This window comes from Rhipicephalus microplus, chromosome X, assembly GCF_043290135.1.
Source record: "Rhipicephalus microplus isolate Deutch F79 chromosome X, USDA_Rmic, whole genome shotgun sequence".
NCBI lineage: Eukaryota > Metazoa > Arthropoda > Arachnida > Ixodida > Ixodidae > Rhipicephalus > Rhipicephalus microplus.
The window spans coordinates 133330379-133452274 of NC_134710.1; the positions used below are offsets into that span (position 1 = coordinate 133330379).

At 43.2% G+C, this 121896-nt stretch overlaps 1 protein-coding gene and 1 long non-coding RNA gene across 6 annotated transcripts; one reads left to right on the forward strand and one right to left on the reverse strand.

The window, feature by feature from the left end:
- The first annotated feature begins 17095 nt into the window (after nt 1-17095).
- LOC119176491 (G patch domain-containing protein 1) lies at nt 17096-115888 on the forward strand. Of its 5 annotated transcripts, none has more exons than XM_037427797.2 (17): nt 17096-17346; nt 17498-17626; nt 31842-31930; nt 37729-37886; nt 49348-49711; nt 50544-50673; nt 60611-60817; nt 61983-62249; nt 75103-75278; nt 76774-76901; nt 85592-85704; nt 90435-90514; nt 95481-95913; nt 100151-100248; nt 100347-100504; nt 110747-110877; nt 115689-115888. In XM_037427797.2, exons 1-16 carry the CDS (start codon nt 17295-17297, stop codon nt 110760-110762), a joined length of 2598 nt encoding a protein of 865 aa, XP_037283694.2. In that variant the 5' UTR covers nt 17096-17294; the 3' UTR covers nt 110763-110877; nt 115689-115888. The 5 variants fall into 5 exon arrangements, with proteins under 5 accessions (XP_037283694.2, XP_037283689.2, XP_037283695.2 ...); XM_037427796.2 differs by lacking the exon at nt 110747-110877 and adding an exon at nt 102787-102962 and having other exon boundaries at nt 17097-17346; XM_037427795.2 differs by lacking the exon at nt 115689-115888 and adding an exon at nt 102787-102962 and having other exon boundaries at nt 17097-17346; nt 110747-110913.
- On the reverse strand, nt 113195-117255 carry LOC142775765 (uncharacterized). Its single transcript, XR_012886995.1, has 2 exons — nt 117118-117255; nt 113195-114585 (listed from the first exon to the last, which is right to left on the reverse strand). It is a non-coding gene; the product is annotated as an uncharacterized LOC142775765 (long non-coding RNA).
- Nucleotides 117256-121896: the final 4641 nt, after the last annotated feature.

Genomic DNA, 121896 nt, shown 5'->3' on the forward strand with positions numbered 1-121896 from the left:
TAATAATGAATAATCTTGATTAACAATAAAAATACGATCAATACACAACATAATGGTAATACTCACTATTGAAAAATAACAAGGAAATAGTCAAAAGCAAGTGAAGACAAAAAACAATATTAATGAACTCTACGTGACAAATGCAACACGTTTCATTATCAGTGTTATCAATTGTACAAAGGCAAATTGAAGTAGTAAAATAGCACAGAACTGTGGAGAGCTATTAACAGTTAATTACACAAATCGGATGAGTTGATTAATTCCTGAACGTAATATTTCTTACTGCGCGAAGTGAAAATATGGATGTTATGCGATAATTTCAATTCGAAAGGCAATGAATTCCAAATGGCTATGCTAGTAAATAAGGTTGAGAACTTGCCGTTGTTTGTCTTTACGGCCGGCAAACGAAGATTATTGCACTGGGAAAACCGGTTGATGTTACCATTAGTTAAGTGATGATGATCAATGCATGCAATAAAAATGTCATGCGTGATAAGTCTAAAGGTGACAATGGACATTCTATGACAAAAGAATTGTCTCAATGGGAGTATGTTAAGCAGAGGAAACAACGAGCTGTAGGAGAAGTAAAATGGGCTGAAAGTCATTAATCTAACTACTTGATTCTGAAGTCGCTGCAAACGTTCGATGTGCGTGAAATATGTGTTGGCCCAAGATGATACGCAATACGAAATATGGCTATGAATATAAGCAAAATACAAAGTACGTATGATGTGAGGCGGAAAATAAGTTCATGTCTTGATGATTAGTTGTGTTAAAGGTGATGCAATACACGCAAAAATTCTCAATGAAGCGTCGATAATAGGCACACAGGCCCAAAAATCGCCGCACTGCCTTCTTGTCTGATGGTGTAGGAAAACTTGCAACAGCGGCTATTTTGTCTGGGTCAGGTCGTACACCTTCACTGCTGACAAGGTGTCCCAAGAAAAGGAGCTCTTCGAAGCCAAAATGACATTTTTTCTGGCTTGAGTGATAGTCCGGCCGATCGTATCGCTTGAAATACAGCGTGTAGTCGCTTCAAGTGCTCATCAAATGTCGCTGAAAATACAATTACATCGTCCAAATATACCAGGCACGTTTGCCACTTTAGACCTGACAGGACTGTGTCCATGAGCCGCTGAAACGTTGCGGGTGCTGAGCACAAGCCGAACGGGAGAACTTTAAACTCATAAAGACCATCGGGTGTCCCGAATGCTGTTTTTTCTCGATCTCTTTCATCAACTTCTATTTGCCAATATCCGCTCCGTAAATCCATCGAAGAGAAATACCGGGCATGGCGTAGTCGATCGAGAGAATCGTCTATACGAGGCAGCGGGTAAACGTCCTTTTTCGTAACCTGATTGACCTTGCGGTAATCAACGCAGAAACGTAAAGTGCCATCTTTTTTCTTCACCAATACTACCGGTGATGCCCGAGGACTTTTTGACGGCTGAATAACGTCATCCTGAAGCATCTTTCGCACCTGGCTTTCTATGGCCTCACGTTCCCGCGGAGCTAGTCGGTATGGGTTCTGCCATATGGGTCTTGCCGTTTCATCCGTAATTATGCGATGTTTCGTCGACGCCGTTTGGCGAACTCTGGACGTCGAAGAAAAACAGTCCTGAAACTCATTAATAAGCTTCAGAAGGCTTTGCTTCTGCGGGGGCAGTAAACTTGGGCCAACGTCGACGGATATAGGGGCAGACGTGGTGACATCAGCTTTCTCTACAGTCAAGCAGCCTGCAACCTCAATGAGCTCCTCGACGTACGCGACTGCCATACCTCTTGCAAGATGTCGTCGCTCAGTACTGAAGTTCGAAACCAGAACGTGCGTGTGTCCGCAATTGAGGCTTACGACGGCTCTTGCAACAGATAGGCCATGGCTGAATAGCAATGCTGGAATTTGCTCAGCGATGTGGTCGAAGTTGTCTGGGTGGTCGCATGTTACAGCTACGACAGCACTTGAACGGGGTGGAAGGGTCACGTGATCTTCGAAGACGCGCAGATGTTTACGCCGCTGGTCGCTACATCTCATATCTGAAACTTAATCCGGAGCCATCAAAAATGTAACTGACCTGTCTGGAATGTCTATGACAGCGCCGTATTCACAAAGGAAGTCCATCCCCAATATCAGGTCTTTGCAGCACTCGGACAAAATCACGAACGTGGCAACGAAAGCTGAATCACCGATACTAATTCTGGCAGTGCACTTTCCAGTCGGCGTCATCAGTTGGCCCCCCGCGGTTCTTATGTTAGGCCCCATCCATGACGTTTTAACTCTTTTAAGCCAATCGGCAAGCTTTCTGCTCATGATAGAGAAATCTGCGCCAGTGTCGACTAGCGCTGCCACAGGGCGCCCGTCTATGTAAACAGCTAGGTAGGCGCTTACAATTTCCTGCGGGGTCGGCGGCGTTGCATCGTTCGTCGTATCGTCGTATCGTACTGGTACTGGAGGTATTGCAGCATCTCGACGAGTGGCAACCTTTCCTCCAAAGGTCGCAGCTGTTAGTTTCCCCGATAAGGGCTTGGGGACCTGCCCCGGACAGCGTCGGCGTAACTACGACGGTTCGGCAAAGAGCTCGGCGAGGGTGACGGAGAACGGGATCGACGATACAGAGCGGATGGCTGTCCTTGCGGGTGCATGCTGTCACGTCGGGTATCGAAATGAGGCCGTGAAAAACTCGGCGCATAAGTCGGGTATCATTGTTCACGATAAGGACAGACGTGGTAAACATGTCCAGCTTCTCCGCAATTGAAACACAGTGGACGGCGGTCGACGGTGCGCCACACATTCGTCTTGCGAACAAATGGTCGACTGGTAGGCACCCTCGGCGACCAAGTTGCAGGTGTCGGCGGAGGGTAGAAAGGCGGGTAAAACGGAGTTTCGATAGGTGCGTTATATTGCGGGGTCGTCGTCCTTAGTGGTGGTGGCGGTGGCGGCGGCGGCGGGTTGTAGACTGGTGCCGTCGGCGCGTTGTAAGAATGAGCCAGTGCAGACGAGTTGTGCGGCACTGGCGATGGACGACGGGTGGCTGCCGCATAGTTAATAAATCGCTGGGCTGGTAGTCATTCGGGCTGTGAAAATGCTTGCCTGATTTCCTGCCGCACAACTTCTCCAACTGAAGCCATCACCCGTTCTTGTGGAGTCACAAGGAAGCTGCGGATTTCCTCACTAACAACTTCGCGAATAAGCTCACGCAGAGAACCGTCACAGCCGGCCGTCAGAGCAGAGACGCTGATTGAGGCACCGTTTGGTCGGTCGTAATAGCGACACCGTTGCTGCAGTGCGCGCTCGCTAGCTGTAGCCTCTTTGACGAATTCCGCAACGCTCGTCGGTGGATTGCGGAGAAAGCCGACAAAAGCTGTTCTTTGACGCCTCGCATCAAATGACGGAGTTTTTTTTTTTTTTTTGGCTTCAGGCATATCAGGGTCAGCCCGTCCATATAGGCGCGTCATGTCCTCCACAAACATGGCGACACTTTCATTCGGTTTCTGGACCCGAGACTCGATGAGTTGCTGAGCAAAGTCACGGTGGTCGTTGTTTGCGAAGGTGCTGATAATTTGCTGCCGAAATTCATCCCATGAAGACAGCGTTGCCTCGTAGTTCTCATACCACGTACGAGCGCTGTCCGCTAAAGCAAAGTAGGCGCGTGAAAGCTTTAGCTCGGTGGTTCAGCGGTTTACCTTAGCGGCTCGCTCATACTGGGCTAACCAGTCCTCGACGTCTTCATACGCCTCACCATGGAATGTCTCCGGAATCTGAGACTGCTCAAACGTCAGCTGGGAAGCACCTGCAGCTGCCATTTCTCCAGGCGGAGTGCTTTGCTGGGAAAGTTTCAGGGGAATCACCTCAGGACTAAGGCCTCGCTGTCGGCGACTGTAGCGGTGGACAGGGGTATCCACTGAAGGAACGGGTTCTGGTGTCGGACTTGAAGTGCCGGATCGCGAAGGAGTACTGAGCATCAGTCGTAGAAGCCCAGCACCTCCACCAGTGTCGCAACGTGCAAAGAACAGGACACAAGGCTTCCTTTCGACGTTAAAAGCAAGGCTCTATTCACATACAAAAACAAAGCGCAAGAGCAGACGCGCAACGTCGTCTTCCTTGAAAAATGCCAGAGACTGCCGCTCGTGATGCTGGCTTCTCCTTCCTTTTGTGTTTTAACCGTGACAATATATATATATATATATATATATATATATATATATATATATATATATATATATATATATATATATATATATATATATATATATATATATATATATATATATATATATATATATATACTGTGTGTGTGTATGTGTGCGTGTGTATATGAAAACGCGTGAAAGAAAAAATCCAGAAAAAGACTTAGGTGCGCGGAAATGAACTTGGAACCTCTGCATCGTGAAGGCTAGGCGTTAACCCGTAGCCACCGAGGAGCAAGTCCGTCAACGCACAAACGGCAAGCTATTTGTGTCTACTAGTTACCGCTGGTGATGAGCATCTCGGGGGGGGGGGACTTTCGTGTTTTCAGCATTACCAGCAAGATGGTGCAATGAGCGCGTGGTGGCGCGCGCCCTCAGCTCCCACGCGTACTTTGCCTCGCGGAGAGGAGTGAGTGGTTGTAAAGCCCCTGAACGCACACTCGCGCTTGGGAGCATCTCATGTCTTGGCTGTCATTAAGCTTTCACCGGGACGATTGTGTTGTAGTTATCGGGCGCACAAATGTCACTGCAATCGTTGCACAGTCTCCGTTTGTGAAAAGAGTGCGCTTTTCAGACACAGTGGAGTAATAACTGAGAAACTTATTCGCATTCATCTGTTCTTATCGTTCATCTGTTCATGCCTGCCATGGATCCATACCTATGACGACTTACCGATCTCGAGCAAGTCGAGGCTGCGCGGGCGCGCGCAGCCACGGAGCGGAAGGCGGAGCGCGCGCAATCACGTGGCATGTGACGTCACTGTGCCGTTGCTACAGACGCTCCTCTTCGCTCCTCACGCCGATGCTAGGGGAGAGGAGGAGGCGCACCGCGGACGGCGGATTCAGGGCCGCTTACAAAGTGCATTTGCACCTAAAAAGTAGCTTCCGAAATTAATCAACAGGCGTAAGGTAGCCGACATCAGGTGGAATAACATGGAAAGAATTGAGCAGGCTGTAAAAAGCGTCAGAAGCCTTAAGCTGCGAAGGCAGACTTATTCATAGGCATAAACAGGATGCATTCGTTGAGGAACAAGGTAGGCAATATCATAACCAACATGAATAGGATAGTCGAGATGGCGGAGGAGTTCTACAGAGAGCTCTACAGAAGTGAAAAGAACCAGGATGATATTGTCAGAAACATTAATGAACCAGAGGAATTCGACATCTTGCCAGTAGCAACAGGGGAAATAAGAAAAGCCCTGGAAGGAATGCAAAAAGGCAAAGCGGCTGGTGAGGATACGGTAACAACGGACCTCCTGAAAGACGGCGGAGAAATTGTGCTAGAAAAATCAGCCACCTTATATACAAAGCGTCCCTTGACGGGAAGGGTACCAGAATCTTGGAAGAACGCGAATATGATCTTAATCCTTAAGAAAGGAGACATGAAAAACTTGAAAATTGACAGTCTGATCAGCCTATATATATATATATATATATATATATATATATATATATATATATATATATATATATATATATATATATATAGGCTCGATTTTTAGTGTTTTTACACAATATTATTGAGATCTAACAGACAATAATGCCAAGGAAAGAATAGGGGAATATATTAGACCAAATTGTAATGTAAACATGAAGAAAAGTGGGTGAAAAGATAACTTGCCGTGTGCATAATCCGAACCTGCGACCTTCGAATGACGCGTTCGATGCTCTACAACTGCGCTACCATGACAGCTATCCCCCTGCCACTTTATAAGGTTTATATGTGAGTTAAACGTTGGAGTGTCAGCATCAGCGCCACCGGTAGCCATGGCGGCAAGTGTGGCACACTCTTTTGAGCCTGTTTGGCGTCACGTAGCACGTGAACTTGTTACGAGTGCGCAGCTGACCAATAGTCCAATAGTAGTGACCAATAGTAGTGGTAGAGCATCGAACGCGTCATTCGAAGATCGCAGGTTCGGATCCTGCACACGGCAACTTGCCGTGTGCAGTGGGTGAAAAGATAACGGTTATCTTTTCACCAACTTTTCTTTATATTTACATTACAATTTGGTCTAATATATTCCTCTATTCTTTCCTTAGCATTATTGTCTGTTAAATATATATATATATATATATATATATATATATATATATATATATATATATATATATATATATATATATATATATATATATATATATATATATATATATATATATATATATATATATATATATATATTGTTACGCACAAAGAGGACTAGGACGTATACGGCTGAAGGGGGCCGTTTATTTTGGTTGCGAAGAGAAGCGCCGGAGCGGCCAACAGGTTGATGATCGCAGTGTCGTCGTCTTCTTCCTTCCTCCAGCTTGGGGCAGCCAGCATGTTCACCCATCTTCGTTTTCTTCCCAGGCATGCGTAACGTTCCTCCCCTCGCAGACGAAGCCTGCCGGGCGAGGTAACTGATTCACCTTGGTGTGTACAACTTCAGCCGAGTGACATGGACTGCTTGGGTTTTAGCGGCTCTTCTAACACTTCTCGTGAGGCGAGCTATTGTGTATGTGACTTCCGTGATTTTGCCGAAAACGACAGACGGTCCGTCGTATGTGGCCAAGAACTTTTGGCAAAGCCCACGTCTTCGTGCCGGAGTCTACAGCCACACTAAGTCGCCTGGATGGTAAGTTACAGGCCGGTGGCGGACTTCATAGCGTACCTTCGATTTTTCCTGTGATGCCAAAGTGCGTAGACGAGCAATACGACGCGCCTCTTCTGCAAGGCAGAGGATTTCGGTGACTGAGAGGTTCTCGTGCGCCGAGAATGGCAAACCTGTGTCGAGTGTGTGCCGTGGCGGTCGTGCGTACATCAAGAAAAAGGGGCTATAGCCTGTTGTTTCGTGCTTAGCGGTGTTGAACGCGTAAGTTATAAATGGTAGCACGTCATCCCAGTTCTTGTGGTCGGATGCCACATACATAGAGAGCATGTTTACAATTGTTCGGTTGGTGCGCTCCGTTAGCCCAGTTGTTTGCGGATGGTATGGCGACGAGTGACGAAGGCGGGACTCACTCAATCGAAGCAGCTCTTCTACTATATCTGCCGTAAATTGTCGCCCACGATCACTGATGATCACGTGAGGTGGGCCATGTCGGAGGGTAACGTGCTGCAGCAGGGACACAGAGACGTTGCTGGCAGTTGCGGTTGGTATGGCCGCCCTCTCGCAGTAGCGCGTGAGGTAATCGACACATACAATTATCCAGCGATCGCCCTTAGCCGACTTTGGAAAAGGGCCCACGAGGTCAATGCCCACTTGTTGGAAAGGTGTGCTTGGAGGTGGCAAGGGCTGTAGAAGATCAGCCGGAGCAGTAGATGGGCGTTTGTGGCATTGACACTGTGTGCAGCTGGCCACATACACCTCGACTGACTGTCGCATTCCTTGCCAATAAAAGCGTTCCTTAGCACGGTAAAGCGTCCACGCAGAACCTAAACGTCCGGACGTAGGACCGTCGTGCATGGCACCTAAAATCGCTGTCCGAAGGCTTTCTGGCACTACCAGGAGGAAACGTGCGGCAGGGCTGGAAAAGTTCTTCTTATATAGGAGCCCGTTGCGTACACAGAAATGGCATGCCGTAGGAGCTGTGCAAAGCGATGATAGCCTGGTGTCCTTTCACTGTTCATCTTTGAAAGTACTGAGGTCGGGAAACTTTGGTGACACAGAAGCTACGAGGTGATCGAGGTCATCGGCGTCACACTCTGTAGTGCTCAGTGGCATGCGCGAAAGGCAATCTGCGTCGGCGTGTCGTCGACCACTTTTCTACGAGACTATGAAGTTATACTCTTGGAGCCGAAGTGCCCAGCGCGCTAGACGGCCGCAAGGATCCCGAAGGTTGACGAGCCAACACAATGAGTGGTGGTCGGTGACGACTGTAAAAGGACGTCCATATAGGTAAGACCAAAACCGCTGAATCGCAAATGCTACCGCGAGGCATTCTTGTTCTGTGACAGTGTAATTCTGCTCGGGCCTACTCAAAGAGCGACTTGCGTATGCAATCACGTGCTCGCGGTGACCATAGCGTTGAACTAGGACGGCACCAATTCCTATGCCGCTGGCATCTGGTGCAGTTCGATTGGAGCTGATGGGTTGAAGTGTTGAAGAACAGGCCGCGACGTCAGGGGGAACTTCAGTTGACGAAAAGAGGAGTCGCACTCCGGAGTCCACTCGAAGGGAGTATTCTTCCGTAGCAAACATGTCAGCGGAAGCACGACATCGGCAAATTTAAGTATAAAGCGGCGAAATAAGAGCAAAGCCCCAAAAAACTGCGGAGCTCCTTCACAGAGCGCGGCACATTGAACGTTTCAATGGCTGCTGTCTTCTGGGGATCTGGACGGATGCCCTCCTGATCGACTAGGTGTCCGAGAACAAGGGTTTGTCGGTCTCCGAAGTGGCATTTATTTGAGTTAAGAACAAGGCCAGCGTTTCTTATGGAAGTCATTTCAGTAGGCAGACGTGAATTGTGTTCGCTGAAGGTGCGGCAGAAGATGATGACGTCGTCGAGGTAGCACATGCAAATGCTCCACTTCAAGCCACGAAGAACAGTGTCAATAAATCGCTCGAACGTCGCCGGTGCGTTGCACAGTCCAAATGGCATCACGTTGAATTCGAAAAGGCCGTCAGGGGTCACAAAGGCTGTCTTTTCTTTATCTTCAGGATGCATGGGAATTTGCCAGGAGCCCGATCTCAAGTCTACAGAGGAAAAGTAAGAGGCTGAATGTAGACAATCTATGACATCATCAATACGTGGAAGTAGGTACACGTTTTTTTTTTGTTACAACATTCAATTGGCGATAATCGACGCAAAGTCTCCAGGATCCGTTTTTCTTTTAACGAGAATTACTGGAGCTGCCCATGGACTTGCCGACTCTTGAATGACTCCGTTTTCAATCATTTCGTTCACCTGCTCATTAATAATCCGCCGCTCAGATGGCGAAACACGGTATGGCTTTTGTCTAATCGGATTGGCCAAACCCGTGTTGATAGTGTGACATGTCCGAGAAGCAGGGATTAGGGGCGCTTTGTCTTTCTGCGCAAAGTCGAATGCAGAGACGTGCTTTGAAAGTACATTGACCAATGTTCGGCGTTCACTTGTGCTCAGCGACTTATTCACCATTGACAGAAGAGCCGTTTCAAAACTGTGACTACGATGCTCTTCCGGCGCATATCTAAGCTCGGTCACCAGTAAGGCCTCGTGTTGTCCACTGACGACGGCTAACTTTAGACCATCTGGTAACATCACGGGTTCTGTAGAGCAATTGACAGTCCATAAACCAGCGCGTCCACGTCTGATCGACGCCACACAATGTGGGATCAACACATTCTTTTTCATGCAGTTGGTGTACACTGGTTCTACGTTGGCATCAAAGTTGGCGGAATAGCTGTCGCTGCAACCAACAGGTACACGAACGGTTGATAACGGTGGTATGATAGTGTCACCACAGACACACAATGCCGTCTCACCATCCACAAGGTTTTCCGAGAGTGCTGTTGGAACGTGATCACTCAAGACTATTGTCCCTGTGCGGCAGTCGACAGTCGCACCACACTCCCTTAAAAAGTCCATACCCAAAATAACATCATGTGTCACCTGCGGAATAATCACGAACTCCGTTGGGATAACGCCGCCTCCGAGAAACACGTCAGCTTGACACACACGAACAGGATGCAGTGCCTCGCCACTCACTCCGCAAAACTTCGAAGCTTGATTCCACTTAAATAAAACCTTCTGCCCCAAGGTATCTTTAAAACACGCACTCATGACCGAAATGGTTGCCCCCGTATCCACCAAAGCCATCACAGGCACATCGTCAACAAAAACACGTACTTTGTTCTTGAGCATCAACACAGGAGGTATTTCTGATATTGGCACGTCTCGGGCGACCTCACCTCCATCGGCCGCGCTTGCTAGTTTTCCTGTGGCAAAGGAGACGTGTTGCGACGCCGTGGTGAAGGAGAACGGGGAACACGAGGCGGTGGAGGCGTCAAGCTCCTGTCAGATGTAGGGGAGTGGTTCCGGAAGCTGCGTGTCCAGTAGTCGTCACGAGGCAGCAGATGTGTTGCCTTAGGGACGTCGTACGGTCGATCAGACGATCGTGTGAAGTGTTGTGGTGGGCCATAGTACGTTGCTCGCGGGTCATCGCGAAGTCGTTCGGAAGGCCGTGCAAAGTGTGGTGGGTAGCCATACCGTGGGGCTACACGTCGACGGTTGCAAAATCGTGAAACATGTCCTGGTACACCACAGGAGTAGCAAACTGTGAGAGGTCGAAACTCTCTTTGTTCGTCGAAGAATCGAACATCATCTTCTCTGGCGGAGTGGGTCGGTTCGTTCCGTATATCATAGGGACAGACCGGGCGTCGCGAAGAAGGCGGACGCTGGGGGCGTCGGTCATGGCGAGGAGCTGGCAAGCGTGGTGCTCTCCTTGGCTGTGGGAGTGCGCTGTACTCAACAGCTGCAGCACTGACCATCGATTGCCAAGGGGTCGTAGAAGGCAGCGGCGCAGTCATGGCCTCACGTGGCACATATACCGAACGTTGGTCGTTTACAGAATGGTGATCAACTGCTGAATGCGTCTGTTCTCTATAGCGAAAAAGTTCTTCGCGAACAATCTCTCCAATCGTCGAGAACAGGTCTGGGCAGGTGCTCGTGTCGATGCTGGCAACAATTGTAACATTTATGAGCCGGCCGAACTTTGGAGCAAACCTGCGCATTTTCAGCTGTTCGAAAGTTCAGCAATGCCGAATCACGTCGGACACCGAGCTCAGGTGCTCTTTTCCGATGAGAAAATTATAGACATCTTCGGCTATGCCTTTCAGCAAATTCCTTACTTTGTCGTCTTCTGACATCTGATCATTGACCACCTTGCAGAGCTTCAGCACATCCTCTATATACGTGGTACATGTCTCACCTGGAAGCTACGCGCGTTGAGACAATGTCTGCTCTGCCCGCTTCCTTTTGACGCTCGAGTCGCCGAAACACGTTTTCAGCTCTGCAACAAAAACGTCCCACGTCGTCAGTGTGTCCTCGTGGTTTTCGTACCACATGAGCGCAGTATCCGTAAGGCAAAAGACCGCATTGCTGAGCTGAGTGGCGGCATCCCAGCCGTTGGACTTGCTGACTCGCTTGGCCGCTCCGGCGCTTCTCATCGCGACCAAAATAAACGGCCCCCTTCAGCCGTATACGTCCTGGTCCTCCTTGTGCGTAACTATATATATATATATATATATATATATATATATATATATATATATATATATATATATATATATATATATATATATATATATATATATATATATATATATATATATATATATATATATATATATATATATATATATATATATATATATATATATATATATATATATATATATATATATATATATATATATATATATATATATATATTGTCTGTTCATTTAAAAAGTATTTACAAAAATAATAGCTTATAGAATTAAGGCGATATTAGATTTCATCAACCACAAAAGACTAAGCAGGATTTTGTACCGGCTACTCCACAACAGACCATATTGATACTATCAATCGAGAATAGAGAAATGCGCTGAATACAACCAACCCCTATACATAGCTTTCATAGATTACGAGAATGCGTTCGACAAAGTCGAGACATCAGCAGTAATGCAGGCACTGCGGAATCAGGGCATCGAAAAACCCTATACACAAACATATACTGGAAGAAATCTACAGAGGATCTACAGCCACCATAGTTCTCATTAAAAAGGGGACAGAATCCCAATGAAGAAGGGTGTAAGGCAGGGAGACACGATCTCTCCAATGCTATTCACCGTGTGCTTACAGGAGGTTTTCAAGACCCTAGACTGGGAAGAGTTAGGGATAAGAGTTAATGGAGAGTACATTAGTAACCTGTGATTCACTGAAGACATTGCCTTGATGAGTAACTCAGAGGACGAATTACAGTTCATGATAACTGTGCGTTTGGGGCGCTTCCTTGTGTATATATGCGCGGCATTGTATATAATAAAACAGCTCCTGCTTGGCTACCCGCTGCTGCGTACCTCTTGTCGGCGGCCGTACACTGTGTTCTCCGTGTGGCCCGTCCGCCGCACGATACTACAATAACTGAACTGGACACGGAAAGCAGAAAAGTAGGTCTGAAAATTAATATGCAGAAAACTAAGGTAATGTTCAACAGTCTCGGCAGAAAACAGCACTTTGTGATACGCTGGAAGTTGTAAAGGAATATGTCAACTTAGGACAGGTAGTAATCACGGAGCTGAACCATGGAGGGAAATAACTAGGAGAATAAGGAGGCGGTGGACCACATTCGGCAAGCATTCTCAAATCATGAATGGCAATCTGCCACTAACTCTCAAGAGGAAAGCATATAACAGCTGCATCTTGCCAGTAGCTATCCTACAGCGCAGAAACCTGGAGTCTTGCAAAGACGATTCAGCTTAAATTAAAAACGACGCAGCGAGCTATGGAAAGGAAAATTATATGTGTAACCTTAAGAGACAAGAAGAGAGCAGAGTGGGTCAGGGAACAAACTGGGGTTAAGGATATCATAGGTGAAATCAAGAGAAACGGACATGGGCCGGGCATGTAGCGCGTAGACAGGATAACCGCTGGTCATTAAGGGTAACTGACTAGATTCCCAGAGAAGGCAAGCGGGTTAGGGGGAGACAGAAGGTTAGGTGGGCCGATGAGACTGAAAAATTTGCGGGTATAACGTGGCAACGAAACGGACAAGAACGGGTTGATTGGTGGATCATGGCAGAAGCCTTTGCCCTGCAGGGGGCGTAGTCAGACTGGTGGTGATGATGTTGACCAAAGTATGTCACCACAAAATGGCGTCCAGTTTCGGGACTCAAAGCAAGCGTCTCACCCAAGCAAGGTGCCCATTCCTGCTGTAGGTTTCTGTAGCCGAACACATCTTGAAAGATTCACACAAAGAAAAGGCAACAAGTGTTGGAGTGTTCGGGCAGCAGAGTAGGTATCATCCCGTATATGCACACTATCTTTCATAACTTGAAGGAAGTAGCCGAGTGGGCTAACGTACGCGTAGTGTTTTTGGCCCCTAAAAAACTAGGGGAGCTTTGCACGTCAACTTTCACAAATAATTTCATTCACTTAGTATGTGATAAGATTCATACGTGGGGTTCAACGTCCCAAAACCACCTTATGATTATGAGAGACGCCGTAGTGAAGGGCTCCAGAAATTTCGACCACCTGGGGTTCTTTAACGTGCACCCAAATCTGAGCACACGGGGCTACAGCATTTTCGCATCTATCAAAAATGGAGCCGCCGCAGCAGGAATTCGATCCCGCGACCTGCGGGTCAGCAGCCGAGTACCTTAGCCACTAGGCCACCGCGGTGGGGCTATAGTCTGTGATAAGAGGCACCAGGCTAGATATGTGGATGGTGAGTGCTGCGTTGTCTACAAGGTTTGGTTATCGCACAGAAAGTACTATATAGGGCAGTGCATTAAGCCGTGTCTTAATGATAGACCACGGGAACACGGCTACAACGCAAGAAATAACCTTTCAGCGGGGTTGTGGGTGCTTCCCTGATTTGTACAGCTGCATCGTTATTGGCCGGTCTCGGAATCAGCTGACTCGTGAAAAAAATAATATAGCCTAGGCTATATTGGATAAGGGAACTTTTGTGCTTGCCCACGTTGTTTTTGTGAGAGAAGGTTTATGCCAATGTTCACAGGCGCCAAACAAACAAACAAACTATGGGAAACTTGTGTATGAGTTCGCCATCAATTGCACTTACGGATAAAGAAATTATGTATCGTGAAACGAGACCACGTGCAAGATGAGCTGTGTTTTTATGCATTTATAAGACGGATGTGAAGGGCATGAAATAAACAGTTGGAAGTTTAGCAGCTACCTTTCTTGACGTATGTGCCGTCTTTTCCTTTTTCTTCCCCTTTTTATATGTACCGCTCTAATACAAGCTAAGTTCTAGGATAACCAACTCACATGTGCTTCAACACTTTTGAGATCATGTAAGCTCTGACAAATATAATGAAAAGAAAAAAAATCCTTAGATACCGGTTTGTGAGCTGAAAGGTTAGTGTCGTGTATGCTGTCTTAAAAAATAAAAAAAGAAAAAGAAAACGACGGGTCGTTTCTCGACCCGTCGTTTTTCTGCGCCCGCCGACTTGACTTCTAATTAATCCTTTTTAAAAAATAGGCTTGACCTTATCGGAGGAACATGTTTCGGTGCCTCAGGTTTGGGATACTGCCACAAGGATGCCTTTGATGCCGTGTGTGATTTCATTATAACTACTCAACGAGTACCATTTTAATCTGGTATTTAAAACTATTTGTTATTTTGTTAAGTTAAAACTCACGTTTTCAAAATTATTCCCGTCGGGTTATTACGGCAGTCTGGAATACCGGCTCAAAAGGATATTACTTGTAGGTAAATATAATATTTTACGTATTATTGCCATTTCATTTCTTTATTTTTCTTTTAAAATATTATAGCTTGCCCAAACTAGCATTTAACAGTCTCTACGTTGCATTCTTGGCCAATCCCCAAAGTGGGTACGTATACCATGCATCTAGGGAAGCAAAGCAAAGCAAAGTGTGAGCGCACAAGCTCGTTAAAAGGGACGAAGGCAGAACTACTTTGACTGTTCATCGGAACTATAGGACTTGCCCACCTTCTTTTTGCGAGGATGTGGGCCAAAAAAGGTGAGTACGTGAAATTCAGAAAGCCATGACATGCTTTAGTATAGGAGTTCCTATACCTCAACGACTAGCATTCGATCAATTATTTACATACTGCTACGCCACAGTGAGCGTATAGACCTGCCTTTTTACGGGGAACTGCATGAATTAAAAAAAAACAGTCTAACCAAAATTGTTTAAAATCATGACGTTTAGGAGCCCAACCAGCTCTTTCCTAAAAGCTGAGATTGTGTGAAGCGTCCCACTGCTGTTGAGTGCGAAGCAGTTTGGGGGCACGGCTTGTATTCCTCCGTCTCATGTAGGATGGCTCACGCTGGACTCAATGCAGACCTAAAACAAGAATAGTTCAAATGACCAAAACGGCGCAAAATGAACTACGAAGGTCTAAAGGAATATTAAATGCTGAAATAACCACATATTTACGCTGCGCGCTACACTACAATTCACTTAAAATTATGAAAAACACTTCTGAAACATGCGGCTTACACACGCGCAGCTCAAGAGAAAGCGCCATCGCCGAGGCGGTGAACCATAGCGGTGGGAAACGCCAAGGGAATCGCTGGGTTGTGCACTTGATTGATTGATATGTGGGGTTTAACGTCCCAAAACCATCATACGATTATGAGAGACGCCGTAGTGGAGGGCTCCGGAAATTTCTACCACCTGGGGTTCTTTAACATGCACCCAAATCTGAGCACACGGGCCTACAACATTTCCGCCTCCATCGGAAATGCAGCCGCCGCAGCCGGGATTTGATCCCGCGATTTGCGGTTCAGCAGCCGGGTACCTTAGCCACTAGACCACCGCTGCGGGGCTAAGGGGGTTGTGCACTTCCACGGGTTTCTTGGTAATGGAGCTGTATCAAGCGTATGATTTAGAGCTATACAAATATCTATAGACATGAAAGAATTTTGGCTAGCATTGTTAATGATAACTAACAGGCAATGATGCCAAGGAAAGTGTAGGGGATGATATTACAAGTATATAATTGTAATGTAAACGTGAAAAGACAAAATTGAATGAAGATATAACTTGACGTCGGCAGGATCCGAACCTACGTCCTATTAATAAAGCGTCTGATGCTCTACCACTGAGCTACGTTAGCAATCATCGACCCTCCCTCCCCCCCCCCCCCTCCACTGTAGAGTATATATATGTGCATTTAAACGTGGGAGAAAAGGGTGCCTTGATGCGCGCGCGAGCGTCCAGGCACTCTATAGGAGAACGTCATGCAGTCAGCGCCACTGGCTGTCATTACGACTAGTGTGAAACACTCCTGGTAGCACGAGCACTTAAATTTACACTTCTTTCTTTCATTCATAACAATGGTCTCGTTCTTGCAGACTTGATGCCTTCAAGTAGTGTGCTAGTTCTTATTAATATTGTGCCTAACAAAGAAAACAAGTCCTTATATTTACACTTTTTCTTCTTTCGTTCTTAGCAATTTAAGGTATCGTTTTGGCAGACTTGTTGCCTTCAAGTAGCATGCTAGTTCTCATTATTATTCTAACAAAAAAAAAAAAGAAGCCCTTAAACTTACACTTCTCTTTGTCATTCGGAGCAAGGGTCTCGTTTTGGCAAGCGAGGGATTGTTGGTAAGGTGCCAGCTCGTATGAAGATCACGTGCTAAGTGACGTCATCAAGCAGAAAAGAGTGTTCTACTGTCTACACTCACCGTAATGACAAAAGGTGGCACCGACTTACGCTCCCAAGTAGAGTTTCTGTATATGCTACCTGTAACTCTACTCCCACGTTTGAAGGCAGGTGGTTACATGACCGCCCCCATAGGTCAGAGTTAGAGCATCGGATGCGTGATTTGAAGATCGCAGGTTCGGGTCCTGCCGAACCTGCCAGTTTTCTTCCTTTTTATTTACATTGCAATTACTTCTAACAACATCCTTTGGCATCACTGTCTGTTCTTATTGTTATTGTGTCAACAAAGACGAGTCCTTAAATTTACACTTATTTCTTGGTCACATGCGCTTTCATGGGTCATTCTACTTGTACTAATGACGAGACCACATATGCAAAATAAATAAATAAGAATAATAAAGCAAAAGGTAGCCACGAAGACCAGGAAGTTTCACTGTGGCAAATGCAGTGATGCGTGATTGTAACAAACAGGCACGTTGAGTCCCGGTTCAGGGATTCTAGGCACTGTAGTTCAGTAACAGCATCATCGTCAACGTTCATAATTTATTTTTTTTTGTACTTTCGGCGGGTAGCTGCTTTTAGCTTGGCCACAATGACCGTACCTCTACAATATGGCGGCGCACTTAAGCGAATTTTTGTGCGCATTATGACCGTTTTCTACTGTTCAGCAAATGTGAGATAACGAAGATGCAGTGAGTTTTGTTCTTCTAGTGCAATGAAAGAGCAAGATCAAAGTCGGAACCGTAGTATTGTTGCTGATCCCACTGCTGGCATTTCGATATGGCGGAAGAGTACCTGTTCCTTGGTACCCCTTTGGAGGAACTTGAGGATGGTACGATCGTTGCGAAAACTGCTGATTAACGAGTGAATTGTTCATCCAAAATTACTGTTGCCACCTGGTGTTTACTACGTCAGATATGAAGCAACGCATAGTTCCTTTGTATTCGTGCTAGTGTCACTAATTGCTGTTTGTTTTTGTGCAGACGAAATCCCCCGGAAGAAGTTCCAGCCCGATCTTACTGTCAGAGATGCGCAGGGAAGACGCCGTTTTCACGGAGCTTTTACTGGAGGTTTTTCCGCTGGTTACTTCAACACTGTTGGAACTAAAGAAGGTAGGCCACTTAAGCCGAAGCCGTCCCATGCGCAGTGTTAACGTCGACGATATTCTAGCGCTTTCGGGTGCACATATTTTCGCGACTGCGGTCGTTTTGAATAAGCATTACACATGTCATGTTTTAAATGTTGTAGGCCCGTGTACTCAGATTTGGGTGCACGTTAAAGAACCCCAGGTGGTCAAAATTTCCGGAGCCCTCCACTACGGCGTCTCTCATAATCAAATAGTGGTTTTGGGACGTTAAACCCCACAAATCAATCAATCACATGTCATGTTTACAGTATGGTCTCATACAAGGCGGTGTAGCTAAATTGAAGTCGCTCTGACTATCTGCGCACGCGTATTTAGTAAAAAGAAATTGTTGTTTGCTACAACCTTTTATTCGGTGTTGATAATTGTGTTTGTGGTCACAATGTAACCGTCTTGCGGCTGTGGCTCAATAGACAGAGCGTTCTGCTGTTGAGCGAAAGGTTGTGTGTGCGATTATCAGCCAGGTTGACCATATCGTGATGTTACAGAATGCTGAGAGACTCGTGGAACACTTTGTATTGAACACTTTCTTAAAGTAGCTGGCCCGCCAAGTGTACGCATGAAACTCATCATGTGCTCTGTACAAAAGCAGATCAATTATACCGTAAGGAACAGCGAATTGTAAAGTTTAGCAGTCGAACTGCGAGGCACTTCCTGGTGTAGATTTATGATTGCTCCCTGGTCATCATGTACGAATTGCAGACACATATATTCATATATTGGAGTGTGTAAGATTAAAAAAAAAAACTGCTATAACCGCTCATTAGGTCTTTGATTGTATACCTTCTAAATAAACCAATGTGGGAGGAATACTTTAAAAGGTTTTTATCTCTTTGACCAGCAGCGTAGGCTGATTTTTTTTTAAAGAGGGGGGGGGGGGGCGCATTACACCACTGACAATGACAGTGTGTAGGAGTTGTTTTGGAGTGGCTGAAAAACTATTTTTGCATTTGTTCTGTGTGTTTGTGTGCGTGTGTGCGTGCGTGTGTGTGTGTGTGTTTCTCTCTTTGTGTCCTTGTCGTGGTGCACTATACCCATATAAATGATGAACCCCAACCAACTAGCCCGTCAACCTGCCTTAACGAATTCCTGTGAAAGTTAGGAAGACTCCATTGCCGTGAAAGGCAAGCAGTTAGCATCACACAAGAAGCCTGGTTGGTCAAAATGAAAGACATCACAACATTATTAAGAACACCAACAAACTGAGGAAAGCACTTCAAGGAAGCACACAAAGTTAATCAAATTACATGTGCTTCTCAATATGAAGATATTGCAGTTATCAACATGTAAAAAAAGAATCTCAGGATGGTGGAATGCCTTTTGAAACGGGGCATAAATAAGTGACAAATGCTAAAAAAAAAAATTAAGTGTAACAATATTGTTGTGCATGTATTAAATACAAATTAGCTAGAACTCACATTTCAGGAGTGCATGGTTAGATGGGCATAATAGCTGCTAAATGTTAGAAAGCAATAATTAGAGACAACACCTCTGTTGAAATCGTTGCATAAATTGAACCAAAAAAAAACTTGTGACCTTAAGTCAATAATTTTAGCAGATGGGCAAATGGACTAGAATATATATATATATATATATATATATATATATATATATATATATATATATATTGTAGAAAGCCTCCGAACACTGAAATCGGTCGAACTCTCAAGTGCTTTCTAGCGGGTCTACCCAAAATGGATGCCACTCGCGCTGAGAGGCTGTGCTTGGCTGTTACTGTTGCCATTGTGTATGCTCGCTGTGTGCCAGCTAATAAACGCCTTAACAAATTGGTTGAGAGTGCTACGATCCCCTTCAATGCCCTTGGAACTACGATCTTGTACCCTGCAATCTACCATGTCCCACGACACCTCTCAGCAAACGCAAACGCCTCCTCCCATGCCACCCCCTTGTCCTGGTGTCCCCAGGATCCGCGATCCACCCATCTTTACGGGCGCTGATGGTACTGACGTCAAAGACAGCAAGTTGACAAACTTGAGAGTTCTACCCATTTCAGTGTTCGAAGGCTTCTCTACTATATATATATATATATATATATATATATATATATATATATATATATATATATATATATATATATATATATATATATATATATATATACTGAGAGTAATAATTCAATGGGCCAGTTAGTCTTCGTGAAGGTATGGGATATGGCACAACGGGAGCATTGTCAATAAGGATAAATATATTTATTTCCCAACAGTTTCGGGAGGGGTCCTTCCTCTGTCAGGGGATTAGTTATACTAACATAGACATTCAAACTTCGTTGCCTTGAAAGGTGTTTGCGAGAATAAGAGAGAACAAAAAAAAAACAAAAAAAAAAAACACTGTGAACACTGAGCACGAAATCAGACTGTGCACATCCAAATGTCGGTGTAAGTCCACATCCGGTTCTCATCCTGTGCTCGCCAGTTCTCGACGTGTGTCGGGCCACCCAAGATTGTCGCCGCGGTGGCGGGAAGGGCCCGCGATGGCGTGCATAAGAAAAGAGTTCCTCCTTAATGGGTCGGTCGGTTCTTTACCTTTCATCTTCGCCCGTTTCCCCTCAAGGGCAGTCAAGTGGTAGGCGAGCGTATACACTTTGTATGTACATGTGAAAGAAAAAATATATATATATATATAAAGAAGAAAATAAAGTAAGAAACGACAGTGTACACGTACGAGTCAGTCAGAAAAAAAAAAAAAAAAAAAACAAGCATGGTCTCCAGCTATGAATCTTTGTCACCAATTTCCTCCTGGCTTACTTCTCGGAGGCAGGAGAGTCTTCTGGGGTCCTCGTTGTTGCCGGCTACTAATGTTCTAAATTTGAAAATGAAATATGCCTCACGCTGTTCGCGCTCGCGCCTGTTTAAGAAATCGGACTGTAAAAGAGTTACGCTGATATTTTCAAAACTGCGCTTTGGCAGGCGCAGATGTCTAGATAAAGGTGGCTTCGGCAGGGAAGTGGAGTGGCACTGGCGATTATTGAACCGCAGGCAAAATGGCGTGTCTGTTTGGCTGATATATTCTTGTTGGCAGATGTTGCAATGTAGCATGTATATTACGTTACTGGTGTCACAATTAAGGCTTTCAGTGATGCAGAATTTGAAATCCGAGAAGTTCATTTTTGATTCACGTGTTGTGACCATCTGTGGGCATACCTTGCATCGAGTTTTCCGCATGGATGGCACCCTGATTTAGTTCTGTAGTGGTTTGTTTTTGCTCTGACAAGAATGTCCTCAGGTTTTTACCCCTGCGGTACGCCACGTGAGGTGGCTTCACGAAAATTGAAGTTAGTCGTTTGCTTTTCCTGATTATGTTGAAATATCGGGAAAGTATGTTGCTGATTCGTGGCACTGATCAGAAGTAAGTTAGTAAAAGGTTCATTTGGGAAGTCGTTTTACTGTTTGGTCCCTTAATTATATCATTCCGGTTCACGTTGCGAGCACGTAGTATGGCATCGTTAATGATGTCTTCGTGATAATTTTGTTTCAATAAGGAATGCTTTCGGTGTTCTGCGTGTCTGTCAAATTCCTGCATATCCCTGCATATTCTTCGGTTCCGGTAGGCCTGAGAATATGGAATACCCGTTTTGCAATGCTTTGGATGGCTGCTGTTGAAATGTAGGTACATTTGATGGTCTGTAGGCTTTTCGTAAAGGTTTGTTGACAAGCGGTCATTTTTGACAGTGACAGTGACGTCCAAGAAGTAATGCCTGTTTTGGAAATTTTGAGCGTGAATTTAATTGACGGGTGGCACTTGTTAAAATCCTCTATGAAGCGGAAAAGACTTCCCTCATCGTGGTTTCATATCAGAAAAATATCGTCTAAGTATCTTCTGTAGTAGAAAGGTTTCAAGGTGCGTCCCTCAATGAATGGGATTTCGAGTGAAGCCATAAAGGTGCTCGAAAAGTTTGTGCCCATTGCAGTGCCACTGACCTGAAGAAAGTGCTTGCCATTGAACTCAAAATGGTTATAATTTAGTACAAGTTCAAGAAGTGTAAACAGTACCTCGCCACTTACACCAGTTTATGAGTCAGATTTTTCATATTCAGAAACCATAGCCGTTATTCCATCATGGTGGGGTATGTTGGTGTACAGTGAGCAGTCGTCCATGGTCACCAGAAAACTATCGCCTAGGATGTTGAGACTTGAAGTTTCGCAGCTGAAGTGGTTTGTGTCCCTTAGGTAATAGGGAAAATTTGGGGGGATGTCTTTTATTAAGGAATTGATTAATTCTGATATGTTTTCTGTTGATGTGCTGTTACTGGATACTATAGGACGTCCCAGATTGCCTGCCTTGTGTATTTTGGGGAGCAAATAGAATCGACCGGGAACAGAATGGGCTGGTAACATTGCTTTTAACATTTTGCCGGTAATTCTCTCGTCCCGAAGGAGATTATTTAGGGTTCCTTTTATCTCGCTTTCAAATTCGGGAGTCGGGTTTGTTGGAAGTTCTTTGTAGAATTTTGTGTCTGATAGTTGTCGTTCCCCTTCGTTTAAGTAGTCCAGCATGTTTAGAATTACTATGCAGCCCCCTTTATCAGCCGGTTTGATAATAATTTTAGTGTTTTTTCGTTGTTCATCGAGTGCCCATCGTTCTGACTTTGATAGGTTGTTTCAAGATGGCCGATTTTTTTCATATGCTCTGATGATATCTTTTTGAACTGCTGATATATACATATCGAGGTGTTTGTCCCTCTGCTCACCTGGACACCATAATTTGTCACCACTAATCAATCTATTCTCGTCCGTACGGTCCTTCCGATCATGAAAGTATTCACGGAGGCGGAGATTACGCGTAAAGTTATCGAGGTCTTGGTACAGTTCAAATTCATTGAATCTACCGGATCATGGGCAAAAGGTTAAGCCTCTCGACAAACGTTGTAGCTGAGCGGGTGTAAGCGTTGTGTTGGACAGATTGAGGACATTTTGCTCATAAGTTTTTGGCTGCTCTTGGCTTTCACGTGGCACGAGAGTGTCAGCGTCATATTCGAGAGTAAGGCTGTCTTGATTAGAATTACACTGTAGTTTCGAGTTCCCATTTTTCTCCTCAAAGTTAGGTTGAGGTACGGGTGGTCCCTGGTGTTCCTGTAGGGTCTCATTCCTATTTTTCTGTTGCAGAGCAGTAGAGCTTCTGCAGTCCCGATAGAATTTTCCATCTTTTACTATTGAAATTTTGCCTCTCTTTTTTAGTTCATATCTTTCCACTTCTCTTGCCTCATGCTGTCCGAGATTAGACACTAATTTCTGCGTGGCCTCCGCGACATTGTATTCGGCGGCCTTACGCTCACTAGGGTCTGCAATGACCCGAGTCAGTTGCAAGGACGCTTCTAGTAATATTTTTTCCCACTTCCCCCTTTCTGCTTCACTTAGTGTAGACATTGAGGGGTTGCAGGCTAGGCCTGCAACCCCTCAATGTCTAGGCCCTTAGGTGCAATTTGGTGAGATATATATTTGGTTAGTTGTTCCGCATGTTTTTCGTATTGAACCCATTTTTCAATGATTTTCCTAATCGATAGAAATGACTAGGACTGTGTGTGTTTGAGACAGCCTGTACCTTTTGTTTCCTGTGTCAATTGGAAGCCACCGCATTCGTCCGCCTGGTGTTGTAGGGCCTCACTGGTGGGAGTGGCGACGTCGTCACTGCTGGGGCCCTGGATGCCTCTGTGTGTCACGCGAATCAAAAGCGAACTTCTCGGATTTCAAATTTGGCATAACTGAAAGCCTTAATTGTAACTCCAGTAATGTAATATACATGCTACATTGCAACATCTGCGGACAAGAATATATCGGCCAAACAGACATGCCATTTCGGCTGCGGTTGAATAATCAACAGTACCACGCCACTTCTTTGCCGAAGCTACCTTTATCTAGACATCTGCGCCTGCCAAACCACAGTTTTGAAAATATCAGCATAACTCTTTTACAGTCTGGTTTCTCAAAAAGATGCGAGCGCGATTAGCGTGAGGCATATTTTATTTTCAAATTTAGAACATTAGTAGCCGGCATCAACGAGGACCCTGGAAGACTTGCCTGCCTCCGAAAAATAAGCCAGGAGGAAAATTGGTGACAAAGATTCATAGCTGGAGACCATGCCTGTTTTTGTTTTTGACTGACTCGTACGTGTACACTGTCCTTTCTTGTTTTATTTTCTTCTTTTTATATATATAAATTTTTTCTTTTCACGTGTACATAAAAAGTGTTTACGCTCGCCTACCATGTGACTACCATTAAGGGGAAACGGGCGAAGATGAAAGGTAAAGAGCCGACCGACCCATTAAGGGGAAACTCTTTTCTTATGCACGCCATCGCAGGCCCCTCCCGCCACCGCGGCGACAATCTTGGGTGGCCCGACACACGTCGAGAACTGGTCAGCACAGGATGAGAACCGGATGTGCACAGTCTGGTTTCGTGCTCACTGTTCACAGTGTTTTTTTTTATTTAGTTCTCTCTTACTCTCGCAAAACATCTTTCAAGGCGAGAGGGACACAGCAGCATCGAAGTTTGAACGTTGATGTTAGTATAACTCACCCCTGATGATGGGAGGACCCCTCTCGAAACTGTTGGGAAATAAATATATTTATCCTTCTTGACAGTGCTCCCGTTGCGCCATACCCCATACCTATATACATATATATATATATATATATATATATATATATATATATATATATATATATATATATATATATATACCCAGCATCTCGACCAAATGTGACGAGGTTTATTAGTCGATAACGACAACGGCAAGACGGCGTGAAGAATCGTCCAGCAGAGATCAGCACAGCAGCGAGCCGAAGCACGAGCCGAGAGAGGCGGGCGTTGGCGATGCTGCTCGCCGCAGGCACATCTTCTTCTTCACAATATATATATATATATATATATATATATATATATATATATATATATATATATATATATATATATATATATATATATATATATATATATATATATTAGAGCATCGAACGCGTTATTTGAAGGTCGTAGGTTCGTTTCCTGCTCACGGCTGGGTATTCTCTCACCCACTTTTCTTTCTTCTTATTGACATTTTATTTGTTCTAATAACTTCCCCTATACATTCCTTGGCATTACTGTCTGTTAGATCTCATTAATATTGTGTCAAAACACGAAAAAGCGAGCCCTTAGGTATACACTCCTTTCCCTTATTCATTAACGAGGGTCTCGTACTGGCAGACTTGGTGTCATTAGGTTGTATACGAAGGACTATTAGTCAGCTGGCCGCTCGTAATAAGTTCACGTACTACGTGACGCCACACATGCACATAATAGTGTGTTTCACACTCGCTGCTTGGCTTATAAATGGGGCTGACCGACACTCCTACTTCTAAATTTACATATAAACCCCAAAAAGTGGAGTGAGGGAAGGCCGCTGTGATAGCTCAGTGGTTAGAGCATCGAACGCATTATTCGAAGGTCGTAGGTTCGTTTCCTGCTCACGGCTGGGTATTCTCTCACCCACATTTTTTTCTTCTTATTGACATTTCATTTGTTCTAATAACTTCCCCTATACATTCCTTGGCATTACTGTCTGTTAGATCTCATTAATATTGTGTCAAAACACGAAAAAGCGAGCCCTTAGGTATACACTTCTTTCCCTTATATATATATATATATATATATATATATATATAAAAAGGCAGGCATGGTGGTTGAGTGGCCGTAGCGTTGCACATAGTCCAGTAGATCCTCCGTGAGCGGTCACAACGTGGTTTATTTCAACGTTTCAGCTTAGAGTCTTGCCTTCATCAGGATTAAAGGTACAGTTTGTTGGTGCTCAGCTTTATACAATCTCAAATCGGAGGGCAAGGAAAAAGGAAAAAAGACAGAAAAGAAAAAAAAAAGAAAAAAGAAAAAGAAGAAAAAAGAGAAAAAAAGAACAGAAAAATAATATACGGTGGACTCCCCTCGGGCGCCCCCCTTCCACTCTTCCTTCCACTTCCCCCTTCATCTCTCTCCCCCTTCTCCCCTTCACCTTTCTGATGTCAGCGGTCTGTGTATGCTTCCTTTCACTAACGCATTCCTCCCGACCAGACGGCGCCTCCTGGCACTGGCGGTTCAGTGTGGGGCAAAAATGAGCTTTTTTAGGACGTTCTAAGCCTTTATCTACTCGGAGTCCCGTCAACATTTCGTCGTAGAAAGTGGGGTGCCGCGTATTGTAGCAGAGGCTGGTAAGCGGGCATTTTAGGAAGTTCTAAGCTTTTAACTACTCGGCGCCCCGTCAACATTTCGTCGTAAAAAAAGGGGTGCCCCGTATTGCGGCAGAGGCTGGTAAGCGGGCGCAATGCGAATTCCTTGCCCGCTTCTGGATTACGCGTGTAGTGTGGGCCTCCCGGCTGTGTACAGGGTTGCTGTTGGGCATGTAATGCATGGCACAATTGATTGGGTAGTAAAATAAAACAGAAAACAGACGACAGCTGCACTTAGAAAGAGTAGTTACACTTGGAATTGTTTTGGGTTGTCCAGTGCCCTTCGCAGCTCCAGTGCCGTGAACTCAGTTACTATTTTCATTATTGCCGTTATTGTTTTCTAATGCTTTAATTGCTGCAAGTGTACCAGGATTCTCATTTATTCCACTATCGAGGGTGTTATATCGGTGGATAAGGTATGACTCTCGTTGTTCACATTCTCGATTTGATTTAAATCACGTCTCTAAGAGCGTTACTGATAGTTTGTCGAATGCATGGTCGGGAAGATTGAGATGTTTTGATAGAGGTAGACTTGGGGCTGATTTCGCATGGGCTGTGTGATTATTGAAGCGAATCCTAAATAGTGTTTCTGTTTGTCCGATGTACTGCATACCACACACGTTGCATTCGAGTAGGTATACCACATTAGAGGAATTGCATGTTGGTTTCCTCGTATGTTAATCGAAAACTTGGTTTGTGTGCTGGTTGCTTTGTCTGTTTCTCGCTTCGCCTTACATACAAGACATCGTGGCTTTAAACAAGGTCGGCATGAATTATTGGGGGGTGATGTGTCAATTTGAGAGTGGACAAGGGTGTCTTTGAGGTTACGTGGTCGTCGGTAAACAACGCCTGGAGCGGATGGGAATGCGCGTTTCAGACGTTCACTTTGTTCCAGAATGTTGTAATGTCGTTTAAGGATTTTGTTTACATTGGGAAAGTTTGTGCTGTAAGTCAAGCAGAGGTTTGTTCGTTGTGGGTCTTCTTGTGGTGGTCGCTTCATAAGTAAGTCTTCACGCTTTAGTTTTCTCGCTTTTTGAACAGCGTCATTAATTACATGTAGGGGGTATTTTTGTTTCTCGAGCATAAGTTTTAGCCTCTGTGAGCTCGTGTCAAAGTCAGCGTCTCTAGAGCAGATTCGCTTAAACCGGTGAGCCTGGCTGTATGGAATACTGTTTTTACAGTGGCGGGGGTGGTCGCTTTGGTAATGGAGGTATTGTTGTCGATCCGTTGGTTTGCGATATAGGGTTGTAGAGAGCTTCTCTTCTTCTATCGTTATGGAAGAACCATCCTCGTCAAAGGACCATCCTTGTCAAAGTTACAATGGCAGAAAAATCTGGGGTGTTAGATTGTCTATGGTTTGTGTACATGTTTTGTAATGCAGCTATGCCGTAATCGTGAGGAATATTTGTATATAATGAAGAGACATCAAGAGTAACCAAGTACGAGTTTTTCGGCACACACAAACCTGCAATGTCTCGAAGAAAATGTGTGGTGTCTTTTATGTACGACGCGAGGGTGCATGGAATGTGGCTTATTAGTTTGTCCACGTACCCTGATATGGGTTCAGTTATTGTACCGATGCCTGATATGATTGGTCGACCTGGGTTACCGGGTTTATGAATGTTTGAGAGGATGTAGAAGCGACCTGGACGAGGGTACGCTGCTCGCATCAGTTTGTGGTCAGTGTTGGTTATCTCTTCTGCATCCAACAGTTTCTTTAGTTCTGTTGATATGATACATTTGTATTCGTCTGTCGGATCACCTGGGAGGTGTTCGTAAAATCTTGAGTGGTCTAGTTGGCGGTATGCTTCTTGTAAGTAGTTGGTTGTATTAAGGACTACAATTGCTCCTCCTTTGTCAGCGGGTTTTATTGTTATGTCTGTCCTAGATGCCAAATTTTCATACTTATTTTTTCAGATTTTGTCAAGTTTTCTTGGTTTCCTTTCTGTCTGTGGTATTCTTGTAGTATATCTTTTTGTACTGCGGTGATATAATGGTCCAAGCACTTGTCTCGATTACTGTTCGGTGTCCAATCATTTGATTTACGATGGTGAATTGTTTCGTGGTTAGAAGGCCTGTCCAAGAAATATTCGCGCAACCTTAAGCTTCGAGCGAAGTTGTCGAGGTCTCGGAGCAAGTGGAATTCATCGAAAAATTTTGTGGTTGTGCAGAAGCTTAGTTCCTTAGATAGCAGTTTTTCTTCGTCAGGTGACAAGCTTGTGTCCGATTGTGCTTGTGCTCGTTTGTACCATTAGTGGTTTCCTGGGTGGTGGTGTTGTAGTGATAAGGAACTATAGCAGGGAACGCGGGTTTGGGCACATGGTCTCTTTTGAGTTTATGAATTTTTTTGGTCATGATGGCTTGGTATTTATTATGTTCAAATTCTGTTAATTGGGTGATTTCTACGTTCGATAAGGTGTTGTGGCGGAGAATGGTGTTGGTCATAGTGACCAGTTTCTTTACCTGCTTATTACTGTGATTAAGAGTGATTTCTGTTAATTTAAGTGATGCCTCAAGGAGGACGTTTTTCCATGTTATTTGGTCATGTTCATCTAGATTTGTAGCGGCTGGTGTGAGGGAGAGTGTCATACCCTTGGGGGCTATTCTAGCACGAAGGTACACTTGCAATGTTGATTTATGCATTTCATGTCTAATTCATTTGTCAGCAAGTTTTTGTACTTTAAGGAAAGTGGCACTGCATCTGGGAAGTGATGAGCTGGACCTACATTTCAGAAGTCAATCTTCTTTTGGGTGCGGGGATGGCACTGATGAGGTGCGCAGGTTGTAGTTATGTCCAGCAGGCGTTCGTCGTTGTAGGGAGGATTTCGGCGTTGGGCTTCCGGCGGACGTGTTCGTTGGCAGTTCCGGGGTCCGCAATAGGGAGACGCGGTCTCGTAGTTCTGCCATTGCGACTTTGACGAGGATGGTCCTCGAATTAAATTCATTCGAGTTTAACCAAGAGTATTTTCGACAAATCAGCGGGACCGCTATGGGCACCAAAATGGCACCTAATTATGCCAACATATTTATGGGAAAGCTAGAATCTGAATTTCTTGCACAAAGTTCCTTGAAACCAATGTTATACAGAAGATACATCGACGACATCTTTCTTATTTGGACCCACAGCGATGACGAACTTCTCAGCTTTATCGACACTTACAATGCTATACATCCGAACATACACTTCACACACACATACTCGCAAGTAACCGTAAATTTTCTTGATGTTACCATAACGATAGAAGAAGAGAAGCTCTCTACAACCCTATATTGCAAACCAACGGATCGACAACAATACCTCCATTACCAAAGCCACCACCCCCACCACTGTAAAAACAGTATTCCATACAGCCAGGCTCACCGGTTTAAGCGAATCTGCTCTAGAGACGTTGACTTTGACACGAGCTCACAGAGGCTAAAACTTATGCTCGAGAAACAAAAATACCCCCTACATTTAATTAATGACGCTGTTCAAAAAGCGAGAAAACTAAAGCGCGAAGACTTACTTATGAAGCGACCACCACAAGAAGACCCACAACGAACAAACCTCTGCTTGACTTACAGCACAAACTTTCCCAATGTAAACAAAATTCTTAAACGACATTACAACATTCTGGAACAAAGTGAACGTCTGAAACGCGCATTCCCATCCGCTCCAGGCGTCGTTTACCGACGACCACGTAACCTCAAAGACACCCTTGTCCACTCTCAAATTAACACATTACCCCCCAATAATTCATGCCGACCTTGTTTAAAGCCACGATGTTTTGTATGTAAGGGGATGCGAGAAACAGACAAAGCAACCAGCAGACAAACCAAGTTTTCGATTAACATACGAGGAAACCTAACATGCGATTCCTCTAATGTGGTATACCTACTCGAATGCAATGTGTGTGGTATGCAGTACATCGGACAAACAGAAACACCATTTAGGATTCGCTTCAGTAATCACAGAGTCCATGCGAAATCAGCCCCAAGTCTACCTCTATCAAAACATCTCAATCTTCCCGACCATGCATTCGACAAACTATCAGTAACGCTCTTAGAGACGGGATTTAAATCAAATCGAGAACGTGAACAACGAGAGTCATACTTTATCCACCGATTTAACATCCTCGATAGAGGGATAAATGAGAATCCTGGTACACTTGCAGCAATTAAAGCATTAGAAAACAATAACGGCAATAATGAAAATAGTAACTGAGTTCATGGCACTGCAGCTGCGAAGGGCACTGGACAACCCAAAACAATTCCAAGTGTAACTACTCTTCCTAAGTGCAGCTGTCGTCCGTTTTCTGTTTTATTTTACTACCCAATCAATTGTGCCATGCATGACATGCCCAACAGCAACCCTGTACACAGCCAGGAGGCACCCACTACACGCGTAATCTAGAAGCGGGCAAGGAATTCGCATTGCGCCCGCTTACCAGCCTCTGCCGCAATACGGGGCACCCCTCTTTTTACGACGAAATGTTGACGGGACTCCGAGTAGTTAAAGGCTTAGAACGTCCTAAAAAAGCTCATTTTTGCCCCACACTGAACCGCCAGTGCCAGGAGGTGCCGTCTGGTCGGGAGGAATGCGTTAGTGAAAGGAAGCATACACAGACCACTGACATCAGAAAGGTGAAGGGGAGAAGGGGAAGAAAGATGAAGGGGGAAGTGGAAGGAAGAGTGGAAGGGGGGCGCCCGAGGGGAGTCCACCGTATATTATTTTTCTCTTCTTTTTTCTCTTTTTTCTTTTTTCTTTTTTTTCTTTTGTCTTTTTCTCTCTTTCCTTGCCCTCTGATTATAAAGCTGAGCACCAACAAACTGTACCTTTAATCCTGATGAAGGCCAGACTCAAGGCCGAAACGTTGAAATAAACCACGTTGTGACAGCTCACGGAGGATCTACTGGACTATATATATACATATACATATATATATATATATATATATATATATATATATATATATATATATATATATATACTTATTTTTTTAATGCGTAAAAAAATATAAAAGACAGTTCAAACAATATATATATATATATATATATATATATATATATATATATATATATATATATATATATATATATATATATATTAGGAGACAGTTAAAACAATCAATAGGTTCATTGCTTTAACAACTCAAATAAGGAAATTTGTCCTCAAATTGATGCAAATGAGGTTTCAGTCATATGTGAAAAAAAAAATACAGTACGCCAGACTGGTTTGAGGAAGAAACATGGTACCACAGACTAGAATACAAGTGTGAGAGTGTTGTTCGAAACTTGTAAATAACATTAAAAACTTTTCTGTTTTTGTTTAATTGATGGTAGTAAAGGTTTGGATTCACTTAGCAACTTCATGCTCTTTATGTATTGTTGTGCTCAGCTGCTGACCAGAAGGTCACAGGTTCGATCCCGGCCACGATGTTCGCTTTTGGGTGGAGGTGGAAGAGTAGAGGCCCGTGTATTGTGCAATGTCAGTGCACATTAAAAAATGCCAGATGGCTGAAATTTTCAGTGCCCTCCACTGTGACAACAAATTAATAGTATGTAATTACATTAACAACAACCCTGCCTTATGTACACCTTCTAGCCATTCTTGATAATAATGGTGTTTCATAACCTTCATTGTGGCATTTGTCATGGCCCTTTTAATGCTTTGGGCTTTGAAGTACAGCATAGTGAAAATTCCTTCAATCTTTCAGTGGAACATAAAACCTTGTAATAAATTATACAGATCATGGGCATGAAATAGTTGCCAACTATGCGAGTTAGTTTGTAGTTTTGACATATGCGTCTAAACGAGCTTCATTGTAATATTAGGTCTATCAGGTGTAAAGTTTTGTTTTTCGTTTTGGTGTGGCCCTCTTGGGATGGAGCCAATGTTTTTATGTGTCCCTGCATGCACAGCCATTGTGTGCACTTTTGTATTTTGTTGGTGTTTCTTCTGCTCTTAACAACACCACTTGTACACACAAAGGTTGGACTCCTTCGACGTACAAGTCCTCCAAGACAAACAAATCGGAAAATGTTGCTGCATCCAGGCCTGAAGACTTCATGGATGAAGAGGTGAGTGCAGTCACATAGCATTCTATATTAAAGAGGGAGCTTGTTTGCCACTTTGAAATGAAATGCATAGTATGTAGTGTAGCTACCATTCTTCCCCCAATAATGTTTTCATTAAATTCTGAAGGTATAAGTGGTGGGCGCAACAAACCAAGATGTCTCTCTTTGAGCAATTTGGTTAGCCTAGTCAACAAGGCATGTTTTTGCATCTTGTGGAAACCCATGACACTATTCCTGTGTAATTCGTAGTTGTTTTTATTAAGTAGCACTTAAAAGGGCCACGACATGGTAACCTACTGAATCGCAGTTTTCAGCTGAAAATAGAAGTAGAAGTAAGTGTATTGTTTCTGCCAATATATGAAAAATAGACTGTAAATGTTTATTTTATTGTAAAAGTGAGCCCTAGAAGTCGCTGGCTGTCAACCCCTCCCTCTGCCTGTGATTGCCAATTTGCCATAACGTTTGTCGGGGCTGGGCAGTGATACCTGGAAGAGTATTCTGTATGTGAGAAAGAAGAAGGACACACTAGGAAGCGCATTGCCATCGCCTGGCTCGCTCGGCTGTTCACTCCCTGGCTACGCTTTGCCTGCTGCTGCTGCTATCTTCCCGGTCACTGTGTACCTCAACAAACCCCCGTAACAAGTGGTGGAGGTGCTGGGTAGCGACAACGTGGAACTTCGCAGCCGAAACTGAAGCCAGCCTCTGAAATGCCGGATGCAATACGAAATCAACCGCAGCAACAACCTGCTGTCCTGGTGCCCACATTGGTCTGGCCTGGCCCATCGCGTTAACCCGACCCACCAATCTTGAGTGGTACAGAAGAGGAGGATGTTGAAGACTGGCTCGCCAAATACGAACGGGTAAGCGTGATCAACCGCTGGGATGATGCTGCGAAGCTCAGCTACGTGTCATTTTATTTGAGTGGTGTCCCCAGCGTGTGGCATCAAAACCACCTACGTGACTTCTCGACAAGGGCTACTTTCAAAACGCATGTGACGGAAGTATTTGGGCGGCCCGCTGTTCACAAGCTTTGAGCCGAGAAACGGTTGCGTGGCCGCGGGCAGCAGAATGGTGAAACATTCACCAGCTACATTGAAGACGTTGTCGACCTGTGTAACCGCGTTGATGTCGCATTGGCCGATGCCGGCAAGATCAGGCTTATCTTGAAAGGGATTGAAGACGACGCCTTTCAGATGCTGCTGGCAAAGAACCCGTCCACAGTGCCTGAACTCTTCAGTCTTTGCCAAAGTTTTGATGAGCTGCGCAAACAACGCACAGCCACGCGCCGCTCTCATGCACAGGTGACTTCAATGTTTCTCCTAACAACTCATCTGTTTTTCCTGATGGCTGTTTCTCCTGACAAGTCATCTCTGCTGCTACAGATTAAGGATTTCGTTCGTGAAGAGGTCGCTCGCCAGCTTTCGCTGATGCCGCTTGTTCACGACCAGTTGAATTCCCTGTTGGCGCCCCCTCTCCGAAACATCATCAGGGACCAGGTCACCGAAGAGGTCTCGCCTTCGCTCCATCAGGCTCCGACTGCTGCTCCCCTGACGTACGCCGCAGTCGCTTCCAGGCCTGTGATGCAAGGTTACAACCCACGTAGTCCGCCTATTCCCCCGCCAGTATCGCCGCCCGCCTGCCCAGTCGTACAGTACGCACGAGCCGACGACCCTTGGCGCACGCAAGACAACCGTCCCATTTGTTTTCATTGTGGCCTTGTTGGACATGTGGCCCGTTACTGTCACTTTGTGCACCACCTATCACCATGTGCGTCCACCATGGGTCACATATGCACCACGTCAACCCCGCCGCAGTTATTCAGACGACTACGAATCTGATCCTACCACCCAGACCCCACCCTCCTCTCGCCACTCGCTTTCTTCATGCTGCCGCTCCCTTTCCCCCATGCACCGACGGCGGAGCCCTGTGCGCCAGGAAAACTAAGTAGTGCAGTTCAGGAGGCGAGAACTGCGGTTCCGGCAAAATGCATAAGGCCTCAAATTTCTCCCCGAAACGTTATTGAAGTCATCATAGAAGGAACATGGACGCTAGCCCTTGTCGACACCGGCGTTGCCCTTTCAGCGATTGATGCCCGCATTTGCCACCATCTCAAAAAAGTCACGACGTTTGTTTCTGGACTATTCTTTCTTACAGTCAACGCGCAGGAGGCCGAACCATCCGGTGCCTGCACAGCCTGTGTCGTCATCCAGGATGTTCTTTATGTGATCGAATTCATTGTGCTGCCATCTTGTCCTCACGACGTCATATTATGGTGAGAATTCCTCTCTACACATCGTGCGATCATCAATTGCGCTTGTGCTGAACTCGAGTTCCCATTTTCGACAGACATCATCACTGACAAGGACACATGTCGCAAAATCACAAATCACAGTTTGTGACGACATCATTGTGTCTGCCCAGTCTGCTGTTCTTGTCTCCATTTCTTGTGACTCTGAAGATGGCGGCTCAGGGCTTTTCGCACCGTCTATACTTCTGGTTCACCGCCGATCACTGCCATTGCCATTTGTTGTTCTCGAGTTCCGTTGAGGCGCCTTTGTAATGTACATCACCAATCTATCGCCCGAGCCAATCACTTTGCGACGCCAGGAAACTTTCGGCAAAGCCGAGCCGCTGGCGTCATCTTCGATATTCGACACCATGGACGACCCTACTGATATGGCCACCCTCGAGACATCAACTCCTCGGCCACTACCGCGATCTTTCACACCAGCTATAGCCAGCAACCTTATGACGACACGAGACCAACTTCTTTGCTTGCTCGACAATTTCTCTTCCTCTTTTGACTGCCAAGAAAGGGCACTCGGCCGCACAACGACTGTTTCGCATACTATCGACACCGAAAGCCATGCGCCCATTCGACAGCGTCCTTACCAAATATCGGTGAGTGAAAGGCGCCTTATTGATGACCAGGTGAATGATATGCTTAAAAGCGGTGTCATTAAACCTTCCAACAGTCCTTGGGCATCACCTGTCGTCCTTGTTTGGAAGAAAGATGGCACAATACGATTTTGCGTCGATTATCGCCAGCTTGACAAGATTACCCGAAAGGATGTGTACCCATTGCCATGAATTGATGATGCACTCGACTGCTTGCAAGGAGCGGAGTTCTTTTCTTCCTTGGATCTCCGCTCTGGCTACTGGCAAGTGCCCATGACTGAGACTGAACGCTCGAAAACCGCGTTTGTAACACCAGATGGATTGTACGAATTCACTGTAATGCCATTCGGTCTCTGTAACGTGCCCGCCACCTATGAATGCTTAATGGACGGCATCCTACGCAGCTTGAAGTGGCACATTTGCCTCTGCTATTTAGATGAAATTGTCGTCTTTGCGCCAGATTTTCCAACCCATCTACAACGGTTGCATCAAGTTTTGACCTGTGTCCAAAATGCCGGTCTCCAGCTTAACTTGAAAAAGTGCCTATTTCTCGCTAGAAACTAACTATACTAGGCCACGTTGTCTCCAAAGAAGGCATTCTTCCCGATCCTGCTAAACTTCGAGCCATATCTGAGTTCCCAGATATCAAAATACAGCCAGGTAAAGCCCGAAATATGAACACTGAAATACATTTCTCGTTGACGTAACACTATATTTTGGAGATGCTTATGAAAAAATGTCGCAAAAAGTATTGCGGAATACAGAGATAGGCATACATTTTTAGAGGGGGGGGGGAGACTAATATTCCACAAAGACATTAATTGGTGCAACATAATTTTATAAGCAATACAGCACAACAATGGAATGTTGCAGTTTAATTTTTGTTTTTTACAGTATGTTCAGTGACATTGAGACATAACGGGCGGGGGGGGGGGACTTACAAAGTACATTATGGGTAATACATAATCACAGGTATCAATTGCAATTATAAAATGGCTTGCCACCCCCAAAAAAATTAGGCATGCTTCACTGGCCTTGACAGCCACTTTCAGAAGCCGACAACACTGCTTCCGCGATCCTGCTGTCAGCGGCGTCGTGCACTTTATCACATAGGCCATTCTGTGCTTGAGGAAAAACCTGTGGCTCTATTTATGTCGCCTACCAGCACAGCACACCTTTGGTTGTCGTGGCAAAAATAAAAAAGAAAGAAAGGCAAGAAAGCTTCATTCTCCACTTGACAGCACTCAAAATGCGTCTAGACTTAAGTTCTCACAAAATAAAAATGTAACGAGATACCCGTGCCATGCATAGTATCTTGATACTATTGATACATTGTAAAAGTATTTTGCTACTGAAATACAGATACATTTTTCATATGTATCTCGATATAGAAACACAGATACTCAAAAGTATCTCTGAAATAGTATCGCGATACTCTTGTATCACGCTACTGCCCAGCCCTGATGTGTGTGACATCGTGTGCTTCGTGAGGTGTTGTCCTCTTCTAGCTGTTTCAGCCTCTGCAAATCGTGCAATTTTCAATTCCAAGCTGGATTAGCTTTATTTTATACGCAACTGGCCACGCAACATTATTGTTGGCTGGAATGCTGACGGGTACGAATGCTCCGCCGTGGTGGTCTTGTGGCTAAGGTGCTCGGCTGCTGATCTGCAGGTCGGGGAATCGAATCCCGGCTGCGGCGGCTGCATTTTTGATGGAGGCGAAAATGCTGCAGGCCCATGTGCTCAGATTTTGGTGCACGTTAAACAACCCCAGGTGGTCGAAATTACCGGAGCCCTCCACTACGGCGTTTCTCATAATCATATGGTGGTGTTCGGACGTTAAACCTGACATATCAATGACGCTTATGAAGCAAGTGGCTTATTACATCACAGCTTGCGAGTGCACCAGTGTTGTCAGACTCTCAGGCCACTTGCATGCTCATAAATATATTCATTATAAATTAAGGGCTTAATCAAATGCTTTGAAATTTTGCCAGCTTGTTTATGAACATCCAAGAATGAACCTCCAATACAGATTATGAGCGAAAATTGGGTGTCATGTCCCCTTTAGGCCAAATTCAAATGTGAAAAACTTCCATTATACAGTATATGTCAAATAAGAGCAAATAAGTACTACTAAATTCCTGCCATATCGTTTACTTTAGCATACTACCTTGCAGTGATCGTGCAAAGGAAGAAGTCCCTAGAGATCACACTTGTGCTCTAGAACCTAATGGGCAGCATTTCAAGCCTATTGTTCCACAGCTGCGCAACCTATTCGTTCACTCTCTGTTAACATTGTGTAAAAAATATTTGTCTTTTTGGACTCATCTTGGCTTCTTCCTGCTGCATGTTTAGTTTAAGAGAGATAGTTGTGGCCACTGAGTAGGATACCGTATATGAAATTTAGATGCGTATGGCTTAAAAATTTGTTCACTTAACTTAGCTTTCATAGATCAAATTGGTGTACCAGCGGTAAGTAAAACAAAAATAAAGGACCCTCTGCCGTCCTGTAAACTGGCTTTTATATCTACCGTTTTTTTTTCTCTCTAAGGAATAAAGCACATGCACTTACTTGTGTAGCTGCAAAATTGAACAGTACGAAAGACATGGATGCAAGAAAGCACACACACAGACACTGGACCAGTGCTTGTCCTGTGTCATAAAGATGGATACAGAATCAGCACTGGTCCTGCACTGATGTATCTTGTTGTGCTGGCATTGTTTGTGCTGTTCAACTTTACAGATGTCACACAAGGTTGCCTAAACAAAAGCACTGCTGAGCCAAATAAATCAGTTGTCTAATTGGCTGTTGTGCATCAAATGTGTTGTGGTAGCACTTCACTTTCCAGCTTGCAGAGATGTCACTGCTCTTTCTGAAAATGAAACTTCTTTTTACTTAGGACCTGGGGGAATTTGGAATCGCTCCTCAAAGGATCCAAGTGCACGATAACTTTGTTGACTTCACTGAACAGCGGAAACGACTGCGGGAGCCGCCACGCATTCACCAAGGTCCCATACCTGGTTCCCCACCTTTAAAAAACCTATTTAAGCCTGTCAGGTGAGGAGACTTACATGCATGGCAGAATTTGCTTATGCATTTAGTGCTCCAAGGTCACAATGCAGCAGAAATTACAAAACAGAAAAATTCCCTCTTTCCTGCCTCACCTTGCCTTATTTGTCATCGTCAAGAAAAATTTACACTGCGCGGTAAAAAGCATGAATGCACTGCCAACTTGCCCAAACACTCACGTTAATCACTTATTATCATGTCACAGTAAATTTCGCTAAAGCCCCTAAAGTTGGTACTGGTTTGTGGGAGACTAATAGCTCTAATAATGTGTGTTTGCACTTCTAAAGACATTTGAGTATAGTTTGTTCTGCTTTTATGTGAAGTTGCATGTTGTATAATTCAATGCTTATATGATGTTTTTTCTAATGTACCTTGCACAATGTAGTTTCATAGAGGTTTTATCAGCACTTTTTTTTATGAATAAGTATGCTGCTTTAATGCTAAGTTGTGCATCTGTACTGTTGCATTGAGGAAGCATTTTTGAACCTTTAATACAAAACTTGAAACTGGCCAGGTAGGAGCTGAGCATATTACAGGAGTGAGTTAGTTGTAGCTTTTAACAGCAGTTTTTAATGTTATTGTTACAGAAACTTTGTACACATCATGATTTAAGTTCAATACTTAAATCGTGATCTCATTTGATATTGTTATGAAGCCATAAAAATGAGGGATATATGCAATGGTCTGCAAGAACACGTGTCGTGGTTCATTAAGAAAGATAAATAGCTCATTAGGAGAAACAGAGCCTAAATTTTCATTTTTTGAGAATTAATTTTAGTATTGTGTTATCTTTTGAACATAAAATATAGCTCTCATATACCTTTTCTTATCATAAAATTATGGTTTCTGTTAGATTTTACTGCAAATACCTTACAGTACCACCTGTATATAAAATTGCAAAGCAATAATTTTTGTCATAGAAGTGAAAAGATGTTGGGTACCATTAGCTGATTTGGACGAAACCATGTTGTGTGGATCGAAACAAAGTTTAGTGGGATGCTGTAGAATAGGGAGCTCACCCTTTATAGGTAGCCTATATTTTATACACGGAATATAAAAACCTGCTGTGTTATATTGATATAAACTACAAAGAAATGTATGTGTAAGGAGGAAGAAGAGCGATATGCCGTAGTGGGCCACGACATTAGCCTGAAGAGCCGAGCACTAGCTGTTGTGATCCACTCTGTCATTCGTGTGACAGTTGTTTCTGCTACGAACAGCGTTCGTAAGCGTCCTGCTTAAGTGCTGTACTTGTACTAATAAACCCCATTTAATATGAAATAACTATCACTGAAATCAAGCCAGTAGTTTACTGAAAGAAAAAAAAAGTTGGACATATGCATATGTCCTACTGACTCCCGAGAGTGTTTTCAAAAAGTGGAAAAACACTGTCCCACTGCCTCATAAGGGTACCATCTCACAATTGCATAAACAGGTATTTTGGGATTTAACGGCTGAAGCAAGTGGCACAGAGCATCATTTCTCAATTTGTGAAGACCTTATTTCAGCCGAACACCACCAACAGTTGCACCTCTTGTGAGCCCTCATAGCGCTGTAGTCTGTTCCTATAAAGCTTGTTTCACCGTACGTACAAGCCTTTTTTTTTTTTTTTCGTCCATTCAGCTGTCCTTGCTTTTACTGTCAAAATTGTCAAGGGCAAATGTTGTCCCTGAGCATGTGCCTGCTTTTCAAGAGGCATCATGAAAAATATTTTCACACACCAATATCTGCAGTTGGGCTGAGGGATAAGCTGAGCAATTTTGTAGAGGATTATTCCTATGCACAGGGGTGGAAGTGCTGTGCCATTTGCGCCATTCTGCACCAATCTGACCTGCTGCACCAAAACAGCAATTTTCGTGTGCAACGCCAAATTTAGCTGAATTTTATCATCAATCGAGCAACACGCGTGAGATTAGACAAAGGGCGCAACCGCGTCCATATCAAATTAGTTTGGTGGCGTCGTATTTCGGTTCATGCATAAATCTTGTTAAGGTGGTGTTTGTGTGCATACCTCATTATGCGACTCTATATATGTTTTAACAACAGTTAGCCAAACCATATAAACTGAAAAAATTGATCAGTTTCACCGGTGAAGTGATCGCTGCAATAGCGAAAATTTTTAATGGTAATGGAAATGCCGCACTCATTTTCTATTTTTGCTACTGCACCATTACGTTTGTCACACTTCCTTGCCCAATCTCCTCCCGAATGACTGGGAACGATCTAGATAGTCTTAGAACCTTCCGATGAGATTACGCGCACAACATGTATATTAGAGTTTGTTCTGGAACTTACGCAGCTGCTAGCGATAGTGCGGGAATCTTCGATGGCACATGTATGAATGCCGATGCACTTTGCTGCTTGGTAGATTATCGACGGCTGACGCTTTGATTTGCAGCTATTAGTCTACGACTTGTATTGCTTGTAGAGTGATGTTTTGTTTTCCAGAAACAGCTTTGCCCAAATAAGATTCACTCACGAAAACAGCGGCTGCTGCCTTCGTCAACCTCACGACCCTGTGGTAATACAAAGGTTGAAAGCTAACCCTTTTGAATCCGACATCGCGACACTCTGGAAAACGCTGGTGTAAGAAAGGACGTACGGCCGCTCCTTCCGTTGAGAGCGCACCACGTAGAAAGGTTTATGTGCCGCGCGCTGATGCTTGCTGATAGCGCATGCACCACCTTATCACAATCATGCCCTTAAAATCAGTTCACCGCTGGGACTCGATTCGTGTGACCCATCCCCCCCCCCCCCCCCCCTTTGGCCACGTATTTTTTCATGCTTGTTCAAGACGGGCGGCATGCTTCCTCTCTGCTTTAGCATTTGACGGCAAGTCTAACACGCGTTAGGATAGTGCATGCGCCCTCCAAGTGACGTGACGAGGATCAGCCACCTCATTTAATCTCTGCTTGCGCAGCGCTCACCACCCCAGATTGCGTAATTTTATGCGCGAGTAGAACGTGTAGACAAAGGACGCCACCACCAGCGCCCCCATCACTGTGCCGGCCATAAATGGGTAATGCAAAGAACGTCGTCCGCAAGTGAACGTGCATAGGCCCTCCCGTTTCGGTGGTCTTGAGGCACGATTTCTTAAAAATAGAGGACCTGGCAAGCTTCTTACGTCAATCCAACCTCACTTCAGAATAGTAGGAAGCGCATAAAAGTGAACTGCGGGTACACCGCAAAATATTGTGACGGGGCGAGGTCTTGGCTTACAGGATAGCGTCCATCGAGAATCGGCAGCCGAACAAGATGTCTGAGTTGCCTCTCGCGCAAGCGCCTAACGCACAGGCGTCTTCTTCATCTTCGCTAAGTGCCACGCTTGCTCCTGTCGATGATGCACCGTAACATCACTCCCCTGCGGCGGAAGCGCCGTCACGGCGCTTAGTACGGCGGCGACGAACGAGGAGGGTGATACGGTTTTAGTCTGGAAACGTGTACAACGTCTGTCTGGAGTGAGGTGGTCGAAGAGGCATTGTTTAGGGGTGCGATCTCGTAGCTCACGTCACTAAGTTATCGTAACACTTTGTAGGGGCCATGGTAGTGTGGTAGTAGCTTCTCTGACAAGCCGACTTGGCGGTTTGGTGTCCAGAGAAGTACCAGAGACCCCGGCGAGAAGTGCACGCTTTGGTGGCGACTGTCATAGCAGTCTTTTTGGTGCGCTTACGACAAGTGCAGCCGATCACGGGCAAGCTGACGGGCTGCATGGGCTCGAGAAACGACATCGCTGGCGTACTCAGTAGACAAGGGGGCAGCCGAAGGAAGGAGCGTGTCAAATGGTAATGCTGGATGTCGGCCAAATAGCAAATAAAACGACGAATAACTAGCTGTGTCGTGCCGTGAAGAATTGTACGCGAACGTGACAAAGGGGAGTGCTTTGTCCCAGTCACGGTAATCTGGCGAAACGTACATTGACAGCATCTGCGTCAGCGTTCGGTTCAAACGCTCGGTCAATCCATTTGTCTGTGGGTGATAAGCGGTGGTAAGCTTGTGCTCAGTGGAGCAGGCGCGGAGAATGTCATCCACAACACGTGAAAGAAAGTACCTTCCTCGATCAGTAAGCAGCTGCCGCGGAGCGCCGTGATGAAGAATGACTTCATATAAGAGAAAGTCAGCGACGTCAGTGGAACAGCTTGTCGGCAGTGCTTTAGTGATGACAAAGCGTGTGGCGTAGTCTGTGGCGACTGCAACCCATTTATTTCCGGAGGTGGACGTAGGAAACGGGCCCAACAGGTCAAGGCCAACACGGAAGAATGGTTCCGTCGGTATGTCAATGGGCTGTAGGAGGCCAGACGGTAGCACAGAGGGGCGCTTGCGGCGTTGGCAGCGGTGTCAAGCAGTGACATAGCGAACCACAGAACGATACAGTCCGGGCCAGAAAAAGCGATGTCGCACACGATCGTAGGTACGAGAGACGCCTAGGTGACCGGCTGTAGGTACGTCATGTAGTTGTTCGAGAACGCTGGTACGCAGGTGATGGGGAAGCACGAGTAGTAATTTCGGGCCATCAGCGTTGAAGCTGCGACGGTACAGAATGTTGTCGTGCAGTTCGAACAGGCGAACGGAAGGGTCCGTTGGAGCAGAGGTCAGACGCTCGATGATGGAGAGTAACGACGGGTCACGTCGTTGTTCAGTGGAGATATCACCCAAAGCGTGGATGGAGAGAACGCAGGGGTCTGAATCAAGGTCTGTCAAGTCGGGCGTTTCAACCGGATAACGTGACAAACAGTCTGCGTCTGTGTGGAGGCGTCCCGACTTGTAGTGGACCACGAATGAGTATTCTTGCAGACGGAGCGCCCAGCGACCAAGACGTCCAAATGGGTCCTTTAGCGATGACAGCCAGCAAAGAGCGTGATGGTCCGTAACAACGGAAAAAGTTCGGCCATACAGGTAAGGCCTGAATTTCGCCACGGCCCACACTAAAGCTAGGCATTCACGCTCAGTGATGGAGAACTTCCGTTCGGCAGGTGAAAGAAGACGACTGGCGTAAGCAATCACGCGGTCCTTCCCTTGCTGTCGTTGGCCAAGGACTGCTCCAATTCCATGGCCACTGGCATCGGTCCGAAGCTCTGTAGGTGATGCTGGGTCGAAATGGGCCAGTATTGGTGGCTTAGTCAGCAGTTGGATAAGAGCCGAAAAGGCGTCCGCTTGCTCTATACCCCATGCGAAGGAAACGTCCTTCTTTAAGAGATCAGTAAGCGGTCGAGCGATGTCGGCGAAGTTGCGGACAAATCGACGAAAATAGGAACATAGCCCTACAAAACTTCGGGCGTCCTTGGTTGAGCGTGGTTCAGTAAATTGTTGTACTGCTTGCACCTTTTCGGGATCTGGTTGAACACCATCGGCACTGACAAGGTGGCCGAGTATGGTGATTTGGCGACGTCCGAAATGGCATTTTGCAGAATTGAGCTGGAGAGCAATTTTTCGAAAAACATCCAGAACGGCTGACAGACGTGTTATATGGCTGTCAAAGGTAGGTGAAAAGACGATGACATCGTCTAAGTAACATAAGCAGATGGACCACTTATATCCTTGAAGAAGGGAGTCCATCATGCGCTCGAAAGTTGCCGGCGCATTACACAGTCCAAACGGCATGACTTTGAACTGGTAGAGGCCGTCGGGCGTAACGAAAGCGGTTTTTTCACGATCCATGGGGTCGATGGAAATTTGCCAATAGCCGGACCGAAGGTCGATAGACGAAAAGTATTGGGCACCATGGAGGCAATCGAGGGCGTCATCAATCCGAGGCAAAGGGTAGACATCTTTGTGGGTCACTTTGTTCAAATGGCGATAGTCCACGCAAAAGCGCCAGCTGCCATCCTTCTTCTCAACGAGCACGACTGGGGAGGCCCAGGGGCTGGATGAGGGTTCTATTACGTCTTTAGTAATCATTTTATCCACTTCATTTTGAACTACTTGGCGTTCCTTGTGAGATACGCGATATGGACGCCGCCGTATAGGACTGGCATCACCAGTGTTGATCCGGTGAGTCACTGCAGTTGTTTGGCTGAGAGGGCGGTGGTCAAAGTCGAAAACGTCTCTATATGATGTTAGCAGACTACGGAGGCTGGCAGCTTGCACTGCAGTGAGGTCGGGAGCAATCATTTTGTTAATGGCATCTGCAGGCAGAGTGTAATTGCGGCCAAGACAGGGGGATGTAGTATCGGTGTCCAAACCAGTAACGTTGCAGCTGTCAAGTGGAGATAGGGTGGCCAAAGACATGTCTTGTGGAATAACTTGAGTCAAGAGACTCACGTTGAGTAGTGGTATAACCACTGTATTATTAACGACGGCGACAACAGTGTGAGCAAGGGTGACGTCTCGAGCCATCAGTACGTCGACTATAGGAGTTACGAGGTAGTCACCATCGGGCACATGACGTGAGCACGACAAAGTGAGATATGTAGCAGCTTGCGGAGGCAAGCGAACGTGGTGACGAGAGCATAAACGGGGAGAATAGTCAGCTGGAAAATCGGAAAACTGCATCAGTTCAAGCTGAAGAGCACCAGTGGCACAATCAATGAGCGCAGAATGACGTGACAGGAAGTCCAAACCAAGTATTAAGTCATGAGGACACATTTCAATGACGGCAAACTGAATTAATGTAGGATGACCGGCAATGGACACACGGGCCGTGCACATCCCTTGAACATCAGGGGTCCTCCCATCAGCGACACGGAGTTTGTGGGAAGCGGCAGGCGTGAGCACTTTATGTAGGCGTCGGTGAAGGTTCGCGCTCATTACAGAAATGTGCGCTCCAATATCTTTAAGGGCAGAAATAGCCACACCGTCAACGGCAACGTCTAACAAATTTTGTCTCGCCGGAAGCGTCAAGAGAGGATTTGTGGAGGGAGTCGAAAATGCAGCGTCACCTCCGGGCGCTGCACCGTTTAGTTTTCCGGGTAGGCAGGAGCGGGGTTGAATGGGGACGACGGCCTGCGAGTCTGCGGTGAGCGAGACGACTGGCGACGTCCTGGAGGCGAACGCGACTGACGACCATGCGGTGACGGAGATCGGCTGTTGAACCTTCTGTAGTTGTTTTGCGGAGAAGGCTGCGCGGCGGACGCAAAGCGGGTGCTGTCCTGTCGGTAGTGAGGTTGAGATGAAGTCCGAGGTGGCGAGGACCAGCGGTAATTGAAGTAACGGACGACATGACCGATACGGCGGCAATGAAAACAAATTGGTCGATTGTCGACGGTTCTCCACGCAGCAGGGTCGCGAGATCGGGCCGTAAACTGCTGCTCGTGATAGGACGAGGATGGACGCCATGAAGCTCGCTGTGGGCTGGGCAAAGCGCACACCGAGGGAATACCTATGCTGGCGAGTTCTTGGCGGACGATGGCTTGAACCATGTTAGCAGCGAGTGGGGTCGTGTCACTTGCAGCGTTGTGAGCCGGAGCAGAGGCAATGGCTTCAAGTTTGCGCCGTACAATTCGGGTCACCTGATCCGATGAATCTAGAGGTGGTGGCTGTGTTCTTGCACGGTCTTCGCAAGATGATGTTGCAGCCATATTCGGAAGGCGGGTAAACACGCTGTTAATCCGCCGGCTCTTCGCTTGCTCAAAGCGTCGACATTCTTTTGTAATGGCGTCCACTGTAGAAAAATTTTTGCAGATGAGGAGGTTGAATGCGTCATCCGCAATCCCCTTAAGAATATGCCCGACCTTGTCAGCCTCCGGCATCTCGGCATTGGCTTTGCGACACAACGACAACACATCTTCTATATAGGAGACGTAAGACTCGGTCGAGGTCTGCACCCGAGACGCGAGCATTTTGTTCGCGGCCATTTTTCTTCCAATCGGCTTTCCGAACAGGTCCAACATTTTCTCCCTGCACACTGCCCAACTCCCAAGTTCTGTTTCATGGTTCTCATACCACGATTTGGCGGTTCCCCTAAGATAGAATAACAGGTTTGCCAGCATAAGAGTCGGGCCCCATCGGTATCGAGTACTCACACGTTCGTACTCTGCCAGCTAATCTTCAACGTCAACTTCATCTGGATCGCCAGAACCGCTGAACGTGCCAGGATCCCGCGGGGGTTCGAGCACGAAGGTTGTGGTCGCAGAAGGAGATGTAGTTACCGCATCATCTCCGGCCGCAGGAACACCAGGAGCAGATGCAGACGCCGTACTTTCCGTCATCGTTGTGGAATGACCCTTCAAACGACGGCCGTTGCGAAGTTCCGTTGCGAGGCGGTTACCCAGCACGTCCATCAAATGTGACGGGGCGAGGTCTTGGCTTACAGGATAGCGTCCACCGAGAATCGCCAGCCGAACAAGATGTCTGAGTTGCGTCTCGCGCAAACGCCTAACGCACAGGCATCTTCTTCATCTTCGCTAAGTGCCACGCTTGCTCCTGTCGATGATGCACCGTAACAATATGTTTCAGTTATTTCGGTGTGCTGCAATTTAAGCGCAAGCAAGCATAGCATGACATGGAATTTGAGGCAAGCACCCCGACGTGCATTATTTAACACCCAAGTGCGTTACACTTGGGCATACACATGATGCCAAAGCAATGAAATGCATACACGAGCAATCTATCTTACTATCAGTGATACGAAGCTCACTTTATCCGGTACAAATGGTCCTGACGATTTTTGTCTGTGCAGTTGCATTCTCCATCGATCTCTCGCTTCCTGTGCATTGGACTGTTGCTAAAATGTTCTGTTGATGGATGTATTCCATTTATACATTCTGCAAATGGGGATACATACGTGTCAACTTTCTCAGTGAACAACGAAAAGCAAAACCGAAGCGTCCAAGACAGCCCCGGCAGTCTCGGAGACCAACGGCAAGAAAAACCTCATAGGGTCTTGCTTCTTTTGTGATTTACTTGTGTGACGTAGGTATTAACATTTTCTAGTTGAACCCAGTACTTAGAGCCTTCAGAGCCCTACGTGCATAATGCTGTGTGTGGCGACTGCTTTAGATTATCGGTGGTTGCAGCGTGTGCAGTGTTTATCGCGCGCATCACCTGTTTACTGTTGCACAGTGTGCATTGCGGTCAGATGATCTGTTGAGCTTCATGATCAAAGTTGCCACGGTTCTCCGTCAAGGCTATTCAGAACAATAACAGGAGACCTACATTATCGCACTTTATCATGCGACCAGCTGTAGAGAACACGAGTGATTCGCTTACCCGACACATTCCCGATGGCCCGTATCTAGTGCTTTCGTCATTATGCTTCGCAAAAGCTGTGGAAATTATCAAAACTGAAGTCATTTACATCAGTGGCAATTCACAACACAAAAATAGTGTCGATTCGAGTCTTTTTGCAGAGCGCGGAGCTGTTTCATCTTCTCTTGCTTTCGCCGTCGTTTCGGCGAGTGAATCAACAAGCACTTCTGGTGGTTCGGTGATGCGTCCGACTAGTGGAGAGAAATTCGTAGCTCTTCTTCTAAGTGTTCAATGCACAAATACACCTAATATTTAGCTGAATCGTTTTTTCGTTCGCTGTAGTTGCACCTGGTTGCGCAGCAAACTGTGCAAGGTAGTTGGGTTTCGCATTACTCAAAACTGCGCCAACAGGGGAGGGGGGGCGCGGGGTGTCCGCAAAACTCCAGAGTCTGACGTACATGGGCGGGGAATGTTACCATCTTGTAGTTTACGTGGAACATGGCGGCGACAGTGAAAACCCTTCAAGGGCCCATGTAGTTTCTATACTAATAAAAAAAAAATCTCTCAATTGCCTAGCAGTGGCGTGGCGAGCCCATCTAAATTTCTTCGTGGTTCTCATGTCGGCTGGGGCACTTCAACGACCGGAACATAAGTTTATTACATTTATTTTTATAGAGCCCTATCGGTTTAGTATAAAGTTAACTTTTATTATATTAGTTTATCTCTAGTTTTGAGTTGCTGTTCATATTATATGCGGTGTTTTAATCACATTTTGAACATTATGACATTTAAACATTAACGTTTTTTATTTGTCGGAGTAGCTGTTCAAAGCGCCGCTTATGTTTTTTCTTCGAGTTGCTGTGCTTTCAACTTTGTTGTTGTAAGGTTTAAAATATATTCCTGCTCCCAAAGCTTCTCCAAAAGACTGAAGCCCGATTCCGTCCTTGTATGCACTTATCAGTCAAGTTGTTATGCAAATTTAGAAAAAAAAAAACCACGGAATGACTGGAAGCTAAAATGACCTCTCTGAAAAACCATAAAAAAAGGAAATTATCCAACATTTTGATTGGTAGGTGCTGTCTATCTCAAGAAGAGGAAAATTTAAAAGCTGTCATAAAAAAACCGAAGTTCAATGTTATGGTAACACTACATCCGCTTTTTGAAAGCATGGTAAAAAAATTTACGTCGAGGTTACGAAGACTTAGATAAAATATGAGTGACTTGACATTGCACTGATTGCATCCGGGGACGTGGGAGAAACTTTTGTCTCTAAACGAAAGAGTGGGACGTATGTGCCCCCTGTTGCACAAAGTTATAAAAAAATACTGACACGATTTGAAGGCATACGAAAGAGACATTTTTCGTTTCCTTGGTATGCAGTGTCAGCTCTCTCCACACATCGAAGCCGAGCAACACATATCCAATATTTATTTTGATTTTAGAGCTTTTGTCACTGAGCAGCAGCAAGCCAGCTCCACTGCAATGGACATTATCCCGACGAGTGAAGACAGTTCCTGAAATTGCGAGCTCTGATTTCAGTGGACAGCTGAAATTGCAAAAATCACTGTCACGGTCACTGTACGACAATTCACTCATCGTTGTTTATGTGCACCACGAGCAGATAACAAATTTGCCGCTAGTACGTAGCCAGTTGCTGTCTTCCCATGTGACTCATAGGTCGGCGAACTCACTCGTACTCACCCAGCTTAGATCGAGCCGTGAGTGTGAGTCTGAGTGATTCCAGGTAAGTAAAATTTTGGCGAGTCTGTACAAGTGAGTCCGGTTCAAAAAACTTTTAATGAGTGTGAGTCAGAGTGAATTCAGCTCAGGAAAACTTTAGCGAGTCTGATTCAGGGCGAGTCCTAAGCGCAAAATATATTTCTTGAATGAGTCTGAGTTAGTTCCACTTTGTTTTTGCCAATCTAAGGATGTCACACCGCTCAGACCCGTCCCTAAGAAGCTACCTTCTCGATATCAAAACTGAAAGCGTCTTTTTAAGCTAGCAGTAATGAAATTGTATTCGATGCGTCTCCAAGCACCGTGATACTTGTTTTAGGTTTTTTGACGCCAGTACTTCTATTTCAAGCAACAATCCAAAAACTTTTTGTAATTCACGTTAGTACGCCTTAAAATTAAATATGCAGACATTGCATCTGAAAGGTATATAACGTTTTGCAGATACACCCGCATAGTGCTCATGATAGCTGCTGGTGAGGTGCTTTCCCACAAGTGCTAGCTGCACTACTAAATAGTGCATAATTAGAAGAAATTTGTGCATTGCTCAAAGTTATTCATTCAGTACAAAAAAATATTGTGGTTCTTACAGTCAGAGTATTGGTGTCAAGCTTCTAAACAAGATGGGCTGGCGCCAAGGACAAGGCATAGGAGAACGTGTAAAACGAGAAAAGCCAAAACAGGCCCAGGACCTACCAGGTGTCAGAGTGTATGGCTGTGCCTTGCCACCAGGCACAGAGTCATCTAGTGAAGAGGATGAGTTTGCTGCAGGGCATTCATTTGCACCAGCAGATGTTGAGGATGTGCTGTATGTTCCCAAGGACAACCAACATGGCATTGGATATGTCCCTCTGGACAAGCACTCTGTGCTCTCAGCACCAATAGATATCGACCAGCCTACGACGACTAGGTGCCATTTGGAAAAAAGCAAAAGGAAACTTGCTATTACTGGACAGGTAAGTACTAAGAAGGCTTTTGTACAGCACCTAGGGTGCATGTCTTGTGAGTCTTCCATCCTGTTCTCCTCCCTCAGCAGCTGCTAATCTTCCATGGCATGTTTTTCTAAGCAATGTTACATTCCTTTTTTTTTTATTCTTTCTCCATGTTTCCCCCATGCTTTCTATCCTTTTTTGAGTATCGTGAAAAGTCTTCATCACATGCAAAGGACATTTAGAGAAGTTTTCCAGAAAATTTTTTTTACTGTCCAATAAATCTTAGTATTATTTTTTTTACACTCTTACTTAGTTCTTGCAGTCATTTGTGTCATCGTTCTTCAAATCTCATGTGTTCCATGTATAATTATGCAAAGACTGAAGGTATCAGACAATAATGTATGGATGAGCAAAAAAATCTTTTAAGCAGCAGCTAACATTCTGTAAGTATACGCTATGCCAGATGATGCCACAATACTGCGTCACAGGACAAGCTGAATGCAAGCAAGTCAATTTGCACCTGAAGCAGTGATAGATGAGCAAGTACACACACATCATTTTTCAGTTGGTGCTTGCCCCCCCCCCCTTCCTCCCCCCCCCCCCAAAAAATTATGAAGTGTTTTTAGTCACAGTTTAATGTCAGTTAAAATGCCGGGGAATATTGCTACTTTTTAGCCATCAGCCATTTGTCAGTTACCTGTTCAACAGTTTTAATTGCAGAACATGATGTTTTATTGTCTAGAAAGTGGAGACACACACCCAAATACACACACACACACGCACACAGCCAGCCAGACAGACAGACAGAGAGAGAGAGTAAAAATAGGTGTGTTCAATTATTTGTGCTGTTTTTCAGGCATTTGGCGTTGGGGCTTTTGAAGAAGATGACAGTGATATCTATGCCCGTGATGATATGTCTCAGTACAGTTTTGAGCTAACTGATGAACCTGAAGACAAGCCTCGCAAGATGCTTCCTGCCATTGGGGGTACGATTCTAAGCTTACTGGCTTAGTTTTTTTATTGCATTTCATGTATGTGTGAATGCCATCATGCTCTAAAACATGCATGGGTGGGAAAACATTGCAACGTATCTTTGTGCTTACATAACAGGAACTTAGGTGACCAGTCTGGCTACATTCATACTGCGACCCAGCATCTAAAGCAGATTGTGTTGGTATGGTGCCCTCTCAGTTTTGCTATTGTGTGCTGAGTATTAGGCGACATTGAGGGGTCACATGCCATAAATCTGCGTGTTCTCATAATTGGCAAGCTGTGCATCATATGTAGAGGTTCTGGCTCTCTTGGTTGACTCTCTTGTTGATAGTTGAGCTACCTGAAGGAAAAGGGCAATAGGTTTTCATTCAGAAATTCAGTAGTTTTTGTATTTTCTAGTTGATTTATACCTCGGAGGCATGACTGTTACTGTGCTATCTGTGCATTCTCCTTGTTTATTTGCAACCCACAAAACTGGTGAGAGGAACTTAACGGGGATTTGCATAACAAAATGAGCTCTACTTGCTCTATTGCAGTGTTCAGATCACTAATTGTTATATTTTTGCAGCGTAACTGCTAACTGCTAAATCTGAGTAATTAATGGGTCTTCAGACATTTTTCAAATTTTGTATGAGACTTCTTCACAGTGCTTGATAAACAAGAAAAAAAAAAAAGATATTGAAGGCCTTGCACCTGAAAAGAACTCATGGAAATTTATTCTGTGGCAGTATTTGTGAGTATCTGCATTTGACAAAAAACATAAAATTAGGCAGACTTGGTTATCATCGACATCTATGTAGCTTGAATGGGTGAATTGATGCAGCATGATATGCTGACACATATTGAGCTGGTGGAGCTCATGCAGCTATTGAAAATTCAAAATGCATCGAGTGTGATAACACATTATCTTGCACGTTTGTCTTAATTCCTTGAGTGCCATTTTTTTTTCCGCAAGACGCATCCCAACAGGATAGATTTTCATTGCTGATTTAATATCTTCAGAGGACTTTTTTCTGGGAAAGAATTCACCCTAGTTGTTTTAAAAGGTACCTAAACAACCCAGAGATAGAAAAGTAGACGTGGTGGAGAAATTGTGCAATAAACACGTAGCCTTGAGAATTTTTCCAAACGATGCCATAATAGCGGAGTTTAGACGCGTTTGATGATAGAAAGGCAGTGACCGCTCCTTTCGCTCTTTTTTTCTTGTTACTCTCTACTGGTCTCCTCTCTCAAAGCTACTTTGCCCTTCTTGCCAAGTGCCTCTTCCAATCTCGTCTGATACGCTGTTCGAAACAGGCTCTGCTTCCAGTCGCAGCGACTCTATCAACTCCGTGCTTGTTGGCTAACTGCCGTTGTTGTGCCAGCTTGTGCTTTCTACGAGCTGTGCCGGTATGAACCCTTTGTTGCACATAAACCTTCAAAGGAGTGCGGACATGAGGGATCAATAGTACGTTGGCACTTCGTGCCAAAGCAGTCATGCGCAGGATGAGCAGCTGCCGCCACCACAATATGGCGAACAACAACAAAGAGTGCGGACAGCTGATTGCAGGCTAACTGGAAGTCATAGGTTTTTGCTCAATCAATCGCAGCATGACTGGCGCTACGCATCAAAGATTCAATTGTGCGATGTCACATAGAGGCCAGAAGGACCCGGAGAGGAGGGGGGGGGGGGGGGTTGTTTCTTGGAATTTGTGACTCACCCACAGTTCGTAGTGTTGCCTGGCATCGTCAATCGTGGCAGCATTCTATGCACGATGCGTGTGTTTGATTGTAAAGTTTGAAAAAAAAAAAAAAAAATTGGCCCCGTATTTGCATGTTAATCTGCAAATTTCGTCGAAAGACGATAGTCTTGCGTGTGGAGAGAGTGAACAAAACATTTATTTGATGTTCTGCGCAAGGGAATCGGTGAATGGTATTCTGGAGACCCTGCGTTAGAGTGCCTCGAGCGTGCAGCGGAGGCGAACTAGCGCATCAAGTCAAGTCACACGTGAAACATGAGCGCCATCTGGCAGTTTTCTTGGAAAACAAAGTGCATGGCTCTGAGACGGGTGTGCGTGCCCGTCTCAGAGGTGATAAGGTGTAGAACGCAAGGCGACAGGTAGGTGCCACCATCGTCTCGTTTTAGCAAAGCGTTTGAAACACTCGCCTTTTCGTGCAAGCGTTGCATGGTCAGCACAGCGTGATAAGCACTACGGTCCTTAAAATTACTTATGTATGCCTTTTCTAGTAAAAGACACACATGCAGATTATATACATGTTGTTATGGTGCCCCCGACATGTGCAATATTTGCTTTTTAATTGACAATTGCACAAGTATGAACGCTAAACCTTGAGTAACATTGGTGGGCGCTGCGAATGGGGTCGGCCGTTCCAAGTACCCCGGGTCGTTAAGAGTGGATAAACAGACAAATGTACAGACAGACGGATAGACAGACCAAAATTTTTGTGTCGAAGGTCCTCAAGAAAGACTATCGTCTTTAAAAAATTTCAGGTGGTTTAGGAGCCCGACTAGTGGGAGAAAAAGTATTTTCTATGAGTATAGGTGCATTGTTTATTCTTGAATAATAAGAATGAGAAAGAAGCATACTAATACAGAATACGCTCTGCCATAATGATGTTTCACTGACTTGGAAAAATATGCACACCAGATTACTGTAGTTGTCAAAATCATCCTGCTGGCATCCTGCTCCTTGGTGCCCTGCTCTTTGGTGCCCTGCTCCTTGGTGCTATCACGCAGCAGCTCGCCGCTGCTGCGTGGCGGCACTGAATGGCCAAGTGTATTATGAAGCTTGTGACTGCGCATTCTCATTAGAGTTTGATAGCATTTTTGTTTCTTGCAAGCTTTCAGGGGCACAGGAGGAATGGAAAGAATCGCGAAAATAACTGCATGCTTGCTTGCTTGCTTGATCCTTTTTCGGTGGCATGCTGTTTTTATCACGCTCTGACCGTGGCTATAGCGTTATGTCAGGCCATGCTGCCGGGTTAATACTTGCATTCAAGTTTTATTGTATTATTGTTTTGTTTTATATTTCAAGCTATTGCAACCTTGTCATTTGCATGTCTAATTAGGTCATTATACAGAGTACTTCTCAACAAATCTAACAAAAAGGAATCACGATTGTCTTTTTTGTTTTGTTTTCTTGTATTTATTAGAAAAGCTCACAGGGTTCCTTTTGCATTCACCTGAGACGATTGAAAGGCAAAAGCCATCATCTTTATTTTCCCAGTCGTTGTATTGAACATTTGCTTCCCTCCTCGATATTTCTGCGTTTAGTGTGGTTTTCTTACTTCCTCAAAGATCAGAGGCACAGAAGGATCAGTTTTCTGCACTTCAAGTGGTTATGCACTGCCTCCGTGATCGGCCCACTTTGACTAAGCGAAGATGGAATATGATGACGTCACGATGGTGTCACAGTATTTTTATCTGTGATGTTGTATGATGGCATCATCATGTAACGAAGCTATTTTTGCATCACTTGTATTGATGCCACCATTGGGAAACACCACTGGATGCCACTGACAGTCAGTTTTCGTCCTCTATGGGACATGCTCGAAGCCTTTCACCTTAATATCCTGTTCGGCTGTCATTTTAGGAGCAAACCTCCTTAGGACGTGGGTGTATTGCTCCTCGGTATGTATGTATGTATGTATGTATGTATGTATGTATGTATGTATGTATGTATGTATGTATGTATATATGTATGTGTAGCGGGCGATGACATCGGTGATCGCGATAATTTTATTTGTGTGCGCATACCAATTCGTATGCCGAGGTGCACGGTGCAGACGCGGCCAACATGCCTCACGTTATCTCCATAGGGCTGCGGAAGATACGCAGCCATGCCCCTTTTGGTTGTCGCTTTCGAAGCCTGTTTTTCTTGGAAAATAAACTAATCTTGTCCCAAACTTCAAGGAATGTAGGTGCCTTCTTTTCGCGCCTCCATGGGGCGAGTACGCTACAAAGTGGTGACCCGGACATTTGGAAAAATAGCAGCCATGTCAGACGAGGAAGGCACTTCAAGCTCACCCACAACCAACGCCTCGGAGTTAAAGCTTCCTCATTTCTGGCCCAAAAACCCCAGGGTGTGGTTCAGCCAAATCGAGGCCCACTTCGAGCTTCGATGCATCACAGCGCAGCAGTCGAAATACCCGCACGTCGTTTCAGCACTGCCACCTGACATCGCTGATGCCGTAGACGATGTGCTCGCCTCCACTCCATCGGAGAAGCCCTACGACGAACTAAAAAGCACCGTCCTGAAACGTCTTGAGGTGTCCAAACAGAGCAGGCTGCAACAACTCCTGTCTCCTGAAGAGCTCGGTGACCAGCGTCCCTCACAACTACTTCACCGAATGCGTCAGCTGCTGGGCCAACAAATGTCAGAGAAGCGTCAACATCCATTGCTTGGTGAATTGTTTTTGCAGAGACTGCCATAGTCAACACGGATGATACTCGCTGGCTCGGATGACGTGACTCTCGAACGTCTGGCTCGACTCGCCGACCGCATCACCGACCGCACTGAGCCACCAAAAATGTCTATTGCTGCAACGGGAAGGCCCGAACATGCAGACCGGTTAGGTCGCTCAGAGGACAGAGTTGACCGACTGGCTGCAGCAATTGAAAACCTCGCCCTGTCCAACAAACACCGGCCTGCACGGCATCGTTCGCCATCCCGTGCTCGAAGCCCGCAGCACCGCGGACACTCAATCAAGGCAGAGCAGAACATCTGCTGGTACCACCGTCGTTTTAGAGAGCAAGCCACTCGCTGCACCCATCCATGCTCATGGACGGGAAACACACCGGCTAGTCGCTCTTGGCGGAAAGTGACACGGGCCATCGTTCAAGCCGCCTCTTCTTTGTTGTCGACCGCATCACCGGCACACGCCTCCTTGTCGATACCGGAGCGGAGCTATCTATCCTACCAGCAGCAGCTCAACATCGCCGGGGCGGCAAGTACATTTCAAGCCTAATGACAGTCAATAATACTGCTATTGCGTCATAGGGAGTCCAGTCAATGACGATCGACATCGGACTCAGGCGTACATATCGATGGCTCTTCGTTGTGGCCGACGTCAGAATTGCCATCCTGGGAGCGGACTTTCTGAGCCACTTCAATCTTGACGTCAGCGTTCGCGATCGTCGTCTCAAGGATAACGTCACTTCGCTCGCTGTTATCGGACTGAAGTCTGACCTGTCCTTATGCAGCATTTGCACTTTCAACCCAGAGTCAAACTTTCAAAAGATTCTGGCTGAATTCCCTGAAATAACCAGACCTCGGAACACCGTACTGCCAATCAAACACAAGGTGACGCATCACATTGTCACCACCGGACCGCCCGTCACCGCTAGACCTAGGAGACTCGCTGGACAAAGACACGAAGTCGCCCGCCGTGAGTTTGACCACATGCTCCAACTCGGCATTATTTGACCTTCTTCTAGCAAGTGGTCTTCCGCACTGTACATAGTGCCAAAACAAGAGTCTGGTGACTGGCGGCCTTGTGGTGATTATCGGGCACTGAATGCTGTGACAACGGCAGACCAATATCCTCTGCCCCACATCTATGATTTCAGCGCTCGCCTCGCGGGAACGACCATCTTCACTAAGCTGGATCTGATGGCCGCTTATTACCAGATTCCAGTAGAACCAAGCGACATCCCAAAGACGGCCTTGACAACGCCTTTCGGCCTCTTTGAATTTGTTCGTATGCCGTGGACTGAAGAACGCGGCACTCCAGCGTTTCATGAATGAGGTCACTCGCGGACTGTTCTTTGTTTTTGTCTACTTAGACGACATTTTGGTCGCCAGCAAAACGCCGGAGGAGCATGAAAATCACCTGCGCCTCCTCTTCAACCGTCTTGACAAGCACGGTTTGGTTTTGAAGCCCCAAAAGTGCATCTTTGGTGTTGAAGCACTAGATTTCCTAAATCATCGAAACAGCCCGCAAGGCATCTTGCCGTTCAAATCACGGGTGCAAGCAGTCAGGGAATTCCCCACGCCTACCTCTTTCCGCAAGTTGCGCGAGTTTCTCGGGCTAATCAACTTCCATAGGCGCTTCATCTCATCCTGTGCACACATTCAACAGCCGCTAACTGACTTGTTGCGCCGGGACGGCAAGAAAACGCCCGAGTTTCACTGGTCAGCGGAGCACGAAAAAGCCTTCCAGGACGCGAAAACTGAGCTTGCCTCCGCAACACTTCTGATGCATCCGCTTTCCGACGCGCCAACGCGGCTTATGGTTGACGCTTCAACGACGGCAGTGGGAGCAGTGTTGCAACAATACGACGGCAAGGACTGGAAACCGATAGGTTTCTTTTCTAAACGTCTGAAACAGGCGGAAGTGTGCTACAGCACCTTTGGAAGAGAGATGCTGGCGATTTATTCTTCCGTAAGGCATTTCCGTTTCTTCCTAGAAGGCTGCATTTTCCACATTTTAACGGACCACAAGCCGCTGACGTATGCGTTCAAGAACAACAGTTCCTCATATTTGGAAAGAGAACTGCGCCAACTTTCTTTAATTTCCGAATTTTCCACGGACATCCGTCACATAGCGGGGAGCGAAAACCAAGCAGCGGACGCACTCTCCCGTATCAACACTGTTTCAGCGTCCGTCGACTTGAGACATTATCCGCCGCCCAGCGGGAAGACCCAGAGCTAACTGAGATGAGGCAGAATCCACTGTCACTGGTGCTCGAAGAGATCCCGCTACCATACACAATGACTATGGTCATATGCGACACATCGCAGAAATACCCAAGACCCTTCGTCCCCGTCCAATTTCGGCGTGCAATGTTTGACAGCCTTCACGACCTCAGCCATTCAGGAATCCGCGCGACAGAGAGGCTCGTCACTGAACGCTTTGTGTGGCCCGGAATTAACGCCGACGTTCGACGCTGGGCGAAAACATGCCGAACATGTAAAACAGTGAAGGTGACTCGTCACACGCGCACAGCACTCCAAGCATTTCGGCCACCAGAGTGTCGTTTCGACCACGTGCACTTGGACTTGGTGGGACCTCTTCCTCCTTCCCAGGGTTACAGATACCTGCTCACTTGTGTCAACCGATACTCACGGTGGCCCGAGGCGACGCCGATTATGAACATCGCAGCCAGGACCTTCGCACAGGCGTTTGTGGCCACATGGGTTTCACACTATGGCTGTCCACTGCGCATAACGACCAATCGTGGACGACAATTCCAGAGCAACCTATTCTCTGTGCTGGCAAGGCTTCTGGGAACACGGCTCCAGTACACCACGGCTTACCATCCAGCAAGCAATGGAATGGTGGAGTGGCTACACCGTCAACCGAAGGCATCTTTAACGGCCAAATTGGATAGAGAGCACTGGGTGGAGAAGCTCTCTCTCATTTTTCTGGGCCTGCGTACGGCGATAAAAGAAGACCTCGGATTCTGTGCAGCAGAAATGCTGTACGGCTCTACAATCCGACTACCGGGAGAATTCTTCGGTGAGAAACCAAGCGCTACGCCGACGCCTTCAGAACATATGGAAAGGCTACATTCCTGGTTGGAGCACCAGCAACCCAGCGTGCCACGCGTCAGCCTCAACCAAAGAGTGTTTTTTTTCCCAGACATGAATGAGGCAACCCATGTGTTCGTGCGACGTGACACAGTGAAAGCGCCGTTGACTCCAGTGTACGACGGGCCCTTCCGTGTGCTTTCGCGGTCGCACAAAACTCTGACCATTCGTGTTCGCGACAGAGAGGACGTTGTTTCTCTCGATCGCGTGAAACCGGCTCACCTCACGGACTAACTCGCACATTTGCTCATTTTTTTTTTTTTCCCAGGCTCCACGGTCTGGGGGGGGGACCCTTTTAGTGGGCGATGACGCCGGTGATCACGATAATTTTATTTGTGTGCGCATACCAATTCGTATGCCGAGGCGTACGGCGCAGACGCAGCCAACATGCCTCACGTTATCTCCGGAGGGCCGCGGAAGATACGCAGCCACGCCCCTTTTGGTTGTCGCTTTCGAAGTCTGTTTTTCTTGGAAAATAAACTAGTCTTGTCCCAAACTTCAAGGAGTGTAGGTGCCTTTTTTTCGCGCCTCCGTGGGGCGAGTACGCTACATATGTATGTATGCATGTATGTATGTATGTACATAGGTAGCCACCCGTGACACATACCCGCTCTAGAGCGGGTATGTGCCACAGGGGATGCGAGATGGGAGATGGTGGTACTTGGAGTGTTCACTAGATGGATGCATGAACGGACGTACAGACAGACATACTAGCAGACGAGCAGATGCACGGAGAGACGAATGGATGCATGGATGGACGCACGGATGGTTGTGCGGACGGACGAAAGCACAGATGGGCTGACGGACGCTTCACCTTACTCATCATCATTCACTCCGTTGATATACTGTGATTTTTCTTGAAATTTCAGCTGCCGGTAGTGATCAGGAGAGTTGGCTTGGATTAATTAAAAGGGATAATTGGTCTCCTGATACACTATCAAAGTTAGAGCATGCAGCTATCATTTACGACCCGAAGATTTCATAGCATATGAGAAGTGGTGACTTATGAAAGGTGCTGTAGCATCGGTCTTTGCAGACTATACCTTCACATTTGCTGCCCAAGTTAACAACTGAACCTCTGAGCGTGGTAAGTATGTACCACTAAACCTGACTGTGCTGCATTCAAACTGTCCAAAAATGAATGTACCAGTAGCAACACCGCCTCGTGATCACTGGCATGTGGAACACTGACATTAAGTCCCAAAGCAGAATAATTGGAGCCCATGGACAGCACATGCGCTCTTGGCCAAAACAACTGACAATCATCATGTGCCGTGTCAATGACTCAGTGTACAAGGTTGAGCAAGTTTCATCAGTTACAAAAACATCCAGATAAAGAGCCATTTAGCTTCTTCTTTGCTCACTATTGAAAAGGCCAAACGAAAAAAAAAAAAAGGGATAAAGCCAAGGAGCCAGAATTTGAGGCTACTGCAATCTATTAATGAATACAAAGACGAGCTCAAGCAACCAACAACAGGCCGCATTTTTCATACCTGCTGATTGGCGTAAGTTGAGGGTCAGCACTACGAGTTTAGGCTTGAACAACAGCACCTGTTCCCACACATTCGCCAGTATTGCAGGAACCGTGCTGCATGTGAGGCTGTTTTTGTTTGTTTTTTGTACCACCGCTATTTAATTGCTTTAAGCTGTAATATCGCGGAATCACCTGGCATAGTTCCTCATTTTCTGGCACCAGCTGTTGCTTCCTCTCGGTGACAACATTTACAAAGGCAACGGGTGATCTCATATATTCTTAGAAGCGATCTAGTGACATTTCATGCTATTTAGCACATTAACTCCAGGCTTGCATATAATGTTCTTCACCAGTAGACGGCAGGTAGTATGCATCAGGGAACTTGAAGCGCCTAAGCATTCATTATCAACTCCTGGCAAATGATGCTTTCAAAAATCGACCTTCAGGCATTCAAAAGCTAACTCTTAGTCAAGTGAGCTTCACAGTGACAAAGCAATCTTCCGTGCAGTACTGGCATGCGCTTTTTGGTATTGGCCTAGTACTAGACAACACGCACTCCTAGCAGACGACACACAAGTGCCTCAGTCAAAATCTGGGAATGAGCCATGCCTTTAAAATGGGCTAGATGGACAGAACGACGAGCACTTCAGGATTCCTATTTTCAAGTTTTCATTATAGTTTAAACAGCGCGAATACAGTGGAGAAGTGAACCATATAGCAGCTTCAAATGCAGCCACAGCATCCATTTCCGCCAGCGACAATGTTACGGCGGGTCTATTCCTGTGGCAGCGCCTCCCAGCTAAAATCCACACTAATGCTGACAGCAGTTCCTATTGTGCTCCACTCCTTCATCTAGGCACAAAAAGATAGAGGAGGTGCTGATTGTAGTTCACAATAGCTGACTTCTTAAAATTTTTCTTTCAGGTGGAAGAAACAAGCCTCTATATCAACTCGCAAAGACACTGGAAGGCTTTCATCTAGCCAAAGAGCCACCAATAGTGATGAAGTTCTACCCACCACCAAAAATTCCAGCAGATTTTCAGCCTATTCACAAAGCCCCAAAAAGAGAACGTAGACGCTTTGAAGAACCCAAAAGTGAACTTTGCAAAGACAAGAAGGTGGAGCATTCAGGTAGTGACACAAAGCGTTCCCATAACTGGAAATTTGAATGCACCACATTTGGAGCATTCAGGGAACTTTTATTGCATTCAATTATTTAGAAGTTGACCTTTGTACTATAGAGCTTGTATTCGTAACAAAGAGAAATATTAGTTGCTTTATTTTAGCCAATGTCTCTTCTACAGAGGCAATGATAGTTTGAAGAATCTGTTGATAATTTAATTTACCCAATGATGGCCTCATGGCTATGGTGGGTTGCTGCTAAACTGGAAGACATTGGTTCAATTCCCTGTAATGAGGGCCGTGTTTCAGTGGTAGTAAAATGCAAAAAACACCTGCATACTATTTAGATTTAGATGCATTTTAAAAGGGCCCTGCAACAATTTTTGAGCATGGTTAAAAAACGGTGCCAATCGGTCGTCGAGGCTCCTTAGAACACGCAAGCTAAATATTATTGCAGAGCATGCAACCTAGACTTCGCAATAAATTCTCTAAGTCAGCTAAAAATTGCTTTCTCTTCTCTCGACAAATAACACTACAAGCTCCAAAATCGCTTGTCACGGCTATTGAATGAGCCATTGGCTGATTTGAGCATGCCACGCGACTTGTTCATGCGTGCGCGCGATGACACTGAAAAGCCACGTATTTGAAGAAAAAAAAGGGGGGGGGTGGGGAGAGAAATAGTGCTCAAAGTGATGAGGCGCATCTGAGGTATTTTCTTTCCCCTGTACCATCCTCCCTGCTTGGCTTCCAGTGCTTTCAGTGGGACGAGAGAGGAAAGAAGGCAAGTGCAGTGTGCGACAAATCTTTGTAACTCCACTCGTATTAGACAGATTCTGAAAATTTTTGCGGCAGTGAATTCATGAGGCAGTAAGCTTCTTTATTGAATTCATTCCATGGCTACTTGAAAAATTGTTGCAGGGCCATTTTAATAAAGCCCTTAAGGTCAAACCTAATCCTGAGTCCTCCACTATAGCACGCCTCATAATCATATCATAGTTTCTGTGCCTTGGAACTTTAATATTGTACCTTGGTTCCCTCTGTATTTCTGTGAGCAGGTTTAGTGTGAAATATTATAGTTTCATTCTAATATTTATCTGTCCTTGTATTGTGCCTACAAATATAATACTCTGAGCATGCAACATTGTGTCCTTACAATAATACCATTTTTTTTCAGGGTCTGTCTTTGACCTCATATCACCAGCTGACAAGGAAAAACTTGAAATCATCAAGAAAACTGGCAGAACTGAGATTGTGAAAGCAACTGTGGACTCCAGCGAAATGCGGCCACCTTTGCATGTTTCTCAAACAGCATCATTCATGAACACACCCTCTCCGGTTCCTATCACTGAGCCAGGAAAACCAATGAAGCCATTTTCACGGGACGAAGCAAAGCAAAGGCGATTTGAGCAGTACTTGTCCCTCATGAACTCAAACAGACTTGGTATGGATAACATACTTTTATTGCGGCACTTTTCTGGAAGTACTAGTTTGAGGCTGTTTTGGTGGACACATAGCTGATGTTTTTGTTCACATTGTGGAGCGTGCATGTGCATGCTTGTGCATTAATTGGCATTAGCACCTTTGAGATTGAAATGATCAACTGGTTCATTAGTCTTGAAATGTGGCCTTACAGGCACCCCCCTTCGATAGCACTTCCAGTTGCGAAAATCAAAAAGGGGCATACTACACCTCTACGCGAAAATCAAAAAGGGGCATACTACACCTCTACGGTTCAGTAAAAAGTGTAAAAGGTAATTAAGCACCAATTATTAAGAAGGATTCAGGAGTCCTGAGGCTACTTTAAAGAAATTAAGAGTAATTAACAAGACCAAAACACAGACATCTTTATTTAAATGTGCTAAAGTGTATTACTAATTAAAAAATGTACTTATATACCATTAAAAGTAATTAAATGTTGCAAAGAGTTATGACTACTCAATATTGAGAATCTGTGATAAGACTATTCATGCCAACTTGAAGAAAATAATCAATTAAAAGTTCATAAGGTAATTAAGTTTGCATCACAAGGATTACACCTGCATTTAGAAATTAGCACAAGCATGTTGTAGCCTACAGGCCTGCATTTCCCCCAGGATATATTTTTTCAGCGCTAAGAGTAACAAACAGTATGGTTTTTATTTGCAAGGCGTCTATCTGGATACACTAGGAAGCAAGCTTTGCTTGCTAGGGATTTTGCGCACTCACATATTATTGCTACATTTTTTCGTGACTGTGCTCCGCCGATAAGTGTGGCCAGCGATCTGGCGCTCCAAATTATTTTGTGTGCGCAACGCCCTAGCTTACCTGCACTAAACATTTAAGAAGCCTAGAACAGATGCGGCCTTTTGAGAGGATGATGTCTCCAACATTCTGGCACTCTCCATGGATAATTAGTCAGTTTTCAATTTAGGAATTTACTGTCTATATTACTACAACTTGTTTAGGAGCTCATTTAAAGATATCTTGTTTTTGGTGCATTATTTTTGCACAATTTTTTATTCATGAATTTATAAAAAATTATGTGCAATTTTTAGAAGGTAGTGGAGCCTCCTGCCTACATTGCACAGCAGTATTGCACTCACTGGGAATTAACCAAACATTCCCACTGCCTAACCTGTCCACTGCATTAATAATGTGATGAAGCACATATCTTTGTGGGACCAGGTAATGTCTGCGAGTACTAAGCTTCTAGCTTTAGCACGTGTTATTTCGGCCACAGTAAGCAAGCAGCGGGAATTGAGCACTTAAGTTGGGCAGTGGCACTGTCTAACATTTGGCAACAGCAGTAAAACCTACGCACTGTCTGGGTTTGCCTAATACAGCCACAGCCCAAAGGAAAAGCTGTTCATAAGTGAGGCTAATATTACGTAAGTAAGATTCGTTTGTCAGCAATGTCTTGGACAGTAGAGCTACTGTACTAGAGGCAGTGTTAGGATTTTGGAAATGTTCGTTCTACTCGCTTTTAGAAACTTCGGAGAAGTTTGAGCTTCTCCTTCGGGAGTAGAACATGATACAGAAAAAGCTTATTAATTTGAACTCGAGAGGGAATTCACTTCTCAGTTTATACTTCAACTTGGCCCCAAGGAAAGGATCATCTGTGCTCGTAAAATTGACTAATTCAAGTTTCTCTAGAATGCCCACTGCAAGCACTAGTGTGAAAAGCCCGCTACACCATAATTCCTCCTTTCTGAATTAACAAGGTACCCCCTACGTGTCCATAGGGCAACTCGCGAACCAGCACAGCTGCATACTTTTTTGATGCTGTTTCTGCTGTTGATGGTGATCAATTGTGCCGGGACGTTTTGTGCTAAATGGGCCTTTAAACCACCAACTCGCGCAATTCACATGTTTTGATGCCTGGTGCAATGCTATGCTTTTGTCACACAGTATTACACACATAAACGAATCTCCTCGCACTACATGACATTCGAATAGAATTTTTGTCTCGAACCAGTTTCAAGCATGGACATGACTCTGTTAGAACTTTTGTTTGCCACGCAAAATGTTAAGGGTTTGATTCCCACCCAAGCTGAATTTTCTATTTATTCATTTGCATCCATCTACAATTTTTGATCACGGACGAACTCATTTTTTGCTCACGATGTAAGAATAAGTTAGATGATGGCACTTCGCCCAGAGCTGCGTCCGAATTGTGTTCACCGCCTAGGCTGTTTCCGTTTAATGTGACAGATGGCGCTCGTGGAGTGTGGGCCAAGGTGCTCACTGAGGAGCAACTCCGATTCGCGTGTGGAAGGTTATCGCTGCAGAGCCAGCCTCTTTGCTTGTTTATTACGCTCGATATACTCATGTACATGGCTGTCAATAAATTAATACACTGTGACTCGACAGTAACGAAATTGATTTCTTAATTTTATATGCAGTTTATTTGCTAACAGTGTTTTTGTGATATTAATGCTTCGACTATAGCACACGTTGGCCTGGAGAGAGATTGAATTTTGACGCAAAAGCACTATAGAGCTCGTTTCATAGCAATTCTGGTGTTGGCGTCGTCGGTGATGTTGGCGTCGGCATCTTTGGTTCAGAACAAAAAAGCACCGTTGTCCGTAAAAGAAAATTTGGGGTGTTTGAAATAAGGATACAGTCGAGCCCGCTTATAATGAACCCAAGCCTGACGCGGCATCCGTTCACTGTATCCCGAAGTTTGTAGTAAATGAAACACAGCTTTTAAAAAAGTTTTGAGTGAAAACACGAACTTTTTTTGCCCAAAAAGTCCGTGATGCACATATTTCGAAGAGCAAAAGCGATAAGGGCGGTCTCGAGCTCATTTTAAATGGCAGGGTGCTCGTTCGCTGAGGCCTGTGGCATAAGCTGCATGAGGCACTGGATCCAAAGTATCGTAGTTCTTGCAATCCAATTCTTTCAAATCACTCTCGCCGCGTACTTCATTCATAATGCCCTAATCCGTGCACAGTTCTGCAGTGTCGGCATCATCATCGGCCGTAATTGAACCATCGCAACAGATGTCCCACCCGCTCTCCCAGGTCTTAGTCGACGATGCGCTGCCACAAATCGCTGCCGGAGTGATCCTGTTCGGAAGCTTCAGGCTCGGCATCAGGCCCAACGTTGATGAAGTCGACCTCGCGAAAACAGTTTCGCGCGCATGTAGCCGTCGCCCACAAAACGTTCAACATCTCCACAGCTAAATACCGGGACTCTCGAAGCGGCAAGTTGGCTGCCAGGTGGTCAACAGCTATGAGCAAGCGCTCTGCAACGCGGCATCTAACGCGCAGGTTAGGCTCAAGTCAAGTGGTCACACTTTCGGCGTTTTGTTGAGTGGCAGAAAAAAGCGTGCAAGTCCTCCCGTCAGCCATCCTGACGACACACACACACCAAGAGCGAGCAAGTCGCGCACACGCGACACGCATGCCAGAACGCGAGGAACGGCTCTGGGCCCGTTTCTAGACGGAAAACAAAACTAATTCAAGCAAGCGTGGCTGCCGTCGCGGAGCGGTGGAGTAAGGCGAAGAGGTTGTGATCAAAAGAGGAGAGCAGATTTGCGAGAGATGGGCAAGGAGTTGCGATCAAGTGAAGAGAGGGGAGGATGCGGCGGTAGGGCGACCTTGAAAACCAAGACACACGCGAAGGAGGCAGGTTGGGTAGCTTGCTTGAAAAGTCCACGAAATGCGCAACTTGCACGTAGAAAAACTTGAGAAAGAGTTTTTGAACTTTAAACCCGCGCCAGCCGGCTAGCGTGGCCTCACTAACTTCGGCATTTCGCGATTCGTTCCGCACAAATTAACACCCGTTTTTGCGCTTCCGCGCTCATGCGGAGTGCATGCTGAGCAGAGTGCGAAGTGAGCGAGAACAAGTCCTAAACACGAAACGAATAGCAAATTATCAGAGTCGGTGCGGTAGCATACGCACGTGCACTAGACACAGACGATCAGATAGTCGGTGGCCAACGATGTTGGCAAATGGTATAATCACTCCGGGCTGGCGACGCCAACTACAGTAAAAGCGATCAAAAACAGGGTAGACGGCCGACCGATCTTCGAAAGATTGGTGGCAGTGTGAAAACACGGGCCTCGTCTGGCGATGCGGGTTGCTCAGAGTAGCGGAGGGACAAAGGACGGAGGGGTGCGTAACAAAAAGCGGTCGGGGAGAGCGTCAACTAGAGGGGCGCGAGAGCAGGGTCAGCGTTTAACAATAAGAATGTATAGGCACTTCGCCGATGCCTGATCCGTGGTCGAAAGTGGTTTCCCAAGAAGTCGGCAGAGCGCCGACTCCGTTCGCTGTAACCGATCAGCGGCGCTCGGAGACGTTCGTTGTAAGTGCAATTTTGTGCCATTGAACCAATGTATATTTTCACGGTCACGTGGATATTGTTTGCTTTAAGTGAAGTGGGGCCGTTTTATGTGGGCTCGACTGTAGTAGCCCAAGGGCAAAGACGCGCTAGCTATTAGGAAAGCGATAGTCTGCGTGCGTGTGTATGTACATGCGTGGATATCGCTGTCACATTCTTGTTGCTCAGCAAAATAAATGAACAACTTCGTCAGAAAACTTTCAACTAATGTGTTCTATGCACGCATTGTATTAAGAACTTAAATCGACAGGCTACCCTTGGCAGTCTTGCTGTTAGCGTCATGCAGATTTTGGCCTCAAGCAGTGTGAGCAGCATGGTATGGTGGAAAAAACTTCATCGGGTCCTGAAAGTCGACGCTGGGTTAAACCGTACCACATGCTCGTGTCGGGGCTGTCAAGCCTGTGCAATCTGCCATACTTCGCACTATTTCATTAAGTCGCGGAGACTTCAACTTGATGTGCTTATCAAACAGTAAAAGTGAGTGCACTACCTAAAGCAGTATATTTTGTGCAGCTCGATCCTAACGCCACCGACAAAGGCCGCCGACAACCATGTTTTGCATTTGATGAGACATCTAATGCTACCTAAGGTCTTCAGCTTGATAAACAGTGTGTCGTAAGTACCGTGGTCAAAAGTGCATCTGCAATATTGCAACACAATGATGATGAAGTGCTAGAGACATTAAAAAAAGGAGAAAATATGGCTTGACGACATCAAGCATGGCAAACTAATTATAATCATGATGGCTGCATCACACAAATAGTATGCGCAATGATTTCTGTTCACTGGTTATTTTGCAACATATAATTTTTCTTGGTCCACATGGACATAGATGAAAAAGCTTAAAGAAGCAGCATCTGAATTTTGAAAAAAGCAAGAAATCACTTTTTCAATCGGATGAGGAACTGAGTCGGTAGTGCATAGCTCCACACTATGTGTCCTGTTAAGAAGCATCCTCCTCTTCATGTGGAGGAGGCCCATCGCTGCTGAAGTCAAACCGCTAGCTTTTGCTTGCGTGCCTGCTGATTCATCATAGCCATGCTGTGGAGTCACTGTCTATATGCGCAGTTTATTTGGGGTTATTTCAGCGGTCGTGTCAGGCACTTCAGATACCATCGAACATTTTGGCCCCTGTCGCTTCCGAGAAGTCAGCAGTAGAGTCAGCTGTTTTCGCAAAGCTTTCCTGGTTTTTTGCTGCATGGTCAGGTATTTTGGGCAGCCCGGTAAAATGGCAGGCACAACATTCGGAGAGAGCGTAGGTTTTTTAGGTGCGTGCAACAGGACGTTTCTTTTGTATTCTGTATGATATGTGGCAGAGATCGCTTTTTTTGGTAAATGCTTCGGGCACATATGATTAGTAGGCTGTAAAGCTCCGTCGGGTTTCGGAATTGCGTCGTCACTTATCCAAGCACTCTGGTTCCTGCGTCGCCTTGTAAGGCGACACGCGCTCTGTACAAGTTCGATACACCGACTTACAATTTAAGACAAAACACCACTTGCCGATTTCAAGGCATTGCTAACAACAAGGCCGTTGACGCATACTCGGGGTCATATGCAGCGTCGGGGTATATGTACACTGAATCACAAAGTGCCAATCAGCTAAACAAGTGCACTGACAAGGCTCACAGGCGCAGGACAATGCGTTTCTAAATCGCAAAATCTCAGGCACACAAAGCTTTCAGGAAAATGTTTTTTCACCCGCGAATTTCAGAATGAGCGCCGCGCAAATACCTGGTGCCCCATATAGTAGCCCCATCTCAACTCGCGCGACGGCAATTACTCATAGCTCAAGGTCATCGGCAAACACAATTCGACCGCGCCTTCTCTTTGCACGGAGCAGCAAGTGTCAGCACCTAGCTTATTCTTACACCATGCTCATAACCAATGACACCAGCTCGTTACTTTGTGCAAAACAAGCTCTTTACACTGTGTTAATATTTTAAGAAGTTCATTGAGGAACAGCACATCCCAGTGGCACATATGCAGGTACCCAAGTTAGCATGAAGTAGTTACTGTATTTATCGGAATACACTTTGGCTTTTCTTTTAAAAATGTTGCAATGAGCTGGATTGACAATGAGCTGTTAATCTATAAACTCATAACCCAGAAAAGTCACCCTGTATTCATGAACAAAGCTATGCTCGGCCACAACTTATCTTGTCATTGGAGCGAATGCTATGGAGGGGGAGCTTCTGCACATTCGTGTAGCTCCACAAGTAGTACGGTAGCTTGCAACTGGTTTCGATATCACTCGCTTGCATTGTTAATGCGTTCAGAAGATTATATACACGAGAGTGTAAATGAGAGAAATATTTCAATGGTTCAGTGTACACTTCAGTGTCACATCACGGTTCACGACTATATGTTTATTGGGGAACTAACTAGCGTGTTTGCCGCCACACCCTGACTAACTACGTCATAGATGCCATATTTACTTTTATTTCATTTATTTATTTATTGATAGTGCTGTCTCAAGCAGAGACTATAGCAGGTGTGATACATTGATACATGCTATTAAAAAAAAAGCACAATAGTTTTCAAAGAAAACACATCTAATGAAAAATAAAATGCAAACAGATAAAACAATAAGGTTAAGAAAATGAACAAGAACATAAAGGAATTCAACATCTAATAGTAACTGTAAAAGGCAAGAGTACAAGAACAAGCTCAATAAACACAAGAAAGAATATAATTTCAAGGAGAAAATTTATCAAATTGAACAGGATAATGCAATAAATTGGAAAGCATAATAAAAAGAAGTATATTAAACGGTGCTAACTAGGTACTGCAAATATTTTTCAAATAAAGAAAGCAAGGGTTGTGTTATAATATTGTCGGGGAGGTTATTCCAATCAATAATAGTTCTAGAGAAAAAGGAGTATTTAAAGCAGTTATTTCGTAGAAGTAAAGGGGTTATCGTGAAAGAATGTCTTTGCCTGGTTTCGTAACCCTGAGAATAATTGATAATGGGAGAGGAGTCTATGTTATAATGCCCTTTAACTATTTGGTAAAATAATTTTAGCCGGCAAATTCTATCCCTATTGCTAACTAAGGGCAACCCAGATTGTTTGATCAGTTCTGTAATTGATGAACGACTATATGAGTTATATATGTAACGAACTACTTTTTTGTGTATTCTTTCGAGTTTGCTATTTGTTTCGGTTTATGGGTCCCGAATTGGCATGGCATATTCAAGCATAGTAGATATAATGGACTGGTATGCAAGGAAACGAATGGAAGGAGTTGATGATTTTAAGGATCGTCTTAAAAAGAATAATTTCCGCAATGCCTTATTTGTAACATCTATATGTTTCGACCATGATAATTTTTTGTGAACCAAAGACCCAGGTATTTACACTCATCGACCTCCGAGAGGGTATTTACGTTTGCCCCGTAAAAAAAAAAGCGTTTTTTTTTTTGGGGGGGGTTATTCGGATCAAGACCGTCTTGTCGTAATTAATAGTCATTTGCCACTGATCACATCATGATATGATTCTTTGAAAGTTTTCATTTAATATTTTCTGATCCTCAATTGACCCAACTGTTTCATAAATCACGCAGTCGTCTGCATATAGTTTAATCTTAACATTAATATCAGGGGTGGTGTCATTTATAAATACTAAAAATAATAAAGGCCCAAGCACGGACGCCTGAGATACACCAGAAACAACATCAACTCGACTTGAGCAGGTGTCATTTAGCGAAACGTATTGGCAACGGTTCATCAGGTAAGCTCTAATCCATGCTAGTAGAGTATTATTTGTTATAATAAAACCTAGTTGTGAAGTAATTTATTTATCAATACTTTATCAAATACCTTACTAAAATCCATGTATATAGTGTCTGTCTTATATCCTTTATTTATACCTTCAGCAAAATCATGCCTAATTCCGACTAATTGTATACTTGTAAAATACCCACGTCTGTGCATCTGTTAAAACTTTATACTTTTCAAGAAATTCAACTATATGTTACAAATTATGTGCTCAAAAATATTTCATGAAGTAGATGTCAGTGAAATGGGCCGATAATTTGCGATGTTGGATTTATCACCAGGTTTAAAGAGTGATTTGATTCTCGCAGTTTTCCAGTCCTCCGGCTACGAACCGTCAGCAAGAGATTTTTTTAACAATACGAGTAAATACTTCGTACACCACTCTGCATATCTTTTTAAGAAGCCGTTTGGGATATTGTCTGGGCCAGGGGATTTTTCAACATCTACGTTAATAAGAAGGTTTAAAATACCGTGCTCAGTGATTCTCACATCAGGCATAGGTGGCAAAGACATATTGAACATTGGAAGAAAACCATTATCTGTTGTAAATACAGATCTAAAGTGTTTGTTGAAAGCAGCAGACACAGCTGTGTCATCAGTAATGATGTGCCCATTTAGTGAAAACGAGGTAGTGCTACATGAACTTGGCTTAATCGATCTCCAAAACTTTTCAGGTGATGCCTTAATAAAAGAGGGAAGTGATACACCATAGTATTTTGCTGTATCCTCCCGAGTTTGTAACTTCAGTTTTGTATCTAATGTAGCAATAGAATTATCTAGTGAATAGCAAAACAGATTTCTGGCCTTCTTATTTTTCAGTCTCCTAAGTGTGCTATGTAGCTGGAGAGTTTTTCAGGTGATCCAAGCATTTTTACCGGGTGATTTTTCAGTTACTAGTGGCACATAACGTACTATACATTTCTTAACAACATTTTTGAAAGCTAGCCATAGATCGGTTATATTGCTCATGTTTTCTGAAAAAGCATTAAAGGAGAGGTCCAAAAAGTCAATGGTTGACTCATCATCAGCACGAGAAAAGTTCAGGTACTGGTGATTGACAGTGAACTGATCATAGAAAGCATCAGTTAAAGTTAAAATCACAACTTCATGATCAGATATTCCCGGTACAACATCACACAATACATCATTTTTAACAGTACCACTAACAAAAAAGAGATCTGCGATTGAAATTGCACGTTGAATTCTAGTAGGTTGAGACACAATCTGTAGCAAATCGTAATTAAAAGCTATGTCAAGCATTTTTGTGTTGCTTCGATCAGAAGACTGCGTAGAGAAAGCGTTTCAATTGTTATTCGGAAAATTGAAATCACCTCCGAGAATTAATCTGTCTGCTGGTTTTATATGACAGGACATGTAATCATCAAGATTTTCAAGAACTGAGACAGAGGAGTCAGGTGGCCTATAAATAGCTCCGAGAACGTACCTCATTTGTTAAGATATGTAGTGCAAAAAATGCATTCAACTCCTGAAATTTCAGGCATTCTTACAAGCTTTAAGGGTGCCCTAAATAATATAGCAACCCCTCCTCCTCTTCTTTGTCGATCTTTACGAAAGCACATGTAGTTTTTCTGAACAAATTCGCTATCAGATATGTCATCGCTTAACCAAGTTTCTGTAAGCTCAGCAATATCTGATTCATGGGTACTTTGGAAAACGGGCATGCTGAAAAGGTAGTGGTGTCTAAGAAATAGAAAAAAATTAAGGCATTCTTGCAAAAAGTACAGTAACTGTGCAATTTGCCACAACTGTACGAGTCATAGTTAATAAGGTAGCGTTTATTTCAGCAAGGCAAAATGAGAAAATTGTCAATTAACCTAAGCACTATTTTTGGCTCGGTACAGTGCATGCGCTTCGGTTCTGTAGCTTCCACAGTGCTGTCAAGAAAAGTGGTGGCGCCGAGTATAGCGGACTTGTTTCATCATGCTCTGCATTCTTTTCAAGTAGTGTCAGCTGCTCTGCATAGGTAATCATTCCTTAGGTATGTTAGTGGTAAGTATACTTGCCCAAAACTAGCAAAAAGGAATAGCATTAAGAAAACTAATAAAGATCTCTTTTATAGTTGAAAGGTATACTGCCTTTTGAATCCCCATGTTAATTAAAAGCAACTTCAGTCATAGGCTGTGGTGTATGTAATGGCGAATTTGAGTTTTTTTCTCTCCTGAGATCCACATTGTGAGATGTGTTGCATCTGAAAACTTTAATTTGCCTTGAGTAATAAGCCCATATGACGAACTCAAGTTATAACTTCTTAGACCTAAATCTCGCAGTGTAAAGTGGGCTTGCTGTTATTGCATATATTTTATTACTTTGGTAATGTAAGGAAACAGCACACAAGAAAAGTACACAAAGACACAGTAGTGCTTGTGTATTTTTTTTGCATGCTGTCCTTATGTCCTGTTTCTTTGCCATACCATAGTAATCTTGGAGTGAGCTTTCACTTCATGTAAAAGAAGCTTCTCATTTTGTCTGCCATGAGGAAGAAAATCTTAGGCACAATGAGCTTACCCTACTTGATTTTAGCACCTATCTAGTAGTGTAACAACTCTTTCGTGAGTAAGGGGGGGGGGGGGGGGCTGACCTACTGCACTTGTCAGCCAGTGTGTGTGTGTGTGTGTGTGTATATATATATATATATATATATATATATATATATATATATATATATATATATATATATATATATATATATATATATATATATATATATAAAGGAGAGAGACAACTTCTTCAACGTGCTCGCACTTTCATGTCATTTATTATACACACAGCACTTGCTCAATAGCGTAAAAAAAGGGCAGTTACTTTTAAGCAGCATGCACTGTTACAACATGTATATGTTTGTCATGTATGATGCATGTAATATTATTACACGTGATACTTTTTATGCTTTATCTCACAACTTTCTGCATGAATACAATTATGTTGATGGTTTCCTCCTCAACACTAAATATTCTATTATTAAATGAAATTTTAATGACTAAAAACAGCTCACAAAGAATGCAGTTTTTACGTGTAAAGCACTCCTTGAGGAGCCAAAGGTATTTTGAGCACTTCTATTTACTTATTTTAGCTTCACACTGAGCTCTAGTCCACTGCTTTATTTGTCGCCGCTTTGCAAGCTGCCTCCGTCACTCCAAGTTGCCATAAGCAAGGCTGATCATATTTACCGGAGATTAAAGTGGAAACCTTTTTTGGCGCTTCCAGTTCGGCTAAACTAAAATATTTAGAAAGATTAGTCACAATTATGTGCTCACAGCAGCTTTGACAGAACAGCGGTGATGGTAATTCTTTTTGATGAAAGAAAATGATTTTGCTGAAGCAGCAAATGTTTTGACCGGTCCATAAAGAGTGTGTTCATTCCCATCTATAACTGCATCAGCCTGTTGCAGTAAAATAAAAACATGAACGAGTGGTGTAATAAATAGGCCACCTACTCTAGCCTACTCTGCAGCCTACTCTGCAGCGCTAGCCTACTCTGCAGTGCTGCTGCACAGAGCGGATAGCGTTGCAAAAGCCTTCAAGGAAAATCGTCATTGCTGAAATATTGAAAAAAATGTCACTACAATGTACCTTTGCCTCGTAATACTTTCTTTTTCTCTTAACAATATAATTGAGTCATAACTAGTGCTGAAGGAAAATTTTGCCTTAGTTGTTGTTTTCCGCAGCATGCAGCCGACTGAGACCACTAGCTGTGAAAAGTGGGGAAGCTCAACCCCCCCTCAACTTTTCTCATTGGAAGGGGGGGGGGGGGGGGGGGGGCTTGCGCTTTCAGCTGATATGCCTATGCACCTATTTTCTCTAACAATTTGCTAGAATACATCTCATATACATTAAAATTAGGAGTGAAATTGAAACTTGAAGCTAGGTGACATTCACATCCTACCCTGAAATCTTCTGTCTGCCAGGGTTGTCAGAGCATTAATTATATTTGTTTCGATTATGTGGATGGAACCTGAAATCACAGGGTAGGTGTTAGTGGGAAGGAGATGTTGAACAGTGATAACAATCACAAGTATTGCACTCATGTCCCTCCCTCCCTGCTTTTTTGTTGTTGTTGTTGTTGCTACTATGGTATGCTGAGCACAAAATGACACTTGACCACATCTCCCTGCCCGGCCCCAACTTCAAATCAAGGAGGTACCATCGCGAGAAAACTGTCTGCCTATGCCCTTGCACCATACGGTTGGGCTCAAATGAAATACAGTTTCTTTTTATAAGTGGTAAGAAATTGCAATTTTTTCGTCATTAAAAAAATCTGGTTTGAAAAAAAAAAAAACAAAGGTACATGCAAACCGCGTTATAACAAAGCTGCATCTTACACGAAATAAGTTGGTTATATCCAAAACTTTGTTATAAAGGTTTACTTTTAACACTATATCTATTGCAAAAATATTTTTAGCTTACTTCGTTATAACCGATATTTCGTTACATCCGGTTTCGTTATATCGAGGTTTGAGTGTATTGCATTTCTTGTTTGAAGACTGAAAATTGGAGGGCACACTGCACTTTTGGCATTGCATTTCTATTTCGTGCTTGTGAAAAATTTGCATGTGTTTATGTAGAGGGTATGATAAAATAAAGCTTTGTGGGTTGCCCAGCTGTAGCCTCACGAAAGCTGTCCCACCTGTTGGTGTTGACATGTACATTTCACACCGTTCTTTTAATTTTCGGCAGAGGTGTTTTCAGCCATGCAGCCAGTCATCATGACAGAGTGGGAAAAGGAGAGAGAACGCAAGGAGTTCCAAAGGGCAGCTATGATCTGCCAGCCAAGCCAGGGCCTTGGTTCTCGGTTTGTCTCCACCAGAACACTCAAAGATGATGACACAATTGATATACCTATTGACAGAGTGGTGCGTTGTTTGTTATAATCAATCTTGTCCTCTTTTAGTTCAGCTAAGTACATTGTCCAGTTCTCAGAGTGCTACTTAAAAACAAAAATATTTGACTTTGAGGGGGGACGAGGGTCTTAAAATAGCACAAAATTGTAAAAGATACTGACTTCCAAAAATGGCAATTTATCATTTCTTCTTGTTAAAGGCCCAATATATGAAATTACAAATGTTTTAAAACTGGAAACGTAATTTTCTCGGCATCGCTATTTTTGTGAAGTGAATCTGCCTTACAGAAGTTTTGAGCAAGTTCTTGTGAAGATATCTAAACAAACCTGGTATCATTCTTTTCCGCAGCACTTGAACTACAGGCTAAAGCTTTTATTTTTCTCTCAACCTTGATAGAACCACAATTATATGATTAATACTAGCTAATTACTGGAAGCTCATTTTCACCTTCCAAGTTTAAAAATTATTTCTGATCAAAGAAATAGCCATTATGACATCTAGTTTGCTTTAGCCAGTGGGACGAACCTTTTAGAGGTAGCATGTAGTTTTAAAAACTAACGTTTCTTTGTTGACAGTTACTACAACAGCCCATTAGAAATTACCTAAATGTAATGGGGAAATTTGTCATTATTTTTTTAAAATGAGATATTTGAAATCTGTTTGCAGATTTTAAATCTCCATTCAATGGTATGCATTCATGGTAATTTTCATGGCAGTAGGATAATAAATAAAAAAATTTTTAAGACCCTCGTTCCCCCTTAATGTGGAGGGTGGAGATAGGTACAGAAAAAAAAGGTTTTAAGAACTTGTGTGAGCTTTTATAATAACTTCATGTTGCTTTCAGGTAGCTAAAAACTTGCTCTTTCATATTGCAACTTCTTGCAATTTTTTCATATTGCACATTTTGTGAGTTTTCTGACAATTTTTTCAAGTTTATTCTTATAATGAGTATCACCACTTGCACTGCATGTAGTTTGACCATGTTGGAACACAGCTAATCCTTTAGTTTACATGTGATAGATACTTCTAGGCTCTTTAGCTCAGTTTTCATAGGCATGTTTTAGAAAAAGAAATAGGACCTTATAAAATGCATTGCTCCCATTCATTCTATTCTATTAGTTAATAGTACTTTTCACAGCAACCGACACCCTGTGCAGTTCATCTTATCGGTAACAACGATTGAATGTACTAGTTACAGACTTAATGCAGCTAGCAGTATGCACACCACACACCAAGATACTGCCCTAGCCTCACTGCCATTTAGTTCCTTCAAAATCTGGAGCAAGCAGGCGTCAATTGCCATCAGCTACTCCAGCAAAAATTTGACAGTTGAACTTGTTTAAAGCAATCCTACTCAAGTGTCAAGAAATTTTCATCAAATTTTCACAAAATTATTTCGTATAGATAGGCATCAGTGTGCTTGCCACTGCATTCTAGAGTTCTCATAGTATATGCCTGGCATTCTTTACCCTTGTATTTATCATTCATTTTGTGCTATTTCATGCAGGAAGAAACTCCAGATGCAGCCAAAGCAGCTCAATTAGGCATGTTTGGAAAACTGACACATGACGAATTTGAATGGCACCCAGTTGACCTTCTGTGCAGGCGGTTCAATGTGCCAAATCCATATCCAAAGTAAGCAATACTTGCTTTATAAGTGTGTAAACCCTTGAGCTTGTGTTTATAGCTAAATAGCCTCAAGATGAATGAGTTCTAGCACCTAAAAATTTTGGGGGTGCATATTCAAGTGTAAGTCCATAAAGAATACTGATACCAAAACATATGCATTGTATTACTGCTATGCAAGTTTTGAAGTTTTGTACGTCCAGCTTTTGATGGATTTGATGACACATAGTATAAGCACTTGTTTATTTCGTTGTTGGCAAAAGTAGGCTTTCTATGAAATGCTGTGTAAATTTAAATGATCTTGTCTCAAAAATATGCAAGCCCAGAGACTGAACAGTGTTTTATGACCCTTTAAAGTACATGACTATATTTGTAAAAAGTAATTAGAAATCACTGCAGTAGTTTTACCATTAGGTTTTTCATTTTTATATGTACTTTTTATCATAGAGAGCCAGTGCCAACAGGCTACATTAGGAAGATGCATATACCTGCTGGTCACAACCAGCTTTTAATTATGCAGAAATATACCTAAATGATTTATATGTTCAGTAAAAGCATGATGTAATAAAACCAATTAAATTAGCACTATATTAGTAGACTCACAATAAATGGAACTTGAAGGGGCCAGAAAAATATGTTCCATTTACCAGGGGTTCCACTTACTGAGAGATGACCAGGGGTGCAGAGTGAAAGAACAAAACCCATCTTGTAATATGCACTTGTTTTATTTAAGCAGCAGTTCCGTTTATCAGATTTCTATTTACTGCAAGTCTGCTGTACTTTGTGATGTTGAAATCTGGTGTTTTGCATATACAGGAGCGCAAAACCTGTGCCAAGTCAATACATTTCCCCATTTTTGCACCGAGCTGTTCCAAAACCATGAAATTGCCCTACGCTGTGCCAAAATGTTCGTCGTGCCCCAAAATTGTCGCGGTAGCGCTAACTTGAGCAAGGCCATCCGCAGTTTGAATCATCAATCAGTCCAAGCGCGCAGACCTCAACTCTAAACCACGGTGTAAGATTATACACATTAGGTCAGGACACTCGCGAGATGCGATCAACCTCATTAAGTAACAATGCTGCGTGCACGTTGGTCCATACCAATTGATGGGACAACGCGATTTAAAGCCAAAGATGCGATGCCGTAGCCAATAACACTTCACAGGAAACATAAATTCTCTAGTCAGCAAATGCAGCTGTGGCATTTTAGGAACTAAAGCTCGAAGCATGTGCCGCTTTTACCACACGCGAACAAACTCGATGTGCTCCGAATGCCGGCCTTGCCAGTGACCACGTTGGTTGCTATAGGAACGGCACATAAAACATTTTTCTGTCTTGAAGTTGCCTCGTCCCCGCCATAGATGACCGGCGCCGGGTCAACGGGCGTATGCTGTTGTTACTTTATCTAATCGGACGCACCTTGCAAGCGAGATGACAACTTCTGCCCTAAACCTAAGATCGTTGTGAAAGAAAAAAAAAAGGAGGGGGTGGGGGTGTGTAGCGATTCGAAAATTTTGCGGCCTTAGTTTAAGCCGTGCGGAACGCTGCCTAAGCCACCTTTACCGCTGTACACTGGTGCCCTGCAGAAAAGCAGTCATATTTGAAAGGGGCTGTTAGCACTAGTCACTAAACACTGCACATTTTTTTCAATTACTCATGCATGTATGCACTGCATATTTATGAGTACTAGTATAGTCGCTAACGTATAAAAAAAAGTTACTGGCTTATTGGCAATCATTTGGAGCAGTGTATGACATTTCTGCAGACCTAGAGAAAAAACTGCGTCAGCTTTTTTAAAAAATTTTTGCCATGTCTACTCATCAATTTGATGGATCGCCTGAATTCCAGGGTTGCCAGCTTGGCAGAACCATATCTTAATTTGCAGTCTATCTAAGGATTATTGCTTACATAGCGGGGTGGTTCAAAATACTACTTTTATTGTAATAGCAGTGTTCATGTTCACCCAGCACAATTTAGGTGATGTTGAAAGGTTTCTACATATCTTTTTTCCCTAAATGTAAGCATTTTTAATACTGCTCCAAATTTGATCTTTTGTGTTAAAGGAATCTATGTTTTTTTGCCGTAACTTGCTCCAAATTTGGATTTTAGTTCTCTAAAAGTAACATTTTGCGTCCCCAAATATTGTTCGAAATTCTGTTTTGGCTGTTGCACTCCTGATATAGTATATCCACTAATAGGTTCGTATTTACATAGTATGGGCTAAACAAAAACATCTAAAGAAGCTGATTTCAATAAATAAAATAATTAAAAAATCAATTTTGATGACATGAGAGCCTGAGTCCACACTTTCTGTTTGGGACAATGCCACCGAAGTCCTCTTCAAAGCAGCCATGCACCATGCAGGAAGCCATAAAAGAACTAAGCAAAGTTGTCTCATTTGTTCCACTACTGTGGCTTGTCAGTGTAATGTCTGGTGTTGCCAAAGGTTGCAAAATTTTCACTGTTTTTTGTAAGTCAGAATAATGTGATACTCAATCCCACAAGAGGCTGAAAAAACATTTTGCTTTAAAAATGTATAGAAGTACCACAGCAACCAGGCTTGCTCACATGAAATCGTTGCCATATTTTTTGTGTTGAAGTATCAGATAGGCAACTCGTCGAAAAATTTAGCAAGATCTGGTATGACATACACTCTTTGTTCATAGACATGCACTGGTTCTATATGTCTATTATATTTTGTTATAGAACACCGACTTGGCATTCTGGAGTGGGTAGTAGTGTGATGAGAGAATGCAATAGTATTGGAAGTTGGGCTAGTTGGTATGGATTCATTTTTGGTTACAGCGCGAAAACGATGCAGCAGTTGGAAAACGGAAGGGACACAAACGCAGCTGAAACTTTTATTTAAAGAACACTGGAATGTGAGAAAAAAATCACGAAAAAAAAGCATATCAACATTGCGCAGAAGTGTTAAAAAGGAATATAAAAAGTTATAGGGTATCACTTGACGGCACATGTACTGAGAAGATATGCGAACTCTTTTTCTGTGTGATGTAGCGATGCCTCACTGACGCATGCTTTACCCATTCGTTTAACATGGAAAGGCTCTGTCACTTTCCTAGTTATCCGAGATCTGTGCTTCGACAAAATCTCTCTATCGGCAAAGTGATACCCTATGTGACTTTTTGTATTATTTTTTAACACTTGTGCACAATTTTGATTTACTTTGTTTCATGTTCTTGTGCTCTTCAGATAAAACTTTCAGTTGTGAGTCAGTGCTCATTTGTGTCTCTTTCGTTTTTCGTCTTCATCGTTTTCGCGCTGTAACCAAAAATAGATGCCTAGAAAGTGTGAGCATTAAAAAAACATCATTCAGCTCCTGAAATTCAAAAGTTGTTTGCAGAACCAGTGCACTCTCTAAAAACATATTTAGTATTTCCAAAAAAATTGTCTAATATATTTCCAATTGGTTTACCTGGAAATATGCTCTTTTTTTTTTTTTCAATGAGTCAACATAGCTTCTTTTGACCTTAGTGTAAAAGGAAGCAAGCTTTTTAGTATCTCGAAAAAAAAAAAAAAAGCGTTGACCAATTGAGGTCACATACAACATAAGCAAAAGGATGTTGCATTTAGTATACTATCCTCACTACAGCTATTGATGCCTGTCACAGGCCACATAAGTGACAAGATTTTGTCTTTTGTGGCAACAAAATGAAAAAAAAAAAAAAATTGGTCACTGACACAAGGCACATGTGGAATAGGCACCACGTAAAAGTTTGAAGTAGTGCATTAATACATGTGCCTCAGAATGCTTTTGCACGCACCAGGTTACTACCAGATCTGGTTAAAAAAAAGTAACAGTGTGAAACAATAGCACAACACACTGACAAATGGAGCACTGACTTTCAACCAACACTTTTTTGCGCACAAGGCAGTTATATATGTACAGGAATGCGAAAAACTATGACGAAAATGCAGTTGACTGATCAATTCAAACTCAAAGGGACTTCTGAAATTTGTTTGAATTACCAAGAAGTTTAAATTATTAGGAGTTCTCAGATATATGAATCTCAACTAGATGACACCGCACATTATGATTAGGCATTGATTTTATCACATTTAAAGTTTTCAAAGCATTTTCAAACCCTCACTACACCCAATGAACAAAAAGCAGAGGTGTAAGGTTCACAAGTTTATTGGCTATATGCTGTTGATCTGACATCTTAAAGAAATCATTAATTGCCAACTGCTTCTTTTCTATATGTGCCTTCAGCACAAAGCTTTCTATACCAGTTGAGAAGCATCACGGTTTACCATGCATGTGTTTTGTTTCAACATTTATTTACTAGCAAAGCCTTTTTCCTTGAATACTGAGGCACTTATTTGTCATTTTTAGACTGTTAGGATTATGTAAGCACGCAAAGTTTTAAATAGTAAGGGGAAAGCAGCAGATATTTTCTATTATGGAACTGCAAAAAGTATGATTTAACCAAATGATGAATTCGAATTAAAAGGCTTTTAAATACATTGAAAGTATAGAGACCCAACCAAAAAATTGAAATGTGTTTGAATTAACCAAAAGAATGAGTTATCAGAGTTTAAATCAATGTGAGTCTATTGTACATAGTATATGCACCGTTCCTGCATAGGTATAAAATGCCTTGTGCACAAAAAAGCATTGGTTGTAATTCACCTTTTAGTCTGTGTCTGTCTTGTTTTATTGTTCGTACTGTCAACCGTTTTTGTTGCAAATGTACCCAAGAGGCCAGGTTAGCGCTCTAGACGAGACCTGGCAGTGCATTATAGAAGCCACGACGAACTAACATCTCCACTACTAGAAAAAATATTGCTCCACTTCAGCAGTCACTTTGTCATGTGGCAACACATAACTTAAAAGCCGTGTTTGCAAACAAGTAATTCAATAATTTGACCCCTGGCAACCACATTCGTTTTGATTTATTGCGTTGGTCTTGTCTTGTGTCTGTAGTGAAACTTATTTGTATTGAAATTGAGAGTAAGTATCACTGACAGTAGCAACCCTGACGTGTCAATACATGTGCACCTTGTTCTCGGTGCTATCAAAGTCACAAGCACGTACCTATTTCATTTCACTGAATAAACAGTGGTCGCACGTGCCTCTTAAAATACACGATGCTACGTTTGGTGCCAGCTCAACTCTATTGTGCAAGTACGCTTAACGACGAAACGCGCTCTTCGGAGGGGCTCGTGACGTCTAGTCCAATCGGTAGAGTGAAACTGTGGTGGCAATTTATCGGCGGATGTCGTTCGTTCTAGGAACGCTGCTGATAGCTCGTTTGAAGAGTTGCATGGCATGTAATAAAGCAATTTTCACTAATGAACATTACTTATGAAAAGCACTTATGAAAATCACAATCTCAGTTTCCATGCTTTGCGTCTTCAGAAGAACACGTAAATGGTGGGAAAGCCTTGACACTTTTCCTCTAATATACTTTATCTATGGATCATCATACAGAAGAGCTGTTTCGTAATTCCTTCCATCAGCACATCTGCGTTTATAATCTCTGTGGTGGTAAAAGCCCCTAAAACACTCTGCCCTTTCGAACTTGAAGTTACTAGGGTCCGAACTGAAAATTCTCGCGTTATTTCTTTTCAAGTGTAATCTCATTTGCAAAAACCATGGATCCTTGTCAGAGCAGCCGCAATTCGGTTTTAATACACGCAGCTATAGTGAGGCCATCGCTGGCGGCTCTGGTGTCCGAAGGCCTGTGAAGTGGCTACCCCTTGTTACACGCTATGCCTCTTGCTTTCCAGGGTCAATAGCTGATAGTTAAAAAAAAAAAGAACATCATGCAATCGCATTTATTGCTTCGTTTTGAAGGGAGAGGTGGAGGGGAGGTTGCTGCATTGCTTGAAGTTCATAATAATGGCTCCCCCTCGCGTTTTTAGCTTGATCCTTCGTGCCCCTTGGACATAGGCGGTATGTTCTTCTCTGCTTGAGTAACAATTGATGGAAGGCCAGGCATGTGGGGTGGTGATATTGTAGCCGCCCTCAGTGCAAAAAAAGATAGGCCGGCTCTCCTTATGTCTGCTTTAGTTGCGCTTGTCGCTCCCGCTCGCACGCTTTTACTCATATGTAAAACACGATACGTTGGGGGATCTTATTAATTGGGATATTACGCAAAACATGACAGCCAGTGGCGTAGCCAGGGGGGTGGGGCACAGTGGGAATGTGCCCTCCTTCCACCTCCGAAATTGTTTTCTTCCATGGCGTATATAGTGCAAAATGACCTTTTGCCTGCCCCCTCCTTGAGATCAAGGTGCACCCCCCTTCCCCCCCCACCCTTTTTTTACTTTCTGGCTACACCCCTGGCAATGACAAAAATCAGTTGAGAATGTCCATATAATTGCTATCCCATTTAAAAAGTCACAGTTTCGCCGCGAGGGTGAAGCAATCAATGCAATAGCAACAACTTGGAATATAATGCTGAGAACGACTAGCAGATCGAAACATGCAGCGTGCTGCCCAAACACAAATTACACATGAAAACAACACACACAGGACAAGAGCTAACTAACAATGTTTTCAACGCAATGCTTAATGTGCTGTTTAAACAAAAAGGATGCACAAAACATAATTACAGGTGCAGATATTAGTGCAAACTAAAGAGTGTCCCAGTTGTTACTTCGCTGTGTTTGAAAAGCACGCTCTTTTCGCAAAGAGGGCTTGCCCAGCGAGCGAAGTGATCTCTGTGCGCCAGGCAACTAAACGCAATTTTTCTAGGGAAAGTCGAAGGCGCACGATTCTCCCCACCGAAGGATAAGCGCGCACGCACAAGCACCTAACCCCCTTTCTCCATTCGCGGGGCAAAGTACGCGTGGGAGATAAGCGCACATTGACGCATCACGACATGCTGGGTGGCGAGCGCGGGCGACTTTTTCAATTTCTTGAGTTTTCATATATATATATATATATATATATATATATATATATATATATATATATATATATATATATATACGTATACGGTGCATCACGGTGACAGTGGCGACGATGGCAAAAACCGGCTGAAACTGTCCATATAATTGCTATCGCAATAAAACAAAACGAGTCTTGTCATCGAGTTCTCTAAGTCGTATGCATAAGGTACCCTGTGAGATTTTTTTATGCACTGCTTTCTAGGGGACACGGTAGGGGGTTTTTGGAGTGTAGACAGAATGCCCTAGCCACATAAAATATTGCCGCAAAAGGAAAATGAAGTTTATTAAATTGTGTAGTTTCAGCACAGAGATGAGTGCTGGAGGAGGTTGGCTTTCTGAGACTAGCTGAATGATGTCATATTGCACCCAGCAGTCTAACCAGTCGGGAAGAAAAAGAACCTTTTTTTTTATTCTTGAAGTCATCTTAGGTAAATACTCTTGGGACTGTGTGAGTCTAGCATTGTACGTCACAGCGTTTGTCTACCATAACTGCTGATGACCACATAGGTGTATTTATATTGTTATTTCGTGAAGTAAAATTTTGTTCAACCAGTATTCTGCTTATTTGCTATGGAAATAATCACTAAACAAGTTTTTTTAGAATTCTCAACAGCATGACGCCATTATTCTTGCATCATCAACTCATATAGGGAGTGCTTCTAAGATGATAGGCTCTATGAAATTTTCAATGAATCTCAATATTTCTAGCTGTTCACAAGAGTCTCAGAATAATTTTTCGTGTCCTTGAATATAAATACAATCTGCTTCTCCTCCACTATCTGAAGTTAGCTGCTCCAGATTACTCCAAAATGAAAATTTTGCTGCTCCTAAATTGCTTCGAATCAGACCTCGGTAGCACCACTGACATCTCTGGATGCACATGAATAAAAGTAGTTATTGCTTCGTTATACAGAGATTTTTAATGTGCATTCAGTTTTACTATATCAATGTTTAATTTTATCACTGTGCACATAGCACTGCCACAAACTTGTCTAAAACAAAATTATTTCACGGGCAAATAGTGCAGCTTTTGTTATAGCATATAGCATGTTATCTAGGAAGTCACTGTTTCTTTTTGCCCCGCCGCGGTGGTCTAGTGGCTAAGGTACTCGGCTGCTGACCCGCAGGTCGCGGGTTCAAATCTCGGCTGCGGCGGCTGCATTTCCGATGAAGGCGGAAATGTTGTAGGCCCGTGTGCTCAGATTTGGGCGCACGTTAAAGAACCCCAGGTGGTCTAAATTTCCGGAGCCCTCCACTACGGCGTCTCTCATAATCATATGGTGGTTTTGGGACGTTAAACCCCACATATCAATCAATCAATCAATCACTGTTTCTTTGTGATAAAGAAACTTGTGCATCACAAATGTATTTGTCCCTTTTATTGATGATAATATTCAACCATTGCTTATGCGGCTTGCTGCACGTCTCAGCAAAAGATATTAATGTCTGTGGTTCAATGTCCAAAAACCACCATATGATTATGAGAGACGCCATTGTGCAAGACTCCGGAAATTTCGACAATCTGGTATTCTTTATCATGCACCTAAATCGAAGTACACGGGCCTCAAGCATTTTCTCCTCCATTGAATAAGCGGCCACCGCGGCCGGGACTTGATCCGTTACCTGTGGGTCAACACTCGCCATTGAGCACAGCTGTGACCCCAGTGTGTGATCATGTGCGCAATTCAAAGTATTTAGGGCCGCTACTTTCTTCTTGACCTGAGCAATGATGCCTGTGGCTCTTTAGTTTTATTTTTTTTATTTCTTTCTTCTCAAAGCTGCAGCAAAGTTGGCCTGGAAACTGTGGCAGTTGACAAGCACACAGTGTTCAATTTTTTGACACATGTGAACCAAGAAAAGGAGCCTAATGAGACCAGTAATATTGATGGAGGTAAGGACTTCCTTTTGACGAAACATGTTTTAGAATAAACAAGGCCTTAATTCTATCTTTTGTAACTTTAAATCTTCAATGCAAGCATAACCTGTTAACAAAATGGTTGTTAGCTTGGTTTACTTACACCGTTTCATATATCAGGTGCAACGCTGTGGAAGCTATGCAAGAAGTTCGGCCAGGAAAATGATAACTCCGCGGGTTTCGTGGTAGCTCATGTTAAATCTGATTAGTGCCGGTGCACCCTCGTGTATCCTTGTGCTCCCCTTTAGCGCGACTGGCGAACAGAAGAAAGCGGGGTGAGCACAAAATAACGCGAGTACCGAACGACCCCGTGGTGTCCTGTTCTGTACTGACACTAAAAGTACAGGTGGCCGTTATCGTGATGTACCCAGAGTAGAGGGCCTGTATGTGACGTCACATGAGAACTATGCTATACAGCCACATAATAACAGACGTTCAACAGTGTTTTTGTTTGTAAGGCACTTAATATCTTTAATTGCTTCTCGCCATAATAACGAAAGAAAAATTAAAATATTGGTAGTAAGAACATTGAACTAATTTTTTTTTGCGAATACATCGACTGCAAGAAGTCTCATTAGCTTCTGCAACGTTGCACATTATGTGTGAAACTGAGTATGGACATGCTTTGTGTGTCTTTTCCTGCATGTCATGTGCACCCCGCAGCAAAAGTTTATGGGACGGACTACTACCAATGCAAATTTCTGCTGTGTTTGTGCATCATACTTGTAATCCAGCAGATAACTCTATCGGTTAGAAGAACAACTACAGGATGGTACGGTCTAACGTTAAGCTCCTTTATAAGAGTTAACAAACCATTGTGTGTATAAGGCACCAGTGTGCATACATCAAAATATAGGTTGAGTAGAAAACACATCCGTGGTACTCTGCTTACAAAAGACACCTCATACCATAAGAAAAAAAAAATGCTTTCCAGTGTATGTCTCTCATAAAGTGGTTGAAGTGTAATTGGAGGCTCTATTTCCAGACGAATTGGGAATATATCTTTCTTGAAAACTTCATGTCCTGCATACTTTTGGTGGAGGATGTAACGCCTTCTTTTTTGTACTGACACCATAGTTGAGAATATTTACTTCATTGCACGCGCAGACAGTGACAGGCTAACATCGCCTTTTCCCTGCCCTTGGGGCTTGAAAACAAAATATAGCCCTTTAGAAGGAGTGCTGTTCTTAAAACATTGCAAACTTCATTGTCAGTGTATAAAATAGCAATTACTACCATAAAATGCACTTGGGAGCTTCCCACATTGATCCTTGGAAAGCTAATTAAATGATTGTGAGCCATTTTATCAGTAAAGTGTAAATTGGAAACCGTGGAAAAAGCCACATGTGCACTACTGCTCTTAAAAAAATTGTATCCATTGAGTTCCTGATCTCCTTGAGGTGTCAAAATTTCAAGCTTCTGTTATACCTTACAGAACAGGCAAGTAGCACGGATATGCCAAAATTTGGCTATAAACTAGGGGTGTGCCAATATAGTCAAAACTTCAAATATTTTATTCACATAGTTCAGTATTGCATTAGACTCATGAGACACCTTTACTGTTTGAAATGGTATATTCGAACAACACAAAGCTTTATAACAACTACTGAAATCGACACAAAGCATTAAATCTGTGCTAAATTTTGCTAAAATTTTTGCACAAATAGACCAATAAGTTTCAATTGTCACATCCCCCCACCCTTTCCCCTCGCTCAGTGCACTTTTGCTGATAATGTGCCAGTATTTCAGTATAACGGCCAGAGTTTGGCCTTGTGTATGAGGCTGACCACGTTATTGCAAGAGTGCCAGAATTGTGCTCAACAAAACCACTGAAACTAATAGAAAAATCATTGCAAAAATAAGAAATATAGAAACAGCAAAACCTGGCATTATTCTAGGTTGTTTAGTATGAAGCATGTACTAAAATTAACATACCAATCTGTTGTCATTTCTCCCCTCAGATGAGAAAGATGCTCACACGATTAAACAATAACAATACTATTAGTGTGTCAGCACTAGTGTGTACAGCGTGTGGTTCTTTTTATTGTCTTCAGGAACGGCAACATGCACAATTGGGTCGCTGCTTCTCGAACATATCACGCAGCTCTTTGTCTTTCATCACAACATTAAGTTATTGTGTGTGTAATAATTTCAAGCAATAGTGCTGTCCAATGCATAAATTTCCTAATATTATTTGCTGTGCAAAGAAACTTTTTCTTGTCTGGTGTGTGAGAAAGAAATTTTTTTTTGTAAAATTCAGTAGGGTTATTTATATTTAAAAATATTCTATTCGATTTGCATTTGGTATTGATTACTTGAATTTGCTTCAACGTTCAAAATTCTCTGTTTGTGCACCTCTACTCTGAGCCCATCTACTGAAAGAGAAAGTACTTTGTGTGTGATTTTAAACAAGTGGTTATCCTATTCGTTCGTTTTATAGACATGATTTTTAATAAGTACTTCTAACAAAACTAGTGCACTGTGGGTGCCTAGTGTATTGAAAATAATTTTATTAACAGTCATCAAAAGATATAGTCATTTTTTAATAGTCTCATCTTGAAGGTTTGCTTTCTTTTTGTTTTGTGCTGTTAGCATTGTCCATTCATTGCTGGACAGCTCTCCACATCACCTTAAGTTGACAGTATGAAACCGTGTGGGATGTTTAGGGCAGATGTATCAAATACAATCAATATGCTATTGATTGTGTGGTAATTCAAAATAATAAGGCATCATGCTATGAAGCCTGTGTTTAAAGACATCTGAAATTTGAAATGCTGAAACCTTCCCTCATCTTGTTTTTCTCATTTACTGCTATAATTGCAGGTTCAAAGTAGCAACTGTCAAAACCTCCAGCACCGCCTCATATCACTGATAGCCTCGAACTACCTGTGCTCGAACTACTCGAGCATAGCCTCGAACTACCGCTTGCACCTAACGATCTACTTCCAAGAGTATTGAAAGTTGGGCGAGTTGGTACTGATTCGTAGCTAAGACTTCTGCAACAAAAGCACTGATGAGAAGAAACAGACACCCGTGGTGTCTATCTCTTTTCATCCTTATTTTTGTTGCGCAAGTCTTAGCTGTGAATCCACTTGCAGCTGCAGCAGTTGTCAAAAGTGAGCTTCGCTGCAATCCAGAGACATTACATGGTCAAGCATACACAAAACATTGCAGTGAAGTTGAGTTTATTAGTGCAAATACTAAGACAAGGACAAGAAACATGAGACGCAAATACGCCATGTCTAGAAAAAAAAATAGGCCAGGGTTATATTTCCCGTGTCACTGTAAAGAATGCCCGTGTGAACTATTGCCAGAGGACACATGCCTTTTGTAGAAAAGTATAAAAAAAGGAGAAAAAAGAGGATGCCTTTAACTTTAAGTCTGGCGGTTCCATACCGCCAATTTCCCACAGAATGGGTGACCTCCCAAGCGATTACGACTACGTTCTGTCGAGCACCAGGTTGGAAGTGCGCTTGTACCTATTTAACCAGTAGGTACCTGGCGGCAGTAATTCTCTGCCCTCAACAGCAGCGGCGGATGCTCATCTATTTCACCAAGGCTGTGGGGGGTTAAGGCACGTCCAGGGCCTTCGCAGAACCTTATTAAGCCACCTTTCGCGATGACTACCCAGAAACAACCAAGCAGCAGGTCGGTGTACCTCTCTACCCATTGTGAAAAACCGGTGGGTTCCCAGTTGGCACTGGGAATCGAACCTGGCACCTCCCACATTGGAAGTGGGCGCTCTAATCATGTAACCACCGCAGCAGCTTGGGAACTGACTGAAACTGTGTATTTACAAAAAATTTGGGATCAATGAATCGGCATTCTTTCCGTGTCAGTTTGTGAGAATACATAGTGTTATAACTTCTGGTTCATAGAATTTGATTAAGTAGTCTTCCTACCAATTTTTTATGGTCTTTTTTTATTGTCTCCTTGTATGGATGCTAGATGGCTGTGAAGCAAAGCTCTCAGAAGAATTAAATTTAGTTATGAGTGTGCACTTATTAGCATCTTGTGTCTCCAGTCCTTGTTTTAGTGTTTGTCCTAATCTGTTATGTATCAATTGGCCCAACAGCAGGAACGACTAATCCATATTGCAGTGACACATGCCAAAGATGGGGATGGTCTACTGTCATGGGACATAATGCATTCTTTAAAACATGTACACCCACCATCTACTCTCACAGACTGAGGATTGAGACACTTGAAAGGTGTAGTAGAAGTACTTAGTGTTATTTTGGATGTGGCTGTGGTTATTTGAGCCCTTGAGCGAAGTAAGAATGTTTGCTTTCGTTTATCCAGACTACCTGATTCTTCAGATGATTTCGCTATCCTAAGGAGTCCAAGAAATTGGGTCATTTAATTGTATTACCACATACATGTAATAAAGCATTTTATATCCTTGTTTCAACATTTCAATAGCCAGGATGTCAAAACTAGTGTTAATGTATTATATCTAATTTTTTTCAGTATTGAAAGTTGCTCTTGTGCTTCGTCCAACATGCAAGAATGAACCCAAAACTTAATGATTTTAGAAGCAGCACTTACCAATCAAATATGCTTATTATTGCATTAGTGCTTTAAATGGTGGAACTTTTATATCAAGATGTTTAAAGCAAACATTGTGATCTCCCCACACAAATACTTCTGGCAGGCTAAATTTGAGAAATGTATTACTAACTGCAAAATTTATATGTTTCTTCTAGGACCCGTGATTAGTACTGAAACTGCTGATTCAAGTGCTGAAGTGTCAACTGCAGTGAATGCCAGGCATGATAATGAAGAGGCAAGTGCTTTTGTAGCCACAGTAAACATTTGTGAGCACACTGCAGTCTTGGTGTAAGAACATGCCTGAATGTTATTTTGCATCCTAGGAAAACAAGAAACAGGTTTCAAGTTAGGCCTTGAGATAGCATTAGGCCTTGAGATAGCACCTTCGCGGGTGCCTATCTCGAGGCCTAATGAAACATGCTCGTAAAGTTTTTGTGCCACTATAACCTCTGCTTTGTGTTTAGATAATTGATAGTGCAAAAACCGCTTCGGCAATTGGAGTGACCATAGTCCCTTAAGCCAGCGTTCATCTGAGTTATGCGACATAGTGTCCAAAAGATACTATTTGTTAGTTTCACTTAGGCTTTTAGCAATGAATGTGATATCAACAGTCTGTTCGAATTGAGAGTACAAGATAGAAGGGTATAACAGCCATCTTTAATGCCTGCCGAATTAGCATGAGTGCCAGTGATGACACCCAAAGTTCATAACAATGCCCCCCCCCTTGCGTTCCTAGTTCCTTCTTGCTTTTTGAAGATAAGTGGCGCTTTCTCCTCCGGTTTAGTAACAATCGATGGCAGGCCTGGCACAAAAGGTGATGCTATCACATCTGCACTCCGTGCAAAGGAGGTAGGTTGGCTGTTTTATTGCGATAGCAATTATATGGACAGTCTTGGTTGATTTCTTGACGTCGCCGCCGCCGCCTCATTCAATGTTTATATGTATCTATACATATGAAAACTCAAGAAAGAAAAAAAAAAGCCACCCGCGCTCGATGCCCAGCTCATCACGATGCACCGACGCGCGGTTGTCTCCCACTCATACCTTGCCCTACTAATGGGGGCAGGAGGGGGGTTTAGATCCTTGTGCACGTGCACTTATCCTTCGGCAAGGAGAATCATGTGCCTTAGGCATTCACCGGAACGATTGCGTTAGTTCCTTAGTTGCCGGGCCCAGCACAAAGGTCACTTTGCTGTCTGCACAGGCCCTGTTTGCAAAAAGAGCGCGCTTTTCATACACAGCGAAGCATAACGATTGGGACACTTGTTAGCTTGCACTCATCTGTACTTGTGACTATGTTTCGTCGGTCATTTTTGTTTAAACAGTGTGTTAATTGTCGAGCGGTAAACATTGTTAGTTTGCTATCGTCCTGTGTATGTTGTTTTCGTGCGTCATTTGTGCGTGAGCAGCGCAATACATGTTTCGATCTGCTTGCTGTTCTCAGCGTTACGTTTTAAGTTGTTGCTATTGCATTCATTGCTTTGCCCTTGTGGAGAAATTGTCACTTTCTGTGTTATAGCTGCATTTGTTGCACCTGCTTGTGCGCTTTTGCCCGCTTGTAAAACACCCGATGCGGGGGGGGGGGGGGGTGTTATCGATTGGGATATTACACAAAACATGACGGCGACAGCCAGTGGCATAGCCACAAGCACGTTAAAGAACCCAGGTGGTCGAAATTTCTGGAGCCCTTCACTACGGCGTCTCTCGTAAATGATGTTATAGTTTTGGGACGTTAAACCCCACATAACAATCAATCATAGTCAGGCGAGGGGGGCACATTGATAATGTCCCCCCCCCTTTTAAAATATTTTTTTGCCATGGCATATATTTGTAGCTCAATATTACCATTTGCATGCCCCCCCCCCCCCCTCATGTCAAGGTGCACTCTCCCCCAAACAATAAAAAAAATTTACCTACGCCCCTGGTGATGGCAAAGACCGGTCGAGAATGCCCTTGTAATTGCTATCGCAATAAAAAGAAAATGATTCTCACCTTCAAGTCGTCTTAGGCGTATGCATAAGGTATCCTGTGAGGTTCTCTATTATTTATGCACTGCTTTCTAGAACATTACGGGCTGGATTTTGGAGTATAGAAAAGATGCCCTAGCTGCATAAAACATCACTGCAAATGGAAAACGAAGTTTGTTGAATCATGTAGTTTCAGCACAGAAAGATGAGTGCTGAAGGAGGTTGGCTTTATGAGACTAGCTAAATGACGTCATGTTAAGCCCAGCAGTATGATTGGTTGTAAAGAAAAAGAACTTTTCTATATCCTTGGGTCATCTGAAGGAAATGCAGTTGCAAGTGTGTGTCTCTAGTGTTGTACGTCACAATGTTTGTCTACCATATATACTGATAACCACAAAGGTGTATAGAATTTTATTTCATGAGGTATAATTTTATTCAACTAGTATTATGTTTATTTGCTACGAAAATAATCACTGAAAAGTTCTTTCAGAATGGGCAATATAACGATGACATTATTTTTGCATCATCAACTAAAATAGGGAGTGCTCCTAAGATGATTGCCTTCATAAAATTTGAAATGAATTGAAATATTTCTAGCTCTTCACATGAGGCAAGAGCCCCAAAATAATTATCCATGCCCTTGAATGTAAATGCAACTTGCTTCTCCTCCGGGATGTGAAGTTAGCTGCTCCAGATTGCTCCAAAATAGAAAATTTTACTGCTACAAAGTGCTCTAAAATGAAAATTTTGCTGCTCCAATGTGCTCCAAAATAGAAACTTTTGCTGCTCCAAGATGCTCCAAAGTGAAAATTTTGCTGCTCTAAAAATTGCTCCAAATCAGAAGACCCCGGTGGCATCACTGTTTATTGCCACTTGCTTAATGCACATTTAAAAAAAAGGCCTTAAACACTTTTTTATGTAATCGTCTAATGGCTTCATTAAAAGAGCTTATTGCCTCACGAATTGAGTCCCACAAGTATTTTTAGAATTTGTCAAGTTTGAGAGAAGGCAGAGGGATATGCTGAACGCTATGCAGGAGGATGATGACAAGGGGCAAGATGGGTTCCTTCGTTCGCATGCGTTATTACCTTGAGCACTTTCCTTTTATTTAATCTTGAAATTCACAGCTTACTTTCAGTGCGATGGTGAGTGTGCACGGGCTCATAGTGGCATCCCGCGGTGACCACGGTAATAATGCAGTTCATGATGCCTAAATCAACCGATCACTGTGACCTTTGGGTATAAGGCACAGTAACTTGGGTGCATGGCATCATTTGTAGATAGAAGAGGGAGCGATTTGTAGCTGATCTAAAGGCTTAATTGTAAATTCCAGATCTCATGTCATACTATAATGTTTGGCTCACGTGTTTGCAGGAGTCCCGACTACCAATCAAGAATGTTTTCTGACCTGCAAGGCCTCTGTAAAAGCCAGCTACGTGTGGTTGATACACTCTGTTCTGATTCCGATCACTCTCTGTAATCAGTAGCATGTTTGCAGTCAAGCAGCTTCGTTTTTCAGAGGGGCAAGTGTTCACTCCATATTCAAAGGGGCTGTCTTTCCCCTGCATTGTCCATTGACTTTATTTTGTGGCCCTAATACTACAGTATGTTCATGTCAGTGGACATAGGATGAAATCCAGTAATGTAAGTTTGGTTAATGCCATCAGTGTACTTGTGTATTATTGAGTACTTAATGATGGATTTTATAATACATATATAGTGTTTCAATAATGGGAAAACTTTTTGTGTGCAATCGTATATATAATAGCACCTATCTGCAATGAATGGGAAAACATTTTACATGCAACTTTATATATAATATAACCTAGCTTTAACGAAGGCCAGCATGTGCACTAAATGTTATATGGTTCAAAAGTCACAATCTTCTGGATCCTAGGCATGTCAACGCTGGTGATAAGAAAAAAAAGGAAAAAAAACGTTCTGAAATGCTAATGCCACAGCCTTGTTTCATGTTGCGTTTTGCTGGAGCTAATCTCTGTAAGTTTGTCGATAAAAGGTCCAATTGAATTACTGTAAATATTCGCATAATTTGAACACTTTTTTTCTTCGCAATTTTGGCATCCCGAGAAGGAGATGCACAAATTACGTGGGCATTTTGCGAGTGCATATGAAATGAAATGTTGTGTCATGTAGATTTAAAAAAAAAAATACATTGAAGCACAAATGAAGTCTACTTATTAATTTTGAAATAATTTTACGTACATTAACCAGTCAGACCTGGTCACACGCGGTCTAGCGGGAATCACTGATCGCGAAGTTCAATTGGGAATCATCATCGCAACCACTGCCACCACTCCCCCCCCCCCCCCCCCCAATCGCATCGTCCTCGGTTCTGTAGAACGCGTTTGAACTCCCCATTTTCGGCTTTCGACAATGCTGGGAGAAACTAGGTCCCCCGACACGGCGACACCGATGAAACTAAGCACCCACACATAGTTGAAAAGGCCTCCTTCAATTGCACGAAACTTGCAATGGCAAGCACACACTATTCTGCTTTTTCACGTACCGATCACGCTGGTTGTCATGTTGAAGTACGTCCCCTTGAAGTGCTTTGCGCTACGTCCCCTTGAAGTGCTTTGCGGAGGCACGCTTCCCATTTTCGTCGGCGAAATTTACAATACAAAGCAAGCTTCAATATTGCCGTATACATAATTACTATGCCACATCGCAAGGGAATGGTCAAAACGCGCCTGCCGGATTTCGAAATCGAACAAGCGTGCATTGCAGCGCAGACGAAGGGAACGAGGGGAACAGTTGGTGCGACAGGCCCTCACATGCCTCCAATGCAGAGAGTTGTCCTTGCCAGGACGCACCCGTGCATTCTCGCCATCATCGCGGTGGTAGAGATTGGGAAGTAGGGGGAGGCAAACGCTGGAGCAGTTTTGGCAACCCGTCAACACGTTTGTGTTCATGTGCGGTATTTTTTGGAACCCTGGTTCAGGGGAAGTCCTTGAAGGAAGGGATTTCGCACTTGCAGCCTGTTTGACTGCGCTCGTCTGCTCGGCGAGACGCACAGCCATCCAAAGCATCGAAAGGTTTAAAGATGCACATGCGGTGAGCTAGCTCAGGCGGGTCTGGGAGCGCAAAATATGGTAGTAAATATTTTTTTCCCGAAAAGCTGGCAAAATATTAGGGGTGCTCAGATTATACGAGGGTGCAAATTATGAGTGTAAATATGGTATGATTCTTTACTTTTACTCATCTCTGATGCAGGACTCCAAGGACACGCCTGAAGAGGAGCGTCCACCTCTCGAATTTTTCAAGTCAATTTTTTCAGAATCCTCAGATGATGAGGAGAATTTCAGTACTAAACCCGCATCGGGAGCATCAACAGCAGATGAGAAGGCTGTTGGAGAGGCCACTAACACGAAAATGAGCCCAAATAAAGCACTAAAGCAGCCATCACGACCTGCCCTCGGAGTCTTTGCCAACCTGGACTTTGAGCTACTCGATCGCAGGGCGCCGCCCGCACCACTGCAAGACGTTCCATCTAATCCACCTACCAGCACAGTGACTTATGCTTCATCAGGTGAAATATCGTCCTCCCAGTCGAGTAAGGAAACATCAGGCGGCAGCATATATGGCCCAGTGCCACCACCTCTACCAACTAGCAGCTCCTGTTCTATCACTGCATCATCAATTACAGGTATGCACCTTGCAGTACTACTTCTAAGCTCTAATTTGTAATTTGGCAATATATCTCATGCTTGGAACAGCACATGTCCAAAGTCTCTTGCAAGTCGTACTCATTAGTACCATGCTAAACGTTTATTAAAAAAAAGATTGCTTGTACACAGGGCTGGATTAACAGTGTGGAGGGCCCTGTTGAAAAAAATAAAAGGAGCCCTTCGCCCCCCCCCCCCCTTCTTTCCCGCTTTGTCATCTGGTCATGCTTGAGACTTGATGCTTTTTAGATTTAACTGCAAAGAACACAAGTCATATTTACTGTAAAGGTGGATTGACAAGAGAGAACGGAGGAGGAATTTTTAGAGCGGACAGAGTATCACCTGACGTGTGCGTCATCAAAACTTGCCGTCCTCGCTTCATCTGCTCTCCTCTACTCATGGCACCAAGGGAAATGCATCGCTGCTATTTTGATTTGTTCGTTTGACAGTCATCTGTCCTCGATCGAGAGGATTCAGCGTCAAATCTGTCAACATTGGTCGGATTGGCGTGGCTAGGAAGCAGGCTGCTGGCTTAAAAGCCACGTGTTTTAGTTTTGTGGCAACGACGGAATGTGTTTCATGTGACAGTGGAAGAGACCAGTGGTTTTTGGTGGTGGATTGTTGGTTTTCATTCACAATGCGTGGCCTGCGTCACCACAAACATGAGTAGTATGCTGTACAAGCATAGAAGTCGAGAGTATGCTCAATGATTTTGTGAGCTACCTCCAGTTGTGTGCATGCGATGTCTCCGCTGCTGCCCCAAATCCCGCGGAGCAGCGGGATTTTGCCCTCGCGTGTGAATATAGCGTAAGCCTCTACGGAGTGTTTGTTTAATATCACCTGGGTTCTTTCTTACGGAGCACGCGGAGAGATTGTCATCGTAATTGTTAACTAAATCAGGAGACGAAGACACATGGACAGCTATAAAATTTGTCTGTTTTGTTGGATCATACTGAAAGAAGACTAAACTGTGCGAGAAGTCAAGACGAAAAGAAAGAATGCATACGACACTTATAAGTGTAGTCCAAGCACCGTATATTTCTTCCATCCTTCTTAACCTACAGTGTTGTTTACCTTTATTTTAATTGAAGACATCTTCTCTCGAAAATCAGGGAGCGCATTTGTGAAAAAAAAAAGTCACAGCATATCCATGGAGTGAATGATGATGAGTGTGGCAAAGCGTCCATCTGTCTGTCCGCCCGCTCCTATCACGCTAAAGCACGCACCGGACAGACGGACATTTTGCCCCAATCATCATCATTCACTCCGTGGGTGGACATACTGTGGGTTTTTTAGTATAACAGTGCCATCTATCCTCTTTACTCGTCAACTATACAAAAATCACTAACACAATGATATTATTTCCAAGGACATATACACACCACCCCATCTAGTGAGCGATTCGTAAACTAGAGGTGGCTATATACATACTACATACAAATGGAGGAGGGAACAACCCCACACCCTAACGAGCTTTGCCCCGAAAATAGCTTCCTCTAGCTGCTTCAGCTTCACTGATTCGGTAGCGCAAGCATTGGTTGTCTGCATGCGAGCTCTGCCAAAGTGGACAGGTGGTCCTTTTTCAGAAACGGTTTGCCGTATTTACAGTAAATACGCTACCACTCGTCTATCTACTTTTGATTTGATACAACAACACAGATTTATGCTCTTCTAAGGCAGCATTTCGATATAATGCTATTATGTATATGGTATATACCTACTGATCACAACAGGTAATACAGATGGTTCAAAATTTAAATATTTTCAATATGGGAAGGGGGTGGGTCAAATCTTTTGGAAAAGGTGGCACTTATAAAAAATTGGATCCATGTAGTCCTTTCACAAAAATGTTCTAATAACACTTGAGAAACAATGAGACATATTTTCATTTATGCACGAATCGTTCGCTTTTAAACATGTAATAGGCTTACACTTTTGCAGGCAATATTCACTTTCATGAGGCTATAGAAAAAGGAAACAAATTTATTGCACACAGCTTTTATGCGGTTAAACTGCGGAATATCGTTATATTTTTACAAAATATTCCCTCTTAAACTCAGTGTAGAAAATTGGTGAACTCTTTTGCAGAAACGCAAGTAAAATTCTCTTGTTAGTCAGCGCTTGTCTCTGTGTGTTCCTTCTTCGCCCGTGTCTCTGAGTGTGCTGTGAGCTGTTACGAATCTTCACCAACTAGCTTGGCCAAAAACCTTTTTACACTTCATGTGCGCGCCGCCTCCGTTGTGGTGGTGCACACATGAAGGCTCCGTTGTGGCAGGGCGCGCACATGAAGGCTCCCTTGAAGCCTCTGAATTCAGGGGCTTTAGGCTCTCTGTATGAAAAGGAGCAACAGCGCAACCACCTAACCTAGCGGCGTCCAGAGCGTAAAGGTACGCTGAAAAACTTGGCGCTCCCGGCCGTTCATGCCAATACATCTCTTCTAGTTCACTATAGACCAGGCTAGGCAATAATAGTACACTCTAGCAAGGCCTACAGTGTACTAGCAATGCCATTTTGCCTCAGTTATCTTTGTCGGTCTGCTCTTTTATATTTTCTTCAGAAATGAATGGTAGTCAATGGCATTTTACGATGGGCTTTAAGAAAAAGTTGTCGAGTATGCCGAAGCACACGGCAATCTCGTGGCACAACGGGAATTCGTAGCATCAGAGAAAAGCGTCTGATACTAAAGGAGCTAAAAGCAGCACAACACATCCTGCAGCAACAAAAAAAAGAACTTCACTTCGTGGATGGACTGCAGTGCACCCCGAACTGGAAACGTTACTCGCTGAATTCATCCGGGAGCTGCATGCAAGGTTACCACCTTTGACAGCGGAGTGCATCCGCCTGAAAGCAATTGAGATAGCGAGACTCTGGGCTCACGAGAGCGCAATTCAAGGGCTTACCATTGTGGGTGCACTGATTTATGAAGCGGAAGAGCTTTGTGCTGAGGCGGCATACTACCACGTGTTAAAAACTGCCCAAACATATTGATAACAAGCTGGTTGAGTATTAGCGCTTCAAAACGTAAAGCTTTGTCGACAGCTTTGCTACATGATGAGACACATTGGCAACACGGACGAAGTGTCGATTTGGTTTGATATGCCCTCGAACTGGACTGTGACTGCTAAAGGATCCCAGCAAGTGCAGCTCTTGACAACGGCCAACGAGCATTCACGATTTACAGTGATGCTCATGTGCACAGCCGATGGAAAGAAGCGGCCCCTCTTGTATCACTTTCAAGAGCAAAGGGCTACCAAAAGGAGACTTTTCTCGGGATGTTATCGTGAGAGCGAACAAAAAGGGGTTCAAGAACGAGTCTCGCGTGTTTGAGTAGATCAAGCTCGTGCAGAATTGGCGACCCTGTGCACTTTTTCAGCGACCGAGCATGTTGGTGCTCGACTCATTTCGAAGCCACCTCACGGCCGGTGCAAAGGGAGCTCTGTCCGATGGCAAGATGGACCTTTTGTGATCCCTGGGGGACTAACATCAATCCTCCAGCCACTGGACATAGTGCTCAATGAGCCCTTTAAAGATTGCGTGCGCGAGCTCTACAATGTGTGGATGCTGAGCGACAATCCCAAGGCCCCCGCTGGCCGCCTACGACGTCCACCACTTGTGTTCGTTTGTAGCTGGGTGTCGTCAGCAGGGAAATCTCTCCTGGAAGAGATGGTGCGCAAGCCCTTCTGCAAGTGCTGCATAAGCAACGCATTGGATGGAACAGAGAACGGTGCACTCTGGGACGTAACTAGTGAGAAACAGACGCCATCGAACTCAAGTTTAGATGACTCTGAGTGACAGCACTTTGTGGCCTTCTGGCATTTGACTATATAAGATTAGTGTCAAAATAAAAAGAAACGTCACCACAGTCCAGCTGGTTGTGTCGTGTATATATCAAGGTAAGGGTGCACCATGATACTTAGTGATTTTTAAGAATTTGTTTTTCGAAGATTCAAGGTTGGGGGGGAGGGGGTCGGCCTATATTCTGGCTTTTGTCTTATGTTTCTTTGTCGTTGGGGTGCAAATGTAAATTTAGATTGGGGGACAATTTTTCTGATTTCAAGGTTTTTTAATATTGTAGGGAACAATGAGTAATGCAGAATTAAACTGCAGTGTGTGAATGGTGTATAGTATATTATTTATTGGTGCTTAGTGCTCCTGTGCAGTCTGTGCACGTGTGAGTATAATATGCTGGCAATTGGTCCGTTACTCTTCTATTCTCAGCTATCCCTCAAGGTTCTTCTAAGTTGCAGCACCCTAACAAGCACAAGAAAAAAAATAGCAAGACGAAGAGCGAGAAGAAACACAAAAAGAAGCTGAAGGTGAGCTAGGCAATTGTCATTTGATCTATGCTAGTAGAAAAAGTTTTCGTGCCTTTATGCCAAGTTTATCTTTCTTTATTTGTCTTTTTCTTCATCAGTCTAAACTTAAGAAGAAGAAACACAAGAAGCATGCAAAACAAATAACAGTGAGAAAGGGCTCTCAACAAGAAAGCAGTGAAGGGGATGAAACCAGTGATTCCTCAGATGAACTGCCAACATCTGAAAAAGAACCCTCTTACAGAGACATCATGTCGAGGTATAATTTTTCGTCATTGTTGAAATAGAAAAATTGTTTCCAGCAGCAAACTAGCATTTCATGCTATGCTTGTCTAGGAAAATACCACAGTAGTATTGTGTTGTGATTACACCAGCTAGAGTTCTCTCAATAGAAATCTAAAAATTTGCCCATGCACACAGTGGCAGCCACAAGGCAATGTAGGAAGCCAGAGTGCTGTCTCCAAGAATTTCATCTGCTCGCCTTGTGAACAATTGCAAGCATGCAGTACATTGTTTTAAGAATAATGGTTTTATAGTTTTTAGACATTTTTTTCAACATTGTTTCAAGCATTGCCCACAGGACAGATGAACTTTGTTTGGAATGCAGCCTGGGAATGGTATCTTCGACTCCTTAAGAGGAGATGCTACTCTCCCTTTTTTTCTTTCTTTTCTTCTTTATTTATTTAAGGCTTGTTCAAAAAGTGAATTCAGGGATTTGCATTCATATTCGTTGTGCATAACGAAAAAAAAGATGGACACAGAAGGAATACATTAACAGAACAGGTGCTAGACATCAACGGATTTTTTTTTTTATTAAAAAAGCCAAAAAGTACCATCGGACATAAGTGCATGCGCACAATCACACTCTTAAGTGCTTTCTTATGTCTGTAAAGTCACATGTTACCACCCGGCATGCGCAAGATTTACTTTCAAATACTCAATCTCTTTTCTGGATAAGGCAACCGACGCTACACTGACACATTTTCTTTCATTCTCACTGATAGCGAATGCTTCTATAATTTGTCACATTGCCTTATTCTTGTCTTTTCTAAGCACATGTGTATTGGCGAAATCAGGAGCACAATCACACCTGCGGTAATGATCCGCCAAATGAACCCCCGCCTTCGTGCTGGGGGAAACGAACTAGCCCGCATCATTGCCTTGATTCAGTGAAATATAGGTTCGAAGCGAATTCGTTTTTTTTTTTTTGGGGGGGGGGGGGGGGGGGTTGATTATATACACTGTATGAAAAAAAAAAACAAGGTACAGGAGTGCAATTGATAAACATCAGTGATTATTTCAAAACACGTGCTCGCCATTAGCTCAAGACCTGGCAAGATATGCAACTTTTTGTACAGGTACTGTGACAGAAGGTCCATTGAAGGGCCCGTAAACCACCCAGAGGTCGAAATTCAGGACTGGTGGGGAAATTGTGCACGAGTGTAGGACAGACACAGAGCCATGAAAATTTTTCAGAACGCTGCAGTAATAGCGGAGTTAGACCCGTTTTATTGTGGAAACCGTGACGACCTCATCTTTCGCTCTCTCCTGCACTACCCTCCACTGGTATCCTCTACCCTGCCGCTTTTCCCTCTCACCGAGTGCCCCTCCCAATCTCGCCTGGCATACGTCATCGCTGACACGCTACTTTAAACACCGTCTACTTCTACTTGCCGCGACTCTGGCCATCGACTCCGTCAGTTGCATGTTTGTTGGCGAACCATGGCTGCTGTAATTGTGCCGGTATGGAACCTGCGTTGCGTGCACACATTCAAAGGATTGCCAACGCGATGGACACGTACGGGGACACACCGTGTCCTGCACGTGTTATACGCACACGGGCAACACGATGAAGAACACCAAGCAGTGCGTACAGCTGCTTGCAGACTGACTGGAAGTCGTAGGCTCTTGCTCGACCAGTCATAGCATATTAGGCTTGTTGTGTCACGCGGAGGCCCGAAAGGCCTGTAAAGCAGGAGGGCTTGTTTCTTAGAATTTGTGGCATGCCGGCAGCTCGTAGCACTGCCATGTGTAGAATTGTTGATCGTGACGGCATTCTGCACACGATGCGCGTGCTTACTTGAAATGCTTGAAAAGATATCGGAGGTGGTTTATGGGCCCTACATACACACATCACCTAGCTTACATATGACTTCAACTTGATCATTTCATGAGTAAGCTTGGTCCTATGCTTGATCATCACATTGCGGACACTAAAAAAGTTGTGCGACTGTAGCAGTGAAGCCCAGATGAGCTTCATTTCAAACTTTGTTGTAGTGCTCATATGAATGACCGTATAGCTATCTCCCAGTGCATACGATATACCCCTTATTTCATGTCAAGGCATTAGCCTCTTTCATTTTTTCTGTAAATATATGGTTGAACAGCTGGCGTGTGATGCTCTTAACCAGCAACAAATGGCAATTATATAGTAATCCAGATGAACATTTTCACATGGGTGTATGTGTTGTTATTTGTGCTGTACCATGTGTTTATAAGTATGGCCTAAAATGTTTCCGTTTCATTTCTTTTCCTTTTCAGGCTTGAGAAGCTGAGAAAGCTTATGTGATGATGAGAGTTATAAACAGCAGGGGGTGTATATATGTGAATAATGTCATTTTATTTTGTAGTATATGCAGAATGCTTTTCTCCTAAAGAGCATTTGAATTGCTGATGGTTTTGATGGACCTATGCAAGGCAGAATTTAAAGATTGCAGGTATCAATTTCAATTCTATTCCTTTTTTGTGCACTGTAAAAATGGCTGAAGTGGCCTCTTGCTTATATTTCATCTGTATCACCTACCAGGAGTGTTGGGTGAGAACAACAAAGCAGAGTTGACACTAGGTGAAAATTCACCAACTTGCTCAAAGTGCCAATTTATAGCAGAGTTGAGTGAATAGAGTTGTTTCATTATGCAGTCCTTGTGAATAACTACCTCCATCCTTTTGTTTTATGGTGAAAAAATGTACATAGTTAATCGAGGGCACTTTAGTAAAACCTCAAATGCATCAATGGCTGGAACTGGAAATACTGGAAAGCAGGATGCTCTGTACTGTCACAATTGTGAATTCAGATTTTGGAATTAGGCATAATTTGGGCTTTTTCAAATATGTAGAATCCCATTAACTGAAATTCCACGAAGACCCAGTTCGGTTCAGTTAAACAGATTAAAGAGCACTTTCGAATATGACACCAATGATATGGTGGCACAGTAGTTAAGTAAGCACTTGGTTGTTTTAGTGTGCTTGTGTGTGTGCACATTTATGTGAAGAATTGATGGGTCAGGAGGGCATGTATCTCCTCTACATGGGCCATAGAAAAGATACATCCATCTGTACTTGTTAGTCAGTCTGTTTTTCCCAGGGAACTCACAACTGTCAATGCTACTGGCACTGACTCACTCAATGCCTCAGTGGCAGACATTACTTTCTTGTTGATAAAAGGCCTCCAGCTAATATATTGGGTGTGCAACGAACAGAAATGATAGGCTATAACAAGAATATAATGTCATGCATGTCACGTATGTTGCACGAAGCGGTCTTGGCGTTTTGAAGTTATTTCATTCATTTCATATACACCGCATTTGGCGTGCCATCACATGTGCATGACAGACCTAAATTACTGGCCATGGCATATATGTGATGTCAAGTGTTCATGGTCTCGCAGCTGTTTCGTTACCTTGATGTAAATGAAAGTTGTCGTGTGTCCTGTCAGGTGTCGACAAGAATGCTCATGATATGCACCTCAGGTGTATCATAATGCAAATAAACACAAATGACGTGATGCAAAAGCCTGTCATAGCATCTGGTCTAAGAACTGATGTAATGAGGCAGTTTAATAGACACCCGTCAATTCCGTTACTTAGTGGAGTCCCGCCAAATGATGGCATACAACGCGTGTGCAGTGACTACCAGCGCTAGCGCAAAGTGTTGGTAAAACTCCCTAATATATAGCTTACGCAGCTGAGATAGCCTGTGGGATGGATTTCTGTAAGAATGCATATATAATCTGCAAAATTTCAACCGCAAATATAGCTTGGAAGAAGGTCTAAATGAATTTTAAAGTTTGCATGAATGATCGACTCCCTCGCGCTATTAAGACATTTTCCTGGGTGCTGCCATAGTCCTTTTTGGGATGTGCAAATTGGCGTGGGCCCCTTCCCCAAAATGCACTGCTGAGGCTTTGACTTCAGCATTTGTACTCCTGAGTACCACCCAACATGGTGGCATTTTCTTACCTCCTGTGAAAAGGTGTGTAACCTCAAAGTACACTGATACTCAAAGTTACACACCGTATGTGACCCTTGGTGACCCCCCTACTTCTCTCACGTGACTGCAACAAGTTATGATGACGCCATAGCCGCCATTCTTCTTTTGCCATGTTTACACGAGCGGACTAGTACTGGGTATCTGCTTGCGAGTCTGTGGCTGTGGCACACACGTTGAAAGCTTTGTGTTTAGTGACACTGCAACACTGTCCCGTTTCCTGTCAGAAAGGACCTCTTGATGCAGACTGTGCAGAAATGCGTCACAGTTCTGTGTGCTGACGTAGTTAAAAGTTGCACACGCTAGGTGGCGATGGTTGCAACCCTGCGGCTAGTCGTCTTTGGAGCTCTCAAATAGAAGCTAAGGCTGGTTGGTTATTAGGAGCCTTTAATTAATTATCTGTCATACACTGCAGCAAGCGATACTCTGTGTTATGACTGAGAGGCCTCCAGCAACAAATTGCAGCAAAAAAACATAAAGCCGAAGTTATTGTGCCACTACTTCTTTAACCACCAATGCATTTACAGAGAGTCCTCGCGCTATTCACAGCACTCCGCTTGACAACATGGCTCCTAACAAAGAAGTAGCAGCGTTGGCATCGAGGCACCCATAGGTGTGCGCAGGGTTTTCCTTTGGGCAGGGGAGGGAGGGGGAAAGTTTTTCGCAGCAATGTTTATAGAACCTGTTCAGTTGCCAAAAATACAGGAAACCTTGGATGACAAAGGACTTACTCAACCCAATAAAAAAAACGAGACTGATTATGTAAGGCATTTATCAAAACTAGAAACTCAAAGGCTTTTGAAGCATTTAAGGAGTTTACAAACTCTGTTACAAAGCAGCTACAAAGGGTCTAAAATGAATAGCTACTGCACTGCGAAATGCTCTGCTAAAATTTGGTAGACTCTAAATACAATGCTTGGGAAATCACTGGAACAAACAATTAACATATTGCAGAACAGCATAGAATTAATGGGTTGTGATTTGGCAAACAGATTCAATGGCATTTTTGTTACTCTTGGCTATTCTTTAGATAATCCCAATTTTAATTATGATGCAAATTCATACACAGAACGTACAATATTTCTTACACCAGTGTCCAACAATGAAGTTATCTCATTCTTTGTCATGAGCAACAGTAAAGCCACTGATGTGTCGGGCATTCAAGTAAAACCAGTGAAATATGTAATAGATATTCTGACTCCATTTCTAATACCCCTCTCACACGAGAAGGTTTACTGTCATTTGCACCCAATGACATTTACATTTAATGACATTAATTGGCTGTCACATGGGAATGTCTAATGTCATTAAAAGAAAATGACTTCAGAAAACGAATGACCTAGCCGAACTCATTTAAATGAGTTTTCATCGCAAAGATGTACTCTCGTGGGAAGAGAGCCGTGAACAGATTATATATGAAATGGTTAATAAATCATCAGTATTAATATGGTTTTCTTTTGAAGTATTGTTTAATGTATTTGCATACAATTCAACTGAGCCATTAGAAAAAAATTTGAATATCCTCGTTCACAGCGACATTCTCAAAAGCATCGCCAGACATGCTGGTCATGTCAGCCATGTGCTCAGTGTTTACAAAAGCCGCGGAGCTGTCTTTTTTGGTTAACATGCCTGGCACGAAGGGAGAAATACGCCGCGACAAGGCTTCTTATCCGATCGGCACGAGAAGTTGCAGCGGCTTCCTCTCACTCTGCCATGCCAGCCATATTGAACATTTACCACGTTTCCCCTAGAGCGATAGTGGCTCCAGTCTCGCCTCAATTTAGTATGAGCTACGAGGTTTTCTTCGGATATTTAAAAAACTGCATATTAACCTTTCATCCTCAATTTCATCCATGGAAACATTTTTTATAACTCTTAGTATACATAATAAATTTCTTACACACGCTGTGACTGTTTTTTTGTTCAGTCCCGTCTTAGCGACATTGCAATTACCATCATTTACAAATGACATTATATCTTTCCGTGTAGCAGCACACGTGTCCTAATGTCATTCGATGTGTCGAATGCAAATAAAGTATAATGGCATTAAACTTTCTCATGTGACAGGGGTATAACATATATATATAACCAAAGTTTGTCACTAGGAATATTTCAATGTGACGTGCAAACCGCCAAAGTGACTGCGATATTCAAAAAGGGGGATAAAAATAAAATGAGCAACTACAGGCCGGTATCCATATTACCAGTGTTTTCGAAAGGTTTCAAAAAAATAATTTTAGTGTGCTTGTCATTTTTTCGAGACTGCCATAATTTTATAGATCCAGTGCAATTGATCCAGTGCAAGTCAATCTGTAATTATTGCGAGAGAGATAAGATGAAAAACCAGTCATATGTGGTGTCCCCGAGAGAAGTATCTTAGGACCATTTTTGTTTTTACTTTATATCAATGAAGTTCCGACATTTTATGGTGCAGCCAAATGCATTATAAACGCAGATGACACCAGTTTATTTTTTTCAGGGAACCCAGAAAAGGACTTGATTAATAGAGGTAACAAAGTGCTATCGAAAATAAATTACTGGACGACTCAAAAACCACTAAAAAATTAACATTAGCAAAACTAAGGCAATCTTGTTTCGACTGTGGAACAAGACCGTTCAACTAGCACCAATAATATTAAATAATTCAGAAATTGAGTTTGTACCATCAATAAATGAAAACTTTAGGTGTCTATTTCAATGAACAAATGACTGGGATGACCAGATAAATCACCTAATTAGCAAACTATCTAGTACAATAGAAGATGTGATGTGCTGTATCTTTTTTGAATGCCCTACAAGCATCAATATGTTTTTGTATAATGCTCTGTTCGTATCAGTACTTAATTATGGACTGCTAGTTTGGGGTACTACCACAAAAGAAAGCATTGGCGAACTTGCAGTATTACAGAAATGTGCGATTTGATTAGAATGCAAGGCTTAATACCTCTCACACACTAGTGACTTTTATATGACACAACATTGTTTTGCTAAAGTTCATTTTGAACTATATGAAAAAACTAGTACTCTACAAATGCTAGCAGGATTACAGGCCAGCCTAATAAAGTATAATATATACCCAAACGAGAAGAATGGCAAACTAATTGTTTGAAAAATAATGGGATGAATGTGTCCCACTTCTTTTTCTTCAGTAAGAGCTTTCTCCACTGCTTCCTGTCGCCATCAGCTCTATGCTTTTTTGCTACAGTGTATCAGAAATATTTAGGAAATCAAGAGAATATATTTGGCACATCAGGGATGCATGGTATTGGTGGTACATTGAGTTTATAAATTTGTTTTGTTGGATTTTTTTTTAACTGGTGCCACATTGCATGCAACATAGCTAAAGTTATATATATATATATATATATATATATATATATATATATATATATATATATATATATATATATATATTATTATTTTTTCTTTTCTGCATCTTGAGAGAAGTCATTTTAGCATGGAAATATGGATTTTCGAACAAAATTTGAGCAGTATATTGGCCAGAAATCCTGTTGGAAGTGCACTTGAACAAAAAGTAAAGCAATTCTTTGCTTAGTCTAACTATAAAACATGTATGCATAACTGTTTCTTCCAGTTTATAGGCATTATTACATTATAAAACAACACTTAATTACGTGGAAGGCCCTCAAATTCTTTGCTATTCTTTTTTATAGCTACGAGAGCAGTGGCAATGTCACTGAAAGCTATGGCTAAGATGCAGTTTCATAGAAAGTGACGGCTAAATGAAAAGAATGACAAAATTTATGCTTCAGGCAGCCTTGAAACGAAAGAAAACACGAATATACAACATCCAAGAGAAAAGGTGATATCTCAGGCCTGGAATGAGCTCACGAATAAGATGCAGATGTTGTAAATGCACTTACAAGATTCAATGCATTCAGTGACATCACGTGGAAGTAGCTTGCCATGATTCATGACCACAGTTTTATATTCAGTGGAGAATTCAGGCATTACTGAGGTGTTCATCTTTACCTTCACCAACCAAAAAGACAGAAAGGGGTTAAAATGATCGATGCTCAAGAAGAGCTCGGAGAGAGTAACTGGGCTCAACGCAACATGCAGACATATTCTTCTACTATTTCCAGCGTGTCTCCACCTATCGCAAGGTGCTGTTGTCTGCCGAGACTGTTGCACATTAGTTTAGTTTTGTGCATATTAATTTTGAGACCTACTCTTCTGCTTTTCGTGTTTAGTTCAGTAATCATGTACTGTAATTCCTCCCCTGAGTTACTCATCAAGCCAATGTCATCAGCGGTTTGCAGGTTACTAAGATAATCTCCATTAACTGTTATTCCTTACTCTTCCCAATCCAGGGCACTGAAAACCTCCTGTAAACACGTGGTGCATAGCATTGGAGAGATCGTGTCTCCCTGCCTTACACCCATCTTTATTGGGACAGTGCCACTTTCTTTATGGAGAACCATGGTGGCTGTGGATCCTCTGTAGATTTCTTCGAGTATGTTTATGTAGGGATCGTCTATGCCCTGATTTATTTACTAGCAAAGCCTTTTTCCTTGAAGGCCTGAGGCACTTATTTTTAATTTTTAAACTGTTTGGATTATGTAAGCATCCAAATTTTTAAATAGTAGTGGAGAAGCATCAGATATTTTCTGGTATCGAATCACAAAAAGTATTGAATTAAGAGGCTTTAAATGCATTGAAAAAATAGAGGGCCTACCAAAAAATTTAATTTTGTTTTAATTATTGTGAGTCTACTGTACCTATAGCAGTGAAGCAGTTGGCGGTTCACCGTTTCTTTAAAAGGTCTGATCAGCAGGAAATGGCCAATAAACTTGCGGACCTTACACCTCTGCTTTCTCTTCACTGTGTGCAGTTCAGGTATAAAAACACTTAAAAAATTTTTAAACGTGATAAAGTCAATTCCTAATCATAATGTGTGGTGTCACCTCGCCCAGAGTCATCTGAGAACTTCTGATAATTCAAACTTCTTGATCATTCAAACAAAGTGAAGAGGTTCCTTTGAGTTTGAATTAATGAGAGCCAACTGTATTCCTTAATTTAAAAAAAACATCCTGTATAGCCATCACCGTAGAATACAGCAGCCCCTGAGTTAAGTTGGGGATGATGGATGTAATCCCAATGGTTCAGATGGCCACGATGACACGTTGCAGGACTGGACAGGCCCGATTGCTCATTTCTTAGCAAACCTTAGTTTATTTACACACTGACACTTATTCACAATCAAAGGCCGGGGTGGCGACTAAACTGACCGCAGAGCAAGCACTGGGCTGTCTTAACATCGGCGTTACTTGCCGAGCCCCTAGTATACTGCACACATCGACATGTCCAACTTCTCAATATAGTATCACCCCTGTATCAGAGTCGGCGCCAAGCACGACCTTTGTCTAAGCTTCCCGATCTCGTCCTCTAGCACCAAGCTCCCCTCCTCTTCATTTCTCTCCATTAAATACCTCCTGTCTGGTCTGAAACCGCCTCGTGGGATGAGCCCCTTCTCGATGCTTTGCCAATGCAGCAAACTACTCTCCTTTCCTCAGAGATGTGTCTATGCGTTCCCATACTTTGCTATCCTCATCCTCCAAGAACATGGCTAAAAAAGAACTCCGTCATTTCGTCAACGTACAGCTTAAAGTACTTTCCTGCAACAACAAGCCTGTCTAGACAGCCGGTTGACTGTCTGGAGTTAGTACACGCGATGCTGCCATCTGTCCACACTTATTGTGACAGCATGCCACCACATTATCCTGTCGGGAGTGGTGTCGCAACAGGGATCACTTGTTTCTTAGTCTTGTTCACCGTGGGAACGCTTCCACCGTGCGGATGACTCACCAGCACAGGTGCAGTGAACAAAAGCTTTTGAGGTTTGGTAACAGAGTCGCGTGCAGAGGTGAACGGCTTAGTACTTTGTCTGCGCAGCCACTTTTCGTTATCTTCCCTTTTCGTCATGCGCCGTCTACCGACTGGCCGTCCTTCGCTTGCCCCAAACAATGGGACGTGGTAACAGCAACGAAGAAAAAGTAAGCGACCTATTTATGTGGCCGTGATAGTAATTATCAGTGGCATCACAGCCAATTTTTCACACTTCTTTGTGAAGTAGTGTTGTTGGTAATAGCTGGAACAGAATGAGAGTAGAAAGCACGTAATGGCTACTATAATTGAGAACTTGCAGCATGCAGCATATTTTGGCTGCCTGTGCACAAATTTTTATTTTATTTTTTTTCTTATTGTGTGGTAGGATGAAGGCGTGGTAATTGGTGACATGTCAAGCTGTGAAATCGTGTGCCTGCACATGAATCTGGCGAGTGGAGTGGCTGCAGCACACCGATGCACTGAACATTGGACTTCATATCCGATCAACGCCTAAATGTAGGGACAGTAGTATTAATAAATGATCAATCGATATCCACATTTCATTTATTTTGCTCAGTGATGGGATCATTTTTATTACTCAATCTGAAGACAGTGATGTGAGTTTTGGGAAATTGTATGTAATACGAGCGAGGCAAGTGATGGCTCGCATTTTGATTTATTCAGGAACCTTTCAAGCCAAGCACTTCCTTCCTCAATCTATGCACTGCGGTTGTGTTGCATAGGCAGATTTGGGAAATAAAACATTCCATAGTTGGCACAAGATTTTGGTGGTATTTTTTAGGTGGTATTTATAAGGGCACAATGAACTCATGGCGCCCCCCCCCCCCCCCCCCCCCTTCTTCAACTGCTATGGCAGTTGCAAAAGGAGAGGGCTACCCCAATTCTTTCTATTGCTTGTACCTGACCCTCCAGAATGTGAAATACTTGGGTCATAGATTTTTTTTGGCCATGGACCCAAGAGTTTTGCTATTGATGTAGGTCGCTTATATCTTTGCTGCTACTTTTTTTTTCTTTAAAGGAGGAGGGTAGGGGGTGCTCGTGCTCTAACACTATGTGTTATAAATGGGGATAGAAGCACTGTTTCAAGCAACTCGCTTTCTACTTACTGCCTGTTCCTAAACAACACTTTTGAAGACAAATTACTTTTTACATTTTGCTGGGCTGCCCTGTTATTTTATCGGGGGCCAGGACAACTGCCATTGCCTATACGAAAGCTTGCGAGATGAAAATGCATTTTGCAACTTTTCCACAGAGGGAAGGGCACATGAATTGTGGCATCATGAAAAAGGCAGGTTGCTAAACTAGGTGGTTCGTATATTCAGTGGCAACTGGATTACTTTGTCACCATGGCCATCTCTGTCAAATTTATTTTGAGACTCTCAGCCACCTCAGGCAGTGCATTTTGTTATACTGTTTTAGGAGCTAAAATAGACTGATGACAACTGAGACTTAAATCCCTCTCTAGTGTCAGCCAGTAATGAAAGACAGTGATCGTTTCTGCACTCTGTATAATGCTGCTTTGTGCTGTTCACTGCTTGATAGCACAGTTAGTGTGTGCCAGGCAGTCTCTCTGAAACACACTGAGAATGCAAAAAAACAGCAAAGAGGTGCCTGAGCACTATAAATGTTTTTAAGCTTGCAGCACCAGTGTCTTAGTACATAGCACTGTGATCTTTGAAATTTTGCATTATGTTCTCGCTTAGTTGGTTTTTCAGCATGATTGTCCCGCCGCGGTGGTCTAGTGGCTAAGGTACTCAGCTACTAACCCGAAGGTCGCTGGATCGAATCTCGGCTGCGGCGGCTGCATTTCCGATGGAGGTGGAAGTGGTGTAGGCCCGTGTGCTCAGATTTGGGCGCCCGTAAAGAACCCCAGGTGGTCAAAATTTCCGGAGCCCTCCACTACGGCGTCTCTCATAATCATATGGTGGTTTTGGGACGTTAAACCCCTCATATCAATCAATTCAGCATGATTGCTAAGGCTTATGTTTATACTAGGTAGTGCTAAAGAACTTCCATTATTAAACAATACAAGATGCTTTTGATACTCCAGCGTAGGTGTATTTTTTTTTATTCCTAAAGCAGTGTTGTGCTGTTGAATCAAGAACAATTTTTCATTCGTTTGTCTTGCCCACATGTATTTTGATAATGTGGTGTTTTACTAAGCTCTGTCAAAAAGCAATCTATCAGCCACAATGTGTAAAGTTCCTCCTCCAAAGCACTCTCTAGGCCACCTCTATTACAAAAAAATTAAAAGTTGACTTACACAGTCTGCATAACTTATTTACAATGGAACACACATCTGTATGTGGTTCATGAAGTTCAGATGCCATATATTGTAAATAAAGCAGAGGACTTTGCTTTGTGAATTTCTATTATGGATGTACACACAGCAAAGCAGTTGCATGAGAAGTAACTATCAAGCATGTTTCTCGTGTGCTATATGTACTCTACATAAGTGATACTGAAAGCATTGTAGAAAATATGTTACAGATATTGCAGACATCATTTACTGCTTGTGATGTCACAGCTGAAGTTAACCTAGAATTCTATGTTAAAGAATGCTTAGAACAAAGATCACTACTTAAATTTTAAATTTGAGGGCAAGATGTAGAACGTATTACATTGTGGAGTAGCTTTGTGTGGTTTTTGCCACTAACATGTCATCGAAATCTAATATAGGTTATCAAAACTAGCGAAAAGTACTTACTTTAGCTTCTTCTGAGATACCTTACTGAGTATGTAAAATTAATTTCCTGTAGATTGGATTTTTTTGTATTTGCAACTAAATTTGGGGAACCTCATTACACAGAAGTCCTCGGGACATTTTAATGCTTAAGTGAATTCTTGTTACTATATACCAGACAAAGCAGTACTTTTTGATTATCTAAGTGAAAGCACAATTGCTAGTTCACCGTATTGTTCATAACAAAATAAAATACAACATACACTTTTCAGAGACATCAATACAATGGTGCACATGAGTGTCCCATGTAGCATTCCTTTGCTATGTGAAATACCATACCACTACTTTAGACATACAAAAACTCTAGGACTTTCTTCTCTCACATGAAGTACGTATTTGACTAGAAAGCATCAGCACAAGTCCAATGAACTTAACTTTTATAACACTTGGCTGACAAAAAGAAAAAAAAAAAGTGAATAACATTTCAGCACGAACTTCTCATAAACCAAAAGATAAAAGTGAAACGAACTAAGCTCTGTCAAAAAGCAATCTATCAGCCACAATGTGTAAAGTTCCTCCTCCAAAGCACTCTCTAGGCCACCTCTATTACAAAAAAATTAAAAGTTGACTTACACAGTCTGCATAACTTATTTACAATGGAACACACATCTGTATGTGGTTCATGAAGTTCAGATGCCATATATTGTAAATAAAGCAGAGGACTTTGCTTTGTGAATTTCTATTATGGATGTACACACAGCATAGTGCCTGAGAAAACTGATGCAAACAGAGGACAGAACTAGCAACAAGCACTGGTGTTGTTCCCTTTCAGCTCTTTTTAGTTATGCACAGGCACTTATGCAGATGCCTACACAAAATCCTATGCACACGTACAGCATTGTAATATACAACTATACGCCTTGTGATGATATGTTTGTGCAGTATTGCCTCGTTGAAGTGAGCGAACAACTAAATACAAAAACACACAGTTTTTACAGTAAAAATACACCTTGTTTTGATGGAAGAACGATTGACAAAAAGAACAGCAAGTGAGCTTAATACAAACTAATGAAATTAACAAGGCACTGCAATTAAGTGATGTAATATAAAAAAAAGCATTCAGTCTACACACAATGTCACAGTCGGCAGCTTTTAGTCCTGCTAGGCAGATAGTCTCCCAATAAAATCAACATGATCTATCTACGCAGCTGTCACGGTGGCTTTCAGTTGGCACCCGAGTGGTGCCGTGGCCCACAGCCAATAAGGCTAACATGTCGCCAACTCTGACAGTCAAGTCCATCCGCCACGAAGAAATCCAGGAATTTCTTGTACCAGTGGCTGCAATAGTAGGAGCACCTGAAATCCATGTGCACCAGAATCTTTTGAGAACATCGGGGATCTCTGACGTTGCCAGCATTCCAGCATTCTTGCGTTTCAGTCTAGAACCTGACAACCTTGTCATGGGCTGCATCTCTTCTCTCCCTTGTCTAACCTCCTGCCACCGTAGTCCTCTTCTAGCACTGTAATGTAGATTTTCTTGCACTTTCAACATCACACTGTCGCACTGTACTTTTGTACAATCTTTCATCACAGCTTGTGCAACTCAACTCTTAACTGTGCCAAAATTCCCTGTCACAGAAATGAAATCACTCATGCAAACAAACAGCATTGTCTTAGATCTCTGTTTTGGCATGCGCTGCAAAACAAGGTGATCAACGCCGGGTGAATTACACGCTATGAATTACATAGCAGATAAATGAGAAATTTGTATCAAAGTATAGTGTAAAACACTAAAATGTTCATGCAACATGCTTAATTCTTAAGTCTGACCATATTACCGCCAGACTTAATCAACAATTTTATGTACTGAGGTGGTCTGGGAAATTGCAGAGAGACCTGTACATCATGTATTTTATTAACCACCCTTGAACCTCAAGAGCCTCTTTATTAGGTCTTTCCACTAAGCATAACAGCAGGCCCTTCACCATGCAGTGAAGGCCCAAGTCATACTCGATAGCAAACACAATGCATGGAAAATTAACACTGTTCGTGCCTGGCTTGTGCTTCTTGTATTATAACTAAAACATCATAAAGAAACTAAGTAAATGAAAAACAGCAACTTCATCTAATCCTCTGAGCTATTATGGTATTGGCGCAACTGCAGCAGCTTAAAAATTTCTTCATTAAGAAATGTCTTATACTGCTCCAAAGTGATACTTCAGCAGCTCCAGATGCTTGTTAATTTACACTTAGAATTGAAAGTTGCCCGAATGTCATGGGATCGAATCCCATCTGCGACAGTCACATCTTGCGGTGGTAGTAAAAATGGTTGAGGCCCGTGTGCTTACATTTAGAGGCACGTTCCCGAGGTTGTGACAGCTTCTGGAACCCATACCATGGTGTCCCTCACAATTATATTGTGGTTTTAGAATGTTGAACCCCAACAATTCTATTAGAATTAGCAGTTACAGGTTATCCCGTTTTGTGCTGTATCAGTTTCTTTTCCACATTAACTTCCTTGTTAATATAAATTCTGGGTTTCCAAAAATTCATGAATAATTTTTTGTCTTCCCACAGTAATGACATCTTGTGTTTTTTTTTTGTGTTTTTTTTTTCCTTTCAGACAGCAGCTGTATTGGCCTCTATATGTGTCAGCAACATGTTCTCCTCAATATGCACAATAAGTGCAAATGATTCCTACAGGCACCGTACGTTCATTGTTTCAGATACAGGAATATTATACAGAAATGCCTCTGACAAGATTTCACGCTCCTCTGGAGACTCTGGGATATTACGAGTTAATAAAGTCATCAAGTCTGTAAACTGCAAAAGTTATTTCAGCAGCGAAAGCTTACATCATGAGTACTCAAATTCACTCGTTATTTTTCAGTGTTCTCCTCAATATGGTTAGCTGATAAAGTAAGCAGTCATAAAGGAGCCCTGCATCACATCTTAAGTTTGCTTGGCCAGAAAATGCTGCTGATTGGTAGCAACCAAGAACATACAAGCCAAACAATACAGTGAAGCGCACAGCCCAGAATTCACAATTAATTTTCAAAGGCAGCCAGAAACCGCTCATTTTTCTTTCGGCAAATGATGCCACAAACATGAAGTCCATTGGCTGACTTGAGCAGTCTATGCTGCATTCTAGTGATTATAATAAAAGTAAGGCATGTTCAAGGAAAGAAGTACTCAAGGTCACGACACGTCGTCCCCCTTGCAAAGCTTTCAATGCACTTGCTCGTACAAAAGGAGAGAAAAAACATGCGACAAATTGCTGCAACTCCACTTGTACTTGATGGATTGTAAAAACAAATGCCAATTTGTAAGGCATTGACTTCAGTGAAGTCAGTCAACAATTACTTGAACTGTTGCAGGAGGGTCTTTTTAAGGATGCCTTATTTTAGAAAAGCTCCTACGCTGTTAAAAGAAACCAAACTTAAATATTCAGAATGGTAAAAAATAAAAGGAACATATAAAACAAAAGGTTATCATGCCTGATATGTTTTGCTGTGACAATGCTGTCTCGCAACAAACGTGCACAAATAGTGGTCTATTTTGGATAATACTACCAGGCATATTTTTGTTGGAAGGTTGGTTTTTTGTGTGCCTTGCTTGTGCCCCACCTTATATACACAATATTATTGAGAGATACCTAGCTGTCTGGAACAACGATCTTGCCTGTGCTAATGAATGCCATGACTTGTACATATCTTTGTTTCCTTGCAAAGTAATTGCATGGAACCAGGGCTGGGCAGTACTGCGATACAAAAATATTGCAATAGTATTTTAGAAATACTTTTGAGTATTTCCGTATTGAGATACATTTCAACAAAGCATTTGTATCTCAGTAGTGAAATACTTATATTATGTATCAGTTATATTGTGATACTGTACAGTACACACGTATTTCATTACTTCTTTTTTGTGGAAGTCAGCCACCATGTTTTCAAAAAGAAAAGAAGGATTATTTGTGCTAAGCAGATCTAGAGCTTCGTCGGCACCACTGGTTGGTGACATGGCATAGCCAATGAAAGGTTTCCCATACGCACAGAATGGCCCGTATGATTGCCTGACAGGGCTGTTGTTGGGATCACTGAGGCTGTATTGTTGCCACCACTTCCAACAAAAGTCACTGTCCCTCCAGGCCAGTGAAGCATCTCTAATTTTCTTTTCTTCGGACGGCCAGCTGTTTTGACAGTCCACTTCAGTAGCTGTTGTAGATTAAAAGCAGATAAAGCAACAACCTTTTCAGCAAAACATATCTCGTGTGTAAAATAAATGTTTTGTCTGTCATGTATATTTTATTATAGATGTGAAGAAAGAAAAGTGAATGAAAAGATCACTTGCCACTGGCAAAAAAACATGCAAACTTCAAATAATGCATCCGATGCTCTGCCAATAAGCTATGGGTCATCTCTCCATCAACTTTATAGCCTATATATGTGCATTTTATACGTAGGAGTGGCAGTCAGCGCCACCAGTAGCCATTACGGTGAGCATGGTTTTTTGCTTGTTGGCATCACACAGATCACATAGCATGTGATCGTATTACGAGCAGGTAGCTGACTGTACCTCAGGTAATTGATCATCGAGCAGGTTGTTTGCAAGTTGCATGCTTGGTCCCTGCCAGCATCTAGTTATCTTTCCGATCATTTTCCTTTCTTCACATTTACATTACTGCTTCTACTAATATCACCCCCCTTAATTAATTACTTGTCATCATAGTCTATTACTTCTATAGGCATAACTTCTACAGTGACCGCTACGCAGACTCTTGCCCGAGCTGTGGCAGATCCTTGACAGTATTTTATGTCATGGTGGAGGATGCCGCAAAATTATTTCCTCCCCTGCTGCCTAGGAGAACGTGTTGTTAGGCTAATTGGTTCATGCTGAAGAATGGTTGCCGCAACTAATAAAGACGAAAAAAAAGAATTAAAGGGAATGAACGGAGCATTATCCTGTTTCCTTCTTTTCTATATGGGTTGTGTCCTCAACCTTTCTTCAGCATGTCTACTGCTGCAGCATACATCGTTCAGCCACAGCGTGGCATGAATGATCTCATTTTTTGGCTTTCAGTCGAAATATAGCTTGCCATGGCATAATTGCCACCGAGAGAGAAGTGCCAATTCGAATCCCAGGAGCAAAAAAAAAACAACTACAGTCATCACGAAAGCTGGCCGGAAGAGTGGTCTCTCAGAGCCTCTTCTGAACAATTTGAGAAACTGCTACAGGCACACTTGCTGGGTACCCACTACGCCATAAATAATCATAATTTAGTAGGCCGGCATTCATTATGCTATTTTTTGTAATTCTTTTAAGAAGCGCGGTGTTCGCTACTCACTTGCAAGGAATTTTGTGCAAAATTTTTTATGCAGTGGCTAACAACGATGAATTAATTAGGCTTGAAGTGGCTATGCACCATAATTGTTAATAGGTGATCAATTACAAACATCTTTTCAAATAAGAACAAGCTTTTATGATGCATTAAAGCATTGGATGACCCAATCGTTACGACATTCGCATTCTGTGTCGTGTGGTTGTGCCTTTGCTGTTCTAAAACGCCTTATTACTCACATTAACAAAATTCCTTTCCCAACAGTCTGCCTAAGGCAAATTTGCAATTGACTTTCGAGCACCAGCGCGGCTCAGTGATAAAATACTGGGCTCGCACGCAGGAGACCTGGGCTCGAACCCTTCTACATTCTCGGTGTTTTCTATTTATTGAGTTTTTTTTTCTTATTTCATGCGATAGTGGTTGGGGACGCTGGCGTTGGACAACTACATATGCTGCCGCTCGAGACCCGTGTTGCGATCTCTTTACAGCTTTCGCTGTAAAAAAACCACCTGCATCTTCCCACAAGAGGAACTCGAGTAAATGCGTGGCAGAGTGGTGAGGGTTTCACGTGAATGCTGCGTAAGTGGGTATGGTTTGGGAATTAACGCTTAATTGTTATTTCGTCTTTATTATTCTTATTTATTCAATGAAGAAGAAGCGTTTCCTTTCAACGAGGTTGGGTTGTGCCCCACTACTGGTTGAAGGTACTGTTTCTTTCATTGCATCTACTCAATTAAGTCAAGAAAAAGCCAAGTAATGAATCCCGGCTGTGATGGCTGCATTTTTAACGGAGGGGAAAATTCTGTAGGCCCGTGTACGCAGATTTGGGTGCACGTCAAAGAACACCAGGTGGTCTGAATTTCTGGAGCTCTCCAGCTACAGTGTCTCTCATAATCGTATGGTGGTTTTGTAACGTTAAACCCCACATGCTTTCTCAAAGTCTGTATCCTGTGTAAAAATTAAAAATTTTGAGGAAGCGGATGACACTACTATTTTAGATTTTTTAGAAGTTGCCTTCAATGAATTTCAGTCCGTCTCAAAATATGAATCCATTGAGACATTATGGAATCGATTTAAGACAATTGTGGACACCTGTGTACATAGATTCATCTCATCTCGTTTTAAGAAGGTAAAACAATGCAGCCCATGGATAACCAGGAATATAATTCACATTAAAAGAAAAATTAAAAGGCTACGGAATAAAGGCAGGAACACCACCGAACTATCTCAAGCTTGCAAATACGTAAAAGAAGCCTTGTTCAAATCAAAGAGTAAGTTTTTCTAACATACCCTCGCTGAATTCATTAAGAGTGCGCCTCAAAAGTTCTGGCTTTATATGAGCGGCAGAAAAGAAAAAATTGAACAGATCACTGCCGGATCGAAAACAGTGATGCAAAAGATTGAGATAGCAGACGAGTTCAACAGGTTTTTCCAGTCGGTGTTCACGATGCCGTCAGATGTGCGCGGTGATAGCAACGTGCATTTTTCATGCGCATGTCCTATATAACCCTTGTTATTTGATCAAAAAGGTGTACTTTCTCGGTTACTAAATCTAGATGCGAAAAAGACTAGTGGCCCGGACAAAATACCAACTGCCTGTCTGAAAAGATACGCAGAATGGGTATCGTTCTTTCTTGTTATTATCTTCGAAAAATCTTTATAAACTCACTCTCTTCCACAAGATTGGCTCTGTGCAATTATCATACCTTTGTCTAAAGCCGGCAACCGAATGGTTATTAGCAACTATCGTCCTGTGTCACTTACGTCGGTTTGCTGCAAGGTTATAGAGCATATTATAGCAAAGCATATTATGGTTCACTTGGAGGTCAATCAATTACTTAATGACTGTCAGCATGGATTTAGAAGCGGCCAGTCCACAGTGACACAGTTGATTCTAACGATTCATGATTTTAGTTTGGCTATAGACAAACGCAAACAGGTTGATGTAATTTGCATTGATTTCGCTAAAGCTTTTAATGTTGTAAACCACGCTAAGCTGCTTTTTAAACTGAGAAAAATGGGATTCAGTGATAAAATCATAAATTGAATTGGTGCATATTTGAGTAACCGCAAGCAAGCGGTGAGGATTGATGGTTGTCTTTCAACCACGCTAGATGTATTTTCAGGTGTGCCTCAAGGGTCCGTTCTCGGCCCGTTGTTGCTTTTATTGTACATCAATGATATAAGTACTATTGTAAAGCCACCTGTTAAAATGAAACTTTATGCTGATGATTGTTTGATTTATATGCCTGTAAGCTGTACTGATAATCAGCTTGAGTTGAACAAGTGCCTTGAAGATTTGGAATTGTGGTGTCGCAAATAAGATATGCTAATTAACCACAAAAAAACAACTTATGTACACATTACCAATAAGAAAAATGTTCTCAAATTTCAATACATCATCGGGAGCAACACCCTCTGTGAAACAACATATTTTAGATACGTAGGTGTGACAATTACAAACAACTTAACTTGGCACCGTCATATTGAATCAGTTTGTTCTGTGTCATTTAAAAAACTTTGTTACCTTCGAGCGAAGTTGCATAAAACATTGAAACACGTTAAGCTGCTTGCATACCAAACATATATTATACCTAGACTGGAGTACGCCTCTGTGGTTTGGAGCTTTCACCAAAAACACTTAGTTACCAAGTTAGAACGTATTCAGAGGCGTGCAGATCAGTTTGTGTGCTCTAGATATAGAAGGCGGGATTCAGTAACTGACATGCTCAATTCATGCAATTTAGAACCACTGCAAATTCGAAGACAAAAACAAAAACTTAAAACGTTATATCGTATAATGCAAGGGATATTAAAAAAACCTATAGACGAGTACATACGCCTTCCCGGAAAACGTAGCGCTAGATTGAATCATGATGCTCCCATTAAAACTTTCAATGCTCGCACTGACATCTCACGATGGTCATTGTTTCCGGATGCTATAGAACAATGGAGTCGTTTACCCCATCATGTTGTTAATGTACCGATGTGCAATAATTTGACAGAGAAATTGATGCTTATTTTGGTCATGGTTGAATTGAACTACTGCCAATTTTGGTTTCTTGTGTGTATTGCTATTTCAGAGCCAGTTGTTTTGGTTTTCTGTTTGTACGTACTATTGTACTCCCTCCCTGTTATGACCCTCAAGCGAGGGTTGACACTATAAATAAATAAATAAATAAATATCAATCAATCAATCGAAAGCCAGGTAATGACGCCCTTGACTGAATTCCAAACGTGCAATCCAGTGCCTACATACGAGGTCGCCAGTGAACGGTTGTGCAGCACAAGCAGTCGGTTTTTACTAGCAGCTAGACGCTGCCTGCCTCGGCCTTGCGACGAGAGGGAGGGGGGGGGGGGGAGCGACAGGTGGCACGAGACGTGAGCATGCGTAGTGGGAGTACCACCAATGCCGGATTTGCGAGTAAGTGCGACTATAAAATTCTCCGCATTGAAAACTTGGTCAGCACATGTAGAAATGCCCGTATGTTGC

Excerpts from the sequence above, each read along its gene's own strand:
- LOC119176491 (XM_037427792.2), top strand. The coding sequence starts at position 17,295 with ATGGCGGAAGAGTACCTGTTCCTTGGTACCCCTTTGGAGGAACTTGAG. Across the intron at positions 17,347-17,497 it reads TTTGGAGGAACTTGAGGATG|ACGAAATCCCCCGGAAGAAG; the intron begins GTACGATCGTTG and ends GTTTTTGTGCAG. Across the intron at positions 17,627-31,841 it reads CACTGTTGGAACTAAAGAAG|GTTGGACTCCTTCGACGTAC; the intron begins GTAGGCCACTTA and ends GTACACACAAAG.